The 139,586-nt window shown below is 52.9% G+C and overlaps 4 protein-coding genes and 1 long non-coding RNA gene across 13 annotated transcripts; 2 read left to right on the top strand and 3 right to left on the bottom strand.

Moving 5' to 3' along the window:
* Nucleotides 1-28,772: 28,772 nt before the first annotated feature.
* On the top strand, nucleotides 28,773-29,334 carry LOC131901979 (uncharacterized). Its single transcript, XR_009376958.1, has 2 exons — nucleotides 28,773-28,952; nucleotides 29,209-29,334. It is a non-coding gene; the product is annotated as an uncharacterized LOC131901979 (long non-coding RNA).
* Nucleotides 29,335-43,194: 13,860 nt separating this feature from the next.
* Nucleotides 43,195-62,245, top strand: Pick1 (protein interacting with PRKCA 1). Of its 2 annotated transcripts, none has more exons than XM_059253008.1 (13): nucleotides 43,195-43,453; nucleotides 43,764-43,867; nucleotides 44,863-44,974; nucleotides 51,771-51,899; nucleotides 53,327-53,393; nucleotides 54,508-54,597; nucleotides 57,518-57,571; nucleotides 57,929-57,991; nucleotides 58,666-58,799; nucleotides 59,095-59,187; nucleotides 60,077-60,127; nucleotides 60,948-61,092; nucleotides 61,501-62,245. In XM_059253008.1, exons 2-13 carry the CDS (start codon nucleotides 43,827-43,829, stop codon nucleotides 61,770-61,772), a joined length of 1,251 nt encoding a protein of 416 aa, XP_059108991.1. In that variant the 5' UTR covers nucleotides 43,195-43,453; nucleotides 43,764-43,826; the 3' UTR covers nucleotides 61,773-62,245. The 2 variants fall into 2 exon arrangements, with proteins under 2 accessions (XP_059108991.1, XP_059108990.1); XM_059253007.1 differs by lacking the exon at nucleotides 43,195-43,453 and adding an exon at nucleotides 43,460-43,604.
* A 1,878-nt stretch (nucleotides 62,246-64,123) lies between these two features.
* Nucleotides 64,124-68,303, bottom strand: Slc16a8 (solute carrier family 16 member 8). Its single transcript, XM_059253009.1, has 4 exons — nucleotides 68,087-68,303; nucleotides 67,360-67,503; nucleotides 66,359-67,141; nucleotides 64,124-64,594 (listed from the first exon to the last, which is right to left on the bottom strand). Exons 1-4 carry the CDS (start codon nucleotides 68,301-68,303, stop codon nucleotides 64,275-64,277), a joined length of 1,464 nt encoding a protein of 487 aa, XP_059108992.1. The 3' UTR covers nucleotides 64,124-64,274.
* A 1,785-nt stretch (nucleotides 68,304-70,088) lies between these two features.
* On the bottom strand, nucleotides 70,089-98,852 carry Baiap2l2 (BAR/IMD domain containing adaptor protein 2 like 2). Its single transcript, XM_059253019.1, has 14 exons — nucleotides 98,271-98,852; nucleotides 97,463-97,538; nucleotides 96,948-97,034; nucleotides 96,304-96,365; nucleotides 79,092-79,163; nucleotides 78,726-78,842; nucleotides 78,146-78,292; nucleotides 73,746-73,898; nucleotides 73,333-73,471; nucleotides 73,004-73,217; nucleotides 71,408-71,530; nucleotides 70,976-71,183; nucleotides 70,595-70,638; nucleotides 70,089-70,450 (listed from the first exon to the last, which is right to left on the bottom strand). Exons 1-14 carry the CDS (start codon nucleotides 98,319-98,321, stop codon nucleotides 70,375-70,377), a joined length of 1,569 nt encoding a protein of 522 aa, XP_059109002.1. The 5' UTR covers nucleotides 98,322-98,852; the 3' UTR covers nucleotides 70,089-70,374.
* Nucleotides 98,853-99,190: 338 nt separating this feature from the next.
* Pla2g6 (phospholipase A2 group VI) lies at nucleotides 99,191-139,384 on the bottom strand. 8 transcript variants are annotated; one of them, XM_059253011.1, is made up of 19 exons: nucleotides 139,250-139,384; nucleotides 138,665-138,744; nucleotides 129,751-129,998; nucleotides 126,721-126,936; nucleotides 125,536-125,719; nucleotides 122,746-122,933; nucleotides 119,663-119,759; nucleotides 118,575-118,757; nucleotides 114,094-114,202; nucleotides 112,847-113,011; nucleotides 111,170-111,248; nucleotides 108,890-109,053; nucleotides 107,112-107,262; nucleotides 102,402-102,538; nucleotides 101,898-102,052; nucleotides 101,266-101,337; nucleotides 100,631-100,798; nucleotides 100,145-100,218; nucleotides 99,191-99,899 (listed from the first exon to the last, which is right to left on the bottom strand). In XM_059253011.1, exons 3-19 carry the CDS (start codon nucleotides 129,957-129,959, stop codon nucleotides 99,755-99,757), a joined length of 2,496 nt encoding a protein of 831 aa, XP_059108994.1. In that variant the 5' UTR covers nucleotides 129,960-129,998; nucleotides 138,665-138,744; nucleotides 139,250-139,384; the 3' UTR covers nucleotides 99,191-99,754. The 8 variants fall into 8 exon arrangements, with proteins under 8 accessions (XP_059108994.1, XP_059108995.1, XP_059108996.1 ...); XM_059253012.1 differs by having other exon boundaries at nucleotides 138,665-138,736; XM_059253013.1 differs by lacking the exon at nucleotides 139,250-139,384 and adding an exon at nucleotides 139,134-139,248 and having other exon boundaries at nucleotides 138,665-138,736.
* Nucleotides 139,385-139,586: the final 202 nt, after the last annotated feature.

The raw sequence follows: 139,586 nt of genomic DNA, 5'->3' as shown, positions 1-139,586 counted from the left end.
CGGAGTGCTTCCTTTTCATTGTGCAAGAGCACCCAGCTGTATGGATAGACCATAATTTGTTTACCCATCTGTCTGTTGATGGATGTTTGGGCTGCTTCCAGATTTGGGCTTATTACAAACAAAACCGCTATGAGCTTTCGTGTTCTCGTTGTGTAGACTTATGTTTCTCTTCTTGTAGGTAAACACCTAGGGGTGCAATGTCTGGGTCAGAGGGTATGTCTATTTAACTTTGCGAGAACTTTTTTTTTTTTTTTTTTTTTTTTTTGGTTGTTGTAGTAGTTTACAAAGTGGCTGCAACACTTGATGTCCCTACCAGCAGAGTGTGAGGGTGTCCAGCTTCTCCCCACGCTGGCTGACACCTGCTGTGGCCACTTTACTCAAGGTTTCTTGTTCTGATAAACACAGAGGAGCCTCAGCATGGCTCTGGTTGGTTTTTCCCCTAATGCATCACGTTCTGATGTCTCTTGTGCTTATTTGCCACATGTCCTCTTTGTTGAATTATCTATAGGTCTTTTATCTATTAGAAAAAAAAAAAAGGAAGCCAGGCGGTGGTGGTGCTCATCTTTAGTCCCAGCACTAAGGAGACAGAGGCAGGTGGATCTCTATGAGTTTAAGGCCAGCCTTGTCTATATTGTGAGTTGCAGGACAGCCAGGGCCATACAGTGAAACCTTGTCTTGAAAAATAAAACCTTTTAATTAGCACATATTGATGTCTTTTTGTGAAATGGTATCCTTTGAAGAGCAAGAGTTTTGTTATCTTCTTTTCCTTTTATGCACCATGCATCTTTGCCTAAGGTCTCAGATTTTCCCCCAGAAGCATAACAGTTTCAGATATGCTATGCTGAGATGCAGGTTGTTTCACACGTGGCTAGTCAGTTGCTCATACACTGTTGGAGAGACTGTCCTTTCTCCAGCAACCTGTTATTTACTTGTTATCTCTTCATTCATTCATTCGTTTGTTTGTTTGTTTATTTGTTTGTTTTGTTTTTTCAAGACAGGATTTCTCCGTGCAGCTTTTTTTTTTTTTTTTTTTTTTTTTGGTTTTTCGAGACAGGGTTTCTCTGTGTAGCTTTGCGCCTTTCCTGGAACTCACTTGGTAGCCCAGGGTGGCCTCGAACTCACAGAGATCCGCCTGGCTCTGCCTCCCGAGTGCTGGGATTAAAGGCGTGCGCCACCACCTCCGTGCAGCTTTTGGAGCCTGTCCTGGAACTTGCTCTGTAGACCAGGCTGGCCTTGAACTCACAGAGATCTGCCTGCCTCTGCCTCGTGAGTGCTGGGATTAAAGGCGTGCGCCACCACCAGGCTGACCTGTCATTTTTTAAGAAAACTCCCTGGTTTGCTTTCTGTTTCTAGGACATACTCCATGACCAAATACAACTTGGGGAGTGTAGGTGGATTTTCCTGTCCCGCCAGCCAGCTCCCAAATAACCACACAGAGACTTCTTATTAATTATGGAAGCTCAACTGATAGCTTAGGCTTGTCTCTAACTATAACTTAAATTAACCCATAATTTTATCAATCTATGTTCTACCACGTGGCTTTTACCTCTATCCCACTTTGTGTGTCTGACTCGTTCTGCGTCTGGCTGGCTTCTCGGCCCTTCTTCTCCCCGGCATCCTCTGTGCCTGGAAATCTTACCTAGCTATTGGCTATTCAGCTTTTTATTAAACCAACCACAGTGACATATCTTCACACAGTGAAGGATATTCCGCAGCAGGGGAGGAGAGGGTTTGTTTCGTTTTACAGCTTACAGGGAAGTCAAGGCAGGGACTCCAGGCAGGAACTAAAGTAGAGGCCATGGAGGGGTGCTGCTTACTGGCTTGCTCCCCACGGCTTTCTCAGCCTGCTTTCTTATACACCCAAGGACCCCTTGACAAACATAGCACTGCCCACTGTGGGCTGGCCCCTCCCACATCCATTATTAATCAAGAAAAACGCCCCACAGGCTTGTGTATGGGCCAATCTAATGGAGGCATTTTCTCAATTGAGGCTCCTCTTTCCAATGACCGTGGTTTGTTGCAAGTTGATAAAAAATCAACCAGCGTAGTACTTTATTATTTACTTATTTTGTGTATGTGTGTGTGCAGATGTAGGTGTTTGGGCACATCTGTGCCAAAGCACATGTGTAGAGGTCAGAGGAGTCAGTTCTCTCCTTACACCGTGTAGGTTCTGGGGATTGAACTCAGGTCATCAGGTTTGGTGGCAAGTGCCTCCACCTGCTGGACCACCCTATTGTCCCTGCTTTGTCTTTTGCATGTATGTTGAAAATTAATTGACTATGTGGGTTTATTCTTAGGCACTGTTTGCCCATTGATCTGCATTTTTGTTTTGTTTTTCAAGACAGGGTTTCTCTGTGTAGCCCAGACTGTCCCGAAACTCGTTCTGTACACCAGTACCTCCCGAGTACTGGGATTAAAGGACATTATATATATATATATATATATATATATATATATATATATATATATATATATATATAATGGAGTACTATCTGCAGTTATCATTTTGGTCTTGTCTGTCACGTGATCAGGTGGTATGAGGTCATGTGTGTGGCAGTCAGAGGATGACCTCAAGTTCTAGTGATTGCCGTCCATCTTGTTTGCCACAGCCTATGCTGGGTTAGCTAGCCCTCGAGCTTCCAGGGATTGTCCTGTGTCAGCCACCATCGCTCGGTAGATAGAAGCAGGCTGTCAAGCTTGCTTAGTAAGTGCTCTACCCACTGAGCCATAGCACTGACCCCTTGTCGCGTTTTTATTGGGACTGGAATTGGCGTAAATCTGTCCAGCAGTTTTAGGAAACTGGTACCTCACCAATATGGAGTCTTTTCATCCGTGAACGTAACAGACCTTTGCAGTGGATTTTTGTTTAATGTCGCTCAGCAGTATTGTATAGATTTTCACGTGTAGGTCTTCACATCTTCTGTTAAATTTATTCATAAGCCTTTGCTTTAAGAAATTGTTTGTTAGCCAGGTAGTGGTGGTGCATACCTTTAATCCCAGCACTCAGGAGGCAGAGGCAGGTGATCTCTGTGAGTTGAGGCCAGCCTGGTCTACAGAGCGAGTTCCAGGACAGTTAGGGCTGTTACACATAGAAACCAAAAAAACTTGAAAAACAAACAAACAAACAAAAAACCCTGTGCATGTGTGGACGTCACAAGACAACAGACAGGAGTCAGTTCTTTTTCTCCCATGTGGGTCCCAGGATCAAACCCAAGCACTTTTGCCCACTGAACCGTCTTTCTGGCCCACCTGGTTATAGTGTAAGGCTATTTTAGCTGGTAAGTTGTCTTGCTTTTATGTTTCAGTTTGGTAAAAAGTTTAAGTTACAGAAAGAGTTTATAAGGACACTCCAAAAAAAAAAAATCCCGGAAATATCCTTTACCCAGATTCCTATGATGTTAACAGTCATTCCCCCCCCCCCCCCGACACGCACCCACATACCCAAGACAGAGGGTCTCACTATGTGGCCCTGACCTGATACTCACTTTATAGACCGGGCTGGCCCCAAACTCAGGAGGTGGAGGCAGGAGGACCAGGGGTTCAAGATCTTCTTGACTGCATAGTAAGTTTTAGGCCAGCCTGGGCTACATGAGACCCTGTCTTTAGAAAGGGAGGGAGGAAGAGGGAATTAACATTGGTATAGAGCTATTGAGTGAATTACTGACTTCAGATTCCCTTAGTGTTTCCAATAGTATCCTTCCCTCCCTCCTTCCTTCCCTTCCCTTCTTCCCTCCCCCCTCCCTCCCTCCTCCCCCCTCCCCTCCTTCCCTCCCTCCTTCCCCCTCCCTCCCCCTTCCTTTCCTCCCTCCCTCCTTCCCTCCCCCTCCCTCCCTCCCTCCCTCCTTCCCTCCCTTCCCTCCCTCCCTCCTTCCCTCCCTTCCCTCCTTCCCTCCTCCCTTTCCTCCCTCCCTCCCTCCCTCTCTCCCTTCCTCCTTCCATCAGTGGTTGAGATGGTGCCCACCAGGGTTCTCTCCTGCAAAGACCGGGCTTTCAGAGGTGTGGGAGGTGAGTCACCAGGTGCAGTTCACACTCAAGAAGCCAGAAACAGCTCCTTTCCCAGTAGCGCAGGAAGTGTTGTGGCCTTTCTCCGTTGCCCATTTCTAACTCCCTGCCCTTCGTTATTTATAGCGAGAGTTTAGCCATTTGTTCAATTCTCCAGTTTATTGATTAGTGTGTATTGGTGTGAGCATGTGTGGAGATCAGAGGACAACTTGAGGGAGTTGCTTCTCTCCTTCCACTACATAGGCTCTGGGGATCAAACTCAGATCATCAGTCTTGGTGGCAAGCACCTTTATCCCATGAGCCCTCTTGTTGGCCCTCCCTTTGTTCAGTCTTTTTTTTTTTTTTTTTTTTTTTTTGAGCTGGGGATCAAACCCAGGGCCTTGCTACCACTGAGCTAAATCCCCAACCCCCGTTCAGTCTTAATATATATGTAAGATGGTGTCAAGATTGCTGACTCACACTCCAGTTTAAAATAGACGAATCACCGACCACACAGTGTGCACGGTTCTCTCTGCCTTTAGTCTCCAGTCAACACATCATTGTTGGCTCAGCACCCTCCTTCCAGAATTCTGGGTCATTAATATGCATTTAGAATATAAATTTATCCCAATTTCCCCAAATTTCTTATTTGGTGATGCTGTTTAAGATTCAGATTTACTTATTTATTGGTTTTTCAAGTCAGGGTTTCTCTGTATCGTCCCGACTGTCCTGGAACTCTGTAGACCAGGCTGGCCTTGAACTAAGAGATCCACCTGCTGCCTCCTAAGTGCTGGGACTAAAAGCATGTTCCACCAAGCCCAGCTGATTTATTTTTATTTTTAATTATGTGTATATGTGCAGATCTATCACGTGAGTGCCGAGGCCAGAGAGAGTGTCAGATTCCCGGAAGTGAAGTTCCAGGAGACTGTGAGCTGCCCAACAGGGGTGCTGAGGACCAAACTCAGGTCTTCTGTAAGAGCAGTGCATGCTCTTAACTGTTGCTGCCTCTCCAACTCTAGTAATACCATTTATTAATAGTATTAATACTTAAAAACTTAATTTCTGATTGTGGGTAGTATATAGTAATGAGAGTAACTTTTGTATATTGACCTTGCCAAACTAACTTTATTTTCCTTTTAGACAGATTTTCTGTGTAGCTCTGGCTATCCTGGAACTCATTATATAGACCAGGTTGGCCTCGAACTCACAGAGATCCATCTGCCTCTGCCTCCTGAGTGCTGGGATTAAAGGCGTGCGCCACCACTGCTTAGCGCTAAACTGACTATTAATTATAATTTTGGTTAGTCATTTGTTTAGGATTTTCCATGTAACTGTCTGAAGAGCATCATTTCCCCCCTTCCACTTGGCTGCCTTTTATTTTGTGTTCTTGCCTTATGCACTGGCTTCTCCGTTAGTGCTGAATGGAAGTGAGAGCAGACGCCCACGTGCATGCACCGTGAAAGTAGAGGTCACAGAATCCTTAAAGGACTGGGGTTTAGTGATGGCCGTGACGGGGAGGGTTGCTGCATGGCAGACGGAGGGGTGGTGTCGTCAGGGGCCCCTTCTCAGGGGTGTTCATGGTGTTGTCAGGGGCCCCTTTTCAGGGGTGGTCATGGTGTCGTCAGGGGCCCCTTCTCAGGGGTGTTCATGGTGTCGTCAGGGGTCCCTTCTCAGGGGTGTTCATGGTGTTGTCAGGGGCCTCTTTTCAGGGGTGTTCATGGTGTTGTCAGGGGCCTCTTTTCAGGGGTGCTCATGGTGTCAGGGGGCCCCTTCTCAGGGGTGCTCATGGTGTCATCAGGGGCCCCTTCTCAGAGGTGGTCATGGTGTCGTCAGGGACCCCTTCTCAGGGGTGCTCATGGTGTCATTGGGGGCCCCTTCTCAGCAGAGGTAGAAAGAGACTGGCCTTCCTGAGACTTCCTTCTATGAGCTTAAATACGAAGGGGCTAAACTATGGGTATTTTCAGAAAGTCTCAAGTCTGCTTGGCCCCTGTCTGAAAGCAGCCCCTCAGCATATTCCTCTTCTTTGTTTGAGGACTCCTCCCAAAGCAGTTGAGTGGGAGAGGGTTCCCAACTGACATAAGGTCTGGGTTGCCATCAGGTCACTGTTAGGGGAGTCTCAGCTCAGGTGTCTGTCTGTGGGGATCTTGAGGAAGATAGGGTGGCTGTGAGACTCCACAGCAGTAGCCATGACAGGCTGACCATCATCCCATGCCTTGTTTGTGGGCACTCCTGCAGTGTTCCTAAGAGCCCTGTGAGGTGAGACCCTGTCTCATAACCCCTAAGGAGCGGCAGCGTAGGGAGGCGCTGGGAACTGCTGTGTTCTTACCCCGGCCACCTCTGTTCAGGCATCACCTGCCCTGAAATTCTGCCCTGCCACCCTCCCTGTCCAGTGGCAGAAGTGCCAGGCCCACTTCCTGGGCTTCTTCTACTTACATAATCTGTCTCCTCCCAGATTAGAGACTCTATCTCACTCCTCCTCACATCCCCTTCACCTAGCAAGGGACTCAGTACACACTGGCCATTAGCAACCACTGCCCCAAATGCACAGTGGGACGGCAGTGTCAGGAGCCATCTTGTCAACCCAATGTGGGGTCATTGGAAGCACTCCTCCGATGAGACTGTCACTTGGGAAAGGATGAAGCCTGGCCCAAAGGCATCTAGGAGCCCACGCCTCCCTGTATTATACTCTGCCACCAGCCGGCCCCAGGATGCTCCAGGAAGTGCTGTGCATGACACCCGCCCCCAGGCGCCACCTCTTAGAGAAGGGACCATTGTCTCCGAAGGGTTAACGAGGAATGCAAGGAAGGGGCCCTTTAGCCATGATGCCCTCTGACCTTTCATAAATCAGAGGGGCTGGGGGCGAGGGGCTGCTTGGCAGAACTTGGTGGGGTGGGGACTTAGAAGCAGCTGCGCGCGACGTTGACATTGTTCCCACCATTCTGAGTGCAACAAATCCCTCTATTGTGTTCCTGGTCTATCTGGTTCCTCTTGTTTATGAGCAGGGCTCCTTTGGCAGTGGTTCCAGCCCTGGGCGGGTGGAAAGAGTGCTGGCACGCACTGAGGGGGGAGGGGCGGGAGGGGGCGCTGTCAATGCCCGCATTGTCCCCGCGCTTTTTGTTTCTACTGTAATGACATGTTGAGAGAGAGAGAGAGAGAGAGAGAGAGAGAGAGAGAGAGAGAGAGAGAGGAGCTGAGGAGGGAAGAGAACGGCAAAGAAAGCCGAGCAAGGGCCCGGGTGTGGATTGATATCTGGGCCTGGGCGGATGTGCTGGCAGCTGGGCAGCAGGGCTGCATGGAGCCAGGCAGGGGTGCCTGGGAGGGGGGCGGTGGCATGAGGGGTCAGCCAGTCTCCCCCACCCTAGCCTCTGCTGCCTGGCACCAGGTTCCCCCACCATCCGCCGGTCCTCCTCAGGCAGCTGGAGTGGGGCTAGTGCCAGGGTTGGGGTCTGCATTCCTCCGATGTGGCCCTGTCTGCCTGGACTGCCTGGGCAGCTGGCTTTGCCCTATCACTTCCGTGTCTGAGGTCTGTGAAATGGGCAGTGCTGGGGCTGAAAGGCTACCTGACCTTCTGGAAATAGAAGGGAGTTCTCCCTAGTCCTAGGGCTGTCCTCCTGAGCTCGGGCAGAGGAGGAAACACATGCTGGGACAGAGCCCCAAACTGCCCTCAGAATGGCAATACCAAATGCCAGCTTGGCTCTGAGGGCCTCATCTCCCATCTGGGCCTCTGACAGATGTGAGGGGAGGGGAAAGAGAGGAACCTGAACATGAGAGGTGGAGCCATGGGCCTATCCCACTCAGCCACAGGCTACTAGATGGCTCCTGAGTCTGTTTCTCTCCTCAGGTGTCAGGCTCCAGCCTGGGCTTATCTAGATGTGTGAATTCAAGATATCTGAAGGAGACATGAAGCCCCTGGACCTCTCCGAGCTGGAGGGGGCTCTAAGGCTATGGGCTTCTCCCTGCCACATTGTGTGTGGCCTTCTCTGTAACACCAGTTCGGAAGTCACCTGCCTGTGCCGGTCCATCTCTATGACACAGAGTGAACACTCTGTCTTTGGCCAGACCAGACTCTGGGGAAGTTCTTTTCTGCCTCTGCCTCAGGAACCACACAGAACAAGTCAAGACTCTCTGAGATTCTGACTCTTCACCTGCAAAATGCTGACAGTGGTCCCCGCTGTCCTTACCAGGTCACATGTGGATCTGTGAAAAGCTCAAGATCCTCTGAGATCCTCCTTGGCTAGGAGCTTGCTGTCCTGGGAATAGTTGAGGAGAGCCTTCACAGGAACCCAGCTTTTTTTGTTTTGTTTTGTTTGTTTGTTTGTTTTTGTTTTTTTCGAGACAGGGTTTCTCTGTGTAGCTTTGTGCCTTTCCTGGATCTCGCTTTGGAGACCAGACTGGCCTCGAACTCACAAAGATCCACCTGCCTCTGCCTCCCTAGTGCTGGGATTAAAGGCATGCACCATCACCGCCCAGCCAGTTTTTTATTTTATTTTATTTTGTATTTTTTTACCTGAGGAGGGTTAGGGTAAAGGCCATATATAGGCAGGATGAGGACTCGGAGCTCAGGCTAAGATCAGGGCCCAGTCTAGCATGAGGATTGAGGCTTAGTCAGTCAGAGGTAAGGATCATGGCTTAGATTGTAGCTAGGATCAGGACTTAGTCAGGGGTTAGGATCATGGCCTGGGGTACAGTCAGGGTCAGGGCTCAGTCTGTAGCTGGGGGACAAATTCACTGTAGAAGAAAGTAAGGGTTTACTCAATATCCAGACTCAGGTAAGGGTCCTGTCCAGGCCAAGGACCAGGGTAGTGCAGAGTATGGAAAAAGGCTCAGTAGGTAGACTGTGTCAGAGACAGGGTGGGTATTCATTCTAGAGTTAGCATAATGGTTCAAGCTAGGCTTGAGGCTTAGTCCATGACCAGGGAAAGTGCTCATTTTAGATTCAGGATTAGGGCTCATGTCTGTCTCCAAGATCAAGGCTGGTAAGTGTTCACTTTGGGTTTAAGGTCAGGCTGCAGGCTGGGGTCAGGGCCAGGGTCAGGCTGGGGAAAGGCCTTTGGCAATCACCCAGCTTTGATGCACAATCTATAGCCAGTGTCTGTGGCTCTGTCTGTGGCTGGCCTGGGGCCAGGGCTCAGCTGTGATGTGGGTCAGGACCCTGTCTGGGGCTGTGTCTGTGAAGAGATGCTTGGGGGTTGGGAAACATGGCAAATGCAGAGAGATTGGGGAGGGTGGAGTGGAGGAGGTTGGACCAGGAAAAGAACAGAGGTCCAGGAACCCCTGATTGCATGGAGAGATGCTGGTGGGAGGTTGCTAGTTAGGAAGATGTCCCCATGGGGCTGCTCCTAAGTCTGGGGTAATGGTGGCTGAACTAATGTTGGGGGCATATGTGTGATGTGGGTAGGTCAGCATGGAGGCATGCTGATGCCTTCTCTACCTGAGTAGAGTCATCCTGAGCTGTGGGTACTGTTTCTTCAGCACGCAGGGTCTGCATCCCACAAGGGTCCCAGCCATCCCACATGACTGGAGTCCGAACCTTGCACAACCTGTCAGCTGAGAGCCTGCGGTAACTGGCTGGTGACTGGAGATGTTCCAAGATCAGGAACAGCTCCAAGGTCTAGCAAGGACCAGCTTAGAGGTGACTGGGCAGGATGACTATCAGGTCAGAGGTCAGTCTCAGTCTTAATGTTCCACATACCTTTTCTCCTCTCCTACCTAAGCAAACTCTGGTTACAGGCACATGACCAAGGCAAGCAGAGACAGGTCCAATGTGAGGGCACGGAGAGTGGTGCCCCCCCCCCCAAACTCACATCTTCAGATGCTTTCTAAGAAGCCCATGGGGACTGTGGTAGCATATGCATACAGGAAAACCTGGATTGGATCCCCAATATGAAACCAGGCATGATGATATACACCATAATCCTAGCACTTGGGAAGTAGAGGCAGGAGGATCACAATCAAGGTCATTTTTTTTTTTTTTTTTTTTTTTTTTTTTTTTTTTTTTTTTTTTTTTTTTTTTACCAACTAGGGAGTTTGAGGCCAGCCTGAGCTATATGAGATCCTGTCTTAAAAAAACTAAACAAAGAAAACTCTGTGGGATGAGATGGATGGCTTCCTGCCTCCCCCTCACTCAGACTCACCTGCAGCCACTGTCACGCTTTTCTGGTTCTTTCCTGCTGCCTCTGTTCAGGGGCTAAGCGGGTGAGGATACCCCCTCTGGTCACTGATGTCTTTCTCTTTTTCTCTCCCTGCCCATCTCCCAGACCCTTGGCTTCTGTGATGAGGGTCATCATAGATACAATGTCAGGGCCCAAAGGGACCTGAGGGGCCTCCCATGCCCCTCACGCACAGTCACCTGCTGGCTGTCTACTGTCTGCTCAGTCTCCGCTGAGCATCCGATCCACAGAGGGGAGTCCCACAGGGGCCTTTCTGCTGCTGGAGGAGCCACTAACAGGAAAAGGCCTGGGCTCACAGGTTGCCCAGCTGGGGAAAAGACCAAGGAAGATTTCATAGCATTACTGACTTTGAGGTTTAGGTGTGGAAGGATAGACCAGGCAGGTATTAGCCTGGCTGGGGCTGGTGTCCAGATTTGCTGATGTTTGGTGTGGTGGTTCTGAGGAGCGTTTCCTCAAGGATGAATAAAAGGCCCTGCAGGGAGCAACCAATGGCAAACAGCACAGTTTGAGGTTAGATCCAGTAGGGCTGAGCCCTGGTTCTGGTGCCTTCTAGCCCTGGTACCAGGGAGAAGCTAATGGGCCTCTCTGCACCAGGTTCATCTTTAAGAGGCCTGTGAAGATGAAAGTCTCACGGCCTCTGCCTGTTTAATGGGACCACAGATGTCTGTCCTGCAATGGCCTGAGATACTGTCTTGGATTTGCCCTACTGTACTACCTTCTTGGTAAGAATGTGGAGCGAGGCAGGGCGGTGGTGGTGCATGCTTTTGATCCCAGCACTCGGGAGGCAGAGCCAGGTGGATCTCTGTGAGTTTGAGGCCAGCCTAGTCTACAGAGCAAGATCCAGGACAGGAACCAAAACTACACAGAGAAACCCTGTCTTAAAAAAAAAGAATGTGGAGCACAAAGACTCCAGATTGCAGAGTCCTCACTCACAGAAGCTATTTAGCTTCTGAGCTTGGAGAATGAGAATCAGATGCTACAGGACTGCAGAGATGACATCCCATATGACATCTCACAGCCACCTGTAAATCCACTTCCAGGGGACCCAACATCCTCTTACAGCCTCCGTCGGCACCAGGCATACATGTAGCACATGGATACACATGCAGGTCAAACACCTGCACCCATAAATAATCAATCAATTTAAAAAAATCAGACGCCAGCTTTTTGTTTAGCTATGGTGCCGAGGATTGAACCCACACATGCTAAGAGCAATTCCTACCATTGAGTCATGCTCCAACCCCCAGGAGCCAGTTTGGTGACTGAAGCCATCGCTACAGTTGATGTGTGTCCTGAGGGTTGGACAGAGAGCATCTCACAGAGCCTCTCTTAGGGTCTACTTGCATCCCAAGCCAGAGCCCTTTCTCTATTTAAAGATTTATTTATTTGTTATGTATACAGAAGAGGGTGCCAGATCTCATTGCAGATGGTTGTGAGCCACCATGTGGGTGCTGGGAATTGAACTCAGGACCTCTGGAAGAGCAGTCGGTGCTCTTAACCTCTGAGCCATCTCTCCAGCCCCATTTCTCTATTTAAATGAGAGTTCTGTATTATACGTTTTCAGAGTAGAAACCTTAAGATAGTCACGGAAAATGGAGAGCAGAGCAGAGGCTCTCTGAACTCCACTGGGCCATTTGGTGTCCCCCTTGGGGGAGGGCCCTGGCCTTTTCTGAAGATTCTGGGCTGTCATGGGGGTGGTGAGAGGGAAAGAAACTGTCAGGCAGGGGACCCTGCCATTGGCACATGTCACCATGCCCCCACTCTACCTGCGCCTGTGCTGGGCGTGGGACAATGGGATACTGGGATGTGACATCTGTCAAAGCTGTTCATTCACCTTCAGTCACACACGTTACAAAGCAAGAGTGCTTTCCTAAAATCTATAGAACTGCACCGTATTCTGGCTCCGTGGACAGAGCGCTTGCCTAGAGTGCAGGAGGCCCTGCACTTGGTCCCCTGCACGACACCAAGCGGGTGTGGTGGCATGACCTGTAATCACAGCACTCAGGAGGGGGAGGCTGGACGATCCGAAATTTAAGGTCACCCGCTGCTACATATGACTTCAAAGCCAGCTAAGGACCACATGGGACCCTGTCTCAAACAAAACCAAACCATGAAAATGACTTTCTTATAAAACCGTCTCGGCTTAGTGTCTCTCCATGCAAGCTTGCTACTGTATGTGTTTAGAAAGTATACATACTATACAGTTAACCCTTTCAACCATTTTGGGGTGTGGAGGTCAGTGGCATTAACTGCATTCACACTGTGCAACTGTTACCACCTCCATTTTTTCCTTCCTTCCTTCCTTTCTTTCTTTCTTTCTTTTTTTTTTTTTTTGTTGTTCTTTGAGACAGGGTTTCTTCTGTGTAGCCCTGGCTATCATCAAACTCTCTCTGTAGACCAGACTGGTTTTGAACTCACAGAGATCCACCTGCCTCTGCCTCCAAGCGCTGGGATGAAACTTACATGCTCTCTTATCTTTCTAAATTGAAAAATTTTTTGTGGCTCTTAGGCACTAACTCTCCAAGTTCCCCTCCACTCCCTGGTAACCACCCCTCTCCTTTCTGCCTCTCACCTTGCCCACTCAGGTCCGTTATTTAAGCCTAGTCTTTTTGTCTCTGGCTTCTTTCGCTTAGCACATGTCTTCAAGGGTCATCTGTGTCATACCACGTGCATGATGTGTGTATGTGGACATGACTGCCATGGTGCTCATGTGGAGGTTGGCAGACAAATCTGTGAAATTGGTCCTCTCTTGCCTCCTTTCTCTGGGTCCCAGGGATGGAACTTAGGTCGTCAGGAATGAATAGCAGGAGATCTCACCTGCTGATCCATCACCCTGCCTCTCTGCCTCCCTTTTATGGTGAATAATACAAAGTCCATCATGGCACTGACTACAATCTGTTTACCCATTTGCTGTCTATGGGCCCTGGGTTGATCCATCATTTGGCTGTGTGAGTCAGGCTGCTAGGAATAGGGGCAGCCTGGCATCCATATGAATCTCTGCTTTTGGATTCTGTGCTCTTTTATAGAGGGATCATTGATAAGTTTCCACACCCGAGGACTCTGCCTGTGAGAACAACACTTCAAGAAACCTAGGGAGGAGAGGGAAGGGACCAGTGAAGTTAGGCACTTGGTGGCTAACTGAGGATTCCCAAGCAGGCCAAGTGTGAGAGAGGCGAGCAGTGGTATTTTAGAGTCTGACTGAGGAGTCGAGGCACCTAGCAGGGTGTGCCTGTGAGGGGGTCCATCAATCCGGTGTAATAGCTCTGGCTTCTGCTGGAGGCAAGAATCTAGACTGTAGAAGAGGGGGCCACGCTCCACTCAGGATTCGGCTCAACTGAGGGTGTCCCCCTTAGCCAGGGAACAACATATTGAGTGAGGGTTTCTCCCATAGCAGGTCAGTCTCCCGGAGTTCTTCACGGTCCTTGTAGCCACCCAAGAGGACATTGCCCAGGTAGCTTGCTCCTCCTTACCCTTGACTGGAGGCTCAGCTGGGTTCCCTTGCTCAGAAGCTTTCCCAAGAGGGTCCCTCCATGGTCACCCTTGTGCCTACTCACATCACACTCACCTGTGTGCTTACAGCATGCATAGTCCACATACATTTTCCTGGCCACGCCCATCCAGAAACTCAACACTGTGCATGCATCTAATTGTAGTACTGAGACACAGGAACACATATGCCCATAAGCACACACCACAAATACATACCCCCAATCCACTGACATGTACATGTTCAAATGCAAGTGTGCACACTAGTCACCTGCATGTGTGCATGTACATTCACAGGCATGAACACTCACAGAGGAGCACGCGGCCATATACAGTCATAGAGGAGGCGCAGGTGCATAACCTCACACACGTGCATGTGACCACAGGACACTCAGATACACACCCTGTTCGTTCATACTCATTTGCACACTCACACGTACTCCTTAGCTTTTTTTTTTTTTTTTTAAAGATTTATTTATTATGTATACAGCATGTATGACTGCGGGCCAGAAGAGGGCACCAGATCTCATTAGAGATGGTTGTGAGCCACCATGTGGTTGCTGGGAATTGAACTCAGGACCTCTGGAAGAGCAGTCAGTGCTCTTAACCTCTGAGCCATCTCTCCAGCCCCTCCTTAGCTTTTTAAAATGACACTTACAAGCCTGATGTGGTGGCACACACCTTTAATCTTTGCATTTGGGAGGCAAAGGCAGATCTCTTTGAGTTTGAGGCCAGCCTGGTCTACGTAGTGAGTTCCAGGCCAGCCAAGACTTCAAAGAGAGACCCTGAGGCAAAAATAAAATAAAAATAAATTACACTTATATATATATATATATATTTATTTATTTATTTATTTATTTAGTGTGTGTGTGTGTGTGTGTGTGTGTGTGTGTGTGTGTGTGTAGATCAGGGGACAATTTAGGGGTCCAGTCTCTCCTTCTACCATGTGGGTCTCAGAGACCAAACTCAATTAGTCAGGCTTGGAGGCAGGAGCCCTCATCTGCTGAGCCAACTCACCAGCCTCCCATCTACGTACTCTTCAAATTTTTTTTTTTAGATTTATTTGTCTTATGTGTTTGAGTGTTTTGGCTGCGTGTACGTACAGCACCTGGACCTAGCGACTGCCACATGCCTCGGCAACGGGCTTGGCTCCTCCAGTGTCTGCTGCTCACTTCTTGAGGCATTCCTGATGGATGCCTCACCATCCCAGCGCGCACAAAGAATCCGGTCGTCTCCCAGAGCTGAGCCCTCTCTGGGGGCAGTTGGCACCAGCTGGGCAGTTTCTCCCGTAGAAAACTCACTTCCCCAAGCTGGTGGATGAGACCTCCGGGCTGCGGCCTGTCTTATCTGTCCTCCACAGGAGGGACTCGGACGTGGTCTACGGATCCCACAGGATCAGGGTCTGAGGTGGTTGTCACCAGAGTGGGGCTGTCGGGGTCCACAGTGGTATGCCCCTCCTCCTCCTCCTCTTAGTCTCAAGGCCTGGACCCCTCTTTTGGGGAAGACCTTCGCCATATCGGCTCCCCTGGATTTGGAGCGCTTGGTTTGGGTCTGTCTCTGGGGCCTCTCCCGTTGGGACTCCTTTGTTACCATTTGCTAGTCTGCCTTCCTCATGGGATTGTGAGCTCCCCAGAGACACAACTCTGCCTTTGGGGACCTAGTGATGCTGGCAGGGCTCACAGAGAGCTGGTTCCAGAAGTATGCTGTGTGGAATTCTGGAATTTTTTCCCTTACCTGACTTGTTCATTTTCTGATCAAGGTGACCTTCCTGCTGCCCCTAGGGAGGATTCCCACCATGGGCCTCGTCCTCAATTTCTACCTCCCCTGGGCCTGTCAGCCTTCAGATGTCTGAGGGAAACTCCAGGCTCAGGAGGAGGCATGGTAGGTGTGACCTTGTCTACCTTCTGGCCCTGAGTGGGCAAAGCCTAAGCCAAGTGACGAGGCTCCTTTTTCTTCCGTGCCTGGGGCAGCAGGCTTGGTTAACCATGGGGACCATGAACCCCTTCCCTCAAGTGAGGATAAAACTGAGATAGAATAGTCCTAGAGAACCTTTCTGCCTCAGGTCAGTGTTCCTCCCTGCGGTATGACCTGAAGGTAATCTCGTATCAAGTCTCTCAGCCTCAGTTTCCCTCTCTGTAATACAGGGCTGGGTTGTCTCCCTCACCCCCAAGACCCTCTCCAGCTGTGCCCTTCTGTGACTGGAAGTCTGAGAGCTGAGGCAGGAAGGCAAGACGGGCCCCTCTTTCTCCACCTCCTCTCCCTGTCCCCCAGGGTCACCCCAAAGCTGCCCCTCCCCGGCTCCCTGGGACTTCCCTGCAGCTGCAGGCTGGGGAGACAATCGGACGCTTTAGAGAAATACATTTTTGGGCTAATTTGCCATGCGTAAGTGTTTCTCTTACCCTTTAAAGGCAGAGAACAAAGAGACCTTTCTGTGCCCAGGCAGGCTGCTGGGAAGGGGACCGCAGCTGTACGGGCTGTCGACCCTCCCTCCCTCCATCCCCGTAAGCATCCCAGCACACAGCCCCCGTTCCCCCCCGAGAGGGACAGCCTGGACTTTCCCAGCCTCCCCCAGTCGCCAGTTTGGCCCAGCCCCCTCCCACCAGCTGCCCCAGGCAGGAGGGAAAGTGTGCGTGGGTGGGTGGCGGCTGAGTGGGGAGGGGCACAAGGAGAGAAAGCCACTCTCCACGTGGTTGTGGTGACGGTGACGGTGGCGGCTAGGCTTCGTGATGGTGCTGGCCTGCTGGTGTGTGTTGGTGTGTTCTCTGAGTTGTGCGGTGTGGTCACATGCCGATGGCTTCAGTCATCAGGTGACTCACCAGCACCGAGGCAATGTGGTGGTTGATCATTCATTCATTCATTCATTCAACTAGTCTGAGTTTCCCGTTAGTGTAGGTCTGTCTGTTGGTGGTAATAGAAAAAAAAACTAACTGGGTTCCAGCGCTTCTAAGAGGCAGTGACATCTTTGGGAGGAAGCAATGTAAAACAGAAGCACAGAGCTGGAAGCGAGGCATGACATCCTGAGTGGGGCTGGGAGCTCCCGTGCACAGTGGTGGGGAATGGGGTCAAGGTTAGCTCACTCGTCTCTGTGCTACCTAACTGGGTGGTGACTCTCTTGAGGCTGTGGGCTTCACAGTGACTGTCCCCAACCGTGATGCACAGCACTCACTGGGCATTTGTTCAGGCGGTCCATCTGTCTAGAACCTGCTCCGTTCATGTCCTCTGCTCTTGTACAGGGCCCTGTCACAGCTGTCTAGCCTCCTCCAGCAGGGCTTGGCCCCTCACCTGTCCTCCCTTGCTTCGCTGGTACACCCTGAAGCGTGTGTGCGTGCGTAGTGTGTCCACACAGAGCCACACCCCCCCCCCTCTCCCTTTCTGTCCCAGCTCATCTTCATGAACCTCCCTCCCCTCAGACAAGGACTTTGGATGCCCCCCCCCTCCAGCCTCATAAGACCAGCTGCTAATGTTTATGGAACACTTACTGTAGGGCAGACACCTGTCAGCTCACTGCATCACAGTGGCTGCTCTATGGGGCTGCCGAGCCCTGCCTGCAACTGTGTTACCCAGAGGCCAGCTGGGCTAGAGGGCGGTTTGGAGCTGCCTAGAATCATCAGCTTTTTAGGAAGGAGGTGTCAGAGACCAGATTCTGAACCATTGTATCTGCATAAACCAGGAGCCTCCCAGAGCAGCCCCCATCCCCTGGAGCTCGTCTGCGTGACATCCTGCCACAGGCTCTGTGTATGCTCTGCCCTCCCCGAAGCCTGGTCTCTCTGATCCCCAGGCACAAGAGACAGGAGAAGATGAAGGTAGAGATGTGGAAGTGGACCACATGAGGACATGCAGGTGCTGGAGAGAAGAACCAGAGCAGGGCTCGTTTCCCTCCTGCTGTGGGACACTGCTCTGGGTGAAGGGAGCCTTTGATTTCACGACCCTTGAGTAGGGCTGGGGATATAGTTCAGTGAGTGCTTGCTCCGTGTGCTCACAACCCTGGGTTTGTCTCCAGAGCTATCTAAACCAGGTGTGGTGACACATCCCTCCAACAAAAGTTCAAGGTCATCCTTAACTACATACGGAGTTTGAGGCCAGCCTGGGCCACATGAGCCCCTATCTTTAAAAAAAAAAAAAATTACTATAAGGGGCCAATGACATGGATCAGTGGTAATGACACTTGCTGCTAAGCCTGACAACCTGAGTTCAGTTCCCAGGACACCCCGTGGCGGAACGAGAGAGCTGACTCCAAGTTGTCCTCTGACTTCCATACATGTAGCAAGGCACACATGCATGTACCAAGGCACACATATGCTCTTGCTTTTGTGCTCTCCTTGTCTCTCTCTCTCTTTGTATGTGTGTGTCTCTCTCTCATTTATAAAATCAGCAATTCTTTAAAGGAGAAGAGAAGAAAGAAAGAAAAAGAAAAGACCCTTGAGAGATCCCTGTGGTCCCCAGCAGACAGCAGAAGTGGGCAGCATGCTGACAGCTGTGCAGATTCCAGATGCAGGGCGACTGACTGTACCTGTGCGCAGGTGTGTTAGTGCATATGTGCAGCGCGGGGCTGCCTCTGCCCATGCATGGATCAGAGGATGATGACTGAATTACATGGAGGAGGCACACCTTCCCATACGCACGCACGCACGCACGCACGCACGCACGCACGCACGCCCACCTGTGCACATCAGACCTACTCCTCTGTAGCACGGATGGAACAGCACACATCTACTCTCCCAGGATTCAGGGGAGCACCCATTGTGACGGACAGGCCCATCGGAATGGGGATTCTGCTAATCTGCCACCAGCCTGCAAGCACAGGCCATACTGTCCAGCTCACTGATGAGAACTTAAGGTGTTATGTTTCTACCAGGGAGCTAGGGAGGCTGGACTTGGGGACACAGTCTGTGTCTCTTCAGGAAGCACAATCTGAGAAAAGAAAGTACCCTGAAAAACTGCCGGGAAGTCTGTAGAGTAGAAGTAAAGGCAGCAGAGAGAGAGGAGCATTGCCCACCAAGGGCTGGAGCTTAGGGACTGATTAGGACAAAGAGAGGCCAGATGGTGGTGGCGTGCCTTTAATCTCAGCACTTGGGAGGCAGAGACAGCCAGATCCACAAGTTCAAGGCCAGCTTGGTCTACAGAGTGAGTTCCAGGACAGGCACCAAAACTACACAGAGAAACCCTGTCTCAAAAAACAAACAAACAAACAAACAGGAAGCTGGAGAGCTAGCTCAGTGATTTAGAGCACTTATTGCTCTTGCAGAAGATCTGGATTCGCTTCCCAGCACCCACACCTCAACCCTCTGTAACTCCAGTTCCGGGGGATTTGATGCCCTCTTTCGGCCCCCACAGGCACCAGGTATGCACATGATGCATAGACATAGATGAACTCACATACATTAATACACTAAGTAAATACATACAGTGTTTTAAAAGGAGGAGAAGTGGTGCCAGACATCCTCACCGGCCCTTGGACGGGAGTGGAGTAGGCTACCGTCTAATTTACACAGAAAGGGCAAAGCTAGGCACGGAGGCCCAGGCTTGTAATCCCAGAACTCGGGCCGGCTAAGGCAGGAGATTGCTCAGTTTAAACCAGCCTGGGCTGCAGAGTAAAACCTCGTTTTAAAACAAAATGAAACAAAACAACTGAAATCAAAGGAAGCCCTAGTTTGACCTCTTAAGTTCAGAGAAACCCAAAACGGAGTTAGGAGCTGAGGGAGAGAGGGAGGATGAGAGCGGAGATGAAGAGAGGCAGGTCCACTCAGAAAGTAGCTCCTCAGCCTGCCGCGCACCAGGCTGAGGACTCAGCCTCACAAGCCCTATCTCAGGGCGGCTGCAGCCTAGGAGGGGGACAGTCAGATGAGCACTACTTAGTGCCACGAGGACAAGGGTCGGAGTGGGAACTTGATAGACCATGGGAAAGAACTCTCCAGGAGGTAGCATCGGGTTGGGTTTTGAAGGATGTAGAGGAGTTGAGGAAGACCTACCAGGGAGTGGGGGAACTGGTTTCCATATCACACAGGCAGGATGTGCTGGCTCCTGTGTTTGCGACAATTGAAATCAGAAGCCAATCTGTGCTCCAGAGACTGGGTAGCAGGGGGCCAGTGGTAGACTTCTCTCCCTTCTCTGCTGAGGTGAGAGCTTGGATTCAGGTCCCCAGCTCCCTCCTAGTTCCAGAGCCTCAGTCCAACCCCCTCAGCACCTCAGTGTCACCTCGGCAGCACCCCTCAGGTCTCCTAAACACCCCAGTGTCACCTCTTCCGTGTGACTTGGACCAAGGCATGAAGGGGCTGTTCCACACCAACTCACGACAGTGGCGGCCTGGCTTGGGTTGGGCAGCGGTAAGTTTGGGCTTCTATTAGTAGCCAGGGGGGCACACTGAGGGATTCTGAGCACAGCAACAACGTCATGAGTCCAAGACTCACGTATGAGCTTGACAGAGTTAAGAAGCCTCTGGGGGAGCCGGGCGAAGGGCCCTGGGCAGTGATTTGCTGGTAGGAGCTTAGTAACCAGCTCTGAGGGTGATGGAGAACAGAGAGGTTGATTGGGATTTTTAGTGTTAAAATCTCCCCTCAACCAGTGTCAAGTTACCAAGGGAAAACCACAGCCTAGAAGTGTGGGGTGAGTAGAGCAGTCGGCTCTCAGGAGCTGGTGTGAGCTGACTCCAGCTCGCTGCCTCTCCAGGGTTGTAGGGTGCAGTTTCTAAGTCGGGGGGGTACCCAGCCCTCCTTCTGTCCTGGTTTATCGCTTACTCCAGGGGGACAAGCAGATGGTAGCCAGGGTGGGCAAGCCATCTCTGGTCTGTCTGAGGCCCTGACCTACATCTCAGCTTTAGCTCGGTGAGTGTGTGTTGTGACTCAGGCACACTTCACCCCATGCTCAGGGCTGTGTGAGACCACTGGAGGACCACATACAGAAGGGGGCTAAGGGCAGCATGGGCTGGGCTGCACAGGGATAAAGGCAAGGCCTGTCCCACTCTACCCTTAGCTCATTTGTGGGACAAATCAATCAGCTGTCACAGGGAGTGCAAAATGAGGGAGGGACCTGAACAGTCCCTGGGCAAGGGACTCCAGACCACCCATGCCTCAGCCTACCTGTGATGAGATGTGTCTCTGGGCCTTGGCATATCTGGCATTGCACCACCCCCCCACCACCCCTACCCCCCGTCTCTGGGAAAAGCCCTAGTCTAAAGGGCTTGGATCCAACATGGCCTCCAGTCTGCTCGATCTTTCTCAGGCTCATTTATCAATCAGGGACAATACTTCAATTTTTAAAAAGTATATTGTTGTTTATATTTAGTATAGTTGTTGTCATATAGATTTTGTTTTTGTTTAAATTTTGTAAATATTATTTTTTTATTTATTTACATGTCTGTGGAGAGGGGCATCCACAGAGGGTGTATGACTCCCTGGAGCTGGAGTTATGGGCAGCTGTGAGCTGCCCCATGTGGGTGCTGAAAATTGAACTCAAGGCCTCTGGAAAAGCAGGAAGCACTCTTCCCACTGAGCTGTCTCTCCAGCCCTTGTTTTATTTTTAAGCCATATATCTGATAGAAGAGTCCACTAAATTAGTGAAAAAATTCAAATGTACCACAAGACAAATTCCCCAAAGGTTAACATTTGACCTTGTCTGATCTATCTGTATTGTCCTATCATTTTCTTTTCCATTCTTCTCTGTGCTCCTGTAAGACATGCACACATACACTACACATCATGCACACACACACTACACATCATGCACACACACTACACATCATGCACACACACACTACACATCACGCACACACACACTATACATCATGCACACACACACTACACATCATGCACACACACCCTACACATCATGCACATACACCCTACACATCAAGGACACACACACTACACATCATGCACATACACCCTACACATCATGCACACACACACTACACATCATGCACACACACACACTACATATCATGCACATACACCCTACACATCAAGGACACGTGCTGAAATAAATCTTCATTCCCCATGATTTGGCATGTTTCATTAAAGCAAGGTGCTCTTTTACCTAATTACAATGTAATTATCCAATATCAGGAAATCGGCATTGCTGCTGGATAATCTACAGACCTCAGTTTTATTAGTCATCAGTTATCTCACTAACATCCTTTATAACGATGCTGCTTGGACCTCGTATGATGGTTGCCAGGGTTAAATGGATGTCCTTGACACAGAAGAGCCCATTCAGGACAGTGTTGACATTATGGCTCCTTGCTACCCTCCCTGTCTCCCCCATTCTTTCCCAGGGTCCCCACCATGCCTGTGGGCACTCCTAAGATCCAGACATGACTGTGGCCATGCCCATCTCCCCCTACAGACATCAGACTCCTGAGGGTGGAGAGTGAGTGGCATTCTCCTCTGGGTTCCACCAGCTTAGCACAAACCTGACACCTGTGACTTTGATAAGTCCCCAGCCTTAGCCCTCACGCCAACTCCAGGCCCTGGTCCCAGACCCTTCACAGGTTTCCTGGCTAGGCGGCTGTTCCTCCTCATCTGGCTGCCGCTTCCTCATGTAGGACGTGGGTAGCTTCTAGAATTGCTTCTAGCCCCCAAATATCCATGTCTCAAACCTGTGTCACCACCCTGCCCCTAGACAAGGCCCCCACCACTTCCTGGCACATCAATGGCCTCACTGTTCTTGAATGATCCAGGCATGAAACTTTCGAATTCATCACCCTCATGGCTGGTCATCAGCCTCAGCCGTTTTTCCCTCAAGCCATTGTTCATATCCACCAACCCCTTCCAAGGGCTCTGGTCCCCTCTTTCTTGGACTCTGTTTTGGTCTGAAGTTGGAAGCTTCTGTCCACTTTCTAAATGGCCAACTCCAGCAGAGCACCAGAGGTCATACTGGGACCCACAGTTTCCTGGCAGGAAGTGACTTAACATCCACGAGTGTTCCCACCCTCAGCAACCTCTGAGCAAGGAGCCTTGCTGCACCCTGGAGGCTGGGGCCCAGGAGAGGCTGAGGACACTGGCTACTGGGATTAAACCTGGAAGAGGAGGAAGGAGCCCTAAGGGGTGTGTGCAAAGCACCACACTGAGCTTTGACCATTCAAGAATGCCCTTGCCTCCCAAGCTCATTCTCACCTACCATCAGCTATCACCACTGCTCATGCCCTCTGCTCACCTCCACTGGGCCCTGCCCTTGGTCAGACACGGGGTAAGGACCCAATGATGCCACACACTGACACCATCCACACTGTGCACACACACAAGGGTGCACAAGCAGGTGCCACCCTTCTGGGATCTGGAGCTTGGCAGAGGACAGTGGAGCTGAGCCTTGAAGAATGAGCAGGATTCTCCCCGGAGCCAGACCTGGGCAGGGGAAGTGGTGTGCACGGAGTTAGGGACTTGGAAGCATTTAGGGGTGCTCAAGCTGGGAGAGGGGAGGTGGCCAGACTGGGGGACAGTGAAGCAAGGCTGAGAAGGGCTTGTGGATTAAGGGACTTCTGATCAGAGATGTGTGGCCTCGGGGACCCTTATTGCCATCCACAATTGCTGTCTTCTAAATGGGGTCAGCTTCTCCGATCTGGGATCTGGGAAAGCAAGAGGGTACCGGCTGAGCACTTGGCGTTTTGCACAGAGCCACAGAAGAAAGGACTTTGGCCAGGGTGATCGTCTGTCTTTGGGGAGAAGCCAGGCGGGCCGTTGCCCTGAGTCTAGAGGGTTGGGGCTGAGGAAGGAAGGGGCTCAAGCCTGGTGCCCCAAGTTCCTTTGAGGAGGACCGGTTGGGTGATAGGCCTAGCTGCTGGGAATCCTGGGAGAGAGCCACAGTGCCCACGGGGCCTCGCCAAAGCAAACCAAGCTGTGCTTGTGCTGGCCCTGCCTCCCTGTGCTAGAGGGTGGGGGGTAGGGGGGTGTCTGGCCCCGGGGGGAACGGGAGGAACCGGGTGGCGGATTTTGTGTTTCCACTTGATTTCCTCAGTTGTTTTCCAAGCGTGGTAGCGGTATCCTGAGGGGCGGGGTGGAGGCGGAGAAGCCACCGGAAGGCGCCATAGCCCCACGGCTGCCTGCTCCCCATGTGACTTGGCTGACGACAGTACTGCGTGGAAAGGCCTAGAGGCTTCCGTCCTGGGCTGCTGGACAAGTGGGTGGCGTTGACCGAGGCACTGGGCCCACACGGGCCGCGGCCCCGCGTGATCCGTTGTCTCCAAGCAGGCTGCCCCACTTGGGTCGACCCTTTGATCCCGTGAGTTCAGAGTGATCATGTTGGTGGCTGACCCCCAGGCTGTGTCATCCTGGGGGCCAGGTACCTAAACAGGCCTGGGGCGTACATAGCTGCCTTTGTCTCCCTCGCTTCCTCTTCCTGCCTCCCCGCTGCCGCCGCCGGTTGTGGGTCCACCATTCTGGGCCTTGCTGCCTGCCCCCAGCTGGACTCCCCCATTCCAGTTGGTGCCTCTCTTGCCTTCTTGGGCTCCACGCTCTGGTCACTGCCTCAGCGGTGGCCTTACCCTTTCTACTCACCCCTGCTTGCTCTGACCTCCTCCTCGCCTCCGGATCGGCTCAGACACTGCCCGGTTGAGGGGTAGCCGACCAATCCCAGCCTCTGAGGTTGTCAGCTACTCCACTGAGCAGTGGGATTGTTCCAGAAGAACCAAGGGACCTTCACTCCACCCCAGTGGGTTGGTGGGGTAGGGTGGGGAGAGGTGGCGGGGAAGGGCTGTCTCCTAATCCTAGCTAGCAGTCCCCCATTCTTAGAGCAGCCATGCAGCCTGGGACATTGCTCTGAGACTCAGTTTCTCCTCTGGAACATGAGAATGATAATAGTACTGGCTTCCCGGAGAGGCCGCGTTAGTGAATCAGGATAAAAACCACGGATACTCATATCCCAGGGAAGCAGAGGCCACAGGCCGAACGGAGCGTTAACAAAATCAAAACCACACTGAATTGTCTACTTTTTATTTACTCACTGAGACAGTGTCTTACTATGTGCCCCTGACTGGCCTGAAATCCTTGTGTAGACCAGGCTGGCCTCAAACTCACAGAGCTCTACCTGCCTCCACCTCCAGAGTGCTAGCATCCAAGGTGTGCTCCACCACACCTGGCTGGGTCATTTATTTTTAGTAGGAACTCCCAGCATCAGGCTGTGTAACTAAATTGAAGCTAATAATTAATTAACTGAACTATTATTGTTGTTATTATTTTGTAATGCCTCCTACATGCCAGGCCAGGGATTCACTGAGGGGCCATCCTCATCCCTGGAGTTTATTATTTTACTGGACAATCTATGAGAAAGGCACTAGTATGGTCTTCGTTCTACGGATGAGAAAATAAAAGACCTGGCGAGGTCAGGGCTTGCTTCAAGGCGTGTTTCAGTGAAAGGGTTTACATTAGAATGTAGACAAGAGTCTTCTTACTGCGTGGTGCTCCCTCTGCCGCTGTGAGTCCTCCCCTCCCTCCTCCCCCACTGCCCACCCGTCCCCCAAGTCCTTCGTCTGCCACTCTTCTGCCCTCAATACTCCCTGCACAGCCTGTGGCAGTCGTCCACCTGCTGGATTGTTGTGAATTGTGCGCATGCCTGGACCCCTTCTGTTTCCACCCGCAGCCTTCTCCCGCAACAGGCTCTCCTCTTGACGCTAGCCTAAGGGCTTGAGGTGGCTGCTACAGACAGATAAGGGTGCCAGGACCTGGGGCTGCCCAAGGGCCCATAACACGTCACCTCTCTGCAGCTACTACCTATGGCTTCAGTCCCCCTGACTCATGGCAGGGGCCTTGCAGCTTGCTGCTAATGCCCAGGCCTGGCCTGATCCCCCCACAGCTGTGTCTCAGCAAGCCCAGCCAGTAGACTCGCTGAGTGATGCTGACCTCAGCTGAGTGACCTCTCTCTGCCCTCTGAGGAATGAATTCATATTCTCTCTCTCCCATCCCCTGGCACCCCTCTCTGAGGCAGGGTTCTGGCTGTCCTGGAACTTACTATGTAGACCAGGGTGGCCTCGATCTTCCTGCCTCTGTCCCCCAAGTGCTGGGATCAAAGGCATGTGTCACAATGCCTGGCTGGATTCTCTTTTTTAATGTGCCCACAAACCTGCTGAGTGGCTGAGACTGTATACACAGGAAAGTGAAGCTTCAGGAGGCCAGCGACCAGCCTGAGATTGATTGGAGGCCCAGCACTCAAGCTCTGCTTTTGTGGGCCATTTGTAGCAAGGTGCCATAGCCAGCTGGGACTTGGGAGATGGGTGTCCTTAGAAACAGCCCAAGGGAGGGCCTTCATGCTATGTAGCCAAAGCATTGCAATGAGGTTGGCCCTCTAGAGGTGCTGTTCAGGGGCCTGTCACCCACCCACCACCAGTGAGCTCACCTTACACACCTAATAGGAACAATCCCCACTCTTGACACTTAGTAGGTATTACATAAACATTAACTGCAAGAATTGGACAAAAGCAGGACAGCCACCTAAGGACGGGCCCGTGGGAGTCATCTCCAAAGGTGTAGCCTAGTCCTTTGAGGCCTCCAGCTTCTATGCTTGAGACCCCCTGGGAAGCCTTACCCATGGACAGCCCAGACCACACCATCCCTTCTCCAAGCCTTGGTGGACCCCTGACATCTTCCCTTCCTTCAGCCTTCACAGCTGGGCTCCCCGCCCCTCAGTGTCCGACCTCCGCTCCCTCATCTCCTTGGCTCTGGCTGCTCCTGCCCGGTTGGCTTCCTGCCTGCTCCTAAGCTCAGCAACACATTCCCTCTTGGGGCCCTGGCATGTGTTGATCTCTCTGTCTAGAACATTCCTGTTCTAAATATTCTTCCCTCTCTCAGATTCAGAATCTCAGTTCAATGTCATACTCTTTCAGTGGCGTCTGCTCCCTCTCTTCCTCTCCCCCTTCTTCCTCCTCCTCACCCTCCTCCCTCTCCTCCACCTTTTTCTTGATAGGGTCTGGCACTTCTTCTGTAGCCCAGGCTGGTCTAGAACTTGAGATTCCCCTGCCTCGGCTTTGGAGTCCTGGGATCATAGGTGCATACTATCCACATCCAGAAGTGACTGCTTCTCACGTGACCCCTCCTTCCGGGTTCGCCTTCTACCCTGCTTTATTTTTCACCACAGAGCTTAAGATACGCTGATATTAGCCCATAGGTTTGTTTATTGCCCATCTCCCTCACAGGAACATTAGATTGGCAAGGGCAAGGGCAGTCCATTTGTCCGTGGCTATGGCCGAGGGCTGGAACAGGGCTGAGGACACAGTAGTGTTCCGTCGACGTTTGAAGAAGAAAGGAAGGAGGGAGGGAGGGAAGGAGGAGAGAGCAGGAATGGAGAAGGCGAAGAGAAAACAGAGGAGGGGAGAGGGAGGAAAAGGCCCTTTTAGTGTCCCTGGCCCCTGTTATCAGATGTGGCTTCTAGAAGCCTGGACACCAAGACTAGTCCGTACAAGGTGGGGTAGGAGGAACAAGCTGGGGCTGGGAATAAAGAAATCCAATTAGATCTGAAGAACTTTCTATAAGACAAAAAAAAAAAAAAAAAAGGCGCAAAGATGGTTGTCAAGGAGAGAGAAGTTTCCCCGCGGCAGGAAGCAGCCGGGAAGCCCAGCAGCCCTGGAACTGGGTGGCCCCGCCATGGGACCTGAACCCCAGAAGATGGAAGGCATGGGGGGGGGGGGGTTCCCCGGAGGTTGGGGGCAGGCGAGGCCCGCGGACTGGAAGGCCCTCGAGGCTCATCCGGCCGGGCCTAGGCAGGCAGAAGCCCGTCTGTGGCTCGTCCCCGGCTCGTCCCCCAGGCCGGAGGCGGCTGGGATTGGGCCAGGCGGCCATGTTGGGAGCCGGCCGGGCCCCGCGGGCCCCTCCGGCTCTTCTGCCGCCGCTCTCCCACCTCCCACGGCGGCGGCCTGGGGGCCCCCCCGCGCCCCGCGCCCATGGGGTTAAATGCTCTCCCCGTCCCTCTGGGCTCCGAGTTGTTTTCCGAGCGAGCGAGCGAGCGAGGGAGCGAGGCAGAGAGAGAATGGCTCTCTTGTTACCAACATGGCTTCTGGGCATTGGGTAATGCGCTCCCTCGTCTCCGGGCCGTGTCACAAAGGGACCTTTTGTTCCTCTCCCCGGCCCCTCTCTCGGGCTCTTCTCTGCCCCCCACCCACCCCGGGCTCCCTCCTCCCCACGCCTCCTGCCCTGCTCTGCGGCACCCCTGGGCGGCGAGGACTGACCGTGGCCTGGCCGCCGTGCCCTCCCTCCCTCCCTCGCTCTCCCCGGAGGAGAAGGGCCTCGGCGGCCATGGCGGCCACGGCGGCGGCCATTTTGAAAAGCGGCCCTTCCAGGCTCCCCGCGGCTCCTCGGGGGCGAGCCTAGGGGCGCGAGGGTGATGTCCTGCGCGCCCACTGTCCGGCCTCTCCCAGGCTTCCAGCCTCCCAGGCAGCAGCCCATCCTCACTTCGTCTACACAGCTGGCCCTGGGACGGGGAGACCCGGGTTCAGAGGGTGGGTGGGTGTTGGCGTCCAGGCCTCGGTGTGCAGGGGCTGCGGTTGGGGCCGAGGGGCACAGGCGGCTGGCCCCCAAGACCTCCTCTAGAGAGAGCAGCCCGTACTGCAGGGCTGGCCTCTAGAGAGGGCCCAAACCAGATTTCCCCGGCACTTTGCAAAATACAACAGAATGTGTCTGAGGTGGCGATGTCAGGAAGCCAGGCAGACAATGGAGCGTCTGCTCTTGTGAAAGTTTTTGCCGCTGTCCCCTCCCTCAGCCACCCTGCTTGCTGCCATAGGCAGCAAAGGGCTGATGATATCAATCACTTTTTAAATGAGGGAACTGAGTCACAGGGAAGCGACTCAATCGGGTCTTGGCTCTCGCCCCACTGACTCCAGTTCACTTGTTCTGTCTTCTAGGGCCACACTGCCTGCCCACCCCAAAAAGGCCCAGAACCCCAGAAACGTTTAGGTGGATTATAGCCACCTGGCCATGTCTAGAATCACGGAGGCCATCGCTCTGAGGAGGCTGGGCTCAGCCATCAGAACACCAAGTGACTGCTCCATCTCACCCACCCATGTGGACAGAGGGCTACACGCATTAGCACGTTCACAGGCTGGGAGTATGTGCTCTCATCTGTCTGCTCTGCTGGGCCTGCATCCTGGGGAGGCAGAGGCAGATACGAACTTGAGGACTTATGGATTGGGGTGTGTGTGTGTTGGGGGGGGGAGAGTGGGGAGAGACTCTGAGTTGAACAACTTCCCCTAGGGCCCTCAAAGAGAAGAGAGGAGTTTCAGAAACTGCAGGTCAGGGTGCCTGGACACACTGAGGGTGTTCCTACTTCTCTCTGGAAGCTGAGGGAGAAAGGCTTCCTGGAGGACGTGACAGAGATTATTAGGTCCAAATGAAGGTTGAGGTAAAGAACACGGAGGAGCTGCTGCTGGGGAGAGGCAGGGAAGGAGATGGTGAGTGGAGTGTGGGAGGGAAGAGCCCCATAGCTCACGTGTGCTATAGTGGGGTGTGGCAGGGAAAATAAGGGTGGGCAGAGGCGAGCTGCCGTGTGAGCCCAGAGGACTGAGGGTGGTTGTTGAGAAGACACATGGATCCTGAGGGCAGAGGAAAACTTAATGATCTGGTTTTTATTTCTATTTATTGATTTGTTTATGAGACAGAGTCTGTCTGTGGAGCCCTGGCTGCCCTGGAACTCTATATAGACCAGGCTGGCCTCCAACTCACAGAGACCTGCCTGCCTCTGCCTAAGTACTGGGATTAAAGGCGTGCGCCACCAGCCCCAACTACTCACTGAGTTGATAGAGTCAGATTTATTTTGTGTTCTAGAAAGATCTCTGCCCTGTGCCAGGTCTGTGCCAGCCAGCACCTAGCACAGTGCCCAGCTTATGGGAAAGGTTTTGAATCAGTGGGTGGTGCAGGCAGCAGCCATTGAGGCAATGGTTCTCTCTAGCTGTGGCACTGAGGCCTCAGTCTTGTCATGGGTAAAATGGGGTGACAGGTGCCTGCCTTGTGGGCATGTGGCAGTGGTTGGAGAAACGTGGCAGGGCTGGCCTCCATGTCCTGTGTAAGGCCAGCACTCCGCTGTGGGGTGTTCTTTGGGGGAATGTGGAGGCACTCAGTTATCTAAGCAACAGAGGTCATGACAACAGTCTTCAAGGCATAAGATCTTCACATGGCCCCCAGAACAAGCCATGAAGAAGGGCGGGCTGCTTTCTCGGTCACCTCGTCCAGGAAAATGAGGCTCACGTGGGAACTCTGACTTGCCCAAGGTCCCTCTACCTCTGAGTGGTGAGTGGAAATTCACTGGATGCCGGCTCATACCACGTGAGAAGACACAGTGCAGACCAGCCGACCAGATGGTGGGGGTCAGGCACAAGACAGGGGAGGTGTCGAGAGCAGCCCACCCCTCTGTTTTTGTAGATAGATCCATTTCATAGCAAGGCAGAAAGGTGTGGGTACTGTGAGCATGTATGTGAGGAGATGCTATGAGGTCTGGGGGGGCCTCACAGCTTGGGACTGGGAAAATAGTGGGGCAAGGTGAAGGCCCCCATCCTAGAGCGAGGCCAGGGAGATGTGTGGAAAGGCTGCAGATCCCCTGGGCATGGAGAGAGCAGGGGAGGAGGAGGAGGATGCTGGCTTGCGCTACTCCCACAGGGGATTGTAGAGGCCAGGTGACCAGCAATGTGGTCTGGAAAGACAGGAGAGGGCTTCAGAGAGAAGGGCCTGGGCACTGGACCTTCCCCAGAGCAGAGGTGGGTATATTGGGAAAGAGGACCTGCTGATGGTACCTGGGGCAGCACCAGCTCCCTTGGGCATGGGAGGGGGATATTGAGTCTAGAAGCATTGTTCTCCACAGGGTGAAAAAAAGGAGGGATGAGGAAGGAGAGATACTGATGGTGCAGGGGAAGGGAGGGGAGGCTGACATGGAGTTGCTTGGAAGGGAAGGAGATTCCGCATCTGGAGGGAGGGTCTGGAGGCAGGAACCATTTGTTGGTGGGAGAGGGGAGGCTGAAGACTGTTCAGTGGCATTTCCACTCTGCAGGTGGAGGCTGGGTGCATAGAGCTTGGGGTGCCCTAAGAGCTGGCATCTCCAGGTCTAAGAGGACAGGAGGGTACACGGAGCCTGGGGTACTCTGAGAGCGGGCATCTAGGGTCTAGAGAGGGCAGGAGGGTGCACAGAGCTTGGGTGCCCTGAGAGCGGGCATCTAGGGTCTAGAGAGGGCAGGAGGGTGCACAGAGCTTGGGTGCCCTGAGAGCTGGCATCTCCAGGTGCTGCCCAGCTGCCTTTTTTCTTCTTGGTGCTGGCCACATTCCTGGCCTGGGAGCAATGAGCCTGTCTACACCTGTGCCATTCCGGACGGTCTTGCAGAGGTGCCTCACCTGGTCCTGGGTGGCTGTCATCACCCCACAGTGTGTATCAAGGGGAACAAGGGCTAGGCAGCTCCAGAGGGATTGGGTGGTCTCAGTCCCGTCTCTCTGTGAACCCTCCCGCTCTTCCCCCAAAGGGCTGCAAAACTGTCGCCTGCCACAGCGCGGTACCAAAGCACATAGCGGGACTTCATGTATGTTTGCCCTGTACTTGTCTGCTCTTGGCAGAGTTCAAAGCCCTGACCCCTGCCTGCTCACGAGGCTACCTTACCCAACACTATATTCCTGTGAGGGAGAGAACAGGGCCCCCTGCTGGTCTGCAGGGGAGGGGGGTCGTTTTCCCCTGCTATCCAAACCCGACACTTCATCTCCAGGGAACCCCCATGCGCCTCCCAGACCACTCAGACTGTCATAGACATCAGTCATCCTTGCTGCCCAGGTCCCAGGACTGGAGCAGCAGGACAGGCGACCAGCCAAGGTGCACAGGAGCAAGAGGGCCCAGGACCTGGCGGGTAGTCGTCGAGTTAATCTAAGTTGTCACCATTTTGACAGGTTCCCTTCACGAGGGGCCACAGGGTCACCATATGACAACCAGAACACACCTGCCGTCACTGCAGGGCAGGGCTGCTGCCCAAAGGACCGTGTGCCAGCCCAGTCTCTGTGGTGACTTGGTTCTGGGGAGGCTGCACCTGACAGCACTCCCTTACAGAAATGTGTCCGTACAGATCTCTGCCCGAAGATGCCGTTGCAGTGTGTGTAATAACAAAAGCCGCTGGGACCTTACCATTCAGGAGCACAGGACAGGAACCTGAGGCTGATCGTGTTCACATAACAAAAAACAGTGTGGTGGTAAAAATGGCATTCATGAAGGATTTTTTTTTTTTTTTTCAAGACAGGATTTCTCTGTAACAGTCCTGGCTGTCCTGGAACTCACTCTGTAGACCAGGCTGGCCTTGAACTCACTAAGATCCACCTGCCTCTGCCTCCTAAGTGCTGGGATTAAAGGTGGGTGCCACCACCGCCTGGCTTCATGCAGGATTTTAATGATGTGGGGAAGTGTCTGTGGTGTCAGCTTACGTGAAACCATGGGACATCAGCAGATACATGCATTCAGATAACTTCAACGGGGAGTAACGAGGTAAAAACCAACAGCGTGCCCTGTGTGAATCAACTGCATTTAAACACGCGTAGAAAGAAAATAGGATGGGCGAGGAGAAAACAGGACAGGTGGGGGAGATACTCAGTGGGTAACGTGCTTGCCATGCAAGTCTGAGGACCTTAGTTCGATTCCCAAAACCCACGTGAGAAAGTCAGGCATGCTATCACGTGCTTGCAATTCTCAACACGAGAGGTGAACTCAGGTGGATCCCCAGCCCATGGGCAGCCAGCCTAGAAAACTTGTCAGATTCCAGGCCAGTGAGTCCCTGTCTCAAAAATAAGGTGGATCGCACCCTGGACTGGCACCCCAAAGTTGTCCTCCAGCCTCCATGTGCATGTATGTACGAGTTACCCAGGAAAGGTGCGGAGATTGCGTGCACATGCTTGCACACATGGAAACATTTCTCAGAATATAATAGAGGGCTGGAGGGATGGTTCAGTGGTTAAGAATTTGCTGCTCTTGCAAATTGCACGTATGTTGGGAAGCTCACAGCCACCTGTTACTCCAGTTCTGGGGAATCTGACCCCTCTCTGGTCTCTTTGGACACCCACACGCACATGCATAAACACTCATGCACATAAACAAAACTTTTTTTAAATTAAAAAATCTGGAGGGGTTGGGGATTTAGCTCAGTGGTAGAGCACTTGCCTAGCAAGCGCAAGGCCCTGGGTTCGGTCCTCAGCCCTGAAATTTAAAAAAAAAAAAAAAAAAAAAGAGAAAAAATCTGGAAAGGCAACAGAAGAAAATTGAACCTTAATTATTCTTGGGATTGTGGAACTTAGTTATTTATTTACTGACTTACTATTTTTTTAGACAGGGTCCCACTCTGTAGCTCTGGCCAGACTGGAACTCTGTATAGACTAGACTGGCCCTGACCTTTTGGCAATCCTCCTGCCTCTGCCTCCTGAGTGCTAGGATTACAGTTGTATGCCACTATGCTCAGCTGAGTTAATTATTATTATTTTTTGAGTTAATTATTTTTTTAATTACATTTTATTCCATTTCTGTGTGGGTGCGCATGTATACATGTGTGTCTCGCTCCTAGCCTGTGAGCCCCTTGAGAGTGATGAGCATGGTCTCTTCTCCTTTGCCTCCCTGGCACTGGTCCTAGCCTGGCATATGGAATAGGAAGTCACAGGACCATGGTCATGTTCCTGACAATGGAAGTCATACCTCAGTTTCCCCAAGAGCTGGGCATTACCAGATCAGTTTTGAGGACCCACTTGTCCAGAAGATGGACATGGCTGGTGTGGGACAGCCTGGTGCGCGTGTGTGTGTGTGTGTGTGGTGTGTGTGTGTATACAAGCGTGCTGGTCATTGGACGCTGGTTCCTGCCACATCCTGGTAGCCCATGATGGTGGGGAACTGGTATCTGTGGGGCAGAGGAGATGGAGGGCTGTATCTGGGGCCTCAGCAAAGCAGACCTCACCAGAGAAGATGGCCTGGTGTCCCCACTGTGTACGGTGACCTGATGGCAATTAAGGGCCAGCAGGGACTCCTCCCTCCAAGAAGGATGGATGGAAAAGGGGAGGGGTTCCCCTGGGGCTATGAATGCTTAGATGCTGCCACTGACAAGCTGGGCTATCCACAGCCCTGAGCACAATATGGTCATTAACCCCTGACCCTGGCCCCTACTTAGCCACTTCCTCTGTAGGAGGAGGGAGGGCAGGATTCCATCATGATGCTCTTTTCAGTGAAGTTTGGGGGTCACAGCTCTCTCTCTGTAGGCTCCTCTGGAGCTTGGCCCTCAGGCTCTCCAGCTCCATAGCTACTTCAGGTTTGAGCAGGAGAAAGCATCTCATACTTTGGCACCCTCAGGAGGGTTCAGGGGGCAAAATGCTGCAAGCTAGAGCAGCGTGAGAGGAAGGGTTGGAAAAGCCTGAGACAGAGACAGACAGGGAGACGGCAGATAAAGGCTGCTCTTGGCCCCTCTGCAGTGTGTTCAAAGGCACACAGAGAACAAGCCTGCTATGAAATGAGATGTCGGGTCCTACTCAAACATTAAAACACTATCACTCCAAAATAGGTCTCAGCACCACAGATCCAGCGAGCCAGAAGGACATGCACACATCCTAGAAATTCGAGCCTGGCTTAATACTTGAAATCTGTCAACAATTCAACATTGAATGAATGAATTCAGGAGCCAGTCCCATGGCCGTCTTAACCCTGGAGACACATTTCAGCAACTCCCTGGGATGAACTGTCTTAGACCCATGGGGTGGGGGTGGGGAAGGAGCCTCCGAGCTAAGAAAGATCATTGCTGAAGCCACCCAGCACAGTTTCCAAAGGGGCAAGAGACCCACCCCTTCAAATCGGGCTCTCTGTATTCGCCACTCATCCAAGCGTCTGTTCAGTTTATATCCGAGCTCCTAGCCAAAGCAGTTGGCCTATACAGTGAACTTCCAGAACAAAACAAAGTGTAAGGATTGAAAAGGAGGGTGCAGACTGACATTACAGAGCCACAGTTGCCTACACAAAACCCAAACTAGTCCACAGGCAAATGGCTAGAAAATGAAGTTTACCCAAGAGACACATCCATTAGAGAGAGCACTAGGAAAGACTGACTGCTGGGCCAGTGAGACGGCTCAGCAGGTAAAGGCTCCTACTTCAGAGCCTGAGTTCAAGCCCAGAATCCAAATGGTAGAAGAAGAGAACAAACTCCCATGGCTTACCCTTCGACCTCCATACCTGGGCCTGTGCACGCACAAGGGCGTGTGTGTGTGTGTGTGTGTGTGTGTGTGTGTAATTGTATGAGTGTGTTGCCTATGAATGTGTATTAAGCATGTGCCTGCTGCCCTCAGAGGCCAGAAGAGGATATTGGATCCCTTGGGACTGGAGTTACAGATTGTTATGAGTCACGAGGAGGGTCCTAGGAATTGAACTCTGGTAACCACTGAGCCATCCCTCCAGCCTGCTAATTTTCTTTTTTTAATTGCAAAGCCAAGTTTAGTTCAATCGAGTTGACTGCAATCCCAGCACTCAAGAGGCAGAGGCAGGGGGCTGGAGACATGGCTCGGGGGCTAAGAGCACTGGCTGATCTTACAGAGGACCCAGGTTTGATTCCCAGCACTGGTATAGGGGCTCACAACTGTCTGTAACTTCGGTCCCAGGGATCCAATGCCCTCTTCTGGCCTCCATTGACATTGCACAGACATATAATGATGTGCAAGCAAAACACCCATACACACAAGGTTAAAAATGAAGGAAAAAAAAAAAAGAAGCATGAGGATTGTTGAAAGTTCTAGGATAGCCTGGTCTACATAGTTCTTGGCCAGTCTGGGCTACACAGTGAGAGAATGTCTTGTTGCTTGAGTTTTCCTGCCTGGCCCACAGTCAGGACAAATCTCTATCACCTGCCAGTCCCACAGCCTCAGACCCGACCAAGTAAACACAGAGACTTATATTGGTTACAAACTGTATGGCCATGCAGGCTTCTTGCTAACTGTTCTTACAGCTTAAATTAATCCATTTCCATTAATCTATACCTTGCCACATGGCTCGTGGCTTACCGGCATCTTCACAAGCTGTTTCTCATCGTGGTGACTGGCAGTGTCTCTCTGACTCAGCCTTCCACTTCCCAGCTTTATTCTCCTCCTCGTCCTGCCTACACTTCCTGCCTAGCCAATGGCCAATCAGTGTTTATTGACTAATTAGCAACACATTTGCCGTACAGAACATCCCACAGCAATGTCTTTTTTTTTTTTAAAGCACAAATCAAAACAACAAAACCATGACCTGCAGCATAGGTGAAATTTGAAAATATTATGCTCAATGAAGGAAGCCAGTTACATAAGGACATACATTAAATTATTCCAATTCTTTGAAATTCCACAACAGGTAAGCTATGAGGCCACAAGCAGAGAAAGACTAGGGAGAGCTGTGGAAAGAGGACCAGGAAGTGAATGTAGGTGGGTAAATGGGTTCTTTTGGGGGGGATATGATACAAATATTTTGGAATTAAGCGCTGGTGAAGCTTGTGTAATCTTGCAAAGGCCCCAACAGCACTGGATGGGTGCAGTAGACATTAATGTGAATGTGTGTGGTGTGTGGATCGTATTCAAACTGAAAAATGATTGCATCTAACATCAAAGGTAACAGAATAAAATTTCCCTCCTTCCTTCCCTCCCTCCTCCTCTCTCTGTTTTTTGAGACAGGGTCTCACTATGTAGTTCTGGCTATTCTAGAACTCACAAAGATCCTCCTGTCTCTGCCTCCTGGGTGCTGGGATTAAAGATGCAAGTCACTATGACAGGCTTGTTTTTATTTTGTATTTTGGTTTTTCGAGACAGGATTTCTCTGTGTATCCCTGACTGTCCTAGAACTCACTCTGTAGACCAGGCTGGCCTCAAACTCACAGAGTTCCTCCTGCCTCTGCCTCCCGAGTTCTGGGATTAAAGGTGTGTGCTACCACAGGCTGGCTGACTTTTTTGAAATAGGGTTTCACTATGTAGTCCAGATGGACTTCACTCATGATCTTCCTGCCTCAGCCTCCTGACAGTGGGGATTACAGGTGTGTGTCTGCCTGGCTGGCGGCTCTAAAAAAGATGATTTTTACAAAGCTTCTACTTACAATAACACAATTAAATATAGTAAAAGATTTACAGTGTTGCTGAAAATTTGTTTAGTGGTTTCTTTTTAAAAGTTCAAACCTTGGGGCTGCTGTGAGGGCTTGGTGGATGACAGCACTTGCCACCCGAGCTGGAGAACCTGAATGGGAACCCTGGGTCCCACGGTGGAAGGAGATAGCCTGTTCCTTAAAGCTGTTCCCTGACCTCCATGAGTGAGCCTGAACACATACACACACCACATTCAATTAAACTTTAAAAATAAGTAAGATAGTAAACTATATTTCCTGCAGGGTCCAGTGATAGCATCCAGGCATTTGTCTGAGAGAAATGAACACACGGAACCACAGAGCATTTTGTCCGTGATTGTCAGGAAAGTTAGCTGGGGAGGTTTAAAGGTGAATGCTGGGGGCTGGCACGGTGGCCCCAGGCCTTTGATCTCAGCACTCAGGGAAGCAGTGGCAGATGGCTCTCTGTGAGCTCCAGGCTGACCAGGGCTGTCCAGGCCGAGGAGAGAGTTGGTCAGTAAAGTGCTTGTTGTGCCTAAGTTTGAGTCCCAGAACCCAAGTTTTAAAAAAGGACAATAACACCCAGTGGTCGTAGTGCACACCTTTAATCCCAGCACTCAGGAGGCAGAGGCAGATGGATCTCTGTGAGTTCAAGGACAGCCTGGTCTACAGAGTAAGCTTCAGGACAGCCAGGGCTATACAGAAAAATCCTGTCTTGAAAAAACAACAACAAAACAAAACAAAACAAAAAAGAAATGAGCTGGACAGTGGTGGCGCACCTTTAATCCCAGCACTCAGGAGGCAGAGCTAGGCAGATCTTTGTGAGTTCGAGGCCAGCCTGGTCTACAGAGTGAGTTCCAGGAAAGGCGCAAAGCTACACAGAGAGACCCTGTCTCGAAAAACCAAAAAAAAAAAAAAAAAAAAAGAAAGAAAGAAATGAAAGAGAAAGATACAAATCAGTGCCCTGAGGCAGCTGTTAACTCCCAAGGAAAGTCAAGATTCCCCGTCTTCCCAAACTGCATCTACATTCAGTTCAACACAGTCGATCCTGGGAATCAGCAAGAGCCCCAGACACCCTGCAGAGGAGTGGGGCCTTTCGTGCTGAGCACCAGTTAAGGCCAGTGGGCTCCCTGCCGGACAGCTGGACCCTGAGACCAAGGGGCTAGCACAAGGTTGCACCCCGGGGACACTGCAGGACACTGAGGAGGAGCTCTTCACATCTGTCTCCACCTGTCATCCTTGGAGCCCTTCTCGCATGGCTGCACTCACTCGAGCATCCCAAGCTACATGTCACTCGAGGTCACTGCCCGAGAGAGGACCCAAGTCTTCTGGCTTCATCCTAGGCTCTTTCCAAAGTGGACCCCAAGCCAGATGGCTGATTCAGAATCTCTGGTGCATGGTGGGGTGCCTAGCATCCGCATGGGCAGTAACTTCCCAGTGGAATTTGGAAGAGGAAGAGAGAGGGAGGAGGGAAGGAAGAGGGAGAGAAGATACAGAGGGAGGGGTGGGGAGGGAGGAGCTGTCTGAGACCTAGTCCTCAGTGGCCAGTAGGGATGAGGAACAATTAGACACTGTCTCCCTACTCCCAGCCCTCAGTCTTTCATCACTGACCTAACCCAGAGGGCAGAGTGCTGGCGGGGGCAGGGGGCAGGGGCAAGTCAGAGGTCAGCCTCTGCCTGCTGAGCTGGGCCGGTGGTTGGAGGGACTTCGGGCCCCTCTGAGGTATACATCCCACTGCTGGCCCAGTCAGCTGACTGGAGACAGTGGCTGAAAAGAAAGGTTTGCCAAAGTGGTGGGATCACGACAGTTACGCATTTATCCAAACAGACCTGTGTGGAATGCTGGGTATGGACTTGCCACGGTTGCTAGGAGCTGGGGATGGAGGGTGATTTGATTACGTTAGGGCTCCAGGCTTTGGGAGTTTACAATAGGGTAGAAGGCAGACAGAGAGAGAGAGAGAGAGAGAGAGAGAGAGAGAGAGAGAGAGAGAGAGAGAGAGCGAGCTGGTCAGTAAGCAAATATATACACACAACCACAAACTGTCACATACGAACACACAATGGCCTTGCTGGCCTCCTGAGTATTTCATGTCACACACACACACCCCAAATGTAATTGGTGTGCATTTGCCGCAAGGACTCTCTGCTGGGGTCTCTGCCAGCTGCCTCCTCACTGGCATCTCCAGTGTCTCCCCAGAGACGGCAGGAATAGAGCCAGTCACCTTTTCCACCACGATCATCTTGGAGTTAGCCTGTCTCTTCCCATCTTGCCGGCCATTCCCACTGGCTCCTAAGAACTTGTCAGCAGTACACCCCACTTGTCTGCCTCACTGTATGTCCTTCTGGCTGGAGTTGGCAAGTGCTCAATAAATATTTATAAAATGAACTTAGGAATGAGTGCGTGGGTCAGACCCACCCGACTTCTTGACCTTCACGGTGACCTTCAATGCCTTGGAGAGGTCAAAGAGTGAGGAGTGTAGGCCTTGTGCTGGGTCACAGCAGCAGCTGAGGGGTAGAGGGTCGGGCCCAGCCTGGCATTCAAATGACCAGCCTCACCCAGTGTCCACACACTGCAGACTCCCAGCCTCTGCAGTCAGCCCTGAGTCAGCAGGCTGTGACCCCGGGGAATGGCTATTTTGGCACTCCTAGGCGGCAGTGCTGAAATTAGCCACCAGGTGGCAGCACGTCCTCGGGAAAAGGATGTGTGACGGTAAGTGGCTCTGGGGATTGAATCCGACCCAGGGAACCACAGAGGTACAAGCTCGGAGGACCCAGGCCTAGAAGGGGCTACAACTTGCACAGGGTCACAAGCTTTAAGTGGCAGGGCTGAGATAGAAGAGAGATGGTACCTGCTTGGAGAGAATGGGAAACGGGGCTTGTCCAAGAGGGAATGAACTGGAAAGCAGGGCCTGAGCTTGTCAGGGAACAACCTGAAATGAGTGGTTATCCTCACTCTGTTTTAGACCCCAGGAGCACAGTTGCCCTTGATGAAGAGCCTAGAAGTCTCTATTAGATCTCTGCTGAACACTCTGCCTATGAAGCTCACCCTGTGCTCCCATGAGACATGCATGGCAGCCTAGTCTTTCACCCACGTTCCCAGCTGTCTGTCTCTCCTGCCGCATGGATTCTCTGAGGTCAGACACTGTATCCCCACAGCCTGCCTCTAGAAGCCTTCACCCTCCTCTCTGCCTCTGCACACCTCCTGTAGGACAGAGAGCCCCTTCCTCCAGGAAGCCTGCCCTGGTTAGAGCACTCCTCTGGACCCACACAGCATCCTGCTCTCCAGGGGTGGAGAGGTCCCTGTTCAGGAGTGTTGGTGACCTGAACAGCCCTGTCCCGTATGTAGACACTGCATTCTGGGGCCTCTGACATCTTTGGACAACACTCACAGAATTGTGCCAGCCTAGCCTGGTCTGAGAAGAGCTCAGGGATCCGAGTTCAGGACACTTCCCAGATGAGTCACACACAGACACATAAGTACTGTAAGGCCCTTTGGAGGCCCTGCCCTTTGAAATGGTTAGATGTCATTATTTTTTGTTTTTGTTTTGTTTTTTTTCGAGACAGGGTTTCTCTGTGTAGCCGTGGCTGTACTGGAACTCACTCTGTAGACCAGCCTGGCTTGAACTCACAGAGATCTGCCTGCCTCTGCCTCCCGAGTGCTGGGATTAAAGGCGTGCGCCACCACTGCCCAGTGGACTTCATTGTTGTCCTCTGAAGCAACATGAAACCTCTGCCATCTGTGTGACAGAGATCACTCACAAAACACAGTCACATTTCATCCCCTTTACTGGCTGTCTTGGGAGCATGGTTGCCCTGCAGGCATCCAAGGCCTGTAGAAAAATGGTGATCGCCTAAGGTCCCCGGTGAAATGGTGGGACTCAGACTTCTGCTGTTTATCTGGGAGCTGGAAAGGTGAATTTGATGCAAATTCTGGGCTTGGAGGATGCTCCTTCACTGAGCCCGGTTCAGGACCTAACATTGGCCTGTGGCTCCAGCATGATGGAGGAAACTCAGGGCCACTGCTGCTGTCCTGGTCACTTCTCCCTGAAGATGTCCAGCCCTCTGGACCTCCTGAAGCCACCCCAGTTGTCTCCTCATGGTCCCATAGAGGACCATGTCAATTCTGCAAGCATTTGACTCCCAGCCAGATGTGTGCCGGGGACTTGCTTCAAATTCCCGCTATAAAATGGCAGAGCCTGAGTATGAACTAGGGTTGTGTGGGGGAGAAAAGCTGAGGGAGCCCTGAGTTGGATCCCCAGCTCCATATCAATTGGGCAAGCAGCCCTGAGGAGGAGGAGGAGGCAGGAGGTTAGAACTTCAAGGCTATTCTCAGGTAGTGAACTTGGACAACACAAGATCTTATCTCCAACAAAACAAAAACAAACCCCCCCACTGGCCTGAAAGCAGAGCTTGGTGGAACCACTCCTGCCACCGACCCCATGCAATAGAGGAAGGCGCCTCTCAGAGGCCATTCCCCACTTGCACGGGGTAGCTGCCAGTACCTGTTCTGTCCTCACGGGGAGAAGATGGACTGGGATTCTCCGTCAGTGATCTGAGCTGCAGAGCAGTGGGCAGAGGGGAAGGTGGCTGCCCTGGTGGCATTTAACACACTCGCTGAGACTCAGCTCAGCTCCCTGCAGGCGATGGGAGGCCTCCATAGGCTATGTGGATAGTCATCCCGCACCCCTGCAGGGGTCTCTGTGAACACCAAGGCCAGAGTGTCAATCCAGGAGAGGCAAGATGGCAGTTTGATTCAACATGTCTCAGTAGCTGGTGTTGGTACAAATTTTTTTTCATTTATTTATTTTTTTTCTATTATCAGCTTGATACGGTACAAATTCTTATCCTAATAGTGAAATGTTTCACTAAAGCATGCCCAGTGACTGGGTAAAACCAAAACTTACTATAAACCACAGTCATCCTAGGGCCCCCCCTGCTATATAGCCTCCCTGGTTCTGTGGGTTGCAGTCTGATTGTTCTTTGCTTTATATCTAGTATCCACTTATGAGTGAGTATATACCATGTTTGTCCTTCTGGGTTTGGGTTACCTCACTCAGGATGATATTTTCTAGTTCCATTTACCTGCAAATTTCATGCTGTCATTGTTTTTCTCTGCTGAGTAGTACTCCATTGTGTATATGTACCACATTTTCTTAATCCATTCTTCAGTTGACGGGCATCTAGGTTGTTTCCAGGTTCTGGCTATTACGAACAGTGCTGCAAACTTCTGAGTCTGCCCCTGAGGCATTTATTTTGGGCATATTTAAGCACAGTAAAAATTTTCTTTTCGGTAAAAAGTTTCCTGGTGATCATTAACTCAGTCATGTGCACATCAAAGCTCCAGACATGACTACACTGAAACTCTTTGTAAAGTACAAGTGATATCTTCCATAAAGATGGGATCTATAGGTTAACTGAGAAAGCAAGCTCAAGATGAGGATCTGGGGGAAGTATCCAGTGTGGTCTCAGCCACGCAGATAGTGCAAAGGTCACCAAGCAATTAACCACATCCGTTCCCACTCTTCTGGGCAGAGAACAGGTTATACATCTCTCCCTTTGGAGAGACAACCCTGTGTGGTTAACGTTCCTGGTCCCCCTAGTGCTTATCTGTGAACACAAGGGACTTCGTGCCTCCTAGATGCACTCTCTAACAGCTGGGTAGGGACACTGCTCTCACTCTGCCTGGATGAGGTGGTTGCCAGCACTGTGGTCCTAGCAGGGCCATTCTCCTTTAGCAAACTTATTTGACATATCGTTGGCAGCAGGGGTCGGTGGGCGGATGAGATTGGCCTTCCCAGCTGGGAAGCACTGATGGTGTTTGTTGAGACTTGGGGGCATGGGGACTGTATCTTCAATAGGATTCCAGGTCCCTCAGCACTAAGGAAGGAGGTGGTGTGAAGGATCTTTGCCAAAATACCGCAGAGACATTTACTGAATGCTAATAGTATGTATGTGGGGAAACTGAGGTACGTGCATGAAAGACAAACCAAATCTGTCCTTTAAAATCCCACTGAATAAAGCCAAATCTGTCCTTTAAAAGCCCACTGAATAAAGCCAAATCTGTCCTTTAAAAGCCCACTGAATAAAGCCAAATCTGTCCTTTAAAAGCCCACTGAATAAAGCCAAATCGGTCCTTTAAAAGCCCACTGAATAAAGCCAAATCTGTCCTTTAAAAGCCCACTGAATATACCTCTTGTGGCTCCGAGTTTAGCGCAGATGTTAAAAGGACCCCAGACTGGCGGTAGGGGTTTCAGGACCAAGATCTGGATCTTATATCAACTGTAAGCATCTCTGAACAAAGTTACTCCCTCTCTCAGGTACTTAATTTCTTTCTTTGTGAGACTGAGGTCTTGCGGGAACCTTCCAGCCCAGACGCTCTGTAGTAGAGGAAACACAGGCTTTCCTTAGGGAGCGGCACTGAAAATGTGAAAGCGAAGATCTCGAGGTTTGCAGTTCACTGAACTTCGCCCGGCCCCAGGATGCTTCCGTTGCCCTAGCAACCGCCAGGCTGGAGTGGTCCCCAGAGTGCAGCTAAGGAAGCCGGGAAGAGCCCTGCCCTCCCCAAGATGGCTGCACGGCCTATGGCGGGGCCCGGGGCCGCCAGCCTGTCTAGACCTTTCCTTCCTTTCCCGTCTTCTCACACGAACAGCGAACTTCCACCAGCACTTGTTCTTTTTCCTGGTTCAGAGCGGAGAGACAAGGGTTGCCTTCGGGGATTGGGACAAACACCCAAAGGGGGAGGCGGGACTTCCGCGCCCCACCGGAAGTGACGCGACAGTCGCGGTCGCCGCCAGGTGGAACGGCAGGTGGGTTCAGGTGCCAGCCTGGCCCAGGCCCGGCTGTGGGACCGACTCTCTCGGTGAGCGACCGAAGCGGCTCCCAAGGGTCTGGAGAACCCTGGGGCGGACTCTGGAATCCGAGCCCATCGCCCTGGCCTGGGGTCCTCCCCTGTACCAAGTAAGAGTCACCTGCCCGCTTCCAGCCTTAGGCTCCCTACCCCAGTCCCGAGGGGAGGGAAGGCTGGAGCCCGCTGTCCCGGATGGGGGAGGGTGGGAGCTTGGGGCTGACATCTGGGCACTTCACTTCCCTGGAGCCCCGCGTTCTTTTCTCTCCCAGACCCAGTTCCCCATTCCCCTCCCGAGCTGGGCAGTTAGCCTGTCGGCCCCAACTCTCGGAACCATGTTTGCTGACTTGGACTATGACATCGAGGAGGATAAATTGTGAGTGTCCGTCCCCCCCCCCCCCCCAAGACCTGGGAGCTGAGGACCCAGGTCCCTCGTGTCCTTGGGTGTCTTAGCTCCACGCATTTCTACTTGTCAGTGTGTGGAAGCAGAAATGGATTCGAACATTCTAGTAGTTCATCACTTGTTGGGGGGGCGGGGAGGGGGGGTGGGCTTGTGACAGGCTAACAGGTAATCACGATTCAGGCCATGACATGATCCAGCCACAGCACAGCAGGTGGAGCGGTCCTGCTGGGGTGGTCTGGGAAGGTGTTCCAAAGGCGGCCACAGAGCCAGCTTGCAAGGGCTGCCCAGGGATATCACAGACCTTCCTCCCCAGCATAGATGGTCAGTAAGGTAGACTTTGAAAAATTAGATTTGTCTGACCTTTAGAAAGTACTCCCAGAGTGAGGAGTAGATGTCATGGCCTTGTGTGTCGTTAGTCCTTAGTAAGGGGTGAGCAGCTGTTGGTTGCTAGCAAATCAGTCTTCAGTAACCAGGTTGACACCTGAGCCTGTTCACCACAAGACACACCTAAGCTCATTGATAGTGAACGCTGCCGCCGGGTGGTAACTGAGCTGTATTGTTGGAAGATGGCTGGGGGATAGTTGACTACTTTTATTCTAAAGGGAAGGTGGCCATAATGTCCTGCATGTGCCTGAGAAGGGGGCAAGGATGGAGCCTGGCTGAATCTTTGAGTTGGTTTCCTTGGAGTTGCCTGCTCTGGACTAGGATGGGGTCCATGCACATTTCTTGTAAGGTCTCTGACCAGGGAGCCTCATTTCATTTTGGGGGTGAAGGAAACAGAAGCAGAGGAAGTCCCAGAGCAGATTATGGCAGCTCTGGGCTTCCAGCCTGCAGCTGTGTGACTCTTGAGCATGTTCTGGTACCGATGCTCTTTCTGGCTCAGGAAGGAAGAGGCTACTTCGTGTGGCCTTCTCCTTCCAGTCGTCCTTTCTCCAGATTCACCTTCACCTGCTTCTCTTTCCCCACAGAGGAATCCCCACTGTGCCTGGGAAGGTCACTCTGCAGAAGGATGCTCAGAACTTGATTGGGATCAGCATTGGGGGAGGGGCCCAGTACTGCCCCTGTCTCTACATTGTCCAGGTATGAGGCACGCTTTGGAGGGGGACAGGGGCCTGAGTGGAGTGAGTCCCCTCCCTTCTTGGGTGTGACAGAAGGAGGTTCATCTCTCCACTCTGGAAGAACTAGCTCTGGGCTGGGGGACGGCTCAGTCGGTAGAGTGCTTGCTTGCTGTGCAAGTTTGAGTAGCGGAGTTCAGTCCCAAGCATCTGAGTAAAACACTGATGTGACAGTGTGCTCTTGTCACCATAGTGTGTGGGGGGTGGAGACAAATGGATCCCTGGGCTTCACTGGCCAACTAGTGTAACCTAATAGTGAGTTCCAGGCCACAGAGAGACACTGAGTCCCCCCAAAAAAGTGGTTGATGCCTGAATAATGAAAACAAAGAGTGTCTGACCACCACACACCTGCGTGTGTAAGCACACACACAGAGACAAAGGTCTGTCTCATTTCTTTAAGACTTTACCATTATTGGTATTTGCGTTTTGATGTGTGTGTGTGTGAGTATGGGTGTCCTCAAGTCATGGCAAACATATAGAGGGGCACTACTGTGAGATCCCAAGTTGGAAATCAAGCCATCAGACTTGGGTAGCAAGCACTCTACCTGCTGAGGCATCTCACCAGCCTTCCGTGTTTCTGAGGTCTGTTCTTAGCCAGACTGGCCACCGCTCTAAGTGGGGCTGCCCTGTTCCCTTTTCCACCTGCTCTTCGCTACAGCTTGTCCTGGTCTGGCTGTCTGGTGGGCTCTTGGCCTTACACCATGTGTGTTGGACTAAGTTAGTGCTGGTCTGTGTCTAGCATGTAACAGACATTCAGGAAAGGTCTCTAATGAATCTACTCGCCGACTGAAGTAGGAAGGCTATGAAATAGTAATGTCCTTGCTGGACGAGGCAGCATACACCTGTGATCCCTGCACTTGGGAGGTGGAGGCAGGGAGGACCAGCGATTCTGAGTCATGCTCAGCCGCACGGTGAATGAATTTGAGGCCAGTGTGGGCTACTTGAGACCTTCTCAGCAAACAAACAAAAGGAGGTAGTAGCCCAAGATTCACATGAATGTCCCCAGTTACCAGTGAGTTTCTTATCCACTCTGGGTCTCAGTTTTCTGATCTGGAAAGTGGGGGTTTAAAATATGTAACCCAGGTTTGGTTCCCAGCACCCATATCAGGCAGTTCACAAACCACCTATATCTCAAGTTCCATGGGATATGATGCCGCCTCCAGTCCCTTCATGCATATGGTGCACATACATTCACACACATCACATGACGTTTTTAAAATTAAATAAATGTACTGGGCTCCATGAGACCCTGTTTCAAAAGAAACAAAACCAAGTACATTAATGAAATAAAGAATGCAGGCACACATGTCTTTGAGTTCTTGTGAAAGTGAAGCCGAATGGCAGTGCGCAGGGCCAAGCACTTAGGCAGCTCCACTGAGTCACAGCTGCTCCGGTTCTCTGACAGCTGTGCCTGTCTTCCTGCCCCAGCTGCCATGCTGGTGTTGGAGGGCAGCTTCATGGTTCTGCTGAGGAAGCTGTCCTGGTGATGGGTCCACTGCGATGCACGGTTGGGGCAGCCGGTCATGAGGCCGCCTTCACCAGGTGCCTGAGCAGTCAGTGACATTTCTGTGGCCTTGGAAAGAAGGATCCAGACTGTACCCTGTTGGGACACCCAGCAGAGTAGGCCTCAGAGGCAGACGGCCCTGGGTCTCTGGGAGGATCATCTTCTCTGACCTCTACCTTCAACGGTGATTTGGTCTCTTGTGCCCCAGGAGACTGAAGGAGACCTTTCTGAGGTCCCTCCTGACCATGTGCCTGCTCAGCCTCCAAGCCACTCCCCTTGGCCCCATCTGTTCAGGACCCGAAGGGCATGTGTGTTTGAATGAACTGCATCAGAACATGATGGGGTTTGTTTTGTTCGCATATAGCAAGTGCACAAGGCCTGTGTCCACCCGCAGTTCCTGCCCTCTCTGTCTCCCTCCTCTTCAGCTACTGCTGCAGATATGACTCCTACTTGCCTTGGTTTTACTATTACTTTTAAGTGTGTGTGTGTGTGTGTGTGTGTGTGTGTGTGTGTGTGTGTGTAGATGTCCATGCAGAACAGGCATTAGATCCCTCTGAAGCTAAGTCACAGGCATATGTGAGCAGCTTGCTTGACATGAGGGCTGGGAACTCAGGTCTTCTACAAGAACAAGATGCACTATTTTTATTTTTTTATTGATTGATTGATTGATTTATTGATTTATTGGTTTTTTGAGACAGGGTTTCTCTTTGTAGCTTTGGCGCCTGCCCTGGAACTCCCTTTGTAGACCAGGCTGGCCTCGAACTCACAGAGATCCACCTGCCTCTGCCTCCTGAGTACTGGGATTAAAGGTGTGCACCACCACCACCACCACCACCACCACCACCACCACCACCACCACTGCTACTACTACGGCTACTACTACTGCTACTACTACTGCTACTACTACCACCACCAGCACCACCACCACTGCCACCACTGCCACCACCACCACCGCCACCACCACCACCGCCGCCGCCCCACCTGGCCAGGATGCACTCTGAGTTGCTGAGCCCCCTCTCTAGCCCTCCTGGTTTTGTCATCTGTTTCCCTGATCACTTGTTCTTGGTTCGGGAGAAAGGAGTTCAGCTCTTTGAAAACCACAAATCTCCCTTTTACCCCATCTTCCCATCACAGTCACTGCCTTGACTCAGTGTTAGCACCACAGGCAACATTCAGGAAACAGTTTCCAAATCCTGGCCAGCTCTGGAGGCCAAGGGACGGAGAAGGGACAAAGGCAAGCCCCATTTTTATAGCGCTTGTCTTGAACTTTCTGATGAACTGGTGTCTTTCATTCTTCCTTTCTTCCCTTCCTTCCTTCCTTCCTTTCTTCCCTTCCTTCCTTCCTTCCTTCCTCCCTCCCTCCCTCCCTCCCTCCCTCCCTCCCTCCCTCCTTTCATTTATTTTATGTGTGTGGGGGTGTTCACCTGCATGTGTGTCTGTGCACCACATCTGTGCCTGGTGCCTATGGAGACCAGAAGAGGGCGTCACATCCCCTGGGACTGGAGTTGCAGACAGTTGTGAACCACTGTGTGGGTGCTGGGATTCAAACCCAGGTCCTCTGGAGAGTGGCCTGTGCCCTTAACTGCCGAGCAGTCTCTTTAGTCTTGAATTGGTGACTTTTTTTTTTTTTTTTTTTTGAGGCAGAGTCTCATGTAGCCTAGGCTGACCTCAAATTCCCCATGTAGCTGAAGCTGGCCTTGAACTACTGATTCTCCAGCTTACCTCACGTGCTAGACTTAGAGGCATGTGCCCATGCTCAGTCCTGTTTTCTTCCTAGCAGAGCCTCTCATTACTCTCTTTGGTATTTCCCACTCTTTGCCCTGGCGATCTTGCTTTCTCAGTAGACTTTCCCTCCTTGTCTGTCCTCAGTCTAACCCCTGGGGGCCTCTGCTCTTCATTCCCAGCCCCAGGGCCTCTTTTTTGGCTTCGGTCCTCATCCGGATGGAGCATGTCCTCTGGCTTTCTGAGGAGGGACAGGTGGACAGTATACAGTCTAGAGGCTTCTTGTCACTGGCATTCCCTTATTTCTCAAAGGTACCGTGAGCTCAGGTTCAGGAGTGAAGGTCAGAGGCCGGGGTGGCTCCGTGGTAGGGCACGTGCCGAGAGTGACTGAGGCCCTGGGTCCATCCCCAGCACTTAAAAAATAATACTAGGTTTGGAAATAGATTTCCATCCGAACTTTGGATAGATTTATGTATTTTATTTTATGTGTGTGAATGTTTTGCCTGCACGTATATCTGTGCACCACATGCATGCCTTGTGCCATGGAGGTCAGAAGAGGGCGTCACATCCCCTAGAACTGGAGTTACAGATGGTTGTGAACCACTTGATGGTCGCTGGGAGCAACAAGTGCTCTTGACCACCGAGTCATCTTTCCAGCCCTTATTTATTTATTTATTTATTTATTTATTTATTTATCTATTTATTTATTTATTTGTTTAAAGTTTTTTGAGACAGGGTTTCTCTGTGTAGCCCTGGCTGTCCTGGAACTTGCTTTGTAGACCAAGCTGGTCTCGAACTCACAGAGATCATGTGCCCTGCCTCCTGAGTGTTGGGATTAAACGTGTGCACCATCACCGCCTGGTTTACATCCCCTAATTTTTATTCTGTAAGTAAATAAATAAAAATGTTTAAGGCTGGACTTGGTGGCCCACCAAGTATCCCAGTGCTAGAGAGGCAGAAGCCGGCAGGTTGTGAGTTCAGGGCCACCCTGGTCTACACATACCCAAGGGGAACAGTTAGGGGAGGGATTTCTGTCACAGGTTTCTGTCCCTCAGTGCAGGGAGCTCGTGGCTGAGCAGTCACATCAGAGGATCCAGAGAACAGGAGCCTGTGTGTACTGTGCAGGCTGTCTTTCCCCTTTCCCCTCTCCTCCTCTCCTCTCCTCCAGGCTCCAGGCTATGGGATGGTGCAGCCTGCATTCACACACTCCTTAGGTAATCTCTCTGCAAACATCCTCACAGACCCACATAGAGGTCCTTCGGGTCCTAGGACACCATGTGACAGCAAGGTGCATTTCTCAGTCCAGTCACTGGACTGTCAAGATCTTGTCGGCTTGACACCCACCTTAAACCACAGCATCCACTCTGGGCCCTGAAAGGTTCATATTCGTCTTACATGCCAAATGTATCCAAATGTATTAGCTATCTTTAAAGATCCCCATAGTCGTCTTTTTAAAAACAACATTTATTTATTTATTTATTTATTTATTTATTTATTTATTTATTTATTATGTATACAGTGTTCTTCCTGCATATATCCATGCACACCAGAAGAGAGCACCGGATCTCATTACAGATGGTTGTGAGCCACCATGTGGTTGCTGGGAATTGAACTCAGGACCTCTGAAAGAACAGGCAGTGCTCTTAACCTCTGAGCCACCTCTCCAGCCCCCCATAGTCTTGTTTTTGACATTTATCTGTTTTGCATGTGTGTCTGTGCATGTGTGCATGCATGCCATGGCACATGAGTGGAAGGCAGAGGGCAGATTGTAGGAGTTGGCTCTCTTCTACACTAGCTCTGCCCACTGGGATAAGTTTACCACATCTGGGGCTCCTCTAGCCTGCACCTCCCAACTTTCCTAAATATCCTGTGCACACCAGGTTAGGGACCACATGACTGTGCTGTCACAGCAGCGACCTCACCTCTTTAGTACCCATTTTCTGTGTTGGGCGTAATCATTGCCGTGACGGAATACCTTTCAGAAAACTGAGAGAGAGGAAGCACTCAGTTTGGGTTCGTCGTATTTCGTGGCAGGAGCAGAGCAGCTCCCCTGCTGACGGCCTGAGAGCAGAGAGAGCGCCTGTGCTAGCAGGCCTTTCTCCTTTCTCTGTGGGGCGGTACTGCCCAGGGTTAGGGCAGGCTTCCCCACTCCCCACTCTTCGTTCTCTCGGGAAACATCTTCACCGACATATCCAAGAGGTGCTTCACCAATCTGCATCTGCACACGGTGGCGGTCAAGTCCAGCATCGCTTGGGTCTGATTATGCCTGCTTCTCTCAGCAGTGTTCCATAGTTCCTGTTGTCTCCTGGTCACTTCTTTTTTTTTTTTTTTTTTTTTTTTTTTTTTGGTTTTTGGTTTTTCGAGACAGGGTTTCTCTGTGTAGTTTTGGTGCCTGTCCTGGATCTCGCTCTGTAGACCAGGCTGGCCTCGAACTCACAGAGATCCGCCTGGCTCTGCCTTCCGAGTGCTGGGATTAAAGGCGTGTTCCAGGGCCGCCCTGGCTTCCTGGCTGCTTATTGTGATACTTGTAACATGATCTGAAGGTTGATAAATGTTTACCGTAGTTGCTTCATTTTTCCTTGTAACATTGTAAAACATATTACAAAGTAAGTATCCTTTAGACCTGGCTTTTTCTTTTAGGAAATTTAGAAACTAAAGGTAACACAGGAGCCAGATACGGTGGCTCGTATCCCTGTTGTTATGAGGCTGAGGCAGGAAGTTTGCTAGTTCAAGGCCCATCTGGGCTACAAAGTAAGACCCTACCTATTTCAAAAACAAGCTTAAAGGTACAGAACCACTGCTGGCAAGTTTGGTATCTGTAGTTACTCTCCGGTCCAGTGTGTGCTCCTCCATCTGTGTGTGGACCCCATGTCTGTGTGTGCCCTCTGCGTTTGTGTGTCTGTGTGTGGACCCCATGTCTGTGTGTGTGGACCCCATGTCTGTGTGTGGACCCCATGTCTGTTTGTGGACCCCATGTCTGTGTGTGGAACCCATGTCTGTGTGTGGACCCCATGTCTGTGTGTGGACCCCATGTCTGTGTGTGTGTGGACCCCATGTCTGTGTGTGGACACCATGCCTCTGTGTGTGCACCTTGAATCTGTGTGTGGACCCTATAGACAGCCGTCTCCTTACTGTTACCGGTAAACAGCTCGTCTTTGATGGAACACCACCTGACGCCAGTGAGCACAAGTCCTGTTGAGGGGTCCGCCTGGGAAAGGGCTCACAGGCATAGGGCCCTTGCGCAGCCAGAGTAGCTGTGGAATTGTTAAGAAGTGCTTTGGCTGCCGACAGCATTGTTGGAAAAGCCATGGAAGGTAGTGACTGGAGGAGCAGGTGTGAGGGCCGTGAGGGCCGTGAGGGCCAGTGTGTTTGCTGTATAGAGGACAGTCTGACTGCTGGGACCCACAGTCTGTCTTCTCTCCCCTTCCCAAGAATGGGAGGTTTCCTCTCGTCTTCCCTGGCGCTGCCTGAGTAGAGGGAGGGCCTGCCCAGGTCCCTGGCCCACCTCACTGTCCTCCACTCCTTCACATGACAGGTATTTGACAACACCCCTGCAGCCTTGGACGGCACGGTGGCGGCTGGTGATGAGATCACCGGGGTCAATGGCAGGTCCATCAAAGGGAAAACCAAAGTCGAGGTGGCCAAGATGATCCAGGAGGTGAAGGTGAGACCCTGCCGGAGCAGCTGGGAGCTCGCTGTGCGGTGGGAGGCGGAGCCTGTCAGGTCCCTGCTGAGCTACCCAGGCTGCCAGGGGCCTAGCCGGCTTAGGGGTCACTGTCTGCTTCTTGTATCGCAGTATGAGGGACACATTCGAGTCTCCTGGACCCCTGTAAGCTCCCAGAGGTGCTGAACACTCAGATGAGCTGTGATGTCCCTGGTTAGAGCTCAGAGGCAGCCAGATGCCAACAGTGACCTCCCTGGGTCAGTGAACTCCAGTGACCACAGCTGGGCCATGTTTGTCCTAGAGTTTTGTTGTGGGAACTGCTTCCCAAGTTTCCCAGGGACTTGAGGCTGTGGGGAGCCCTAAGCTCAGGCATTTCCAGTCCAGATGTAGCCCGCATCCCTTCCCTCCTGTTAGTTCCCCACCCCAGATGTTCCACTGAGACCCTTGCTCTGTGCAGTGTTTGTTCTGTCAGAGCAAACGCGGCCTTTCTGCTGGTCCCCAGCAGTTCAGCACTGGAGAGCCTTGGGAAAACTAATGAGCGAGCTCCGTGAGGAGTGCAAAGCCACAGATAGGCGGTCCCAGCGTCAAGGGTGGGGTCCAGCTTGTGTAGACTTGGGCCCTGAGACCCCAAACCCCAGCCAGGCCAGTACCTTCCCCTTCCTATGCCATCCTCCAAGGCTCCAGACCAGCCCTACTATCCCCTACTTTCAAAAATATTTTTTTGGATTTATTTTATTTTATGTACATATTGGCTACAAGTATGTATGTACACCACATTGGTACTTGAAAGTTGGAGGGCGTCAGCCCCCTGGCGTTGGAGTGAGCATGGTTGTGAGCCACCATGTGGGTGCTGAGCACTGAGCCATCTCTTCAGCCCCCACTATCCCCTTCTTGCTTCCACTCAGACACATACCACCCTGGCTTCCTCTGGTCCTGTACCCGAGTCACATTGGTACTTAGTCCTCACGAAGGAGAGGATGACCTCTGTAGTTCCTCCTAGTGCCCCTTCAGGCATCAGGCAGACGAAGGAGGGGCTCAGGGCTCAGGGCCATGTCAGTCCCAAGGGAGCCCTTCACACCCTACCCCTAACTGACCGCATCGGTTCACTTCGTCTGTGCTGTGGGTGTGAGTTTTCAGTCCAAGTTTGATGTGAGCAGATTCAGCCCTAGTCTCAAAGGCCTTAGGACTGCAAAGACTAGAGTGACCATGGTGCCCTCCCGAGGTCAGAAACCCTCCCCTGAGCAGTCACTGAAATATGGGACTAAGTGAAAATGCGAGTCACTCAGCCTCTCCTGCTGGACTGGAGTCCCCGGAAGTCCTGCTCCTCCCCTGCTGGTTGGTGGTCTAGTGCCAGGTTGCAGAAGGTAGTCTCTGGGGGGGCCTGACGTGCAGCCGCCGCCCTGATTGTGTCTGTGCCGCTCTTGCAGGGGGAGGTGACCATCCATTACAACAAGCTGCAGGCCGACCCGAAGCAGGGCATGTCCCTGGACATCGGTAAGCCAGGCCAGAGCAGCCATGTGCCATGGGCTCTGGCTTTTTCTGTCCAAGCTGATCCAGAAGGCTGGGAGGGGCCAGGTTCTCCCCTTGTAGTATTCACAGGCCCGGCCCTGCATTCTCACTACCCTGTGTCTCACACCTCCCACTCCCAGACCTTGGCCTATGGGTCATGCCTGCTTTTAATCCCTCTCCTCCGAGGCCTCTCCTGCAGTGTACTTCCAGGAAGACTAGGGTGCAAACTGGACCTTAGGGTGTGCTGTTTGGCAAGTTGCCTGTGGCTAGAAGGGCAGGACCTTGCTTCTGTAGAAGCCTTGAAACAGCAATAATTAGTGCCACTTCCTCTGGATCAGCCACATGACCCAGTGTGAGGCAGAGAGGCTTGGCAGTCTCCTGGCAGAACACCCAGATAAACCCATGCTCACCTACCGCCCACATCCCTGGGGGACAGAGGCCAAGGGCAAACGTGCTCCCCAGTGGTTTCTCTGTGTAGTCCTGGCTGTCCTGGAGCTTGTTCTGTAGGCCAGGCTGTCCTTGAACTCAGAGATCCCCCCGCCTCTGCCTCCCGAGTGCTGGGATTAAAGGTGTGCACCACGCCTAGTCTGCCATTCCTACTCTCTTGAGCCCTTTGTTCCAGCCCAGGACCCCTTCTGAGACCTTAGCTGGTATATGCAGTGACCGGCCGGCCATTGGCAGTCATGATGCCCACTACTATGATGTAATCAGCTTTAGAACCCCCTCCAGAGCCTGGCCGTGGCACAAGCCCTGTCACGTGTTAGCTGGAAGAAAGGAGGGACAAGGCCCTCTCTGTCTGGCCTGTCAGCCATTGCTTAGCATGGGCAAGCTCTGGGCTCTCAGTGACACCAGCGGCAGATAGCAGTCTCGGTCCTTGTGCCGAGCACTCCGTGTTTACCTGTTTGGCTCCGAATCAGCGCTGAGTAGGACAGGTAGCTCAGGACACACTCTGCTGAGAGCCACGGCTTCCTGACCACTCCACACACCAAACCCTGGGCCATCTCCTCCGCCCGCTGGCACAGCCTGCAGCCGTGACAGGGTTCGGGCCTAGACGGCCTGGTCAGCAGCAGTCTCACGGGCCTTTTCTCTCCTGCCCCAGTGTTGAAGAAAGTCAAGCACCGCCTGGTGGAGAACATGAGTTCAGGCACAGCCGATGCCCTGGGCCTAAGCCGTGCCATCCTGTGCAATGGTAAGTTCTCCTTCCGCCAGCTTGATGGCCAGCTCTCTGTCAAGTTAATGGGTCTGACAGCCCTTCCCTGCCTCAGGGTGGACAGCCAAGTCACACCTCTGTATCCCTGGGGTCCTCCAAGAGCTACTACAACTGCTAGCTGTGGGCTTTAGGTCACTGTGGGGGTGGGGGGTGGGGACAACACAGACTTGGGAGGGCAGGTGCTCCCTTCCAGCGTGGATGCCTGACCAGAGTGAGTCCCTCTCCACCGCCTGCACACCCCCTGCACAGCTACACTGTCCTGCCTGTCCTGTCCACCTCAGTCCTGCCCTTGACCAGGAGGTGGCGCTGCCGCCCTTGTCGCCTCCCTGTGCTCAGAGGAACCATGTGCAGCAGGCACTCTACACACACTCAGACACACGCACTGGATGTCTCCCCAGGAGGCCGATGGAACCCGTGCTCCTGCCACCGCCAGCCTAGGCTTATAAATAGCAGTGCTATGCATGTACTCGGGGAGGATAAAAATACCCATATAAACCGTGGGCTCAGCTGGGCACACGGGCTTTATTGGCTGGGAGAGTGGGGGTGGGGCCTGAGCATGTTCCAAATGGGCTACAAAGTGGCGGCTGCTATTTTCAGCCCCGTGGTGCCTATAAATCCTTGTTACTGTAGTCACCATGCATTGAGATGAAATTAGAACGGGCTGTTGTTTCCCCCAACCTTGCAATTTCCCTCGCTGTAAATAGGATTTCTAAAATTGAAGCTGTCATGATGTCCCATGACCCAGCTAAAAACAACTGTGCCTGCTGGCCATGTGCTCATGCTCCAGGGAGCCAGGACCTGGAGGCCGTGGGCCACCACAGCCTCCCGAAGACCTCTGCGGTGTCCACCCTCCCCCCACTCTCCCACTCAAGGCCTTTCCCACAGCCAGCTTTCCTGTCCAGAGAAAAGCTTCTGTCTGTGCTGCGTCCCTCTCCTCCAGCTCAAAGCCCCTGACTGAGTAAACTCCACACCAAGCCAGGAGAGCCAGGGTCTGCTTAGACAGGCATGACTGCATGACTTGAGGCGGTTTGCCTGCCACTCAGCCCTCAGCTTCCTCTGTAGAAGAGGCTAAGTGGTCCCTGCCCCCAGGGGCAGGCTGGAGCAGGGCCGGGGTTGTCAGGGGCTTTCAGTGTCCTGGCTCCCAGCGGGTGACTCGGTGTGGCTGCAGGTGTTCTCAGGCCTGGTCAGGGCCCAGAAGCCCTCACCCTGTCGTGAGAGGTATGTGTACTTCATCCTCACAGGTGGGGGACATATCCAGAGGTGGGGAGCCCAAGGAGGCCCATGCTTCCTGCACTCCCAAGCCTGTGTCTGTAATGCCTTCCACCTCTGCAGTCAGCCTCCTTCCAGTTCCAGCCCGGCCGGCCCCGGGTGACTGAGGTGACTGTTCCTCACTCCCTCCACCGTCCTGTTCCTCACGGGCTGCTGCCTGAGCACCTCTGCTGGGCTTGGAGCCCAAGGGCAGGACCTGGATCTTAGTTTTACCAGTCACTCCCCAGACCTAGTGTGGTCTTGTGTGACAACACTTGTTTCTTTCTTTGTTCTTACGAAGGCAACCCTTCCGGGGGTGTGCTTACAGTCAGAGGTTCAGTCCAAAGTCGTGTCAGGACCCGGCAGCAGGCAGACAGACACGGCGCTGGGGAGGGAGCTGAGAGGTCTACCTCTTTTTATATTTTCATTTAACTTCTTTATTGATTCTTTGGGAGTGTCACCTGTACCCCAATTCTGCTCACCTCCATTCCCCCCATCTCCTCCCCTCATCCCTGCCATGCCCCCTCCCAAAAGACAATCAACAAAGTAAGCAAGTGAGCCAACAAAGCCCCAAACCCAAACAAAGACATTAGCAACAAAACCTCTTCACTTCTCCTTCCCTGCCTCTCCAGCACCTCTTCATTCGGCCTGGTGGCATTGGGGACCTTGGTGTGTCACACGGTGTACCCTTTGTTCCATCAGTTTTACCGGCAAATGCTGATTGCAATGAGTCACTGGTCTGGTTCAGGGTCTCTGCTTTCGGACACACCATCCTCACTGGATCTCACCAGAACTCCTCTGGGATACCCTGTGGCCGCCTCAAGTCTTGGGGACTCACCCTAGCATGGGTGACAGCTCACGAAGCTGGGAACCTCGAGCTCACTGCACACCCTGCAGGCAGCTCCACAGGTGGAGACTGTCCTTTCCAGGGGCCTCGGTTGGTCCAAACCTCTTCCGGGCAGCTCGGCTGGTTTCTGCTTCTCCCAGGCAGAGCTCTGGTCCCTGTCTTCTGCAGCTTAGCTCAGTCTGAGAGCTTTCATTGTATTCTCTGGCAGTGAGGGGTCGAGTGAATCTGTCAGTTTGAGGGAAAGATAGACACTTAGTCTATCCCTGTTTGGCTGTTAGCTGTGATCAGCAAATTCTAGTGTGAGCCCTTCCTCTAGCCCTTCCGAATCTCTTCTCCCCATACCCTAGCCCGTCCTGTGCAGTTGTCCCAACCAGCCCTGGCCATGATCAAAAGGCCCTCCTCGACTTAACTGCTGTGTGGGGAGCCTTGGCTGCTAGCCCAGGGCTTGCCTTCTGGGCCTCTGGGAAGCTACCCTGGGGTCTGGCCTAGGGAAACCCACCCTCATACACTCCTGCTTTGGGAAGAGGCTGTACTGGAATAACCATCAGCCCCTGGATCGCCCCAGGCAATGGTAGGTGGAGCGAGGCTCCTGACAGGGGTCCTGAGCCAACTCTGCCTGTCTCTTACCTCTCTGGGTTTGCTGGGGAGTTGATGAGTAAACCCTGAGGCCCAAACTCCACCCAAGACCTGTTTTTGGCAGAGGCTAGCCCTCGGGCTACCTTTGCCTCTCACCCTGGCCTCTGCTGGGCTGACGCCTCCCTGGCTTGCTGAGGCCACAGCCTCCTCTGTTCTTGACCTCCACAGATGGGTTGGTAAAGCGTCTGGAGGAGCTGGAACGCACTGCCGAGCTGTACAAAGGTAGGTCGGCCACGAAGTGCCTGCTGCTGCTGGTCTGTCCTGGGAACCCCTGTCCTACAGAGTGTCAGTGGGGCAGGGGAGCTACCTAGAAAGTTTGGGGAACAGTAAATGTAACAGATGCCCCTCCAAATTCCTGCCCTCCCAGAGAGATCCCCTAGGAGACTGTCATACATAATCCCGGCTGCCTGCCACATGGGATCCGCATAGAGGGCCAACTCAGCCTTCATCCCCAGGCCTTGGGGAAAAGCCTGGGGACCTAATGCCCAGCGAGGACCTCAGGTGGACTGTGAGGCTGGGGGGCCAATGTGATCGCTGATTTCGGTCTCTATCTTCTATCACTTGGGTCTCTTCCCACAGGGATGACGGAACACACCAAGAATCTCCTACGGGCCTTTTATGAGCTGTCACAGACGCACAGGGGTAATGGCATCCCCAGATACGTCACGTGACCCTGCAAACCCCTGTCCCTCAGGGCTTAATTGCAACGAACAGTGAGGTGTGGCTAGTTCCTCTCTGGGGCCCTTCTCATCCCTATGCCAAGGCCAGTGCCCAGCTCTGACCTCCAACCTCACACCGGGTGGCAGTGACCATGGAGCATCTGGTCCAGCTGACCTTTGGGGGGACGCCACGTACCTCACTGCTACTCACAGTGCAGGCAGCTTCTCTTCATTCTGGTCTCTTCGGTCCCATGTGGGCAGGAAAGACATAACCTTTTGCTGGCCAGGAAAGGAAGCCCAGACAGGAAGTGGGCCCAGAGCTCATGGTGGCAGAGCTGGCATTCAAACCCACGGGTCCGGAATCTTGGCCTGGTGCTCTGCTCTTGCCTAGCATGACCACCTAGATTTTCACTTGGCCTTTTGTCTGGTTACTTGGGGGGACAAAGGCTAGCTCCCCTGGGAGCCTAGGCCCAGAATGAGGATGTAGCTCCTTGGGAGTATGGTGCAGGCCTCTTGAAGATGTACCTCCTTGGGATGTAGGCCCTTCGAGCAGACCTTGGCTTTCTGCTCGCCAGGCCCCTGCCCTGCTGCCTAGCAAGCCCCTGGCTTCTCCATTAGGGAGTCAAGCAGGGGCTTCAAGGCAAACTTGTCACGCAGCCTTTGGGGACGTGTTCTCTGTGATTGGGGTGCGGGAGCCGCAGCCAGCAGCAAGTGAGGCATTCGTGAAGTTTGCTGATGCACACCGCAGCATCGAGAAGTTTGGCATTCGGCTACTGAAAACCATCAAACCGGTGGGTCCCTCAGAGTGCAGCATGCCCCACTGGTCAGAGCAGGAGGGGCAGCCTAGCACAGGAGGAGTTCTGGGCTGGAGTCAGGTGCCATGCAGATACTAGGTTGGTGTCACCTCTATAGCCGGCCAGCCATCAGTCGCTGTACCTCCCTGGTCCCTGTTGACCCTAAGACACTGCTGGGTCACAATGTGCCCTTGGCCTGACATAGTCTTCTAACCTTGACACAATGCCCTTTGGCTGATGCCCAAGTCCACTGGGAGGGATGATACATCTGCCATTTGTCATCCAACCTTAGATGCTGACAGACCTGAACACGTACCTCAACAAAGCCATCCCTGATACACGCCTCACCATCAAGAAATACCTGGATGTGAAGTTCGAGTACTTGGTGAGTTGAGTGGTCTGCAGTGTCTGGCCAGCTGGGATGAGCCCACCCTGGAGGCCAGCCTAGGCAAGCAGCCGTGCCGTGGCAGGCAGGATGGGGCCAGTCCTCTGTTGAGTCAGGAGTATGGGATTAAAGGCCTGACTAATCAGAAGCAGCCTAGATTGCATTCCCACACCAAGGAGCGCTGAGTTACCAGAGCCTGGTGAGCAGGCGAGTCCTCATTGTCTATCATTTCTGTTCCTTGGGACTTGTCACCTTTAGCAGCAGCTCAGACTAGGTCTAGGATACTTGAAAGGACCTTCGGAGTCCGAAAATGATATTCTGATTGTCAAAGAAGCCAGACGATGATCTGTTAAGTATTCAGGTTTCTTGCCGCGTACCTCTCAGAGCCTTGACTAGGCTTGTGCAGAGCATGTCTTCAAGGAGCCCCGGGATATTTTGCTCCACCAGCAGTACCACCACACGCAGGACCTTTTGGTTTTGGTTTGGGATCTTTGCTGTTCTGGAGATAGAACCCCAGGCCTTATGCATGCTAGGCAAGTGCTGCACCACGGAGCCACACCCTCCAATCCCCAGAGCATCTCCTGAGACTTGAATTTGGTCCCTTTTGGATGTCTCCGGCCTTCAGGCCTTTACACCCTCCCAGAGGAGTGCCTCATCGCTCTGCTGCCCCTTTCCTGGGCCTCTGTCCATGTCAGCTTCCAGCCTTTCCCAGGTGGTCCAGGGCCGCTAGGTGGCCTATGTGGCCACTGCTTTCTTGGTGTGTCCAGGTTCCCAGGTGACCTGAGGGATAGGGAGGCATGACAGGCGGGGCTGGAATCATGAGGATGGGAGTCCAGGAAGTTTGGCTACTGACTTCATGGCCTCACCCATCCCATCCCATCCCATCCAGTCCTACTGTCTAAAGGTGAAGGAGATGGATGACGAGGAATACAGCTGCATTGTGAGTACTGAAGGGGCCCAGGCTGGTAGCGGGAAGGCTTGGGGTGCCCACGCTTCCTCTTTAGAAGACCCTGGGTCTGCTAGAGGTATTGGGTGGTGTCAGGCATCCTGGGCTCTTAATTGCTGGAGTTTGGGGCTGTCAGCCCATTCTACCAGCTCCTCTGGCTTGGAGTACCAGCTAGTGTGCCATGAAGTGACTCCTCTAGGCCAGGTGCCCCAAGGTTGTGAGGCTCCTCTAAGAAAAAACTGACTGATTTCACTTCTGAGCTATGCTTTGATTTAAAAAAAAAAAAAAAAACCAAACAGTTGGTGCTTTTTACTTTATATATATATGAGTGTTTACCTGTGTGTGTGTGTGTGTGTGTGTGTGTGTGTGTGTGTGTGTGTGTGTCCATTCGCATGGCTGGTGCCTGTGGAGGTCAGAAGGGGATGTTGGAACTGAAATTACACAGTTGTGAGTGATCATGTGGGGCTGGGAACTGAACCCAGGTCTCTGCAAGAACAGTGAGTGTTCTTAACCGCTGAGCTGCTCCGCGCCTGGTTGTTGTGTGGTGTTGTTTTGGTTTCTAATTTGTGATTTGTTTGCAGTCAGGGTCCCTCTTTTAACCAGCATTCATTTATTTCATGTGAGCTGTATTCGTGTTTCTGTGGTTGATTTTTCTCCCTCCAAAGTTACTGCTTTGAGCTTCTGTCCGTCACTGGCGTCTGGAAGCCCATTGTGGTACAGCTGTGAGCTGGGCCAGCCCTGCAGCCTTCCAGCCCCATCTGTCCCCGGGAGGCCCAGGTGCACCCAAGAGAGCTGACAAGCTTGCCTGCCCCAGGCTCTAGGCGAACCCCTATACCGCGTGAGCACAGGCAACTACGAGTACCGTCTGATCCTGCGCTGCCGCCAGGAGGCTCGAGCCCGCTTCTCCCAGATGCGCAAGGATGTGCTAGAGAAGATGGAGCTGCTGGACCAGAAACACGGTGAGGGGCTCTAGAGGCCCGTGCCCTCCCTGAGTCGGTCCTTTCCTGGCACTTCGCCCCAGGGTGGGTGCCCTTTTCTCCCTAGATCAGAGGTGAGGCCTAGAGAGGGTAGTCTCCCCGAGGCCTCAGGACCAGGCCCTGGTAGGAGTCCACTCAGAACCTGGCTGGGTTGGGGCCAGGGTTTGGGCCCATGATCACTCACTCAGGCAGCCTTCTCCGTTTCCTGAGCTAGGAGTTTGGAGGACTAGGTGGCCAACTAGGCAGGGCCAGGAAGCCTTTGGCTGTGCCACCCTTCCTAAGGCCTGGGGCCTAGGAAGTGTCCCAGCAGGAAGAACAGGCCAGCTCCAGGTCTTCCCTAAGAGGAGGCAGCTGTAGCCACTGGGCCTGTCTGCTCACCTCCTGCCCCAGTCCAGGACATCGTGTTCCAGCTGCAGCGCTTCGTGTCTACCATGTCCAAGTACTACAATGACTGCTATGCGGTGCTACGGGACGCCGACGTCTTCCCCATTGAGGTGGACCTGGCACACACCACTCTAGCCTACGGCCCTAACCAGAGTGGCTTCACTGATGGAGAAGATGAGGACGAGGATGAGGAGGACGGGGCAGCTAGGGAAGTGTCCAAGAATGCACGTGGGGCCACTGGGCCCATGGACAAGGGTGGAAGCTGGTGTGACTCCTGAGTGCCCCCTCAAGTGGACCTGGGGGGCAGGGCAGTGGGAGGACCGCAGCGGGAGCGGGGCGGGGCCACTGTAGGACAGCGAAGGCATGTGGTGGCGCATAAAGGCCTGCTGGCTCGCGGCGCCCGCCTCCCTGCTCCTCTGTCCTCGCACAGTGAACACAGGCTGCAGCCTGGGACCTGGACTCTGGCCCCCATCCTTCCCTCCCACCTCCCAGCTGGAGGGAGAGCTGGGCCTTGGACAGAAAAGAGGAGGGGCTGGAGCAGGCAGAGCGCAGGACCTGTTCCCGTGAGTACCTCGGTGGTACCAAGCCTGCAGGGAACGGGAGCTGGGTGGACATCCAAGGCTGGGGCCAGCGTACCAGGCTGGCCCTGAGTCCGTGTGCACACCTCAGCAGCCTATATTTATTTGTTCCTGACTTAGCCTCAAGGGCTGGATGCTGGGCCTGTATTGAATAAACAGAAACCCAGACAGAACGGATGGGCTCCTTGCAATGGCTCAGACCCTCCTCTGCAACCAGATCTCAGCTGCTTCCTGGGTCGTGAGGGAGGGTGGGACAAAGGCTTAGGCAGTTCTCTCTGTCCATTACTCATCTCACAGCACCTGCCGGAGCGGTTTTCTCCCATAGCCTGTGGGGGGTGAGAGGCCCAGGGTGGCATCTTGCTCAGGACCACACATGGGAACAGTGGGTGCTGAGCTTGTCACCTGCTCCCACTGCTTCTAGCATCATTGGGCATTCTCCCTTCAACGCTTCAGTGTTCCCGGTTATGAAATAAACCATTGTTTGGGCAAGGGGGCAGAAGAGACACTGGTCGGGGTGATGCACGGCTAGGAAGACTACTCCAGGAACGCTGTTCAGTTCAGGGCCAAGGGGGCGCTAGGGAGACGCTGCCACCCGTGGGCAGTGGTCCTGCCTGCTGCCTTGCTGGGCTGGGTGTGGTACACACCAGCAAAGCCTTTACTCTGAATGCCCTTGAGGACGGGATATGGCCATCTGGAGAGCAGAACAGGCAAGGAGTGTGCAAGGTGGCAAGCAGGGTCCAAAATGGAAAAACACTTTGGCTTGGTAGCTTTGAGCTCTGCTGTCCTGCAGAAACTCAAGTGGGATTCTCAGGCTGTATCTGGAGTTGGAGGGAGATAGCCTGTCACCATCCATCCACATGGGGCCCAACAGAGGTGTCTGGCCATACTGCATCTCTGAAGAGACATCCAGTTTTGATGGTCAAGGGCACAGATCAAAACGTACAGCTTGAAGCCGGGCAGTGGTGGTGCACGTCTTTAATCCCAGTACTTGAGAGGTAGAAGCAGGTGGATCTCTGTGAGTTCAAGGCCAGCCTGTTCTACAGAGTTCCAGGACAGCCAGGGCTACATAGAGAAACCCATCTCAAACAAAACAAAAAACTACAGCTCGGAACCCAATAATGGCGTCTGTAACCCTGGGTTGATTTCTGTCCTCCTCATGCATGTTGCCCCGTGTGAAGTGTGGATAAATTCTACTTCATTGGGTTGTTAGGAGAATCAGTACACCAACATTCATGAAGGGCTTAGACTACTGCTTGGCCAAGTAAGCACTCTTAGGTAAATGCTTAGATAAAATACTGTCCCATCGGGAGTCTGGGAGGCATACATGAATGTAAGTCAACCGAGCATTGCCTGGGTTCCCGAAACCTTGGATGGAAAATGAGGCCCAGCTTGGACCAGTAGGTGAGAAGGGGCCATTTGTGGGAGGAACTCTGCTGAGATCTAGCTAGAGTTGGGAGTGAGACAAGCAGGTCCTCACAGGTCAGAGTGCAAGCGTTGGGTGTAGGACATGGGCAGTCCTGGCACTTGGGTGGCTAAGATAGAATCTTTGGTTGAGAGAGGTCATGGCCCACAAGTCCCTGTGGTAGAGAGCAGGTGCCCAGAGAGCCACACCAGTGTCCTCAGGAACAGTGTTCTGACCCAAAGTGATGGGTCACTAGAATGTACCCTCTAGAGGGGTGGCAACTCAGGGCAGTGGGGACATGCACACCTCAAGGGCCTCTGAGGTTTTGCTGCTGACCACCTGGCTCCCATGCTCTCTGGAACTGACTGAAGCCTACACGTGAAGAAGACCCAGGATAGGTCTCTGCTCCCGACTCTGACCTTGGACCCTGTGCTGCTGTGTAGATAGCGGCCACAAATGTGCTTCAGCACACAGCATCCCCACCGACCCCCAGTGTCTAGCCGGGATTCCCCCCACCATTCCTGCTCAGCTCCAATGGCTCAGGGGACTTCATGGGGACCCTTCTGACTCTCCTTGGCCCTCCCCAGCTCAGGCGGCCCAAGCCCTGGCAGAGGTACAGGAGCAGAATATGTCTTTCAGTAGGCTTTTATCAGCTTGTGCTCATCAGTTCACAACAGCTTCACTGGGAACAGGGCCTGGCCAATGGGGTACCCAAGGGATCACCCCAGGCTGCCTCCCCGTGTACCAGGCCCTCAGAGGGGAAGCCATGTTTTCATGCCTGCTGGCCGCTTGCCTGATGTCTACACAGACTCATGACCCAGCCCAGGCCCTGCCTCCACCTCTGGTTCTGGTCCTGGGGACCCAGCCCGGGGTCTCAGCACCTCCAGAGTCTCAAGGCTGCCAGGCTCCTCGGTGCTGGCAGGCATTGGCTCAGAGTCCCTCTCAGCCTCCACATCCTCGGCGTCACTGGCTCCTCCTGCAGCAGCTGGGCCTGACGGGGCATCCTTACTGCGCAGACAGCAGTAGGTGGCAACTGCCATGAAGACTCCGGCCAAGGCCACCTCAGAGCCAGCAAGGTAGAAGATGATCTCGTAGTTCTTCAGGGCATCCACCAGGCGGCCTGGGGGTGGGGTGGGTGTCACAACCTGTCAGGGTCCCCTCTACACTAATTAGAAGGGGCTTACTGGTGACACACATGTTCTGTCCTTGTTTCTGTTTATAAATGCAAAACTCCACATGGACCCTTGCTTTTGAGGCCCCAGATGTCACTTCCCTTCCCTGAACCTCAATCTAATGCTTCTGAGGACACAGTGTTTTTATAGTGTACAGGGTCCCCCCCTCCACATCAGTGCAAGCCCACTTGTGGGTGTTAGGGTGGCAGTGGGGCTGGACCCAGCTCAGGGGGCTAGGACTGAGGATTCCCCAACTCTTTCTACATAATCTAGTCTATATGGATTTGGCTCAGCATCCTCATCAGGAGCTACAAGCCATCTGAACCGAGCTGGTGAGGTGCCTCAGCACAGGCTGGGGAGTGGGGCTCTGCCTGTGCTCCAGGAAAGAGGGCTCATTTCCTTCCATTGCCCTGGTTCCTTTCCTGGGCACAGTATTTCCATGTGTGGGGAAATCTCTAGTTGTATTGTGGGCGACTGAACCCAGGGCGTCCCACATGCTAAGTATGTGATCTGCCACAGTTACATCCCAGTCCCCACTGCCCTTTCTTCCATGGGCTTCACTCCAGAGTATTCCCGAGTCCATACCAGGCTGTGGCCTTCAGGAAGTTACCTGATGACCATAACTTCACTCTATCTAAGTGTCTCAGTCCTTTCCCGACCAGCCAGTCCTGTCTCTGGCCATACTCAGCTTTGGAGTGCCCTTCACTTTCTCACTGGACCTGCCTTCTTTCCCTATTAGATCCATCCAGCAGCAGGTGGTCCCTGGGCTTCCAGGTGGGCCAGCTTTGAGGCTTTTTGGGTGGCAGGCTTGAGAGAGGGTACCCACACACTGGCTCGGGGGCTTTGCCTTTCTTATTGGGTTAAGCAGGCAGACAGAGCTTGCTCAGAACACCCTGCCATCTGGCTGGCTCAGAAGGAAAGGTGGTAGCTTACTCCATCTCTGCGGCAGCCTGGGCTCCATCAAAGCTTCCTCCTGCTATTCATTCCTGAAGCCTGACTATGGCCTCTCTCACTTAAGATTGGCTGGCTCCCTGATGCCTCAGGATAATCAGACAACTCAGGGACATCTTGGTGTCCCCATCTCTGCCTTTCTGCTCTTCGCTCAGGCCTCACTTGTAAGGTGACACTTTCCCAAGCAACCCCCAGCCCATCGCACTGTGCCGGCACCTGCAGAGCTATGCCAGGATGAGCAGAGGACCTAGCAGTCTGCGGGGCGGGGGGGTGGGGGGTGGGGGTGGGGTCATCAGCACCTCTCCTCTCCAGCTGTCGTCGGGGCACCCCTTCTCTGCTCCTAGCCAGGGCTGGTCCCCTGTTCTGCCTTACCGGCTGGGGACTGAAGCATCCACACACATTCGGTCCAGGTTAGCTCTCCGCAGGGGCAGATCCGGGCCCACAACTCAGGCTAAGATTCTGGATCTAACCCCCTCCCGGGCCCTACCCCTCATGCACAAAGCCTTCATGCTAACTGCTTGAGAAGGCCGACATGCCCAAGACGGCTGGCTAGACGGCTATTAGTTGTGTGTATTTCTTCTTGAGACTGACCTCTAGCTTTTACATCCTCATCCCCCGGGGTGGTCCCTGATTGGGGGAGGAGCTACCTGGCCAACCAGGCTTTTCAGCAAGGGGACCTGCCTTCCCTTCATCCCTGGAAGTGCTATCTAAAGGGTTTCCCTTACACTATCAGGCTTAGCCACCCTTCCTATGGTGCGCACCGGCAGAGGGCGGTCCAATGAGCACAGCCACGGCCTCCACGAGCAGTACCAGGCCCAGCGCACTGGGGAAGCGGGGCGCACCCACGGTTGCCATGAGCACCTCGAACTGCAGCGCGCCCACCATGCCGTAGGAGAGGCCGAAGGCGATGCAGAAAGCCACGAGGGTGCCGTAGGTGCGCGCACGCGCGCTGATCAGGTCCGTGAGCCCGTTGGCCAGCAGGGCCAGGCTGAAGAGGTAGGGGACGTGGGGTCGCAGGCGCGCCAGACCCGCCAGGGCACCGCACGCCGGCCGCGCCACGATGTCCACGAAACCCACGATGGACAACAAGAAGGCGGCCTCGGCGTCAGGCACGCCCGCGTCCTTGGCGTAGTTCACCAGCAGGATGGCGGGCACGAAGAGCCCAAGCGCCATCAGGAACTTGGTGACCACGTACACCACGAAGGCGCGGTCGGTGCACACTGCCACGTCCAGCAGGCGCCGGCGAGCCCGGCCACCGGAGGGCGCACGGTCCTCGGCGGGGTCTGGGCGCGGTGGGGGCGGGGGCCCTGGTGGCGGCCGCATGACGGCCCCGCAGGCACAGCAGTGCAGCAGGAGGCCACCGAACAGCAGGAAGCCGCCGCGCCAGCCGAAACGCTCCCCCAGCAGCTGGCCGAGCGGCGACAGCGTGGACAGGAACACCGGGCTGCCCGCCGCTGCCAGCCCGTTGGCCAGGGGCCGGCGCCGCTCGAAATAGAGTCCCAGCATGATGAGCGACGGCTGGAAGTTGAGGGCCAGGCCCAGGCCTGCGGGCGAGGCGACGCGGCTGGCTGGGGTGTCCCCTCTGGCCCCAGCAGCTGGGCCAGGCTGGGCCGGGACCCGGAGGATAAGCCCGACCCCGGGATGCCGAGCCAGATGACTCGAGGGCCGCCCCTTTGGGGGAAACTGGGAACTGAGAGACTTGCAGTAGGGACTCCCGACCTGCACCCACGTCCCTGCGGGGGAGAGACATGGGTGCCCTCACCTGTGAGCACCCCAGCTGTCAGGTACAGCTCCAGGAGGCGTGAGGCAAAGGAAGCCAGGATCATGCCGGCGGATGCCAGGAGTCCACCAGCCAGCATCACCCGGCGACAGCCAAAGCGCGTCACGAGGATGCTGGACAAGGGGCCTGTGGGCAGAGCAGGGTCACTGTCGAGGTTAGACCAATCTCCCCTCCAGAAAATGCGCCTAGCCTTGTACCTCTGAGGTCTGAAGGACCTTGAAGGGGTATTTACTCCCCACTCCGGCCTCTTCAGAGATTAAAGAGGGCAGTGTCTGGTTGAGGTGTAGTCACACAGCTTGACTGGGCAGACAAGGTGGAGTAGGGGGAGCGTGGCCACCCATCCCTAACCCTCTCGAGAACCCAGAACCAAAGTAGGAAGGATGGCTTCCACTCTTCGTCTCTGCGTCCCACCAGACTGCCATCCTCCTGAAGGTTCCCACCCTCTCAAAACTCCAGCATTAGGGCTGTGGGGAGCTGGAATGCTTCTCCAGGTTAATGAAGCCCAGTGTGGGTTTGTTGACAGGAATGAACCCAATCCCTGCAGGCCAGCAGTAGGAGCAGGTTTCCATTTCGATCTATATGCCCTACCCACTCTTTCCTAGGGCCGGGGGTGGGGGGGTGGGGGGTAGGGGTGGGGCGGGGCTTCTTTAGGCTCTAGATCCCCAGCCCCAGATGCGGGACCCCAGGAGACTCTGGGGGGAGTGCTGACCCGTGCCATAGAGCATGGCCAGCATGATGGAGGACACCCAGGCTGTGTCGCTGTAACCTGCACCGAAGTCCTGCTTGAGCTCTCGGAAGAAGACGCTCACGGCCTTGGGGAAGCCATAGGCGAAGCCAGTGATGACGAAGCAGGCGCCCAGCACCACCCAGCCCCAGCCACCATCTGGGGGACCTGCACCCCGGCGTCGCGGGCCGCCAGCGCCCATCACTTCTACCTTTGCTGGGGAAGAGGGGGGCAAAAGGCAGTGCTGTAGAGGAGTCAATTGAGACCTGCAAGGAGAAACAGCCCCAGGCCGCCCACTGAGCCCTTTCAGGTTTATAAAGCCAGCGAGGTAGGGAGGTCACCCAAGTCTTGCCACCTTCCTGCAAAGGCCTGTGAAGGGTGAATGGAGACTTGACTTCAAGGATTCCTCACTAGGGCTCCTCTCCTCCTGGGACCTAGGGGAAGGGGTGCAGTGAGTGCCAGTGCCCAGCAGCCACTGTGGACCCAGAGGTTTTGTGTGTGTGTGTGTGTGTGTGTGTGTGTGTGTGTGTGTGTGTATGTGTGTGTGTGTGTGTGTGTGTGTGTGCGCGCGCACACACACAGGGGAACCGTCAGTGTCTGCCATGAATACATGCAGGTTTGTGGGCAAATGGGCCAGTCACCCAGTGGGCCCGACGCCAGCTGCAGTGACCCTGCACCTTGTTCCTAACTTTTCTCAGTGACCAGGAATAAACTCATGATGAAAACCACAGGGGATCCTGGCCCTGTCTCAGCAGCCTTTGGTCCAGCTTGCGCCAGTTCTGGAAGGAGTTTGCCCTGTAACTTGGACAAGCCTCCTCTCCAGTTCCCGCCACCAGCAGGATGTACATCAGTACACCAACTGGAAACCTTGGGGAGGAAGGAGAGGTCTGGACCTCATGGGGAGGTGGCGACCTTGGAAGGGGCTCTGGAAGAGAGACCCGAGCCCCAGCAGTTCATAACCTAGGCCCTCCATCCCTAGGCAGGGGTTCCAAAGTCCTACTGCACCCTCCGAAGAAGAGGAGGGTGGGAAGCCCTAAAGGCCCTGGGCTCTCCCTCCAGGACCTCTCCCCGGGGACACCTGGGACTCTCCCTCCCCCCACCCCGGTTCCAGGTTCTGACTTTCCTTGCCTGCTCACCCCCACACCCAGCATGACTATGAACACAGGGACAAGAAGCTGGCCCCTGGCGGCCCTCAGCACACACTCACCTGGACCTGACTCTGGATTTAGGGTCCAGCCTCACATCTCCTGAGGCCTGCAGGGAGGGGCTGCCTCCAGCTAGGTGAGGCTGGCAGATCCCAACAGTCTTAGCTACTGTGGCTGCACTCCTTCGGACTCAACTCCTTCCCCAGGCCTGGGGCTTAGAGTCCCTCATCCCACCCCTGCTAAGAGGCTTTTACCGGTAAGGGAGTTGGGCACAAGGGACCATGAACCAGCGGGGCGGACATAGTGGGACAAGGGGCAAGGAGACCCCCCTTTACCTCCTGGGTCCTTCTGACTGGCACAAAGCCCTGCCTTGAGGGGGTTGTAATCTGGGGCTGGGGGCACAGTGGTGCCCTGGAGAGACTCAGCCTGCCAAGTCACTTCTGTGTACCATTGTTCCCACCCCAGCCCCAGGTCACATTCCAAGAGGGGCTCCTGGCTTCCCTTGGATAAGGTTAATCCAGGCCTGAGCCTGGCTTGAGAGGGTGGAGGGTTGCTGGAACAAAGGGTGCTGTGTCCCAGCTGAGGGGAACAGGCACCATTCCTTGGGATGCCATTTGGAGATGGGGGGATGAAGGTGAGAACCTTAGTACAGCCTTAAAGACTTCAAAAGAAGAGTCCTGAGGGGCTGGGGGGGGGGGCAGATCTGAGACTCCATTCACCCTAGAGGATCCCCACCTCCAGGGCCTTACCCTGTCCCCAAATCAGACACCCTGGCTCTCACTGTGCCCACTTCCTTTATTTTTTAATCAGTTACAAAAGTTAAACAGGGATTTTATGGGGCAGGGACGGAAGAGGAGGCACAGGCGCGAAGATGGGAGGCGAGAGGCTGGGTCCTGGGGAGAGACTTGGGGTCCCTGAAAGCAACAAGTTGCTCTGTGCCCCCCCCCTTCTCCCTGCTCCATGTGGCAGGCCCAGCCCTCAGTGAGCTCCTGGGCTGCAGGCAGAGGGGTAAAGATGGTCCCCTGGGTATCAGCGCCTGGCATCTGGGATCCACTGCTGCTGCTGCTGGCTGGAATAGCCCTGGGCAAGCGTGCTGGGCCACCTCAGGCCCCGGGGGAGGACATGGCCTCAGCGGATGAGGGGTGCTGAGCGGTCGTTGGTGACAGTGGGACGCAGCTTCACGGTGGCAAAGGGATTTGTACCCCTGTGGGGAACAGGCTGGCATGAGGGGGGCAGATACCCCCGTCTATGTGCCTAGAGAGAGTGGGCAGGCAGCTGGCCAAGCGTCTGCTTCCTGCCTCTTTCAAGTCACCTGCTACCATCTGGCTTCCTGCCCGTTGGGACTCACCGTGGAAAGAGCTCTGGGGGGTGGTGCTCCCAGGACATAAGTTTCTGCACGAAGGGAGGGAACGTTCAGGGGTGAAGGGAAGATGGGGGTCCCACCACTTGCCCCAGGAGAGCACAGGACTGGGAGGTTGAGGCCTTGCAGGGCCAGATTCGAGGACACTGTGCAGCCCAAAGTCTAGTTTCAGAGAAAGCTCTAGGCTTTGCACAGTGCCACGGCTTGGGGCTGACTGCCCCTGCAAGGTAAGGCTGGTAACCCTGTGGCCCCAGCCCACTCCTTCCCCCCTGCCACTCCCACCCCCCATCCCCAGCAGAAGTGTGGCCAGGGTCTCCCTTGCTGGGCTACTCCATAGGTCGGGCCAGGCTGAGGACAGGTGGGGCTGACCTTGACATCGGTGGCTGCCCCCATGCTGCCCACACTGCTTCGCCTGCTGCTGGGCAAGGGTGTGGGTGCGGGGCTGGGGGCACGGCTGGGGACGCGGCTCGGGGTCCGGGAGCGCGACTGGTTATCCCAGTAGTCTGATGAGGCTGCGGGGTTGCCTGGCCTGTCCAAGAGGTCATCAAGGCTGTGGCTGCCCCGGAGGGGGTAGGACCTGAGTCAGAGAAAGCAGGCAGACCTGGTGCCCCCTCCCACCTGCTGGGCCTGAGACTGGGGGGCCCTGACAGGAGGCACACCGCACCCTTCATTAGGAGGTAGGAAATCTGGGCACAGCTCTCCAGAGGCTAAAGAGGCCAGACCCATTAGATTATCTCACAGATGCCTCCTGGAGGGAGGGACAGGAACACCCTTGGGGCCCCACCCCACCAACTAAGGTACCTGGAAGGCAGTTCATTCATTGGGCTCATGGGGGCCATGGAGTTCATGGGGGTGACTGGGTTCATGGAGTTCACTGGCATCTCCTCCAAAGGTTTCACATAGGCCTCAGGGAACCAGCCACTTCTGTAGGGCACACATCAATGGCCCTTTAAGCAGGGCGGCAGCCCGGCTGGCTCTGAAGACCCTACAGACGGTGGCCTGGCTCACCCCACCAACATGGCTTTCCTGGTAGTCAAGGCCTAACGGTGCCACTTAACTTCATGTCCCACCAGGGGCTGAGGCACCTAGGAGAGGAGTTAGCAACTAAGTCAGCAAGCAGGCTGTTCGGGGACATGCAGGGATGGATGCCCTCCAGCCACAGGCCCTCTGGTCAGGTCTCCATTTCACCCGTTTGGAGTTGGCCTAGGCCAGTGAGTGGCACAGTTATGAGCGTCCCCAGCCACCAGGCTTGGTACCCCCTTTAATCTTTCAGAAAGCCCACGGGGGATGGGCAGTAGACGCTGGGAGAATATTCTCCAAAGAGTACCCCTCATCCAAAAGTGACTGACATAACAATCCGTGCGCCCCGTGAGGAGACACTTTCCCCAACCTCCGCCCTGCTGGCGGGTGGACAGTTGTATCTAGTTGGCTTCCTGTCAGGACTCTGGAAGCTATCTGTGGTGTGGCGTGGGTCTGCATGGTGGCAGCTGATTGCCTACAGCTCAGGCTGTCAGTCACCTCTGCTCCTGGTTCACAGGGCATGGATCCATCGACTTCCACCTTAATTAGACGCCACATTACCTCCCTCAGGCCCCACCTCTGCTCACCCACCCATAACTCACCTGGGCAGCTACCCATGGCCTCCTCCAGTGTATCCACTGGGGCACTGGTCACCCATCAGTCCATCACCCATCTACTCAGTCCCCCTCAGTACATGAGGTGCTTACACCCCACATCCTCCTCTGTCCCACCACCTGGTTCCCCTACCTGTCTTCTACTCCTAGATGCTTCCACCTGGACCCCCAGACAACCCCATCCACTCCCTGTCCACCGTTGACCACCCCCCAGTCTTCTGTGGGAGTGTTCCTAGCTGTCACTCTTGGCCCTCCAGGGTTCACACATTGGCTTCTATCTGCATCCTCCTGTAAGTCCTGGAAGAGTTGCAGGCCGAGTCACACCCTGTCCTCCCCTTCCTAGACCAGAGCCCTGTACACTCCCTAGAGGGCCACCAGTCCCATTTGTGTGGACACTCAGGGGTGTCTGGTTCTCCCCACTCCACACTGGGGTGCAGACCAGCCCGTGTAAGTTCCTGGGGGCTGTGAGCTGTACAGTGCCTGCAGGGCGAGGGGTGGGGGTGCTTTCCCTCCACCTCCGTCTCAGCTCCAGCACAGGAGGACGCAGTGGGGCACACAGAAGGCATGAAGGCAGTGGGGTTTTGCTGAGTCTCTCCTTTCTGAGTGCCGGCTGCCCATCCCATCTGTCCCCTTCTCCAAGGCCCCTACTCGGCTCTCTCAGCCCCAGGAGCGGCTGAGTAGACGGAGGCGGGGCGGAGATTGGAGAAAGGGAGTCGGAGGCCTGGAAACCTCGGTGGAGCGCAGACCCTGGGGCTCCACTCACGCGGACGAGCCCTCCAGCTTGCCGTAGAGCCAGCCATTCTGAGCTTCGGGCACCAGCACCTCAACGATGTCTCCAGCCGAGAAGCGCAGCAGCGTGTGGTTGGCACCCTCCGAGTGGGAGACCAGGGCGCGGACTCTCCTGGCACCCGCGCCGCCCAGGCGCTCGCCGAAGGAATTGGACCGTGAGCGCTGGGTGCTGCTGGCGTAGAGCGAGGCTGCGGGGACGAGTGAAAGTTCTCCCTGCAGTCTATCCTCCTTCCCTCCTGCTGCAGCCCCGCCCCCAGCCCCTTCCTGGCCCGCCCCGTGCACCTCTGTGCGTGGGGTACCCACAGGCCGACGGTGTCCGGGGCAGTGATCGGCGGTCTAGCTCCAACTGGGACGCGGACCTCGCCTCGGCGGGCTCGGGGCCGTAGGAGCTGGAGCCTTGCCGGCTGCGGGGGGAGCCATACTCTCCCAGGGACCTCGGGGGCTGCGAGGGGAGAGGGCAGGGGGGTGGGGCGGGAGGGGCGGAGCCTCGCTAGCCCCGCCCCCAGCCCCAGTCCCAAGCGTCGGCGTAAGGGTTGGGGACCCGGTGGGGCCACCACGGGGGTGCAGAGGCGAGCCCCCGGCGCCAGGGCGCGAGGGGTGCAGCGTAGAGCGGGGGTGCGAGGGGCGGCGGGCTCCAGGCGCAGGGCGGCGGTGCCCAGGGCCCAGCGAAGGGCGGCGGGGGGCGCGAAGGGCGGCGGGGGCGGCCAGGGCCTCACCATGTCCAGCCGCGTGGGCGTCAGGCGGCCCGAGGGGTAGGGCGGCCCCAGTGTCGGGCCCAGCAGCCCCGGGGAGTGGGCACGCGACGGGCTGCGGCTGGCCTCCGACTGCTCCTTCCACAGCAGCACGCGGTTCTGTAGCATCCCCCGGGCCTGGCCGGAGATACTGGGTCAAGTGTGGCCCGCCGGACTCTGCGGTCCGACAGGTGTCACATCTTGGAGATTGCTTAAGACACCACCCCTTATCTGCGATCCTGACTTTCATGTGCAAAGGCCCGCACACTGGCCCCTTGCAGAGGCAGCCCGGGCAGCCCAGACCTGTTGGGCTTAACCACATCGTCTGAGGCCTGCCCACCCTTCTCCGGCCCATTCCTTCCATTCCTTATGGAGGAAACCATGGGCCTGTCAGGCTCTAGGCTCCATAGGGGACCATGGTCCTTCACCATGCACGCATCTGGTGCACGCAAGGGTCCTACTCTGAGCAAGCTGTATGCTTTGTCATATAAAATAAGACGAACTGGTAAGAGTGAGCAAAGCAAAGTGTCTAGGCTGTGTGGGACCTCCTGGGCAAGCTGGCTAGCTAATGAGTCCAACAACCATCAGGCTCCGGTTCTGCGAGACTACCTGGGTTCATAAAACGGAGATGGAGCAAAGGAGACAGCTGCCTCTGTCTCACAGCTCTCCTGGTGTCCCCTTACTACCTCAGCCTTACAGAAGAGGGGCAGGGAGCTCAGTGATGGTCTCCCAGCCACTGAGCAGCAGAGGCACCTCCCATGGCCACCTTTCAAGGATTTTTCCCTGGAAGCTGGAGCAGCTGTTGACCACCTCAGAGCAGTGACCAGGAAGCAGCTGGTCCAGCAGGCCTGGGTGGACACCATGCTTCCTTGCAGCCGGGAATTAGCATAGGAGCTCAGAGAGATGCTTCAGGGTCAGTGAACGGCTTGGCACATGGGCCCTGCCTGTCTAGTTTAGAGGGACCTTTCCCGAGTTGAGAGCCCCCGGCCAGGCCTAAAACACCAAGGCTGGCCTGGCATCACTTCCCTCAGTCCTGCCCAGTCCTGCCCAGTCCTGCCCAGTCCTGCCAACGAGCACCCAGGGAGAGGCAGAGTGGAGCTGGGGTTCCAAAGCCAGAGGAAACACCATGAGGGAAACTTAAAGTACACAGGTGGGTGGAAAGGGCTTCTCGGATGGTGGGAGGAGACGGCTCAGAGGGCAAAGGAGCCTCACGACCCAAGGAGGAAGCCTGATGCTCAACACTCCCGCAGTGAGCTGGGAGGAGGCGACTGGAGCCTCTCAGGCCAGCTGGCCTAGGGTACGCAGGGCACCAGCAGCAGTGAACCCGTCGGGACAAGGTGGAAGGCAAGAACCCACGGACCACACATGCACCGTGGCACGTGTATGCATATATACAAATATATAATTTAAAAAAAGAAAAAAAGAAAAAGTTGCCAGGTGGTGGCAGCACACGCCTTTAATCCCAGCACTCGGGAGGCAGAGGCAGGCATATCTCTGTGAGTTCGAGGCCAGCCTGGTCTACAGAGTGAGTTCCAGGATAGCCAGGGCTGTTACACAGAGAAACCATGTCTCAAAAAACAAAACAATAACAACAAAAACCCAAACAAATAAAAGAAAAAAAGCCAAATCAGGGCTGGGGGTGTCGTTCAGTTGGTGGAGTATTAGCCTAGCATGCACGAAGCCCTGCATTCCGTCCCCGAACTACATAAACCAAGCATGATGAGGAGTGTTTTAAGCACAGCCCTGGGGAGGTGGAGGCAGGAGGATCAGGAGTTTAAAGTCAGGGGCAGGGATAGTCTACCATGGCGGTCGGTGCTCTCCTATAATCTCAGCACTCAGGAGGCAGAAGCAGGAGGATGGCTGCAAGTTTGAGGCTATCCTGGGCTGCATAGCAAGTTCCAAGCTAGCCTGGGCTATTACATAGTCTTGGGTCAGCACCAGGGTTTTCCCAGAACATGAGAAGTGTCTGCTGGTGGGCTGGGACTCAGCTCCAGGGCAGGCAGGCACCCAGCATGCACCAGACCCTGAGCTCCAACCCTGCGTTGCCAGGAATCAACATGAGGACCCGGGAGCTGGCTCAGGGGATAAAGCGCTGAGGATGGAAGTTTGAACTCCCCAGAACCCCTAAAAACTTGGAGGTCATAGGTCCCCTCTCAAACTGGCTAGCTAGCCTGGCCAAACCAGCTCCAGTGAGTTCTGGGTTCAGCAAGAGACCTGGTCCTCGAGACTGACAGGAAGCTACCACAGATCAGTCAGTCTTAGGACCTACTACACACATGCATGGGCATGAACAACACATGGAAATGAAACAGTCTATAAATTAATAAGCACAATGAAAGAAAAGATTATGATGGATCCTAGTGAAGAAAAGGGACTCTGAAAATGGAAGAAAATGCCAGTCTCACGTATGAAACTCATACTTCTGAGGGACATTCCACAGAGAGGTCGTTTTACTTTCTGATTAGCCAAGATTAAAGAAGCAGCCCCCAGGCTATCATTGAGGGGCCCAGACACGAGTGTCTCATGTACTGTGGGCGGATGTACACGTCAGTCAGCACAGTGAAGCCCATGTCCTCCGGCTCACCCACTCCATCTGCATCTGGAGATGGTTGCTGGCTGTGTCACACACACACAGAGGAGCTGGGTGAGGTCGGAGGAAAGGCCTGACCAGTAGAGAGATGGGAAAGACACTCTCCAGGGTCCAGGCCCTTTTGCTTTTCTTCACATCTTGCTCTACGCTTTCTGCTTCCTTATTGTAATACAATATGGTGGGTAACATATGGCCAATAGCCTTAGGTCATGAGGAATCGAGGTGGGCTATACTGGGCAACAGCCCCAAACCGTAAGGAATTGCTTGGCCCCCAGCCTTCCCACGCTGCTTCACCCTAAGAAACACTACGCACGGGTATTGCAAACAAAACCCTGCTCCCGGTCAAACCGCACAAACTAGCTGTAACTCCCTGGTAGCTATGACTAGATATCTATGTGTGCCCCCAGCCCCTCTAAATGCCCCAACCTTCACCCTGTGGGGAGGGTTTGGGGTCCTCACTGTTCCAATAAAGGCGGGGGCCTCAGTCCGAGCGCTTCTCTGTTTCATTCTTACATCTGGTGCTGAAATCCAGGACCCTTTTAGGGTCTTCCAGGCAGAAAGTCCCCCTTCCCCACTCCCCCAGGGTCATTCCTTTGGGAGCACAGACACCCTCAATGCTCACTATATAGGCATACAGCCACCAGTCCAACCCGAGACCTCTGGTCTTTGCGGCCTCTGTCCCCATGAGTAATGTAAGTCCCGTCGACAGAACCTCGGTTCTGACCTCAATGCTCTGCTTTCCTCTGAATCTTCCCATCCATCTTCATCTGCCTCTTCTCCAACCCACAGCTGCCAGCCATGCACCCAGATTCTTTCTTTGTTGTTGTTGTTGGTTTTTTTTTTTTTGGTTGTTTTTTTTTTGTTTTTTTGGTTTTTTTTTTTAGTTTTTAGTTTTTAGTTTTTGAGACAGGGTTTCTCTCTGTAGTTTTGGTGCCTGTCCTGGATCTTGCTCTGTAGACCAGGCTGGCCTCGAACTCACAGAGATCCACCTGGCTCTGCCTCCCGAGTGCTGGGATTAAAGGCGTGCGCCACCACCGCCCGGCCATGCACCCAAATTCTACAGGACAAGGTAACTCAGAGGCGCTGACTAGATGCCAGGGGTTTCCTATTCCTCCAAATCACAGCTCAGAGGTTCTGGGAATCCCCTACATGTAACTTTGTGATTGCCCCAAGTCTCCATGGGGATGTCCCCTCCTAATACTTGGGTCTTTTAATCCCAGCACTTGGGAGGCGGAAGCAGGTTCAAGGCCAGCCTGGTCTACAGAGTGAGTTCCAGGACAGCCAGGGCTGTTACACCGAGAAACACTGCCTCAAAGAAAGAAAGAGAGAGAGAGAGAGAGAGAGAGAGAAGAAAGAGAGAGAGAGAGAGGAGAGAGAGAGAGAGAGAGAGAGAGAGAGAGAGAGGAAAGAAAGAAAGAAAGAAAGAAAGAAAGAAAGAAAGAAAGAAAGAAAGAAAGAAAGAAAAATGGAGGACAGCAAGACAGCTCTTTGGAAAGGAGACTGTGGCAAAAGCCTGATTGATAATCTATCTGAGTTGAGTCCTGGAAGCAGGTAAAGGTTAAAAGAGAGAACCAATGCCACAGAGTTGTCCTCTGACCCAACTAAATACATGCCGTGCACATGAACGAACAAATCAGGAGTTAGTAATATCCGCAAATGAACACAGAAACAGAGCTGTGAGGTTGATTTCGACTCCGATGAAGAAAGGACAGGAAGAGAGAAGGAAGGCGCGTCCCTGCTTCCTGCACACAGCTGGCTCAGGAGGGCAGGGCTTGCTCTCCCCAGCCCCACTCACCCGGCCCAAGAACTGCAGGAAGGTGTTGGACAGCAGCAGGTGCTTCTCAGCCAGGAAACGGTAGCGACGCTTCTCTTCCAGCTCGGCTGCGCGCTTGCTCTCGGACACGAAGGCCTGCATCTGTGCGTGCAGCCGGTTCACGCTCTCCTGGGGGCGGAGGGAGAAGGTTCTGGCTGGAGGCCTGAGCCCTGTCCTCAGATGCCCCCTCTCCAGGCCTCCCTTGAATGCATGGTCTGCACCTGCAGCCTGTGTCCCTGCATCTCTGGTATCCTGCACAGGGGAGTGCAGAGGTGGCCCAGAGTCTGAGGCAGGGATGGCAGCCTGGAGTGCCCCGGCAGGGACTGGATGCCTCTTTTCAGGCAGGCTGGGGGTGGACCTATTTTTGCTATCCATTCAAGAGCACAGGACCAATGGTCCCATTTTCTCAGTGAGCCTGAGGAAGAGAGAGGTGCTGAGGGTGGCCTTTGGTGACTCTCCTCTGCTGTGCTCCCCACAGCCAGGATCATTTTGGGTGGAGGGGCTCACAAGGGGGTTAGGGTTTCCCCAGAGACCCGAGCCCAGCCCCTCGGCCTTCACACACCTTCATCTCCCGCGCATTCTTGTCCCTCTTGCGTTCCATGCGCCACAGCTCAGACATGCACTTCTCCAAGTTGGCCGCACGGTGGCGATACTCAATCTCATAGTGCTGGCAGCTCTCCTGGGGGAGGACAGACAGACACAGGCAGGATCCCACATCAACGAGGTCAGGGCTCAGAGGAGTAGACAAGGAACCAAGGGGCCCAGATGGGACTGTACAACCTGGGGCAGGTGGATGCTTGGGGCTGGCCTAGCTGGCCCTCTCCTGCAAGGGGTGTGTGTGTGTGTGTGTGTGTGTGTGTGTGTGTGTGTGTGTGTGTGTGTGTGTGTCTCCTGTCTGGGAGGGGCTGGGGCAGAGGGACAGACTTACTTTGATGAACTGCATGTCCAGCTTGGTATTCTTCTCCATGTGCTGAAGCAGGTCTCCATGGAATGTCTGCACCTGAGTGGAGCACAAGTTGGGGGTGACCAGGGTGCCCTCGGACCCCAACAATGCTGCCCACCGTATTCCTAACACACCAGGCCGCGGCCCACATGACAGATAATCAGGGATGGTAAGGTCACGTGGCTGGAGCGAGGCTTGTGTAGTTGACCAGGTGGTTTCCGGCTTGGAATCCTTCAGTGAGTATGTTGGAGGCTCTTGGGTCTCATTTTTCGTCAGTTTGGGCCTCGCGCATTCTGTCCCCTCAGCCTGTGGTTTCTGATCCATCTCCTGCCCCTCGGCTGAGAACCCTTCCTCCCTCCCCAGGCAGAATCCACAGCCTTCCTTTGTTTCTAGAAAGCACACACATTCCTTTGCTCTTCCAGCCACGGGGAAGCGTTTACTGCAGTTCCCTGTCCACCGTCCACTGGAACTGCAGTTGAGTGTGAGGAAGCACAGCTCGGGTTCCCAAGGCATTGCAGAGCCTGCCCTGTAGAAGGGTCCAGAGCTGCAGAGGCCTGGGAAGGGGGAGGCACGTGGGGAGCACCTCCTGGGAGGCAGGAGAAAGCGGCTGAGCTGAGGTTCAAACAAGCTGCCTATCAGCCTCATTCTGCTTCCGATGTGCTTTGTGACTTTGGGTTAAGTGCTGTCCCACTCTGGGCCTCAGTTTCCCCAGGGCTTGGTCTGTCGCTCTCTAAGAACCTGAGGAGTTCTGATGCCATGGGCTGGGTAGGGCCCTGGCACATCCCTGTACCCTCTGTCAGCTTCCCTGAGGCCTCCCGATGCTGGGGAGGCGTCAATGGAGGAGCCATTGGGTGTGAGCTGCCCGGGAACAAGATTACCTCCGCCCCTCTGACAATGCTCACTTCTGCCAGCTCTGAGTGTCTTTCCTGTATCCATTCTTCACCTGTGGAAGGCTTCCTGCTGCCCTGGGCCCTTTCCACGGGGCTAAGGTACCACACAAAAAAGGAATGCTGGGAACTTCCCCATGTGCAGAGAGTTAGTATACTAGAACATTCTTAAGGTTCTCCCACGGTTGTTCCTAAGAACTTGTTAGTGGCTGGCCTGCCAGGAACCTTGAGGCTCCTTTTTGTACAAGTCAAACCACAGCCACTGTCACCAGCCTGTGCCTGGGGATGCTTATAAAAACAGCAAACAGAAACGGGGGTCATTCTAGAACATAAGGTCAGTGTTCCTACTGGATGGGACCACTGGATAGGTGTGGCCCTCACAGCACTGTCTGTTTACATCTGACATCCTTGTCCACCCCGCCCTCTTCATGATGCTCACTCACACCAAAGAGACAGTCCAGAATTTCCATGCAGACACATCCATGTGTTCCCGAAAACCCCATCTTCTACACAACCTACCAATATAAACCGGCGCCTGGGGAAGGTGTGGGGCTGGGCACATCCTCAAAGCCAGGCCACTCTGTGACCAGAGCATTGGTAAAGACAATGAACGGTAGTTATGTAGTGATGGCTTTGAACCCTCACAGAAAGCTATAGAACATTTTAAATGTACCAAACCAACAGACCGGACACACTTGGAATGCTTTGACTGGGAGAGCCTGCCTGTGGAGACCGTGACCTAGGAAGACACAGAACTTCAGGGTGGGCACAGGAAGTAGAACAGCCTGCCCTGACGGCTGTGCAGCTGAATTCCCTTGACATTTCCCTCAAGCAGAGTCGGCAGAGCTCTCCAATGCAGCGGCGAAGCTGAAGCTCTTTTCTTTGCTGCCCACGTGGGCTTTCCCTGTCCTCATGTCTCGGCTTCTGTGGGGGGCAATATGGCTCCCTCTGTCTTCTGTCCTGTGTGAACTGAGGCACACCCATGCCACGGACAAAGACAACAGGACAGGACAGCCGCATCTCAGTCTCTCCCACCGCTGTGGTATGGCTGTGATGGCCAAGGGCGCAGAAGACACAGGCTAACTCCTCAGGTGGGGGTCAAGTGTCACAAGGGAAAGTCTCCCTCAAGCTGAAGTGGTCCTACAAAGACTGAACTGAAGCAAAGGTCTCCATGCAGAGAAACCAGAGGAATGCCTGTGGTCAGCAGGTGGCTTAGGACACAAGGAAGTCGCCAACCCCAGGGAAGGCTAAGGGACTCCCTCCTCCTATTGTTACATGGCACACTCATGGCATAAAAGGATCCTGTGAGGTCCCGGATACAGACACAGGAAACCGAGGCCAGCCGCACAGTGCAGATCGCGAAGCCCTGTGAGGGGCCGGCAGCCCAGAGAACCCTCTTGCCATGTAGGCCAGGAGCCTCCCTGCCTTTCTTTGCAGCGCTGAGTGTCAAACCCAGGGCCTAGCTCTACCACTGAGCTACAGCCTCAGCTGGATAAGGAGCCTCTTAAAAGCTGCCTCGATGGAACAACCCTGCTCTTCCCCCACTCAGCCCCCAGCTCAGCCATCATGCCAATAACAAGGCTTTTCCAGTTCACCAATGACAACGACCCCACACCACCACACCGCTCCATTCCGTGCCAGCCTGGGACTCCTCACCCCACATGACTGGCACTCACTCCTCCTCAGGTACCTTCCCTCAGCTTTGCAGCTGAGCCCGACCTTTACTCTTCTTCCTCCCCCTGACCCCTCAGGGTGGCCTCCTGACCCCGGAAGTGCAAACTCTGCTCCTGCCACACCTTGGTAAGCTCCTCAGTGCTCAGGTTGATAATCCCCAGGTGCCCAGCCCGGGCCCCACTCAACCCGGCTGACTTCCCAGACCTCTGATTCCTTGCCACAAAGCACCTCAGATGACAGCAACCGGGTAGGTCTAGTCTGGTGGTTCTCAAACTGTGGGTTGTGACCCCTTGGCGTCGCAGATCAGATATTTACGATTCATAACAGTAGCAAAATCACAGTTAGGAAGTAGCAATGGAAATAATTTTATGTTGCGGGGGGGGGGGGTCACCATACCTTGAGGAACTGTATTAAAGGGTCGCAGCATTAGGAAGGTTGAGAACCACTGGTCTAGTTGGTAGCCTGGATGGCATCCCACCTTCTCCCTCCATCTCTCAGAAAATCCCCCATCTTCTGCCCTCCGTCTCTCTAACCCACCACACGGCCACCTCTTCCCCAGCCACATCACCCTCCCCAAGAGACTGCAACCACCTCCTGCTGGTCTTCACACTCCTGCCCTTCTTCCCTGTACTAAAGCTTCTTAGTATGGGAGCCACACTCGTCCTATTAGAATATAAGCCAAGCAAGGAACAACTGAGTTGTTTTGTTTTTCTTGAGGGAGGGCCTCACTACACAGCCCTGGCTGGCCTGGTACTTGCTATGTGGACTGGAGTAGACTTTTATTCTTTTATTCACAGAGATCCTCCTGCCTCTGTCTCTCAAGTACTGGGAATAAGGTGGGGCATACATCTACAGCATATTTATTTATTTATTTTATTTTTTAAGATTTATTTGTCTTCTACACAGTGTTCCATCTGCATATGTCCCTGCAGACCAGAAGAGGGCACCAGATCTCATTACAGATGGGTGCGAGCCACCATGTGGTTGCTGGGAATTGAACTCAGGACCTCTGGAAGAGCAGCCAGTGATCCCCACCTCTGAGCCATCTCTCCAGGCCACAAGTGAGGTTTTACTGAGACAGGGTCTTGCTATGTGGCCCAGGCTTTCCTTGAACTCAAAATCCTCCTTCCTCGGAATGTTGTGATTACAGGTATGTGCCACTTCACCCAGCTAAGCAATGAACATCAGAAAAAGAAGTTGGTAATGCCACTTACAAAAGCTATTTACATGACTTCAAAAACATCAAATAGGGCTGTGGGGACGGACGGGTCAGTGGGTAAAGCTCTCATTGTAGAAGTGTGAGGATCTGAGTTCGAATCCCTAGAACCCACGTAGAGCAACACTCAGCAGCCCAGGGAATCCCAGTGAGCCTTTGGCAAGATGAGACAGAAGGTCGAGACAGGAGAATCCCTGGAAACTCGAAGGCCAGCTAGCCTGGAGCAGCCCTCGGCAAACAACAAAGACGCCGTATCTCAAACAGGTGGAAGGCAAAGACTGAGACCCCAGGTTGTCCTCGACCTCTACCACTGTGCCGTGGAGTGGGCATGCCCAGTACTCACACACAAATGAACGCACACCATACAGTGTACACAACACACACACAGACTTTAAAACATCTGACAACCAGGAACTAACCTGTCCTAGGATGTGTAAGACTGCCAGGCTGCAAAGACACAAGACTACTTAGAAAAATGAATGAGGGCTCTAGCACACGGGTGATCTGAAGACACACGGTTAAGGTAGCCCCCAGGCCCCCGAGCAATTTCTGTCAAATTCCAGCAGGCTTTTCTGAAGAAATTGACAGGCTGAGTCCATGATTTATAAATACATGAAAGGGAAAAACAAAAACAAAATAAAAAGCCAGGAGGTGATGGCGCATGCCTTTAATTCCAGCACTCAGGAGGCAGAGGCAGGGGAATCTCTGTGAGTTCCAGGCCAGTCTGGTCTACAAAGCTAGTTCCAGGATAGACAGGGCTACACAGAGAAACCCTGTCTCAAAAACTCAAAATAATAACAATAACAATAATAATAATAAACAGATTGATCGATGATAGATAATAGATGATAGATAGGTAGACAGATAGATAGAAAGACAGAAAGATGGAAAGGGGTCTCAGCAGGCAAATGGTCTCAACGAAGAGAAGAGATATTCTTAGCCCGCCTGGTCTGAGAGCTCACCTTCAACTACATGAAGGATGGCATGGGAGCAGCCTGTGAACAGAAAGTCAGCATGGAACAGAGCAAGAGCCCAGACATGTTCCCCCTCCAGGTGCCACTAGTCAGTTTCCAGCCAAGACTCCGTGTCTGTTGATGATTGAAGGAAACTTTCTTCAGTGGTGTTGGGATATCTGATCATCCACGGGGTGCATGAGTGCGTGCGTGCACGCGTGTGTGTGTGTGTGTGTGTGTGTGTGTGTGTGTGTGAACACTGACTTTACATACAAGGGCGGACTTGAGAAGGATCAGAAACAGATGTAAGGCCCAGAAGACAGAGTTTCTAGGAGAAAATAGAACACCTTTGCCATGGGGCAGCAAACATTTCTCAGACTAGATGTAAGCACAAACAGTTACAAAAATTGAGAATCCCTGCTCATCAAAGACTGGTCGGGCTGGAGAGGTGGCATGGGGGTAAAAGCACTGGCTGATCTTGCTGAAGACCTGAGTTCAGTTCCCAGCACCCACATAGTGGTTCATAATAATCTAGAACTCCAGTTTTAGGGGATGAGACATCTTCTTTTGGCCTCCATAGACATTACATACAAGTACACATATAGGCAAACACTCATCTACATGAAATACAGAATTTTTAAAAAGACTACATATATGTATATAATTTCTTGTTAGAGGATTTTTCTGTGTAGCCCTGACTGGTCTGAAACTCACTCTGTAGACCAGGCTGGCCTTGAACTCAGAGATCCTCCTGCCTCTGCCTCGAGAGTGCTAGGATTACAGGAATGTTCTACTATACCTGGCCTAGTGGACAGAGGGACTGGAGAGATGACTCAGTGGTTAAAAGTACTGGTTGCTCTTCCAGAAGACCTGGGTTCAATCCCCAGCACCCACATGGTGGTTCACAGCCATCTCTAACTCTGGTCCTAGGATATCCGACACCTTCCTCTGGTCTCCATGCTGACAAAACACCCATACAGATAAAATAAAAATAAAAGAAAATGAATAGATACTCAGTTATGGCACCAATAAACCATAACATCAACCAGCATGGCACGCTAGATAACCCAAGGGTTCGGTAGCGGCGTGCATACATTGGTGGTAACCAACAGCTCTTTAAGATCTGCTCAACCAGAGGAAAATCATGCCTGGTCCTGGAAACCTAACCAGCTACTCAGTGCTAGTGACGTCATGGATCTTGGAGGAGAACCTACAACCACTTTACTAAAACCAGCAGAATCCCCAACTACACTCCAAACAGTTGTCCTTATACCCACAGCTAAGTGTGGTCCTCACCCCTCACCAAGGAAACTCCTCTGCAATGGAGACCAGCACAGAAAAACACAACCGACGCAGAGTTGTGGAGCCCAGCACCAATGGATACATCTCTCAAATACTCCCGCACCTCAGACTCAAGGAACACTGTGGAAGAGGACACTGGAAGGTGGCAAGAGCCAGGGGAAATGGGAGTTTGCTGTGAGATTGTGTCTCCCAGTAATGTCAGAAGCTATATCCATGGTCTCACCAACATGATTACCCAAACTTTAGCTGAACAAAGAGGACACCAGAAGACATGTCAATGTGGGCAGGGGAAACCCATGAGGTCTCCACACCACACAAAGAACCACTGGCCACTAAGGAATGCCGAGAGTGGGAGAGACAGTCTTTCCTGAGGAAGAGCGCCAACTGCTTACCCAATACCAAAGGGTCAGCCCTGAAAACATACATTCGAGAAACATTATACAGACCGAGTTGGTCATAATTAGAAATATAGACGTACATACATACATATATGTGTAATTAATGAAAATTATTTATGTGAATAATTAATGAGGCCATGAACTTAAAGAAAGCAAGGAGGAGTATTTGGAAGGATTTGGAGGGAGGGAAGGGAGGAGGGGATGATGTAATATCAAAAATAAAAGAAATAAGGAAAAAGGAAACAGAAAGAAAACAAACAGATGGTTAGACAGCTGGGCACGGGGTGTGTGTCCGGAATCTGCCACATAAGGCTAAATGGGAGCTGATGTCAACTCAAGGTCAGCCTGGGCTACACAGTGAGACATTGTCCAAAAAGTCCATAGAAAGAAAAAGAAAAGACAAACAGACAAGCTGAGACTCGGGGAAAGTAGTCACTGAGTATGTACATCTGACAAAGGGCTCATGTTTTGATTATACAAAGAACTCCTATAAGCTGGGCACGGTGGCATTTTCCTGTAATCTCAGCACTTGGGAGAAAGAGGCAGGCAGAGGTCTGTGAGTTTGAGTCCAGCCAGGGCTACATAGTGAGACCCTGTCTCAAAGAAATGTCATCAATAAGTACAGCCCAATAAAAATGGCAAAACACTAAACGAATGCTAGCATGGGACCACACACAGACATCCAGCGAGCCCACTGAAGTCACATCCATCCAGGGTGTACGAGACAAAGCTACAGTGCGGAGCATTCCATGACCAAAAGAGGGCAAAACAAAACACAGTTGACCGCGCGGGTGCTGCCAAAGAGCTGAGAAGCAGCAGTGTTTGCCCGTCATGGTGGGAACTCAGAGGTCACAAGCTCCAGAAACGTCTTTGGAGTTCCTTCCAAGACCAAACATATGTCAGTTCTCTGACCCGAAGATTCCACTCCCAGCTGTTCAACAGAACTGAAATCACAGACCCACAAAGGACTTCCACACGTTCTCAGAGCTAACAGCTGTCCGGCGGAAAGAACCACCTGGCGACATGGGGCTAGAGAGGCAAGCTGTGGGCACACACAGCCAAGTCACTAGGCACTAAGACAGACGGAGCATCCGTACACACAACACACGAAATGATAAGAGGCATAAAGTAGACACATAATAACAGCAATAATAACACAGAACTGGGTGGCCTGGGCTATGACTGTAACCCCAGCCTACTGAGCTCCAGTTATTAAACCACCCTCACCGGTGGTGGGGCACACCTTTAATCCCAGCACTCAGGAGGCAGAGGCAGGAAGATCTCTGTAAGTTTGAGGCCAGCCTGGGCTACAGAGCGAGTTTTAGGATAGCCAGAACTACACAGAGAATCCCTGTCTTGAAAAACCAAAAAAAACCCAAAACAATAACAACAAAAACAACAAAGAACAAACAACAACAACAACAACAAAAAAACCCAACATAAAATGTCAAAAACCGGGCTGGAGAGATGGCTCAGAGGTTAAGAGCACCGACTGCTCTTCCAGAGGTCCTGAGTTCAATTCCCAGCAACCACATGGTGGCTCACAACCATCTGTAATGAGATCTGGCGCCCTCTTCTGTATACATAACAAATAAATAAATCTTTTTTAAAAAAAGACTTATTTAAAAAAATGTCAAAAACCTAGGAGGAAAGACTAATTTTTTAAGATAGGCTACAAAGATCTAGGTACAGATAACAGGAGCCCCTGAAGAAACAGTGCAAAAATAAAGTAAAATAACTCCAAAAATGTAACTCAAGGCAACTGTTTGAAGTTAAAAAATAAACTTGAAGGTCTGGAGAGATGGCTCAGCGGTTAAGAACACTGGCTGTTCTCCCAGAGGACCCAGGTTCAAATCCCCAGCACCCACATGGCAGCTCACAACTGTCTGTAACTCCGGTTCCAGGGGATCGACATCCTCACACAGACATACAAGCAGGCAAAACACCAATGCACATAAAAAATAAGAACAAATAAATCATTAAAAAAAATAAGGGTTGGGGATTTAGCTCAGTGGTAGAGCACTTGCCTAGCAAGCGCAAGGCCCTGGGTTCAATCCTCAGCTCAAAAAAAAAAAAAAAAAAAAACCCAAAAACCTGAAATGACATATTTAATAAGCGTGAGTCTGAAGAGATGGTTCAGCATTTGCTCTCTAAACATGAGAACTTGAGTTCAAATCCCTGTGTGTCTGTAACCCCAGCATGGCGGATGGACAGAGGCAGGTTCCATGAGCAAACTGTCCAGCCAGCCTGGCCAAAACTTTGAGCTTTTGGCTCAGTGAGAGACCCTGTCTCTAGGTGCTAAGACGGCAACAGATGCAGACAGTGACATTGCACTCTGACCTTTTTGTCCAGGGGCGTGCATTATGTACAGAGCCCAAAACAAGAGACATCAGAGATGAGGATGAGGAGGATGAAGAAGGGGCCTACAGAGGTGGCTCAGCAGATAAGAGCACTTACTGGTCCAGTAGAGGACCTGAGTTTGGTTCCTAGCATCCACACGGAAGCTCCTGTCTTTAACTCCAGGTCCAGAGGACGCCCTCTTCTGGCCTCCACGGGCACTGCACACACATGATGTGCAGACATGCATGCAGGCAAAAACACCCAGATGCATACAATAAAATAAAAATAATTTTTGAAGAATTACATCTCAAGTCTGGGTAGATGGCTCTGTGGTAATGTGCCTGCTGCTTAAATATGAGGGGCTGAGCTTGGATACCCAGCACCCACATAAAACATTGGGTATGATGGTATGCTCCTATAACCCTGGTACTGAAGGAGGGAGGCAGATGGATCCCTGGTATTCACTAGCCTCCCAGTCTAGCTGATTTGGTACACTCCAGGTTCAGTGAGAGACTGTGCTTCAGAAACTAAGGTGAAGAGAGATAGAAGTTACTGATGTTGACCTTTGGTCCACTCACATATGAGCACACACATGCACATGTACACACACACAGAGAGAGAGAGAGAGAGAGAGAGATAGAGAGAGAGAGAGAGAGAGAGAGAGAGAGAGAGAGAGAGAGAGAGAAAGAAGTACATCACATAATTGAAAATAACCCAGATTGGTCAATCTCAAAATGTATTGTAGAAAAAAAACATTAGGTTTAAGAAAATAAAAAAAGGGGGAATCACACATCTAGGAAAAAAAAAAAGAACAAGTGAAAAACTGGATAGTCAGACTTTTCTATAGCAGAGCTCAGAGTTCTGGTCCAAAAGAAGAACACACAAGCTATTCTAAGGACAAGAAGAGAGGAGAGAGGGAGGAAATGGAGGGAGTAGGGGGTGGAGCAAGAAAGGATGGGAGGGAGGGGGGCAAAACGGTCTTTTTACTATAAGAAGAATAAATGCCACCCAGCAGCAAGAACTCAGAAACCATTGTCCCAGGATCCCCTTCCTGTGGGAGCTGTTGAAGGACAGCGGTCACACTGCCTGGTGGGCGCTGCCTGGACACAGCAGGAAGATGAACTCGGAGAAAACGGCAGCAGGTGTGGCACGCTCTGCTGACGGCGCAACTGTTCTCAGGATGCTAGAGACTGGACACAGCAGGGACACAGCCCAGTTCAGCTGCTCTCGGGATGCTAGAGACTGGACACAGCCCATTTCAGCTGCTCTCCAGAATGGCAGTCAGCATTGCTGTTCCAAGGCTGCTGTGTGGGATGTGGGATGCAGCAAGGGGGGAGGGGCTTCAGGACATTCTAATGTCCTTTCTCCACATGCTCAAGAAGAGGGACCCCTGATGGGGGAGGAAGGAGAGAGGAGTGTGATGGAGAAGCTGGTGGAGCACTGTGGCTGACCTGGGAGCTCCAGGCATTTTATCCTGAGGCCGATGTGTGTATGTGTATAGCTATGTGTATCTACATGCATGCAGATATGAATGTGTGACTCTCCATGTGCTTATGTATAGCACAGGCCACTGAGAAAGACCAGAACCTATGATGAGTTTTGGAGCATTCAATGCTCCCAGTGCCCAGATTATGGTCTCAAACTACCACTTGCCACAAAACTAAAAAACACCAGAGCCAAAACAACATCGGGGCTGTGTGGAGAAACAGCTAAGTCCACATCTAAAGCAGCAGCAAAGGAAGGGATGAGGCCAGAGCCAGGAGCCCACAGACTTCTAGGATCCTGTCTAATGGGCACAGAAGCTGGAAATCCAGGCTTCCCTGGCTAAAGATCTTCCACAGAGAAAACCACCGCTCAGGAGCAAACTATGCACGGGAGGCTGAAACCACTACCACCAACAGTAGCAGGAGATAGAGCACTAACGGTGTAGGAGAACACATCAAGTCAGGAATGGGGTGGTTAACGCTTGCTGCTCTTGTAAGAGTCTGGCGAGTGTGGTTCCCAGCACTCACATGGGGTGGCTCACAACCCCCTCTAACTCCAGCCCCAAGGGATCTGACACGGTTTTCTGACCTCCAGAGGCACCTGCATACCTATGGCATACACACATAAATAAAAGTCAAAATGAATCTTTTTTTAAAATCAAATTAAAACTGGAGAGGTGGCTCAACCTTTAAGAGCACATACTGCTCTTGCAGAGGACTGGAGTTCGGTTCCCAGCACCCACACTGAGCGGCTCTCAAGTGCTGGGAACCTCTAACTCCAACATCAGGGACTCTGATGCCCTCCTCTGGCCTCCACGGGCAACTGCACTCACATGAATATACCCCCACTCAGACACACACTCATGTACTTTAATAATTGGGTCATCTTCAGAGGAAGATGGGGGAGGGACTCATTGTCTTGAGACCTGAGGGGAGGGGAGGGCAGTGAGGTGTTCTTCTGCCTTCTGCAATGTGAAGCACATGGTGGGTAGCCAGAGAGATAGGAAGCATATCTCTATAGACATTGTGGTGGTTTGAATAGGAATGGCCCCATAGACTCATGTGTTTGAATGCTTGGCCCATAGGGAGTGACACTATTAGGAGATATGGTCTTGTTGGAGTAGGTGTGGCCTTGTTGGAGGAAGTGTGTCACTGTGGAGGTGGGCTTTGAGGTCTTATATGTTCAAGCCACACCCAGTGTGGGATACACGGTTCACTTCCTGTTGCCTGTGGATCAAGATGTGGAACTCTCAGCTCCTTCTCCAGCACCATGTCTGCCTGCACACCACCATGAAGATAATGGACTAAACCTCTGAAGCTGTAAGCCAGCATCAATTAAATGCTTTCCTTTATAAGAGTTGCTGTGGTCACGGTGTCTCTTCATAGTAATAGTAGCCCTAACTAAGACAGATATTTAGGTAGCCATGCTCCCCCAGAGAACTGGCAGTGCTGGGGAACCCCATTCATTCATAAATGGCTCTACACAGCAGGGGGCTCCCCAACAGAAGGACCCAGATCAAGCCTAGGGTGAAAGACCCAAAGCCAGAAGACTCCACCAGACTGAGCCAGGAGCATGGCAGAGACTCCCAGGAGTTAGGCCAGACCAACAGGCCCAGGTGTTCAACAGCCAAAGAAAATAAAGGATCCAAATGGAGGGGAGTCAGTAGGTTTAAAAAAGGTGTGAAGAAATCTCACCAAAGGCTGGGTGAGGTGTGGTCTGTATGTCAAGTGTGTTGCTGATTGGTCAGTAAATAAATCACTGATTGGCCATTGGCTAGGCAGGAAGTATAGGCGGGACAAGGAGAAGAATTCTGGGAAGTGGAAGGCTGGGAGGGAGACATTGCCAGCCGCCATCATGACAAGCCGCATGGGAAGATCCCGGTAAGCCACGAGCCATGTGGCAAAGTAAAGATTAATAGAAATGGGCTAAATATAAGAATAAGAGCTAGACAATGACAGGCCTGAGCTAATGGCCAAGCAGTTTAAATAATGTAAGAGTTTGTATGTTTATTTTATAAGTGGGCTCTGGGACTGGCGGGACTTGGTGGCGGGAGCTGGAGAAAAGTTCTCCAACTACAAATGGCGCCCAACGTGTTGGCAAGAGTTTCCACCTAAAACCTGAGTAAAAACATTCTAAAACGGAGCTAAAAACAGCTCCTAGTTGTCTCTTTCAACCTAGCGGCAGCCTGCGGGTTTGAGCTACTGGCGGGTTCCTGGCGTGCGCTCTCGACCTGCACTATGATGGGAATGAGGCCTCTGCAAGTGGCACATTAAGCTGTATGGTGGATTTAGCCTTTGCTAGTACAAAACAAAAAAAGAGGTTTCTGGGCTACACGCTGCTTTGATAGAAGCATAGACCCACTATTTCTGAGAGTTGATGGCTCCCAGAGCTGGCAGAAAAGGTACTACCGCCATGTTGGGAAACTGAACTGGGCGGAACCAACAGCCACAGCGCCAGCGCGTTTCAGGCTTAGAAGGCTGCAATTTAAAGCAATAGGCTCAAGCTAATATAAAAAAATAAGCCACATAAAGATGGCTACCACACAGAGAATCTGGATTATGTTCTCTTTGATATTCGTAACTAAAGAAAAACATTTGATTACAAAAGCTGTTGAGTTATGCCAAAATGTATATTTTAAAGGTACCTTGACTTCAAAATTTGGATGTAAAGATATGTTGCTTTGGAAAGGAGGCTCTGATTTTGTTTCCACAGAAAGCCAGAGGCTATGGATTTGTTCAAGATTAAGATACATCAGGTTTGACCAGCCAAGACCCCCTGAAAGGTCTCCGATGACACCATGGCCCTGATGATCCAACATCCAGAATGGTTTCAAGGCAACTGGCTCAGACGACATACACTCATGGACTATTCCATAATTCTAAAATTTTCTTTGTATCCCCATAAGATACAGCGCCCCCCTCCAGCAGGAAGTAGTAAGAGAAACTACGCCCAAATTCCCAAATATACCAAGCTGACTTTGGAGATATGTAAAGGTTAAAACCTTCCTTTTTAAGAAAAGAAAAGGGGAAGTGCTGTGGAATGGTCTGTATGTCAAGTGTGTTGCTGATTGGTCAGTAAATAAATCACTGATTGGCCATTGGCTAGGCAGGAAGTATAGGCGGGACAAGGAGAAGAATTCTGGGAAGTGAAAGGCTGGGAGGGAGACATTGCCAGCCGCCATCATGACAAGCCGCATGGGAAGATCCCGGTAAGCCACGAGCCATGTGGCAAAGTAAAGATTAATAGAAATGGGCTAAATATAAGAATAAGAGCTAGACAATGACAGGCCTGAGCTAATGGCCAAGCAGTTTAAATAATGTAAGAGTTTGTATGTTTATTTTATAAGTGGGCTCTGGGACTGGCGGGACTTGGTGGCGGGAGCTGGAGAAAAGTTCTCCAACTACACTGTAGACATTGTGGTGGTTTGAATAGGAATGGCCCCATAGACTCATGTGTTTGAATGCTTGGCCCATAGGGAGTGACACTATTAGGAGATATGGTCTTGTTGGAGTAGGTGTGGCCTTGTTGGAGGAAGTGTGTCACTGTGGAGGTGGGCTTTGAGGTCTTATATGTTCAAGCCACACCCAGTGTGGGATACACGGTTCACTTCCTGTTGCCTGTGGATCAAGATGTGGAACTCTCAGCTCCTTCTCCAGCACCATGTCTGCCTGCACACCACCATGAAGATAATGGACTAAACCTCTGAAGCTGTAAGCCAGCATCAATTAAATGCTTTCCTTTATAAGAGTTGCTGTGGTCACGGTGTCTCTTCATAGTAATAGTAGCCCTAACTAAGACAGATATTTAGGTAGCCATGCTCCCCCAGAGAACTGGCAGTGCTGGGGAACCCCATTCATTCATAAATGGCTCTACACAGCAGGGGGCTCCCCAACAGAAGGACCCAGATCAAGCCTAGGGTGAAAGACCCAAAGCCAGAAGACTCCACCAGACTGAGCCAGGAGCACGGCAGAGACTCCCAGGAGTTAGGAGGCCAGACCAACGGGCCCAGGTGTTCAACAGCCAAAGAAAATAAAGGATCCAAATGGAGGGGAGTCAGTAGGTTTAAAAAAGGTGTGAAGAAATCTCACCGAAGGCTGGGTGAGGTGGCGAATGCCTTTAATCCTGGCACCCAGGAGGCAGAGGCAGAAAGATCTTTTTGAGTTCAAGGATAGCCAGGACTATATAGAGACCCTGTCTTTAAAAAGAAAAACCTCACATTCTAGGTCTTGGGATCGAATGTGGGGGACAAACTATGAGGAAGTGCCAGCGTAGACATCCACTACTGTGAGGGTTAAGGAGGGGGAGGCTGTGAATTTGATGGTACACAAGAGGGGCTTCCCAGGGCTGGGGTTTAGGGACAGACCGAGTTCTAGACCTGGGAGCTAATACCGACGCTGGGCTGGGTCATCTTATCACGAGACTTTCAGTTCTAACATGTCTGGTGTGATATGCTGTATTTAGTTTTACTTTTGTTATTTTAAAACATTTTTAAAGAAATTTAAGCCAGAGCCTGTCTCTTTTCCACCCAAACAGCCACTGATAGTGTGCCCCTTTCAGAGAGGACCGGCCACCATGGCCCTGCTACTGACTGATCTCCTGCTGGCTCTTGTTGCCTGCTGGAGCCTGGGTCCCTGCCCCTGGGGGACTTCCACAGCTCTCCCAGGCTCTCCTCAACCCCCCTCCTCAGCATGGCTTCCTTTGCAATCCCTCAAACACTCCCTGCCCTGTACTCTTTTCCTCCATTATAAAGTGTGAATTTACTGTGGGTCCCTGGCCAAGCTGTTTGGTCTTGTCCCTCTATGGGAGGGCGAGATTTCTGTCTGTATCCCAGCCACCTCAACGGTGCCCAGGATCCGTACGGACTGGAGTGCCAGAGGGTCAGCCTGTGGTGATGTTCTACTTGGTATGGTTCTGGCTGGGGGCCCTGCCCAGTTATCACAGCCAAGATGTTGGTGCCTGGAGAGGCAGCTCTCCTTACAGAGTGGGCCTGGGTGATACTTGTCCCTGCCCAGCCCAGGTGAAACACGGAGACACACAGAGCCAAGTTCCATAACCGACGACAAGTCCAAGCATGTGCTGGGGGCTTAGTGCTGTGCTACCAAGTGTCCATGAAGTCCTGGTGCCAGAAGTACTGTTCGGCCATGCATAGTACCATAGGTATTTTCCTCCGGGAAAACTGATCTCTGTGTCAAACAGAGCCCCAAAGAACACCCTAACATCCAGTCCCCCACAAGACAGAAAGCAGGGACTGTCAGTCTAGACCCCTTCCGGGTCTTCCGAGGCCTCGTCACCATCAGGGCACACCCATCTCTCCACTCTGCCTGGCTTCCAGACTGCTTCTACCTGCCGCTGTGCCCTCTGGGAAGCTCTCTATCTCTCCTCCATCTAGCAAGCTCCACTCCCTTCCCAAGGCTCCCTCTCCTTCCACACTGGGGGAAGCCCTGCCTAGAGCCCACAGGACCTGGAGCTACAGAGCAAATCAGATCCCTGCCTCTGCTGGTCCTGAAGCGGAGAGGAGTGGACATAGGCAAATTAAGATCTCACTAGCCCACAGCGTGGCTCAGGAACCCAGGGCTCTCTCACCCTGCCAGAAAAATGGTTTCTTAAGACAGGGTCTCCCACTATGCAGCTGGGTATGACCTTGAATTTCTGATTCTTCTGCCTCTATTTCATAGGTGCTGGGATTCCAGGTCTACACCACCATGCCCATTTTATGTAGTGCTGGGATTGAATCCGGGGTTTCATTTATGCTAGGCAAGTACTCTACCACCGGAGCTACATCCTCAGCCCTAGAAAACAGCTTCACCTTATTGATTCACTTTATCTCCCCCTCTTCCAGAGAACTCTACCAGGAAATGTGATTATCTCCATTTTTTTTTTAAGGTAGGTAAATTGAGGTCCAGAGTCCAGGGGCACCCAAGCCAGCAAGTGCTGGAGTCGGGCTCTGAGCCTTAATCAGTTTCCTGCCTTCACTTTCATGTGCTAGGAGCTAACAGAGGCATCTGCTGGCACCAGGAAGGGAGGGTGGACGGCACCTGCTGGGGGAAGGACACCTGTGCCAGGCTGCAGGAGGAAGGGCTGACAGTCCCAGGCCATGAGACCAGCAGGATAGCACCATGACCGCATGTGCAGAGGGCCAGCTGTTCAGGCTAACAGGGCCGGGACTCAGGAGTGGACAGGACTGCTGGATGCCTATATTTGCTCTTGATGGCGATGGAGGTGTGGTGGCTCCTATACTTGAGATGGCATAGTCAGAACCCCATGGCTGCAACTAGGGAGGTGGAGGGAGGAGCTGGGGTGGGGAGGGACTAGGCCCTGGGCCTGGTGCAGTAGACCTTTCTTTTCTTAGCTCCACTGCTCATTCGAGAGTTGTGGGCAATGACACCTAGACCCTGAGACTCAGCTCCTTGATACAACAGGACAGGAAAGGTGGTGGCAGCTGGGCTTGCTGAGGCTTGACCAGGCCAACTTGTCTCCATGTTGTCAAAGGCCAGTGGAGCCTAAGAGGTCGTCCCTAGATGTCTTGCCCCCCCCCCTTCTCTCTCCCTGGTGTATGCATGCGCAGGTTTGTATGTGTCTATATGTGGGGGGCATGTGCATGTGTGTGTGCATGCATGCAAAGCTACAGAGTGACAGCCGGTGTCTTCCTTCGTGGCTTGCCACCCTACAGGGTCTCTCACTAACTTACAGCTCACTGACTCACAAGACTATCTGGCCAGCAAGCCCCAGAATTTTCCGGTCTTATCTCCCTGGTGCTGAGATTACAGACGTGTGCCACCATGCTTGGACTTTTACATCGGTGTTGGGGATCTGACCCGAGGCCCTCCGGCTTGCACAGCCAGCTCTTGACCACCAGAGCCTATCTCCTGAGCCTCTGGGCCCTCATTCTTGAACCGCAGCCCATCTGCTTGAGTGATTCTGGCCTCGGGGCCTGATACTCACCACCACCTCCAGGTCTGAGTTCAAGTGCCGCTGAGTGTCTGACATCTGAACCAAGATCTCACCTGGAGGCAAGAAGGGCTGCCTTTAGTGTGGAGAGTCTGCTCCATCTGCCTTCCTCCTGCCAGAAGCCAGTCAGGACATTCCTGGCTGGATTGGGAACCAAAGTCCAAGGATTTCACGCATGGCTCTTACTCAGGACTTGGTAACTCTGGTCTGTAGGGAGGGGTGGGGAAGAACTGGGGTGCAAGCATGAGAGATGGGGCTCCTGGCACTGGCCACAGGCCTGTGTGAAGGTGGGGGCTTCTAGGAAGGCCCATATGCAGAAGGAAGCCCCAGAGTGTGGGCCACACTGGCCTAGACCCGAGGAGACAATAAAAACCCAGGTAAACCATGTGTGGTGATGCACGCCTTTAATCCCAGCACTCAGGAGGCAGAGGCAGGCAGATCTTTAAGTTTGAGGCCAGCCTGGTCTACAGAGAGAGTTTCAGAATACCCATGACTACACAGAGAAATCTTATCTCAAAAAACAAAAACAAACAAACAAACAAACAAAATCACAGATAAAGGACCCTGGGCTGGAACAGTAGGCAGAGGCTGGGGGTGGGGTTGGGGGTGGGGGTGGGGTCAAGAGGGCAGAAACTCACCCAGAATCTGTGATGTGGAGCTCTGCAGGGCCTGCTCCCCAATCTTCTGGATGGCGCTGAAATACACCTCAGCTGCCTCGGACAGAGCTGCAGGAGAGGTGAAAGTTCAGGCCCAGTGCTCAATCTGTGCTACCCTGATTGTGCAGAGGGGACGCTGAGGCGTGGTGGAATGGGGAGAGGTGCCCTTGGGTGACGTGTGAAGCTTGATACTGCCAGAGAACAAAGAGGCGCCTGCCTTGTCTGCTGCTGAGGAAGACCTTCCCGTGCATCCCATGGGAGGGAGGGAGGCTGCAGGCACCTGTGTGCTCAGGGAGGAGTGGGTAGGTGTACTGTCAAGCTAAGGGCAGAGCACCTAGTGAGGAGCAGGCTGTGTGCAAAGGCTTCAGGAGTGTGTGGAACGTGGGTGGGTTGTAGCACTCAGGGCTGAGGGCGAGCCTGGCAGCCAAGAAGGAGTGCTAAGCTGTGGGATGCAGCCTCAGTGATGGCAGGCACTGAGTCCCAGGGTGGACACTCACCGTGGAAGGCTCGGAGGTAGTTGTTACCCAGGTACACGAGATTCTCCAGTGCAGGGTTAAACTGCTCCATGATGCTCTGGCCCCGAGGGCAAGGGGTGCAGGCCATAGTGGTGGAAAGGAGACATGGACATAAGTACCTAGCCCTGTGAAGCCCACCTTGACCTCTGAGGCCACCAGAAGCCTGGCCCCCTCCTACAGATGCCTCAGCCCGGTGCCGGGAGTCCCTTGCAGACAGCTTCTGTCACACACCTGCCCCAGGGAGGCTTGCTCCCGCCTGACATGACCAACCTCAGAGTTCTCTTGGTCTCACTGGCTGAAGGAAGCCTGTCTATCTGCTGCTACCCCACTGGGCACAGCTCAGCCCGTCCTGTGCCCTGGCCTCACCAGAACAGATTTCTGGGGCTGCTGACATCACCCTGCATACTGCTTTTTTTCAAAAAGACCCCTGGGGTCGACGATGGGGTTGGGTCCCCACCCAGGCTGTGGCCAGCTGGAAAACACCCTGGGCAGTGGAGGCAAGCCTGACGCTTTGAACTGGGCTTTGACTCCAATCCCAGCGGCGCTTCTGCTTCCCTCGCTGACCTCGAACGAGCTCTTTAACCTCTGTGGGCCCGGTTTCTCATCTACCCAGCAGGCTGGCTGTTTCCTACCTCACAGGTGAGGGTGTGCAAGGTGTGCATGGGAAGGGTCCTGTAGACAAATCCCAAGGATCCACACTCCCACACCTATAGCTTAGCCCAGCCTAGGCTCTCCCTCTGCCCTGGAGCCAGCCTGGCCTCTCCATGCTGGCCACGGCCCATGAGCTCACCTTGTAGATGGCCATGGTAGACCTGTAGAACTGGTCCATTTCGGGAGCCATGGAAGGTGGTGCTGGCACTGAGGAGGCAGGTCACCCTAGCAGGGCTGGAGTTAGTCTCTACGGGTGCCCAGTGCTGTGCCTCCCAGGCAGCGGGCAGCAACAAAGCTGTAGAGTGGGGCCTGCAGATGGAGTCCTATCTGGAAGAAGGTGGCTGCTTAATTATTCACCAGCCGGGGGGGATGTCAATGCGATCTGGGGCGTAACCAGACCCTGTGGGGAAGGCATCCTGTGACGCAGGCAGGCTCCTGTGACCTGCCCTTCAATTATTTACCATCTGGGCGTGGACTGGTGGGCATGTGTGGATGAGCCACTTTCCCAGGTCACCTCTGGGAGTCCCCAGTCCTTCATCTGTCCTTATATAGCCCTGCCCACCCTATAGGTCTGGACCACACACCCTCCTGCCAGAGCAAGCTGAGGCACCCTGGAGGTAAACCCATGTGGAGGACTTGTCTGTTCTGACAGGCTTCTTCTTTGCTTGGGACCCGACTCCTTGAGGGGACCCTGGCCCCGGTGCCGGGGACAGAACCACAGCCTCATATATACTGGGCAAGTACTTCACCACTGAGTTCCCCCCCCAGCCCTAATTCCCCACCTCCTAATGTCAGAGGAGGGACGACATGAACCCAAGTCCCACAGACCTGCGGCAGAAGTGTGACCCTCTTCTCTCACTACCCAACCCCTTGTCCAGACCTTCTGCCCTTGCCGAGTCTCAAATGAGGCTCCCGCAGGCTTACCTGGGCAGGTGGGCCTGGCACTGTGCCTACTCTATTGGCCTGTTATCAGGGCCAGAGGAGAGGTTGTACTGGTCATGTCTGAGGGAGCAGGGTTGGGGACACACGCACACTATGGCACACACTGCACAGGTGGACTTGAGTCTAACCCTGTTTATTTCACAGTTGAGGTGGCCCCGAGTCCCTCCCCACTCTCCTTGCAGAGAAGAGTGCATGCACAGGATCGACCTTTGGGAGCTGGGAGGGCTGAACTAAGGTGGGGTGGCTGGCAGGTGCAGAGGGGCAAAGTCGAACAGGGCTGGACTTCAATAGCCTGGACTTCACCAGATGATGAGGTGGAATCCCGTTTCTCTAGTCCCTGACTTCAGGAAGTGGGAAGAAGGAGTGGGCTGCAGTGGCCAGGGAACTTGGGAGAACTCTGGGCACACTGGGCACCTTAGTGTTGGTCTCACTTGTATCTTATATGTGGGGCAGTTGACGGAGCTGGTTTGTCCTTCACAGTCAGCTAAAGGGGCTGAGGGGGGACTCTGGGCTTTCAGCCTAGAGTGGCAAAGTGCAGATGGGTCAGGAGAGGTGCCTTGTGGGAACCTGTCTGTGCTCTGAGCCCCAGTCCTCAGGTGGACACGGAGCTAGCTGCCCGGCCCAGCTTGGCCCTCGGTGTGCTGGGTGGCCTGGTGCATCCCTGCCAGCAGGGCCTGGGGCTCAGGGCGACAGTAGCAGCTGAACAAGCTTCTGGAACTCCTCCCGGTGCTCATAGATGTAGACCTCCGTCTCCCAGAGGGCGTTGACCAGCACTGCATCACTGACCTCGTCCAGCATGATGTCTGATCCTAGTTGGGGGTTCAGTCTGTGGGGAGAAAGGAGGAGAGGGTCACCCAGGATGCTCAGCCTGGGTGGGGACAAGAGCTTGGGCTGGGGAGGGCCTGGGGAACAGAGTACTGCCCTGATGCTGGGAAAGACCACATCAAGGGCTGGCGGGTATGTGTGTCAATGAGTCTCACTAGGTCGTGCTGGGCCAAGGACCTCTGTTGGTGAGATGGGGTGGGTGGGGCTCACCAGGCCTGGGTGGAGTCAGGCCATAGGGAACCTTACCTGAAGTACTGAATGCCGACCATCTCACACCAGGCCCGGGCCCGGTCCACGGCCCGGCCATCTGGATCTGTGCACTGGGGGAAGCAGTCCCCATAAGGCCAGGCCACAGTGCCCTGCTACCCACCCTCCGAGATCCCTGGGTTCTAGCCGTTCATTAGCCGAGTGACTCTGAACAGGTCTGGGCCTCAGTGACTGGCCTCGCTGGGCAGAATCCGTTCAGGATCTCTGAATGGCAATGAGTACAGTGACCAAGGCCTCCCCTCCCTCCCAGTTATAGATGTCGTCCATATGCACTCTGGCCTTCCACATGGCTGTGTGGAGACAGAGATGATAGTCAAAGAACATTTGAAACCCCGGTGGGACCTGGTCAGCCTGGAGACTGAGTCTGGGCTTCTCCAGAGCTGTCGGGCAGGGATGACACAGCCTTGTGTGGAGGCATCGGCCAGAGGTAGAGACAAAAGGGCCCAGGGGAGGATAGTGACTCACACAGTCCACCACCATCTTGCCCAGTTCCTTGGCTCCAAAAACAGTCTTGGCCAGTTCCCAGGGGTTGCTGGGGCGGAAGACATCTACACAGGTTACAGGCACTTGAGGGGATCTTCCTGTCCCCAGAGAGACGACTATGGAGAGTTTCTTCACCTTGTTGCCCTGGCCCTGTGATGAGCAGGACAAAAGTAGTCAGAGGGAACTTCCACAGGCAGGAATCGGCGGGGGCAGAGAGAGTTGGCCAAGGCCAGGTGCAAGGCTGTGAGAGGCAGAGACTAGGCCTTGAGCAAGAGCACACCAGATTTGAATCCTGGACAGCCCTTGCAGCTGCCCCCTGGGCGACATGACAAGCACCCCTTCAGGACAGAAGAGGTGGGGGGAGGTGCTGAGGCTGAGCTGATGGAGGCCGCCTTGGACTTGCTCAACCAGCTCTGCGCCAATTTGCTGGGTGACCTTGACGGAATTCCTTCCCACTCAGGGACCCCAACTCCTCATCCTTCATAGGCCCTAATTTCTACTGGACGTGTCTGAGACTGCCTGATTTCCTTCAGGAACCCACTCTATCTGCCGAGGGTGCATCTCAGTACTCCGGGGCTGTGCTGGGACTTCTGTGACTGGAAGGCAGCAGTGAACACCTGGCTAGGTGCTCTTCGCGCATCGCACAGGCAACGGCATCCTGAGTCCCCAAGGCATTCCAACAGGCACTGCTACTAGTTGAAGGTTGGGAAACTGAGGCAGCATCAGCACACCCATGGTACTGCTCTACCTCCCTTGGCACACAGGCCTTGTCACCCTGCTCTAACAACTTGGGTAAGGGCCACTGCCTGCCCTTGGATCACTGCCTCTGCACGGCCCCTGCCTCAGGACAGGTGCCAAGTTCAGGAGCCCTTCCCCAGACCTCAGTCCTCCCACACCGGTCCTCCTCCTCCTCCTCCTCCTGCCTCTGCAGGGTGCTCTCCCAGAACTGACACATACAGGAGAGTCTCCAACAGGATGTAAGCTCTGCAAGGCGAGAGTGTGTCCTGGCTGGGGGGTGGCAGACGTGCGGCCTGTACACTGCCCTTCCCGCTAACAGCAGGTGCTGGCCACTGACCACAGCCTTCTCTGTGTTCAGAGTGGACGGGACCTCAGAAGTCTCCTAGCACAGACTGCCCATCAGCTAGGCCCTGGTGAGATATGATTGCTGCCGAGTGTTGTACAAATGGGCGAGGACACGTACCACAGCAGTGTAGGTCATGTCCAAACTGTGATCTGAGAGTGCTCTCACCTTGCGGATCAAGTCTTGATTGTACTCGTGGATTTCAGTCATGGCATCTAGCGTGGGATTGTTGGCCAGCAGCCCACCGTCCAGGAAGCGCCCATTGGGCCGGAAGTAGGTTGGGGCTGCCCCACTGCTCCGGGCCGCCCGCCACACCAGTTGGTCTAGGGTGGGAAAAGAGGGCGGCTCAGTGACATCAGACCTGTCCCTCCAGATCTCAGGTGCAGAGGGGAGTACAGGAAGAGCGGGAACTAGGAAGTCTCTAGAAACAGGACCCAGAAGGCCTTGCTGCTGGGTCTTGCCATCCTGATGAAAGGTTGTCTGTCACTGTGGATTCCAGGGGGCTCTTGAACTCTCCGAGGCCTAACAGCCTCCAGCAACACTTGTCCTTAGCCAGCCAAGACCAGGGCAGTGATGCAGGTGGGGAGGGCGTCCAGTGTCTTGTCTGTGACTCCCCAGCCCACCAGCCCCGGCTAGCTCTTCTCACAGACACATCAAACGCACGGCTCTGACCTGCAGGCTGAGTTGGGGGCTTCAGGTTAATGTTTTGGTTGAAGCGAGGTTCCCGAACGGCCTCTGGAGCATCGTAATTCCGGAAGAGGTGGAGCTCCGCTGGCTGCCGGTCAGACAGTGTTCCCGTCAGCATCACCCTGCAGGGAGCGAAAGAGGAGAGCTGGCCCTGCCACCCATCCTCTCCTCGCCAGGTCATGCCCTGGACCCCTGCTCTAAGTGGGCTTCTCCTTGTCCTCACACAGACATCTCCCGTGGACCTGGTGGCGGCGTCACGGAGGGACTTTGGCGTTTCCCTCTTTGCCCTATATACTCACGGTGTTTCCCTCTCGCCAACAACCCATTCTGGAAATCCACCCCAGAAGGTCACCAGGGCAGGAGACAGGCCACACAGAGCTACCAACGGCAGCACCCGTTATTAGGTGACTGGGAACACCGTCACTGTCCATCGGCAAGCCATCCGCCATAAAGCGTCACTTACTCCGAGGGTGGCCTGACACTGAAGAACAGCTGAGGTGGCACTTACTGGGGGACAGGAGTGCCGAGACACAGGGCACACAAGGGCAGTAAGGCTCGGGCAGGGCCTCCAGCATCCTGTCAGCTGTTAAAAACAACAGGTGTGACTGCTCCCCTCTGAAGGGCCCCTGAGAGCAGTGAGCAGACTGCAGCTCCAGGACACTGTGTGGGGGTGGGGTGGGGTGTCCCCACTGTGACCTTTGACACCTTCCTTTTATTTCTTCTTTCTGTCATTCCAACAGCCCATTATAAAGGCCTCCCCTCACCCCGGATGTGTGTGTATTGGGGGGGGGGCTGCTGCTGGAGAAACAGTTCAGCAGTTAAAAGCACCTGCTGCTCTTTCAGAGGACCTGAGTTCGATTCCCAGAACCCACAGGATGGCTCACAACCATCTAGAAGTTTTGGCCCAGGGGATCTGATGCTGGCCTTTGCAGGCACCAGGCATGTACGTAGTGCACAGACACACATGCAGGAAAACATTCGCACACACAAAATAACAACAAAGAAGGCCCCTCCTAATCCTGGGACACAAAGGGGCACAGACCCTTACAAACTAGCGTGTGTTCAGATCTTTGCACAGCCCTGGTCCTGAGAGCTCCAGCCGGACAGGAAGTTCATCCTGAGGAGCTCTGAGCGGCGGCGGCGGCAGCAGCTAGTCGCCCTGTGCAGCTTGTGACAGAGGCGATCTAACTGCAAGAGCAGCACACTGTGTCAGTGAACGAGGAGAATCGAACCTAGGTCCTCTGGAAGAACGCTGACTCATCCCTCCAGCCCCTGGTTTTGATCGTAAAAGCCTAAGAGGAGCTGAGAAGATGGCTGAGTAGTTAAGAGTGCTTCCTGCTTTTACAGAAGACCCAAGTTTGGTTCTCAGGAACCATGTCAGGAGGCTCATAACCACCTGTAACTCCAGCACCAGGGAGCCCATGACTTCTGGCCTCTGAGGGCACCCACACACATGGGCACACACCCCACACAGTGACAAAATAAACACTGTTTAAAAGGATAGGACAGCTGACAATAAAGGAGGGCAAAAGCCCACCAAAGATGAGGTCTAACGGAGACAATTTCTATATTGGGTTGGGATTCCAAAAGGTTATATTCCCAGGATAAAAACAGGCCAGACACAAACATGTCCCTTTGTTTAAAAAACTTATTATTTTTAGCCAGGTGGCACATACCTTTAATCCCAGCACTCAGGAGGCAGAGGCAGGTGGATCTCTGTGAGTTCGAGGCCAGCCTGGTCTACAGAGCGAGATCCAGGACAGGCACCAAAACTACACAGAGAAATCCTGTCTCAAAAAACCAAAAACAAACAAAGAAACAAACAAACAAACAACCTAATTATTTTTAATTCTTCTGTGTGTGGTGTTTCTCCTGCACACATGTCTGTGCACATGTGTGTCACCACCTGCAGAGAACCCGAGAGGACATCGGAGCCTCTAGGACCGCAGTTACAAATGGCTGGGAGCAGCCAAGTGGGTTCTGGGAATCACACCCAGGTCCTCCACAAGAGCAGCCCATGCTCTTAACTCCTGAGCCATCTCTCCAGGCCCAGCATGCACCTTCCTCGCCCCTGGAGGTCACAGGGAAAAGAAATCCTGGAATGGACCAAGGACAGAGAATGTGCAGCTGGCCTGCCTGTGAACTTCCAGTTGGTGCTCACATTATCTGGGCAAAGTCGCAACACTTTCATGACAACAATCCCGTACAGGTGGCAGAGGCGGTGACACACCTGGGGGACAGCACAAAGCCCTCTGCAGGAAGGGCCATTCCTACAGAGTTTCAAAGAATCTCATTTTCAACACCAAGAACAGTGCAGACAGTAAACAGAGAAATAGGGCGGGGCACACAGTTGAGACACGAGAGCTGGAACAGAGCTCAGTGACAGAAGACTAGAGACCGCAAAACCCACGCCCAGGCTGCCGCAGACCCAGCGTGGCTATGTGCAGGACAGCTAACAACAAACGCAGGCTGGGAACAGCCTTGCTGCTCTGCCATGCTGGAGGCACACTGCGCAAGCACTCTACCGCTGAGCAGGGACTGCAGAGCAAGCCTTGGGATATTTCCAGGGGACAGAAGTTATAGGTAATGACCCTAAAGACCAAAGAGTGCTTTGGGGGCGGGGGGATATATACACCCATCTGTACATGTACGTGAACATTTTTTTTTTAAATCAACAGATAGGTTAAATAACAAAGCAACAGAGAGAATTAGTGGACTGAAAAACAGGTAAGAAATTATCCAGACTGCAACACAAGGAGATCAAACAGTAGAAAGCAGGTGTAGCAGTGCACTTGGGAGGCAGAGGCAGGTGGATCTCTGTGAGTTCGAGGCCAGTCTGCCAGGAAAGCCAGGGTTATATAAAGAACTCTGTCTCAAAGAAAAAAGAAAACGGGAAAAATTTGAGAGAGGGCTGGTTGGTTAGCTGCTCAGCAGGTAAAGGCATTGGCTGCAAGTCCTGATGACCTAAGACCGATCCTCGGAACCAACGTGGTGGAAGGAGAGAGAGTCCTGAAAGTTGTTCTCTGATCTCTATGTTCTCTCTCTTTGTCTCTGTCTGTCTGTCTGTCTCTGTCTGTCTGTCTCGGTCTGTCTCTGTCTGTCTGTCTGTCTCTGTCTGTCTGTCTCTGTCTGTCTCTAAAGAAATGTTAACAATTTTAAAGAGAAACTGCAGAAGTTAAAAGATCTAGAGGAGAGAAGTATGCATTTAATATGGGCTTAACTTATTTACAGAGGAAAAAGCACACACAAAGAGAGAGAGAGAGAGAGAGAGAGAGAGAGAGAGAGAGAGAGAGAGAGAGAAGCGATGGGGAACGAACTAGAAGAGACAAAAGTCAGAAAGATGACTCCGGATTCTAAAACCAAAGAAAGATGCCAGGACAAACCCTGGCAGACAACACCCAGGCCAATCAGAAGAACCAGGTGGTACATGTCAGCATCTAACGCTGAGCAGCAACATCCAGCAGGCAGGTACCCGGCAGAACTACACGGAAGAGACCCAACACCTCCAGGCGAGCAACAGACAGCCACTGTGTGCCAATATTAAGCCCCCAATTTCATAAAACAGACACTAAAAGACATAAAAGACCACATAGGTCCTGAAATAGTAATGGTGGGGGCACTGCAGTGTTCCACTCTCATCCTTAGAGAGGGCTTCCAAACTCAAACAAATGAACTTCAGAATTAAATATACTATGTGTCTTAGTTAAGGTTTCTATTGCTGTGATAAACACCATGACCAAAAGCAACTTGGGGAGGAAAGAGTTTATTTCAGCTTACAGCTCTCAGGGAAGTCAGGGAGGAACCTGGAGCAGGAACTGAAGCAGAGACCATGGAGGAACGCAGCTTACTGACTTGTTCAGTCTGCTTTCCCATACAACTCAACACCACCTTCTCGGAGGTGCTGTGCCCCTCTGCCTCAGCCATTAACCAAGACAATACCCCACAGCCAGAGCTATGCAACAAGTACCTGTTCAAAAAACTCAAAAGAAAGAAGGAAGAAGCCCCCTGCTGGAAAAGCTGCTGGGCCTTGCCTACACTCCACTTCCTCCAGGCAGTCCCCCTTTCTCTTGCTGCTAGTCACTCAGGAGGGTGACAGACACTGTTCAGTGGCCTGTCTGCGTCAGAGGCCAGGGCTGCAGAGAACAAGGCTGCCACGGTCCTGTCTTTTTAAGCTCATAGCCTGGCCAAAAATATGGGCATGCTGTAGGCACGTCTTCAGAGTTGCAGCATGCTGCAGGCACGTCTTCACAGCTGCAGCATGCTGCAAGCATGTCTTCAGAGCCGCAGCATGCTGCAGGCTCTTCCGCGGCCTCTTCAGCAGCTTCCCTGCCCGCTGCGGTCTAGCTTATTTCTCCCCAGCCTTCTTTCTGAAGAGGTGGTCCTCCTGCCCCTCCGTGGGCACTGCGGAGCTGGTCCAGCAGAGATGCCAGGTGACAGAACAGGGAACAAGCATGGACGGTGTGACAATACCCACGGAAGGTTAAGGAGTCATTAGGCCTGCCAAAGCTGTCCAGCTGGCCTGGAGAAAGCAGGCCTGCTCTCTCCAGGAAGCTCCAGGCCACCAGCTCTGCCCTCCCACTCTCCTCTCCACGCATGCACACCGTCTCCCCATGTTCTCAGGAGAAGCCTCTCATCTAGACGGGACGAGGGGCTGTCCTGCTCCCCAGATTTGGGCAGGCAGGGAGCATGGCTTACTTGGGTTTTTTGACATCTGTCATCTTGGTGTGCTCCCCAAACTCCCGCTTCAGGAACTCCTCCAGGGGCCCGGACTCATAGGGCCGTGAGCCCCGAAACACCTCATCCTTCATACGGAAGTACACGCCACGCATGTAGGCCATGGACTTACCTAAGAAGAAAAGATGAGGAGCTGGGGAGACCCCATGTGGTGTGCAGGCCCCTGTGGGACGACAGCATGCTAAGCAGCTGCAAGCCTCAGGAAGCATGGGCAGGCTTGGTGGTGCAGGAGGTGGTGAAGGGGTACATCTGCCAAAGGGCTAATGGAACACAAACTTCCAGGCTCTTCTATAAAACCTACCCATATAGGCAGAAAGCCCCTTTTCAGGGTTCTCTACCTAAATCTGTACTACTAAAAAGAGCTTTGAAGTTATAAAATTATACAAAAACTAGTCCCATTTCCTTGTCACAGTAAAAGAGGAACAGCACTATCCTCTGAGCCTGCAGGCCAGACAGGCTATGGGGAGGAGGTGCCCAGCCACCTCACAAGCTCCTCAAGGTGTGCAAGCAGAGGGGCCTGCTGAAGCAGGACTTGTGCCTGTCTGAGGCTAAACTGGGCAGCTTCTCACTCCCTGCCACAGCTCCTCCAGTCTGAAGATGGGCTGGCACCTCTGTTCTGCAGGAGGAAGATCCCCCATGCACTGTGGGTAGGGCAGGTCCTGAGGCAGTTCTCCTTTCACAGGCCAGGAGGGACTCAGGGGAGAGCTGGGCTGACTCCTTGGAACCAGCCCCGGCTCTGGTCTGATGTGCAGCATGACTTCCCGGTCATCAGATCCCCTGTGCGTGACCCCACGGAACTATGGTGAGCATCATTACATCAATGAAGCACGTGCCGATAGATCATCGCTGATGACCAAATACCAGCAGCTCCCAACAGTAGAAGACTCTTCCCAGAGCCCCACAGGAAATGGCTGCTGACAACTAACTCCCTGGGATGGCTGTGCCCACATTCCTGAAAGTCCCTAGATTGACCCCATGGCCTCACCCCAGTGCCCAGCAGATGCCCAGGTGCCTGTATCCCTATCTCACCAGGAGCGTTCTGAAGCCAGGGCTCAGCTCCACATCCTCAGAGCCCATGAGCTCTCATGGTGCCTACTCTTAGGGTGGAGGCAGTTGTCCTCTTCTGGTGCCTCCAGGGCTTTGGGTCACCAGGATCCTGATTTTGTCAGGTACTTTGGCAAAAACAGAATCTGACCAACAGCCAGGCAACGGGTACCACTTGGGGAGGTGGAGACCAGGGACAAGGCCTATAGGGATGCAGCTGAGCCCTGCTCTAGGAATGTCCAATCAGCCAGCAATACACAGCTCAGTCACTCCCAGGCCACTCGAATGGTAACGCTAACCCTATGTGGCAGCCTCCAGGTAGCCAAATGCCTGTAATTCTGCAAGGCTAGACCAAAGGAGGCAGGCCGATGGCCTGTGAGGTGATGGACTGAGAGTCTAGGGGAATACTTTGGCCTGGGTACTCCCACAGTTGCGCTATGGCTCACCCTCCCAGCCAGGGTCTTGACTGTCCAAGTAGCCCAGGGCTCTGGCCTCCTGTGACTCACTCATTATCCTAGAAACGCCCATTCCACCCACCAAAGGCATTTCTACTGGCAGCAGCTGGCAGGGTCTACGCTGTTGCTTTGTGGGAGTGTGGAGGTTGATGAGGACCACTAATACATAACACCCTCCTAAACTAGCTCTGAACTCTGCCTGCCCTGCCTACCCCACCATGCCCCAGAGGCGATGCTCACTGTGCAGAATGGCCAAGGCCAGGATGCCCCCGGTGCTGGTTCCTGCCACCCAGTCGAAGAGGTCCTTGGTGGCCACACCCGAGGCCTTCTCGATGGCGATGAGGAGCTGGATGATGACCAGGCCTTTCACACCCCCTCCGTCCAGGCAGAGCAGGTGGTCATGGCTGCAATGAGGATAGCAGTGGGCCAAAGGGTCTCATGATGGCACTCTTGGCCCATCCCCTGAGCTTCTACACAGCAGGGGACACAGGAACAAAGCAAAAGGGCCTGCCTTAGAGCCTACTTGCTACTGGGTATGGAGCCAGGGAAGGGCAGGAAAGAAGCGAAGGCTGGGGAACAAGGTAGAGGTCGGGATCAGGGTGAGGAACAGGATGGCGAGTGGGATGAGGAGTGGGGTGGGGAGCATGGTGGGGAGCAGGGTCAGGGCTCTGTGACCACAGCAGTGATTCAGGTCAGCAGGTCAGCTCCAGGCCTGACCCAATGTCTGTTGGAAGTAAACATGGAAGGGGAGGAAGGGTTGGTTCCTCCAGCTGGGTCAGGTGTGTGTGGTAAGGGGCCAGGGACAGCTCCTCAAGGGAGGATCAGCGGAGGAGGTGGGAGGGGGAAAGGAAAGTGTGCTGGGACTGGGGAAGGGTTGGCAGCATTAGCTCACCTCACTGGCCCAAGCCCCTCTGAGGAGGCTCCTCTCTACTGTCTTTATTATCGTTATCTTGGAAAGGGGTTCAGAAGTGAAGAGGATGGCATGAAGTCCCATGATTGGCTTCTGAGTCAAACACTCTAGCAGGCTTGTCCAACCTGCAGCCTGTGAGTTGTATGTGGCTTATGACAGCTATGAGTGCAATCATAAACTGACTTAAAGCATAAGGTGTGTGTGTGTGTGTGTGTGTGTGTGTGTGCGCGCGCGTGCATGTGTGCGCACGAGTGTATAATTTTGCGGTTATAATACAATTACAATACAATCTTGTGTGTGAACTCTGTAGATGACAATGCCATGTCTCAGTGTTATAAGGTTGTACACTCCTGCCCAGCCCAGCCTAGGCTCAAAGATGGCAGAAAACGCAAGCTGCCAGCCCTCCATGGCCATGCCCTGGGGATGCTTGCAGTCTATGCTCAACCCTCCCTTCTAGGCTCATTTTTCCCTCGGTTTTATGATTTTGTTATGTTTTTTGGTGTTGTGAGACAAGAGTCTCACACTAGCTCAGGCTGGCTTGAATTCACAATCCTCCTTCCACAGTCTCTTGAGTTGGGATTTACAAACAGGTGCCACCAGGCCTGGCTTCTTCTCAGCTTTAATCACTGCCTGTAAGAACTTCATTGTGATTACTGGCTTTAACTGTCAGCTTGACACAACTGAGAATCACCTGAGAAGAGTCTTGATGAGAGACTGCCTACACTGGGTTGTTCAAGTCTGTAGGGGAGGAAGAACCCAGCCCACTGTGGGCAGCGCCATTCCCTAGGCAGTGAGTCCCGACCGCTGTACAAGTGGAGGCTCAAGCTGAGCACAAACAAGCAAGTGAGCATGCGCACACCGATTTCTCTCTGCTCTTGAATGCAGATGTGGTGTGACTAGTTGTTTGAAATTCCTACTTTGACTTCCCACAGTGATGGGCTGTAACCTGGGATTATAAAATGAAACAAACTCCTTTTTCCCTCAAGCTGTTTTCTGCCTGCTGCTCTATTACAGTAGCAGAAATTAAACTAGGAGAGGCACCCAGTGGCAGCAGGATTAGCTGGAACAGCTGCCCCAGCCCCTAACGGCCCTGCCACCCCAAAGCGGCCATTCTTTGCTCACACTCCACCTCTGGACAACAAGCGCCGATCTCTGTCTCTGCTCCATCTCCCAGGCCTACCTCCTACAATGGACCAGGGCACACACCTGAGAAACAGTGAGTCTGAGGAGGGGGGAAGGCAGGTTGGGAAGCCAGCAGCGAAGGGAAGCACATTACAGGCATCTCTCCAGAAGGGGTTCAAGCAACCTTCTCCCCACAAATCATGAAGTCAAGGAAAAAGACAATGAGACTCCACTGCATGAGCCCAAGCTCCAGCCTGCTGCATGGCTGCACGGCTGCATGGCTGCACGGCTGCACGGCTGCACGGCCCTGAACTGGTCTCTGGACGGGGCATCATCTGTCACGAATGAGTGGCCACAGGCTCCAAAGATTTGGTCTGCCATGACTGTGCGCAGCTAGGAGAGGGCCCCCAGCACACAGTGGGCATGAGGAACAAGTCCACTGAGGCACAGGAAGTCCCACATCCGGGCCTGGCCCTCACTCTACTCACGTTCGCTTCTCATCCCTCATGGAGCTCAGGATGAACGCTGGTTTCCGCGCTCGGGAGATGGGCATGAGGTCCTGAAGCTCTGTGGGGACAGGGCAGGACACTCTGGGGTCAGCAGGTCTCTCCCAGGCCCCACGGGTCTCTAGAGCAAACAGAACTGCACCCCATCCTGCTATATATCTCACGCTCCACTCCTCCCATCGTCTGCCTCCTGCCCCAGGAGGGCCTCTCTGCTCCCGGATAAAGCTGAGCTAGACACCAAGGGCCTGCTAGGCAAAGGTGAGCTGGGATGAGGAGGGAGCCCGCTGCTTTGGGAAGGGCTTCCCATCGTCCAGCTAGCTCCCAGAAGCTCCTTCATCCCCTCCTACACCCCTGAAGCTTGACCTCCGGGTGTGTGCTGTGATGTGTCAGAGCCAATGCTACTGACAGCACCCACGCCTTGACCACAGTCCTTCAGCTAAAAGAGCTTTATCACGGAGGACACTGATCAGGGCCAAACTCCACAAATGAATGCAAACATCCCACCATCCCTCAGACCACCCTTGTCCTTGTCCCAGGTCTGGAAACTTCCTCCATGCCTCTGGACTCAGATCTGCCCCTCTGCTCCATCTAGTCTAGTCTTCCTCTGTGCACTAGCACCCACCCCAACCCCCCAGTCACCCTGCATGACTGGGTTGACAGCCACTATGCAGCAAGGCTAAAGGCAGCAAGGTGGGTGGGTACCAGCATGCCTCCCTCAGCAGGCACATGCCACAGAGCAGGCAAGGTACACATGCAGGAGACGGGCCGGCAAGGCAGCAGATGGTGCCAGGGACAGGGTGGATGGTGCCAGCGACAGGGTGTAGGACGGTGCCTATGCCTGGGTGTGCAGCTTGAGGAGGGGGTGGGGTTTAGAGCTCTAGCTACAGTGGTGGGGGGGGGCAGGCTCAGCGCTTCTTTAGGCTCAGGCATTACCCATTCACTGCTGCACCCCAGGCCCACCATCCAGCCTGGTTTGAGTGACTGCCTGCCTGCAGATGGAGAGAGAAAGATGGGGTGCTGGGGGATTTCGGCTTTTCTGCCTTCCAGAGCTCCAGGACTGGCTAGTTGGCAGGAGGGGCTGGGCTTGGGGTTTCTACATCCACAGTTAGAGAGGTGTGGCTGGCTAAGACTCAGTTCTGTTCAGGGACTCTCACTCCCAAACAACACAGAAGGTCCTGACAGGGTCCCCATCTACTCTGGAACTGTCTCTAAGGGCATCAGTTAGAACAGCTGCAAATGTTGGCTTCTTGGCCACCTCGAAAGCCTGTAAGTAATCCAAGGAGCCAGCAGGGGGCATAGCAAGTCTCCTGCTAGACAGAGGCAAACAATGACAACGTTGAAGTCAGGTGGCCCAGCAGCACTCCTTACCATCCACCCTTCCCTCCCAGGGAGCCAGAGCTGTGACAGTGCCCACCTGAGAGGTACCACAGGAAATGGCCACCCTGAGCCCATGTCCAGGGCATTCTCTCAGGGACGGTGGACCACGGGACCAGTAGGCTTCAGGGATCTGTGGGTCATTTGGTGGCCTACACTGGCTGATAAAGCTTGGCTCTCTCCACTTCAACTACTTCTGCCCTGAAGCCTTGTTCCTTTTAGTGGGGACTGCTGGGATTTGAGGGCCCAGAGAGAGCTGGGGAGAGGGGGGACGCAGTGGCCTACCTAGGCTGTTTAAGCTGATCTCTGGGGGCTGAGTTTTGTCCAGAGAGAAGAGGGGGTGAGGTGTTGTTGCAGAGCTCTGGTCCGTAGGGACCCCCTGGATGAGCGGGAAGCGGTAGTCGGCCCCGACAGTTCTCAGCAGACTCAAGAGTGCCTTCCTGGTGATCACTTGTCGGTTAGGGAAGGAGAGATGGCAAAGGGTAGACATGGTGTCAACTAGCAAGTGAGAACCCCCTCTTTGCACATGGTCCCCATCTAGCAGGTGACCTGGCTGTGTGGGGCAACTACCCTAACTGGCATGTTGACTGGTCTGCTACATCAAAGCAGTCTCCTGGTACCAGGGAAGGGGCCAAGGAGGACTGTGGGATATGGCAAGAGGAAGCCAGACTCATCCTAGTTACTGTGGGCATCCCATCTCTCCTTGCACACCAGCTGTGATGCAAAGCAACTAACTCCATGGTTAGCAGTTCTCAAAAACGACAAAGGCTGTCTGTCCCTGCAGAGTCTCGGGGGGGGGGGGGGATGAGCCAGCCAATGGCACCAATCCCGGTGAACAGAGGACACAGGGATAGGACACCATGACTAGCACTTTTGCCTGCTTCCATCTTGGGCTCCATGTCTTTTTCTGCAGGGTTGGCTCTAAACCCAGGGCTGGACAAAGCTGGAGGGAGGAGAAGAGGGAGAGAGGGGAGGGAGAGGGGGGAGGAAAGGGGCCCACCTAGGTTGTTTAAGCAGATGGTGGGGCTGAGCTCTCTGCTGGGAGAAGAGGTCAAACTATCAGGGCCACACCCATGCTAACCCACACTCCTGCAAGCCCTCCAGAGGGGATGTAGGCTTCTGTGAAGGGAAGCTGCCTCCTGTACCTCTGGAGCTAAGCACAGTGGACAGGGGCGGCAATGCACATGCGCGTCTATGCATGCATCCAGCACGTTGAAGAAGCATGGGCGTATGTGGACAAGCACGGCACATGCAATGACCCTATGCTGGCTCTGCTGCTGTGGACCTGGTCCCACCCCTACTGGGACCTGAACACCCTCACCCTGAGGTGAGGACCATGCTCAGCAAAGCCCCTGGTGGTCCTGCATCTACTGTTCCCTGTCTTTGGGGAAGGAGGCTCCCTTTGAGTGGCATTTGCTCCTGGCCACTCAGCAGGGAGCAGCTGGGCCAGTCTGATACCTTACAGCTGGGACTTCCCTCTTTAGTCCCTAAGTCCTCCCCCCAACTCTGGTCCCAGATTGCAGAGCACATACGTTTGCTGATCTTGGAGGCTATGAATGCAGGAGTCTCCCCAAAATCATTTGGGGTGTCCACTTCTGCCCCAAATACAATGAGGGCTTTGATCATCTCCAAGTTATCTTTCTGTTGGGAACAGAAGGTGAGAAAATAAGCAATGGTCCAAGACCCCACCCACCAACATGCTCACAGGGCCTCTCAGCAATGTGAGGAGACACCGGGGTCCCCTGACATGACAAAGAATGCTGCTCGAAGACCAGTGCCTCCGCCAGTGACTTCAGAGCATGCCTCAGTGAGGGCTTAAGAAGTGTTTGAAGGACACTGGAGCAGATGAAGTCCTGAGTGGATGTGTGTTACTGACATGGGCATAGCACCAAGGACCCAACGCCTCAGGCCCATGGGGATGTCAAAGCCGTTCCAAGTTAGGCTCAGAACTGGCAGTCTTCCTCTGGTTTGCAGATGTTGACAGTGTGTCCAAGAAGGAGCAAACACAGCTTCCTCTTCCCATCTGACGGCAAGCTGAGACCACGCCCCTGACCACGCCCCCAGACCACGCCCCCCGAGAGCCGCCCATGGGAACTAGCTGACCTCCTTGTGCTGCACTTACTAAGTAAGCAGGGCTTCTGAGTTGTACGGCAGTGCTGCCGGCCCCAGCAGAGCCAGCCCAGCTTTTCTGTGTGTGTATCTGCTGTTTCTTCATTCCCGCATCGCCCCAGTCAAGTTCAAGGACCAGCTGTCCAGGACTTGGCACAGAAAGATTAATCCTAGCTCTTCCTCACAGGAAGCAATGTACTTGGGCTGAACCCAGAAGCCATGGTGTGGTGGTTGAATAAGAATGGCCCCCATAGGCTCATATATTTGAATGCTTAGTCACCAGGGAGTGGAACTCTTTATAGGATTAGAAGGATTAGGAGGAGGCGTGGCTTTGTTGAAGGAGTGTGTCACTGGGAGTAGGTTCTGAGGTTTCAAAAGTCCATGCTAGACTCAGCTCTCTCTCTGTCTCTCTCTGTCTCTGTCTCTCTCTCTCTCTCTCTGTCTCTGTCTCTCTCTGCTTGCTCTCAGTTACTTCTCCAGCTTGCTGCCATGCTCTCTGCCATGATGAGGATAGACCAAGCCCCTGAAACTGTAAGCAAGCTCCCAATTAAATGTTTTATTTTATAAGAGTTGCCTTAGTCATGGTGTCTTTTCAAAGCAACAGTGAGGCACCTGGGGACATGGAAGGGTCAAATGCTGACAACACTCAGGAGCAATATGGGATGCATGAGGACTGAGGATGCCATCTTACCTGTCCACTCCAGGCAACCTTGCACAGACCCTCCCAGTGGCAGCCTTTAAGGGAGTAGTTTCCTGCCCTAGAATGCCATGCAGCTAAACCTTGGGTAGGCAAGCACAAACCAAAGTACTAGCTGCCTAAAAACCTAGGCTGTGGTCTAAGAGCCTAATTTCCCTGCCAAGAGAATGCAGTGGTGCATCTAGAATGTTCTTTTTCAAGCAGTTCATGTTCCACTTGAATTTACATGGACACAGGCAAATGTGTGTGTTCTGGTCACCCAAGGCTTTCTTTTTGGGGTTTTCAACATATGCACTTTTAGCATATGCACTTCCAAATAAATTTAAGGGTGTTTGAAAAGAAACCAGCTGAGTGTGGCAGTGCACACCTAATCCTGGCACTTGGGGGTTGAGGTAGGGGGGCTACCACAATTTCAAGTCTAGTCTGGGTGGTAAAGCAAGACCTTGTTTTGGGGGAAAAAGAATAAACTCACTTGAAGAAGTGATTAAATATATAACTGTCAGAATGGCCAGCGATTTACCAAAAACTGGGAAAATGGCATGAATGTGACAGTCCAGGGAACAAAAACATACCAACAGTTCTCAGAGTGGGACCTGGGGGGCCCATGCGTCTAGGAGAACACTCCAGACAGTCTAGGAGGTCACCGCTGTTTTCACAAGAATGCCAACCATGTTGACACAAGATGGTTCAGAAACAATGATGAGTGAAACTGCCAGTGCCTCAGAACTTACCACAACACTAGCATCAAGTTCACAGCCAGCAGACGTTTGTTCTTCACAACTACATACACTCTCTCAAAAAATGAAATAAAAGGAAAGAAGGAAGGAAGGGAGGGAGGGAGGAAGAAAGAGGCCAGTGCTATGGGATGTTCTGTACGTCAAATGTGTTGCTGATTGGTCAATAAATAAAACACTGATTGGCTAGTAGCCAGACAGGAAGTATAGGCAGGACTAACAGAGAGGAGAATTGAGAGAACAGGAAGGCGGAGGGAGACACTGCCAGCCGCCACCAGGACAAACAGCATGTGAAGATGCCTGTAAGCCACGAGCCACGTGGCAAGGTATAGATTTATAGAAATGGGTTAATTTAAGATATAAGAACAGTTAGCAAGAAGCCTGCCACAGCCATACAGTTTGTAAGCAATATATATATAAGTCTCTGTGTTTACTTGGTTGGGTCTGAGTGGCTGTGGGACTGGTGGGTGACAGAGATTTGTCCTGAGTGTGGGCCAGGCAGGAAAACTCTAGCTACAGGCCAGCTACACTGAAGAATGCATCAGTAAGAATTAGACAGCTGTGTGAGTTACCAGCTCAACTAACTGCTTTGGTTGATGGAAGGTAACAAAGACCACCAAATAAACTAGCAGTGTTTAGCCTTAGCCACCAAGTATACATAATGGAGACAATGCCAGCATGGTGGTGCACACCTTTAATCCCAGCACTTGAGAGGCAGAGGCAGGAAGATCTCTGAGACTGAGGCCAGCCTGGTCTACATATCAAGTTCCAGATCAATCAGAAATACATAGTGAGCTCTTGTTTCAAAGCAAAACAAAGCAAACAAACAAACAAACAAACAAAAGAATGAATGCAGTGAGCCTGTTGCTGTGAATATGTGTTGATCTGATTGGTTGATAAATAAAACGCTGATTGGCCAGTAGCCAGGCAAGAAGTATAGGCATGGCAAGCAGACGAGGAGAATTCTGGGAAGAGGAAGGGCTGAGTCAGGAGTCCCCAGCCAGACACAGAGGAAGCAAGATAACAAGGCAGAACTAAGAAAAGGTACCAAGCCACGTGGCTAAACATAGATAAGAAATATGAGTTAATTTAAGTGTAAGAGCTAGTCAGTAAGCCTCAGCTAATGGCCATACAGTTCATAATTAATATAAGCCTCTGTGTGTTTATTTGGGTCTGAGTGGCTGCAGACTGGGCAGACACAGAAAAACTTCAAACTACAGGGTAGTAGTGGTGCATGTCTTTAATCCCAGCACTTGGGAGGTAGGCAGATCTCTGAGTTTGAGGCTAGCCCAGTCTACAGAGCAAGTTCCAGGACAGCCAGGGCTACACAGAGAAGCCCTGTCTTGGGCAGAGATTCAAACTTTAAAAAAAAAAAAACCCACAATTTTCCCATATTTGCCTATGCTGTGATAGGCTTAACCACTTCCTTACATTGAAAGGCTTTCCTGCTACACATTCACTGCACCAGTATTTTCCAATGTCAACATGAAGTCATGCATGTATCAGGGGATCCCTGCAAAGTACAAGAGGAGCCAGGGGCAGCGGGGTGACAGCCTTCAGGGAAATGGCTTCCGAGTGGCCCACGCAGTTAGCATGTCAGAGTTCTGGCATGACCAATTCTGGCACAGCATCAAAGCAATTCAGCAAGCAGCTAAAAAGGTGTGCACTTCCCATCCATGGGGGGAGGGCGGGAAGGGGGCTCTAGAGCTTCCTAAGTGCTTTAACATGCCCCAGGAGACATGAGGATTCATGTGTTTCCTGCACAAAAAGACACATAAAAGTTTCACAATGTGTAAAACAATGTCATGTGTTTTACTCATTAATTTTATTTTGGTTTGGAAAATAAAGTTTTCCATAGAAATGTTACTGATAGCCAGGTGTGGTGACATACACCTTTGATCCCAGCACTTGGGAGGCACAGGCAGGACCTCTGAGTTTGAGGCCAGCCTGGTCTACAGAGTCAGGGCTTCGCAGAGAAACCCCGTCTTGAAAAAAACAAAACAACAAACAACAACCAAAAGGGAAGGAAGGAAGAAAAAGAAGAACAAGACATGCCCCTGATGCGGGCGGCTGTGCTACCAACCTCCCTGGTCTTACTAGTTTTTAGCCTCTTGGGCAATGTACCCACTACAGCCTGGAACAAAACAGGCTGTCCTTGACTGCGGCTGACTGCTTCCCTCAGAGTCTCATCCGAGACTAGATGGATAGCAGATGGTACTCTTCCTGCCACAAGCGAAGCAAGCTCACACTCTTGTCTCAGCACACTGGAGACACTTTAAGGCCGAAGTCTATTTCCTAACAAACCAATGGCTGCCCCCAGGCCCTTTGGGCTAAGGGAGGAGGCATGTCTGATGATGTAGCAACCGAGAAAAGGAGGGGAGTGAGCTGAGGCACAGGTGCCTCTCTTGTTCCTCCCACACCCCCACCACGGCTGGCAGGGCCAGCACAGGGAGGCCATGGGCCCCAGGCTCACCGACATGGCTAGGTGCAGCGGCGTGTTCCCATTCTCTCCTCGGAAACCTGCGTTGGCCCCGTAGGTCAGCAGCACCATGACACAGTCAAAGCGGTTGCGCATCACCGCCACATGCAGGGCCGTGTTCCCCGCAGTACTTGTGCTGTCCACGTCACAGCCCCGCTTCAGCAGCATTCGGGCCATCTGGGGACACAGACCAGGTGGGCACTCGGGGGGCAGCCTCCCTGGGCACTCCTCCAATATAAGCAAAGGCAGGCCCCACTTCTGCAAGTGACCCTCGACCTTCACCCACACACACCAGTTCCCCAGGAACTAGGTGACAAATAGGTAAAGACACACAGACTGATTCCAGAAGCTTCTGGTGCTTTCCTGGAGCTACAAAGAGTTCTCTGGGCCAGGTCCCAGAGCACCGACTCCATGAGGTCCTCCATGGGGTATGTCCCAGGGGTCTTTGCATGGTATCCGGGCTCACTTTGAACTGTGGGGAGGACAGTGCTGAACCTAAAGCCCCATCACCCTTCCTGCAGCCCTGAGCCTGGATCTGTCACTGCCCCTCCAGCTCCTCAGTCCTGACATGGGACACATGCCTCACAGATATGGCAAGGAAGAAACATGTCTGAACAAGGCAGTGGCCCACAAAGGCAGCAGCCTAGCCCACCTGCCCGTCATATGCAAGTACAGGTCAGGGTGTTGGTGGCCCACAGATGTTGCCAAGCTAGGCTACCTGGGCACCCTCTCAGGAGGGCTTCAGGAGAGACCTCAGCCTGGGTGGCCACCAGGCTTCTCTGTGGGGGCCGCTGTGCCCAATGGCCATATCACCATGGCCCCCTTCTACATATGGGGCACAATTTTTCATGCACTGCCTTGCTAACTTCTCAGTACCTCCAAAGTCAGAGAGCAGGACCCCCAGTCATGGTCGAAGAAATCAAGGCCACCAGCCAGTGAGCAGCAGGGCAGTGGCAGGACCTCAACTGTTCGTGGGCATGTCTGCCCCATGCACCCTTGTGAGACTTGTTCCAGGTGCCACTGTCATCCTCTCAGAGTCTCCTCTGGATCTACCCTGCCCCTCACCCGCCAACTCTGCCCACCTCGGCATTCTTGGCCCAGTGCAGCGGGCTGGCTCCATAGCGAGGATCCTTGCTGTGGATCTGGTTGCTGTCTATGCTGATGATCATTTCCGCACACCTGGGAGAGAGAGAGAGCCACAGGACAATGAGGGGCACCACAGCAGCCATGACTTCAGCTTCCGCTACTGGTGAGGGAGGCAGCAATACAGCCAACTAGCTGGCCTGCCTCTAGACGGCCTCCTCTAGCGCACCGAGGTGGCAATGTCAATCAACAGAACTCTGTTAAACTCCAGAACCGACACACAGCAAATGAAATGAGAACAAGGTGAAAAGACAACCTATATGCCAGGTGAAAAGTGAAAACTAAGGGGAAGTGAGGTTGGGATGACATTTGCAACCCCAACACTCAGGATGCTGAGGCAGGAGGATTCCAAATTCCAGGCCAGGCTGGACTACATAGCATAGGGTGTGTGGGGGTGGGGCACACAATGGTTCAGCGGGAAAAAATGCTTGCTGCTATGCCTGAGGACCTGAGTTCAATTCCTGGGATACACGTGAACAAATAAATAAATGTAAGACAACAGCAACAATAACTTTTTTCCCCCAGAGACAGGGTTTCTCTGTATAGCTTTGGAGCCTGTCCTGGAACTCACTTTGTAGACCAGGCTGGCCTCAGACTCACAGAGATCTGCCTGCCTCTGCCTCCCGAGTGCTGGGATTTAAGGTGTATGCCGCCTGACTCAACAATAACTTTTAAAAAGCAAGCCATGGGGCTGGAAAGCTGGCTCAGAGCTTAGCTTAAGAACACTGGCTGCTATGCTATTCTTCCAGAGGACCTGGGTTGGATTCCCAGCACCCATGTAGTGGCTCACAACAGTAATTCTCATTTCAGGGTATCTGAGGCCCTCTTCTGGCCTCTGTGGGCACTGCATGCACAGTGGTGCAGAGAGATATATAAGAAAGCAAAACACTCACATGCATAAAATAAAATTAAAAATAAATATAAACATTTTTAAGCAAATCATTTATCAGGTATGGCCTGGAATGTTACAGGCAGCTTGCAGCCAGGTTGGGAAGTCTCTGCCATGGTTTATCTGCTAATATGACATTCTTAGTTTGGGGGTTGGTTGGAAGCTAGCCGTCTGCTAAGAATATTTTACCTGATAGACACAGAGAAGGGCATGAAGCTGTTAAGGGGACTAAAGAACCTCCAAAATGTCATCAAGTGTGGTGACACATGACTATAATCTCAGCACAGGGAAGGCAGAGACAGGAGGGTCAGGAATTCAAGGCCAGCCTGGTTTGGTTTTGTTGTTGTTGTTTTGTTTTGTTTTTTAAATTTATTTATTTACTATGTATACAGTGTTTCGCCTGCAGGCCAGAAAAGGGCACCAGATCTCATTATAGATGGCTGTGAGTCACCATGTGGTTGCTGGGAATTGAACTCAGGACTCTGGAAGAATAGACAGTGCTCTTAACCTCTGAGCCATCTCTCCAGCCCTTGTTTTGTTTGTTTAAGATTGCCCAAGAGAACTCGGCTTTGGATCTCAGAATTCTGCCTGCACAATCAAGACACTCTACTCCATTATGCAGCCTTGTAGAATCCCCAACATAGGCAAGGCTTTCCCTGCTCTGGGAACTTCACTTTATAGACCCAAATAGACATTTCCCCAAAGAAGATATAAAAATGGCCAGTGGGTCTATGGCAAGTTGTTCAACCTCAGTGGTCAACAAGGAAATGCAAATCAAAACCACTAAGATCCCATCTCTTAGCTGTGAGGAAGTTATTACCAAAACATAATCAGATGCAGTGCTGGCGAGGGTGTGAGAAAGAGGGAGCACTCCCACACTGAGCAGAGGATCTCCATCATGGAAACTCACAGAAATTAAACAGTTCACTTTGGGATGAATAGTAGATCAATGAAAAAAATCAAGAAAAAAAATTCCTGGAACTAAATGAAAACAAAAAACACAACACAAAACCTCTGGGACACTTAAAGGCAGTCTTAGGAGGAAAATTTAGAGTTCTAAGTGCTTACATAGAAAAATCAGAAAGAGCACTAATAAATCACTCAATGATACAACTCAAGAACTTGAAAAAACAAGCAAGCTAAACCTAAATCGAGTGGGTGGCAAGAAACAGTAAAAATGGGAGCAGAAAAACAAGCTAGAGACAGAGAAGACAACACAGAGTCCCCGCGCTCCACTCTCTGCACAGAGGTCTCCATCAGACTGTGACTCCAGACACACCGAGGATGACCCGGGGGGCAGAGAGGGCACCAAGGAGGGATCACACAGGCAGTGACCAGTTATTGCACAGTGCCTGAGGCAGGTGGGCAGCCTGTGTCCCCCAGTGTCACTCACAACCTGTCACTATCCACCTGTCTGCTCCCCACCTCTGCACTACAGAACACTAGTCCAGCACCGTGAGGGGGGGGCGGGGGCTGGAGTCAGTCCTGCTCCATGGCCGGGCCTCCTCTCATTCATTTCTCAAGTCAGTGCTTACTCAGCACAGGAGCCAGGACAAAGGCCAGCCGACCCCACTCATTCACTCACTCCAGATCTTGTTCTGGCTGGGCAGCATTTTCCAGTAAGATACCTCTTTGGTTCTCCTCCAACACAAGTGGAGAACTTCTTGGGACCTGAGAACTTCTAGGGTTTATGGGAAAGCGAGAGAGTGGTCTTGGACCCCTAAGCCAAGAGCCTGGTGCCTGCCTCCTGCAGCGCTGTGAGCTGGGAAGAGGCAACGCACTAGACACACAGGGCCTTGGACAGCCAGGGCCAGCATCCTTGGCCTTTGGCACACAGGAGCTGAGTGCTGCAGCCCTCCAAGCCTCAGGGTTGCAGCAGACTTGAGAACTGGCACATAAGCATAGGGGAGGAAAGGCTTGTGGTCAAAAACTGGGTGCATTAGCGCGAAGCTCTACGGGTCTACTCCTTGTGCGGTCGTTTGTGGACTCGGGTGTCCAGCCCCACATAAGAGCATCAAGTGCTTTCGTGAGGCCGGCAGGCACCCTTGGCTGGTCACCTGATGAGGCTTGAAGAACCGGGGCCTCCACCCTGGGCCCTGCAGGGGAGTGGGGTCATGTGATGGTGAGGCTTACCCCTTCTGGGAGAACTTCATGGCTGTGTGGATGGGGAAGCCTCCGGGTCCCATGATGTTGCAGCGGGCATTGCAAAGCAGCAGGACGCGCACCATCTCCTGCTTGCCCATCTGGCAGGCCAGGTGCAGTGGGGTCAGTCCTTGATTGTTGACCTGGTTCAGGCCGGCCGAGGCGTTCTTTCCTAGGAGCTGACAGGACAAGACAGGGAAGCCACCTGGCACTGCCCTCTCTAGCATTCCAGGGGCCATCTTCCTCTGGACACCAAAAGGGAAGGGACACTTGACTCCACGAGGCTGAAGAGGAGCCACAGTAATGAATGGTGCTCCGGAGTCGGTGTGTGGGGTGGGGTGTGGATCTGGCCTGACTGGGGCTCATCTCAACACTTGTGAAGAATCTTAACAAGGTGTGGTAGCACATGCCTGCAATGCCAGCACTAGAGAGACTGAGGCAGGTCAAGTTCAAAGCCAGTCTAGACTACACAGTGAGTTCTAGGCCAGCCTGAGCTACAGGAGACTGTATAAAAAGAACAACAAAAGGAACCTTCAGTTTTCTAGGTGGAATGATTCTTGCTTCCCAGCAGATGTCCTCTGTCCTGACTAGTCCTGTCTAGAGTCCTGTGAGAGGAGAGGCCTCAGCTGAGGAGTAGTCTGGGTCTTATTAGCCTGTGGACATGCCTGTGAGGGACTGTCTTGATTATTAATTGATGTAGGAGGGCCCAGCCTACTGTGGGTGGTACCATCTTCAAGCGGGTGATCTTACACCTAGCTAGGCCAAGCATGAGGAGCCAGTAAGCAAGCCAGAGAGCAGCAGTCCTTCATGGTTCCTGCTTGAGTTCTGGCTTGAGTTCCTGCCCTGACTTTCCTAATGACAGATTGTGGTCGGAATGTTCTATTACAGCAAGAGAAAGGTAATCAGGACACAGTCAGTCCTGCTGAGTACCTTTCTGCATGCAGGTTTTCAATTCTGCATTATGTTTTCAATAAAGAATTCAACGTGGCCTACTGGTAGAATGCTTACCTGGCATGCATAAGGTTCTGAGTCCCATCCTTGCTACCACCTCTTCCTGCCCACCCAAAAAATCTTAAAGTACTTGAATCTTTTGTATGGACTGGTCATTTTGCAAAGAACCTGCACATACTCTCCCATGTACTTTGTTCTACGGGATCCACTCTGTTGCCCAGGCTGGCCTGGGACTGCCTTGGCATCCTAGTCAGCTGGGATTACATTCTGTATACCCCCATAGTACTTGTGATCATCCCTAGATGACTCCTATAACCTAATACAATGTAAATACTAAATGAACAGTTGTTGGTTTTTTGGTTTGGTTTGGTTTTTTCGAGATAAGGTTTCTCTATGTAACACCCTTAGCTGTCCTGGAACTCACTCTGTAGACCAGGCTGGCCTCAAACTCACAGAGATCTGCTGCCTCTGATTAAAGGTGTGCCCCATCACTGCCTGGCTAGACAAGCAGTTGTTTATGCCGTGGTTTTTAGGAAATAACAATGAGGAAAAACTGTCTGCACACATACATAATTTTCCTCCAGATATGAAGCCCACCCACAGACACCAAGAGTGACTGTGCTATCAGGAAGCTGGAAGGATTCTGTCCTCCTGTTTGGGGCTCAATGTCATCTCCCTGGTGTTAGTTATGACCACTGGGTACAGCTGAGACACAAGGAAGGCTGGGGACCCAGGAGGGCAAGGAGCTGGCAACCTGGAGGAAGCCTAGGCCAGCCTGCCCCATCCCCAGGTTGGTGGCCCTCAGTAGCCACATTTCTCGCTTCTGCTGAGCCTTTGTTTCTTGTATGAGGAAAAGGCCACAGCACTCCAACCCAGGAGGGCATTTCAAGAATTGACTAGAACACATGATGCAGGCACAAGCCAGCGACAGTCAGGGAAGAGGCGCGATGCACGCCCACTGGCCAGGCACTCCGTCGCTCCTCCTCCAGGCAGTACTAGGCATGCCTTCCCTTGGACTGCTATGCATGAGACACAGATCTGTGTTTTCTAGAACAATCCAGGTGCCAAGCAAAGAGGACAGAACCTGCAGATTGGCCTGCTCATTCTAGACAATAAAACACAAGCTCAGATCTGTCTTTCCTTTCAACTTAACAGTGGCTTCTCACCACACCAGCCCATCTACTTAACCACAACTATGGCTCAGTGGGCGAGCATACTGGATACTCTTCCAGAGGGCACAGGTTTGAATCCTACACCCACAGAGCAGCTCACAGCATCTGTGACTTCAGCCCCAGGAGATTCATGACCCTCTTCTGGCCTCTGAGGGCACTGCACACATGGTGTGCACAGGCATACATATAGGCAAAGCATCTATACACACAAAAATACATTGAAAAACACTTAAAACATCATCTGTCCTAGTACTTACAGAATTGACAGGATGCCTCTGGCACAAATGCCTATAGGTGCTGGGCAGTCTGGCTTGGTTTGAGTACCCATAAACTAGGTCAAGTCCCAGTGTACCTCGAACCCTCCAGTCAGGGGCTGACCTGATGCACCCAGCCCAGCAGCTGGCTCTGGGCAGTAGCTCCATGCCTGACTGGAGTTTCCATAGAGTTCAGCTCACTGAGTTGGAGAACTCCCAAGGCTAAAGACATGTCTCCCTCTAAATGTTAGGGGGGGTGGGGGGGGGGCGGGTGAAGAAAGTTAGGCCTCAAGCATCAAGGAGGGATGAATGAGAAGCCTCAGAGGGACCCATGAACCTAAGGCCCCAAAGCAAGTTTCAGGCACAAGGAGGTGCTTGGCTGCTGCCCACCACCCAGCACTCACCTGCAGCACCTGGGAGTTTTCCCCTTGTACAGCGTAATGGAAGGCGGTCTCTCCTTTGTTGTCAGTGACGTCCATCTGGGCGTGGCAGTACTGCACCAACTCCACCAGGATCTCACTGTCACCCTTGCGGCAGGCCAGATGTAACGGGGTGCAGCCCTCCTCATTCTCCGTGCTGTTGGCGCAGCTGTTGGGGTTGGGGGGCAGTGACAGGTAAGTGATGAGATGGGGACCCCGAAGGCAGGGTGCTGAGAAGCCCAACTGCAGAAGTAGGACCCAGGCTAAATTTGGGAGTCCTGGGGTGACTCAAGCCCAGCTCAGCCTGAGCCACTGCATCATGTCTGCTGAGCTGTGCCAGGCTGCGGTGAACTCCGCTCACCCGTGGGGAGAGGTACCCCTGGGTTCCGCCAGCACGAGGTGGGTAAGAGGACGACACAGAAAAGGGTCACATGATAAAGAAACTCGTTGAACCTCTGAACTTCAGGAGCTCTGAGAGGGGACACCATGGTGTCCAAGCTCATCCCTGGGAGCTGGGGAGCTCAGAGAGGGTTTTGGTTTTGGTTTTGAAATAAGGTCTTACTCTGTAGACCAGGCTGGCCTCAAACTCACAGAGATCTGCTTGCCCCTGCCTCCCAAGTGCTGGAACTAAAGGCGTGCATCACCAAGCCGCCCTGGTGAGGTTTCAGCTAGAACCCAGGCATTGAACCGAGAAGTACGGGGCGGCCAGCCAGTAACTTGCAAGGGCATCCAAGGTGACCTCTTCAGGGAATTTGCTGACACAGCACTGACTAAATGGCTATAAAACAGGCTATCCAAGCTTCCAGGAAAACAGCAGGGCTTGGGAAGGAGACTATGATCTGAGCCCCTATTAAGCCCTCTCCTGCTGAAAAGCTGTGCCCTGGTCCCAGAGCCTCTCTTTAAGATGCCAGAGTAGCTGAAGAGCTTGGTGTCTGCCTTTCCTTCTGATTTGAATCGGGGTTCTCAGTTATCAGCCAGGGCGGTGATGTTCCTCTCTTACTCAAGCTATGGAAAGAAGAGAGCACTCAAGCATGCTGCATGTGTGCTCCACAGGGCTGAGCACCGTCCAACGCCACACTCCAATGGCCCCAGACCCCATGAAACAGCACGCATGCTCAGGGCCCAACTGCCCACCTGATGATGCCTGCCCACCTGATGATGCCTGCCCACCTGATGATGCGGCTGTGATGGAAGCACTCCCGAATGCCCAGCTCCACCGCCAGGTGCGTCACCGTCCAGCTGGGGTGGTTGCGGATGAGGTCGGACAGGTGCTGCAGCACCTCCGTGTGCAGGACCTGCACGGAGCTCTCGTAGAAGGGGGGCAGCTGGGAAGAGTACTGCTGGAAGTGCAGCAGGGCGTCAGCCTCCGACTCCAGTTGGAAGAGTCTGCCGCCAAGGAAGAGAGGCCACGGGGTGAGTCATGGGCACAGCGGCTAGGCCAGCTGAGGGGCAGTGCCCAGCATAAACAGACCGTAGTAAATGCCGCAAACAAGCCACGCTGTGCCCCAGGCTGCATGCAGTGCGCTCTCCTTGCTCCAACCACTCTCAAAGGTGGAGTTTACAGCCGGGCGGTGGTGGCGCACGCCTTTAATCCCAGCACTCGGGAGGCAGAGCCAGGAGGATCTCTGTGAGTTCGAGGCCAGCCTGGGCTACCAAGTGAGTTCCAGGAAAGGTGCAAAGCTACGCAGAGAAACCCTGTCTCGAAAAACCAAAAAAAAAAAAAAAAAAAAAAAAGGTGGAGTTTACTTAGGACTTCATTGTGCTTGAAGTCGCTCATCTGGTGATTTTATGCCTTATTTAATGGAAGCTATATCATATTCTCCTCTAATTTGATTGTCACAACCAGGAGCCTGTCTCAAACTCTGGCTCTTGGTATGTGGTCAGAATTAAGTAAGTGGTACCTAGATGGCCAGCCACAGAATACCATGTGAGGTATGGCTCATTATCTGTGCAATGGATAATATACAGCCATTAAAATGATCTAATGTCACAGGGAGGGGCTGGAAAATAACCCAGTGGGTAAAGGCATCCATTACCAAGCCTAACAACCTGGGTTTAATCCCAAGGACCCACATGGAAGAAGGAAGCAGACTTCCAAAAGTTGCCCTCTGACCTCCACTGTACACTATGACATCACCTCCACTCTATACTATGACATCACCTGCACTCTACACTATGGCATCACCTCCACTCTACACTATGACATCACCTCCACTGCACACTATGACATCACCTCCACTGCACACTATGACATCACCTGCACTCTACACTATGGCATCACCTCCACTGCACACTATGACATCACCTGCACTCTACACTATGGCAACACCTCCACTGCACACTATGACATCACCTCCACTGCACACTATGACATCATCTCCACTGCATGCTATGACATCACCTGCACTCTACACTATGACATCACCTCCACTGCACACTATGACATCACCTGCACTGCACACTGTGACATCACCTCCACTGCACACTATGGCATCACCTCCACTGCACACTATGACATCACCTGCACTGCATACTATGGCATCACCTCCACTCCACACTATGACATCACCTCCACTGCACACTATGACACTGAGCTCTGCTCAGATCCCAGACTTTTGGGATAAATGAATCAGTACTGTTTGGGGCCACTGCTTTCGGGGTGCTTTGTTACATAGCAATAATTGGCCTCGAGACACTGTTCAACACAAGACAGCGGAAACTGACATGGACACAGCTGCAAGGAGGTGAGTAGATGGCAGAGGGTAACCACAGGGTGACAGCTGGCTTGTCGACAAGGAAGCCAAGGACAACACAATGACAGCTCCACAGAGCCGAAGGAAAATAAATCCTGGGGAAGAGTCGGCACAGCAAACCCCCAAACAAACAAAGAACAACCCGAGGAGGCTGGAGAGATGGCTCAGCCTTAAAGAGTCCTTGGTGGTGCACGCCTTTATTCCCAGCACTCGGGAGGCAGAGGCAGGGGGATATCTGAGTTCCAGGCCAGCCTGGTCTACAGAATGAGTTCCAGGACAGCCAGAGCTACACAGTGAGACCCTGTCTTGAAAAAACAAATAAACAAAGGTCTAACAAGACAAAACAAGAAAGATCTTTTTAAGGGAAGGAGAATTCATTTGCATAGTACTGGAAAATGCCTCCCGGGGTGAGGCTTAGGAACAGAGCGCTGCAGCCTGAGGGACTGCATCAAACACCCATTTACCTCCCCTGGGGAACCCCTGGGGAGCCCCTGGGGGCCCCCCTACTGGCCCTGGAGGAGGGTCAGGGGAGGTGGCTCATGGGAGGGTGAACCTAGGAGGTCCAGAGACACACACAAAGGCTGTGCACACAACACAGGCTCCCCTGCAGCTGCCACAGCAGCGGAAGATGGAGAAGTGTGGTCAGCTGGTACCTAGTCTGTCAGTCACTTTGGCCAAGATCAGAGAGCAGGCAATACAGGAGGGGGTGAGAAGTGGGCAGAGGGAAGGGACCAGAAGGACCTGCCACCCACAGCTTCAGCCCTCTGAAGGTCTAGAACAGCCTTCTCCCCTTCTCTGGAACAAAGCCATCCCAAAGGACTGCTTCCTGTGTCCCTATGGTTACCCGGGCTCTACCTCTGTCAAAACACTGCTCCTTAAGGTGTTAGCAGGCCTGTGTACTTGTGGCTTCCTTTACCAGCCTGCATGTTCCTTAAAATCACAGACCATGTGTGTCATCTCACAGGCCTGACTGGCCCCAGGCCCAGGGCTCCTGTGAACAGGTGGATGATGGGATAGCCAGGCAGAAGAATAAGCAGAGAGAGCATTGGTAACAATACCCCCCCAACATCAGGCAGCCCAGCTCCATCAGACCCTGAAATGGAGCCTTAGCTCTGCAGACTCTCCCTTTTCCCACTCTGTCTTGCCCTGGAGTCCTGCCCTAGCCTTCTAGGCCCAAGAAGTCCCAACATGCCTAGTGCCAGCCCTTACATACCAGCTGTCCAAACTCTGACCCTACACAATCACAGTACTGTTGATCCAGTTGAAGGCCACCCCAGTGGGTCTTCTCAGCTTCCCGACCCTTCCTTCTTCCCACCATCTACAGGAGTGAAGACCCCGGGAAGGACCCACTGTTTTCTCCTCCTGGCCCCTCCCTCCAGTAGTACACCTTTTAGGCAGAGCTCCGAAGGGAAAGAAAGGAGAGTTGATGTCCCTGACCATCGCCTACCGGTAGCCGCTCTGTGGGCTCCTAGGGCTGACCAGGATGCAGTCCCAGGTGCGATTGGAAACATTATGGAAGAGGATCAGCTGCCCTTCCTCTCGAACACGGTCACTGGAGGCGTAGTCAGCCACGGACACCTCCTTGACCCGGAACGGGTTGGAGAAGAGGTTGGTGACACTGCTGAGGGTGTTAACAAGGCGCCCGAAGAACTGCATCCTCCGTGGGCAGGGGGGGCCCCGGCCTGCCCCCTGGCTCTGAAAGAAGAGAAGGTCTCTCGTCAGCTGGACGCAGTCTCCCATGCCCACCTCACCAGTGTCCTGCACGGGTACTCCATCATCCCTACCAGCTCTGTGCCCCGATTCTGGACCAGTAGGAACCCGAAAAGGAGAGAAATGGCCCTGAGTGGAACAGCAGGTCTGATGGAAAGCTCCAGAACCCTCAGGCCAGGCCAAGGACCACTCTGACAGAGGCCTGGTGCCGACAGTAAGAATAGTGGGCGTGAACGTGCTGTCTGTGGCAAGGAAGGTCTGGCTAAGTGGACAGCCTATCACCTCCCAAGTCAAAGATGGCACTCTAGAGATGCCTGGCAAAGCCTGGCATGGGCATGCCAATTCTACAAGCAAAGCCCAGGGCCCCTCACCACAACATGTCAGACTGTACCACACCACTAGGAAGGGAGCGGGCAGTGACTGTTCCTCTGCACCCTGACCCTGGTTTCACACAGCTCTGAAAGCAACCACAGAGATGGGTCTTCTCCTTCAACACAGGGACAGCCACATGTGTCCGTCCACACCTGGAATCCCAGCACTCGGGAGGCAAATGTAGGTGGCCAGCCTGGGCACCACAGCACACTCCAGACCACTTTCGACTATATAGTAAGACCCTGTCTTGACAAATCAAAGTAGTAGGGGCTGGAGAGATGGCTCAGAGGTTAGGAGCACTGGCTGCTCTTCCAGAGGATCTGGATGTGGGTCCCAGAACCCACATGGCAGCTCACAACCATCTGAAACTCCAGTTCCAGGGGATCTGGCACCCTCTTCTGCCTCCACAGATACCAGGTATTCACATGGTACACAGACATACATGCAGGCAAAATAAACAAATATACATAAAATAAAAATAAATAAATCTTAAAAACACAAGACTTGATAAAATAAGATACTAAGAAAAATTTACATGATCTCACTTATATGTGGGACTAAATTCAAATAAAAAATAGAATGATGGTTCCTGGGTCAGGAAATAGAACAATATAGATCAAAGGTCACTGCTGGGCAGTGTGGACTATTCCTTTACACTGTGTGAATATATGTCACTGTGATTGGTTTAATAAAGAAGCTGACCGACCAATAGCTGAACAGGGTAAGATGATGGGAGAATTCCCACAAAGTTACAGCCAGTTTGACTCTGGAGTGTTGCACCCAGCTTTGATCTACGCTTTGTGATTGCTAACTTTTGTCTCCATACCTCCTGTTGGAAGTCTTATCTGAGAGTTTTCCTAGGGGATCAAAGCCTATGCAAACTTAGGTTAGAGACAACCCAGAACACTGTGGTATTCCCTTACTGAGAATTTGCATTTGACATTGTCCCTTTGGGGAGCTTAGATAAAGGTTTTGGTATAGGAATTGACTTGCTAAAGGTGTGAATTGTATAACAATAAAAGGGCCCTTTGCTAAACTAGAGTGGTTCAGTCTGGAGAGATAAATCCACCTTGCAGCTGGGAAAGGTGCCTCCTTGTCTTGATTCCATGGACCTGCATGAACCTACATCCACACCCAATATATAACAATAAGGTCAGGCAGGAGAGCCAAACTGAGAACACTGGGAGGAAGAAGGGCAGAGTCAGGGTCCTCAGCAGATGCAGAGGGAAGCAAGATGAGCATGCTGTACTGAGAAAAGGTACAGAGCCACATGGCAAAGCTTAAATAAGAAATATAGGTTAATTTAAATGTAAGAGTTAGCTATTAACAAGCCTGAGCTACTGGCCCAGCATTTACAGTTAATATTAAGTTTCTGAGTGATTATTTGGGAGTGGCTGCCAGCACAGGAAAACACTGCCTACAGGGTGTGGTGGCACAGGCCTTTAATCTCAGCACTTGGGAGGCAGAGGCAGGTGGATCTCAGTGAGTTTAAGGCCAGCCTGGTCTACACAGTGAGTTCCAGAATAGCCAGGGCTACAAAGAGAGACTCCTTCCATCATGTGGGTCCCAAGAATCAAACTCAGGTTGTCAGGCTTGGCAGCAAATGCCTTTACCCACTGAGGTATTTTGCTGGCTCCCCAACACTTTTCAAGAAAAAAAACCTTACAAGGCATGACGACTCACACTTAGGATCCCAGACCATGGGAAGCTAAAGCAGTTGGACCACCGTGGGTTCGAGGCCAGTCTGATCTCACAGTGAGCTCTGGACAGAATGAACTACAAAATGACACTCTGTCTCAAGTAACAACAAAAATCTCTCCTGTTACACCCCTGTGTGTAGTTCTCTGTGTGTGGTATTGGGGTATGTGCATGTTCAGTTCCATACGCGCGTGTGTGTGTGTGTGTGTGTGTGTGTGTGTGTGTGTGTGTGGATGTGCATGGGTGCCAGAGGTTACCCTCCTGTGCCATCCCCCAGGAGCCATCGCCTTCTTTTGGAGACAAGGTCTCTCATTGGCTCCTGGGGTTAACCAGTTAGAATGGTTGGCATGCAACCATTCCAGGACCTCTCCAGCTCCAGAACTGCAAGCACGCACCACCACCGAGGACTGAACCCAGATCCCCATGCTTGTGAGGTGGGCACTTTACCGACTGAACCATCTCCCCAGCAAATTCTAAGTGACTGTCATCTGGGCATGCCCGAGGCCTCCCTGGGCCCCATCCTGGAAATCTACACATGCTCATCACTTCTGCACAGCCACCCTCCAACACAGTTGTCCGCACTTTACACAGGAGGACACCAAGTATCAGCAAGGTGGAGTGACATGCCCGACACCACACAGCTGACAGGGAGAGGCATGAGTGCTGCGTCCCTCTGTGAGCGGCTCCAAGGTCTCTCACCCCTGCAGAGAAGGTCTCTCACCCCTGCAGAGAAGGTCTCTCCCCTGCAGAGAAGGTCTCTCACCCCTGCAGAGAAGAAGGTCTCTCACCCCTCCAAAGAAGGTCTCTCACCCCTCCAAAGAAGGTCTCTCACCCCTCCAAAGAAGATCTCTCACCCTTCCAAAGAAGGTCTCTCACCCCTACAAAGGTCTCTCACTCCTACACAAAGTATAGCTTGATTCAAGTTTTTCTTTTTCTTTTCTTTTTTTTTAAGACAGGGTTTCTCTATGTAGTCCTGGCTGTCCTGGAACTTGCTCTGTAGACCAGGCTGGCCTTGAACTCAGAGATCCACTTGCCTCTGCCTCCCAAGTGCTGAGATTAAAGGCATATACCACTACCACCCAGCTCAAGTTTCTTATGACAAAATTTAACTGAGTATATATTTGCACAATTTTTTAAAGGACTGGCAGGATGGCTCAGTGGGTAAAGGCAGTTACGGTTCAAGCCTGGAAACTTAGTTCAGTTCTGAGAACCCAGATTAAGGTGGAAGGAGCAAAGCAACTCCACAAAGTTGACCTCTGACCTCCACACGTCCACCATTGTGCTCACTCTACCCCCACACACATAAAAAAGTAAATTAAAGACAATAGATAGCCGGGCGGTGGTGGCACACGCCTTTAATCCCAGCACTCGGGAGGCAGAGGCAGGCGGATCTCTGTGAGTTCGAGGCCAGCCTGGTCTACAGAGTAAGTTCCAGGAAAGGCGCAAAGCTACACAGAGAAACCCTGTCTCAAAAAACCAAAAAAAAAAAAAAAAAAAAGACAATAGATAAAATAAATGTACCCGGATATCTGGAGGCGAAGGTCCTGGCTTCGTGGGGCAATATTGTTGCTTTTCTTGATTTTCCAACTGGCACACGAAATTACTATGGCTTTACAGAAAGCAGGGGTGTAGGCTGAGCCTGGCTGTGTCAGGCCTCGCTCAGAAGAGCTAGAGCTTCGTGCAGATTTGCCAGAGGCCAGGCCAGACGCCGGGTGCTCCAGGGATGGAGGAGAGCTTCAAGAACACCCAAGAGCCCCGCTGGTTTAACCCACTTTCCAGTGGGACCAGCAGCCTCACTTAGAGGAAGGTCCCCACCCCAGCACTCTCTAGTAGAGACACCTCCCATGTGTTGAAAGGCCTGGCTTCCATCCAGCTGGGGTCAGTGTGACACAATGATGTAACTAAGGAAAAGGCCAGGATGCCAGCCCACGGTGACACTCTAACAGCAGCCATTGTTCTCATCGGAAGGAAGAGAGGAAATGAACTCTATGGACCTGTGGGTCACATCCTGGAACAAGCATGGCATGGGCAGCCAGGGATGCACAAGGCCAAGAGAAGGCATGTGTGCCTACCTCTTGCCACCCTGTCCCTTCCACCTCAGGGCCCAGCTGGGTCCTTCCAGTCTAGCTACAGGGCAGAATTCAGGCTCCGAACAAGCTGCTACCACAGCCTGTAAGCGATCTTCCACTTGGGGCCTCGCTCCCCACCTCGTGGGTCTCCTCTTACAGCCTCTGTGTTCCTCTAACATCTTTTCTACTACTGACCCCTCTGCTCCATGCCAGAGCCGCTCCTTGATGGGGTCACGTGACGCAACCGCCTGTTTCCAGGCGTAAGTACCACAAGTGAAAAGGGACGAGCCAAACCATCCATGGTGACGGTACCAGTGGTGACTGCTCACTCCAGCCTAAGGTCAGGCTCTGTGGCCTCTCCCCTTGTCTCTATCACCCACTTCTGGTCAGGGGCCCAGTGGACCTGCTGGGTTTCTTTCTGGAAGACAATGTCTGTGGGGTCTAAGGCTCTCCTGGAGGGACTGAAGACTCAACAGAGATAGGGAGGTTACATCCGGGGAGGGTTCAAAAGACAAGAGAATACATCTGGCCACCAAAACGAAAACCAAACAAAAACCCTGAAGGTTTTACTGGAAGAGTCTACTGGGCCCATGAGGGCCAGCCAGGCCCAGGCTCTGCTCAGAGTGCATGGCCCCTGGGTTAGGACATTGGCCGACAGGGCTCAAGCTCTAAGGAAAAAACAGAAGGCACCCAAGGGGGATGGGGAGACGCCCCCCCCCCCAGCATGTACAGTAGAGGGAACCAGAGGGAAGACAGAGGCCTCAATGGCCACCATGGACCAGCAAGTCATCTGGCCTGGCTGAGGGAGGTCTGCATCTGCCTCAGCCATGAAGATCCTTGGGCAGGTCTCAGGGGAGACTCTTCTTCCAAAGCTGCCTGGCTGTTTGTCTTCCTGCTGTGGGATGTCTTTCTGTACACTGTGAATAGATGTTGCTCCCATTGGTTAATAAATAAAGCTGCTTTGGCCTATGGAAAGGTGGGATAAAAGCCAGGCAGGAAATCCAAGCAGAGATATAGGGAGAAGGACAGAGTCAGGGAGACACCATCCAGTCGCCCAAGGAGCAAGATGTCCACAGACCGGTAACGCCACGGCCATGTGGCAAAATATAGATGAATAGAAATGGGTTATTTTAAGACGTAAGAGCTAGCTAACAATAAGCCTGAGCCACAGACCAGTTTCCTAAACCATAGATCAAACAGTTTGTAATTAATATTAAGCAGCTGTGGGACCGCGGGACTGGGCAGGGCAGAGAAAGGCTTCGGGTTACATCGCCCCTCCTCACTCTTGGATGGTTTCAGGGAGAAGCTGCTAGATGGGAGCCATGAGCCATCCAGTTAATTCTATCGGACCCAGAATGTCCTCCCTGCTTATTTATGGCAGGGCCCCTCTTCACCATTCTGGGTCCTCTGTCACTCCAAAGGCAAAGCAAGCACTGGACTGGCCCCTTCCTACCAGCTGGCATTCAAGACAGTTCTAAATGGAGGTGTGGGAAGCCCAGGTCCTGGTCCAATCTTACTCACACGGCTCCTCTGTGCCTATCTAGTATGTAGACTACAAACTGAATGACTGCACCTCCCCGCTGACCCTGCATGTCCCGTGGATCTTCAACACTTTAGAGAAAGCCCAAACTCCAGAGGACATGTCAGCGTCCCCAGAAGAGGGCCAGCCTGCACTCCAGCCCACTCACCCGACTCTAGTTAGCCAGCACTATCTCCCAGACATGTCACCTTTGTGCCCGTGTGCCTAGGCGCTCCGACACCTTCATTACCCACTGCCCCACTTAACCTCTCTCTCCTGACAGATAAGAAGCATGAGCGGTGGTGGCGCACGCCTTTAATCCCAGCACTCGGGAGGCAGAGGCAGGCGGATCTCTGTGAGTTCGAAGCCAACCTGATCTACAGAGCAAGTTCCAGGACAAGCTCCAAAACTACACATAGAAACCCTGTCTCAAACAAACAAACAAACAAACAAACAAACCACAGGTAAGAAGCATGTACTCAAATAAACCTTTCCTTTCTTGTCTCTCAAGACCCAGTTTGGGGGCCACCTCTTCCAGAAGCCCTCTTTTCCCTCAGCCTTTCTCCTCTGCAACCCCCAACCATGGGGGTCCCTCACAAAGGGACCATGATACTGCTTTTATTCCTCCATCAAGGGCATGGTACCCATTTCCAGCAGCTGTTTGATAAACATCAAGTTTATCATTAACTTAACAAATCAGTGGACGGATGGGAACAAACGAATGTCTGTGAGCCACCAGCTGGGGTCCCTGAGGCAAGAGACAAGGAGATATATATTCCTCTATATAGCAGGCTCTTCTCTCCACAAGAAAGGCAGGTGAATCTAGTCTCCTGCTACCCTCCAAGGACCACCTTCCCCTACTCCTCCCCCCACCAGGAGACCCTTCCTCCAGCACTCCTGGGTCTTAGGAGTGCCAGTGGGTGCTGGACTAGTTCCTCCTGGAAAAATCACCTCCTGGCAGGGTACCAACAACCAAGCTCATTTTTAGCCTGTCATGAAAGCTGTCTAGTGATGGGGGGCTGCCTCCACCTGACCCTCCACAGAGGGAGGAGAAACAGGTCAAAACATCTGAGCAGATCTCAGAGGACAGCTGCAGGGGCTTCTGGGAGCACACCCAAACACACAGAACTAACTGCCTGTTGAATCCCACAGGATATCTCATGATGGGAACACTGGGGTGCCACCCTCCTGAGCAGCTGACACCACTCCTGTCCACCCCATCCCACCCCCACGGCTGCAGGCTGAGGACCTGAGGACCGATCCAGGCATGATGTTGATTTTCTTCCTGCAGCTTTCATATGTGTACACAATGCCCGGGAGTGTATGCCCTCCACACAGGCCACACTTACTTGTGTACACACCCAGGGCAGTTAAGTGCAGAAGAACACACACATAGGCACACAGTGTTTAGGCAACTCCTTTCACTGTATCTTGGTGATAATAACACTTTGCTGGGCAAATAGGAAATCCCCTCTTTTTTTTTTTTTTTAATGATTTTTCCAGACAGAGTTTCTCTGTGTAGCTTTGCGCCTGTCCTGGAACTCATTCTGTAGACCAGGCTGGCCTCGAACTCACAGAGATCCACCTGTCTCTGCCTCCCGAGTGCTGGGATTATAGTTGTGCATCACCACTGCCCGGCTGGAAATCCCCTCTTAAGCATGCTACCATAATCACATTTAACAAGAAAAGTACCCACAGAAGGGTGGGGAAATGCCCTAAGCACTGAGCCAACAGTAGGAACCCTTATACAACATGACAGGCACATGGCTGGTGTCACACTGTGGGGCACAGATCCTCTGACCTCCAACAGGGCACAGGAGGAAAAGTAGGGAAGCCATCTGCCCTATGAGCAATGTGATTCAGCAACACAGTACACTGAGCAGACAGTGTCTGCCATTTTCCTTGGGTACCACAGCTGCCTGGGCCTGGGTCACTGCAACTGCCCAAGTCCCATGACACTAGATCAGGAACAAAATTCAAAGTACAGTTTCTACTAAATGCAGACCTCTTCATAACATGGTCAACTCCAGAAATCAAGTCCATCTATTAGAAACTGGGACCCTCAGAGCTGGAGAGGTGGCTCAGAAGAGCACCTGCTGCTCTTGAAGAGGAGCAGGGTTCAATTTCCAGCACCCATATGGCAGTTCACAGCCTTCCTAACTCCAGTTCCACGTGACCCAGCACCCTATTCTGCCACGAACACACATACACACCAGGCACACATGGAGTGCACTTAAACAGATTCAGGCAAAACACTCACGTGCATAAAGTAAGAATAAATAATTCTTTTTTAAAAACAATAAACTAGGGACCCTCTACACTGAAAATCCAGCTCCACGCTCATCAGCATGGCCCTGGCAAGGGAGGTCACTGGCCTCCCTTTCTCATGCTAAGTAGGAATAGCGCTGGCTACATCAATATTTGCTCAGTGGAAAATGAATGAATAGTAAGGGTAACATGATAAAAGAGCCTGTTTGACAGGGGTGATTAATAAACACTGAAAACACGGACAAAAGGAAACGTACTTCCGCTTCTCTCTATCCCTATCTCTGGTCCCTTTCCCTTTCCATCCTGCCTGTGACACAACAGCAAAGCCATGTACTTGTACAGGGCCACACTGGTCACTAAGCATGGTCTTCTACCTCTTCTCATTCAAACACTGAGCCTCACAGAAGCCATAGTGGGCAGGAAATACAGTCCCCTCTGGCACAGTGAGAAAGCTGAAACCTGGAAAGAACATAGCCTCCAAGCTCCAGAAACATAAAGGCTGAGACAAGAACAAAACACTGAACTCGCCCAAGGGTGGAGCTTCAAACGATGCCAATCCAAACCTGCCCAATCCTGTTGGGCTGGCGAAAGGGCAGGTGAGGGAAGCTTAGCGGAAGGGTTAGTATTTGTTTGGGATCATGTGAGTAGCCCCATTAAAAATATAGGCGCAGATCCATAAGCCCTCCCTGTCTCACACCCAACCCCTGGACCAGTCACACAGTCACCTGGGTCACAGGCTCCCTGTCACCAGCTTCCAGGTCATCTGTGGGAGCTGGAGGTGAACCCAGAATCGGAGGCTAGAAAACTGGGAAGAACACATGTGGGAGCAGATGAAAATCGGAGGCACAAGATAAGCAGGGAGTTAGAAATGGGGGTGTGGGGGGGGGGTACAACGGGAGGGACACAGGAAGCAGGTGGCGTGGGGGAAATAGGGCGCTGATTTACTGAGGCGGAAAACCAGGAGCACTTACAAGCGCACAGGGAGGAGCTGGGGACGGTGGGCAGTCTGGGGTGAAAGCTGGGGCAGTGAGTTGGGAGAAGGGTTAATTTAGGAAGTTAGGGAAACTACAGGAGGCAACCGAGAAGAACGCAGGTCACCGGATGGGAGTTGGGGGCGCCAGGGGATCAAAGGACAGCAGCCGGGAGCACTCGGGGGGCGGGGTCGGACAAGAGTTAACGGAGGACCAGCCTCACAGTCGGAGACACGAGGACAGTCCTAAGCGGGGTCCAGGTGGCGACATCCGAGACAGGGGAACCGAGAAGTTTAGGGAAGGGCCGTCAGGCTCCGCCCCCGCCGCACCGTCACTCACCTCGGCTTACTCAGCACCTCTCGGCCCTCCTACTTCCGCAAACAAACGCGCCCCGACCACGTGACGCCCCCTACGGCTCTCCACCAATCCACGGAGCCCGTGCGCCCGGCAGGCTGTGGCCCCGCCCCCAAGCACGGCCTCACACGCGGTCAGGCGCCGCCATCTTCTCTAACTGCCCAATGGAAACCGCTTCTGTTGCCAGGGGGCGGTCGGAATTCCCATTGGAGCCAATCCTGCGTGGCTGATGGCGGCCATGTCTGCATCGGGCGGAAGGTCCTCCTGACGCCAGTTTGGCAGACATATTGGTGAGGGGCAGGCAGCTGTCCCTGGCTCGCTC

The sequence above is a fragment of the Peromyscus eremicus genome, unplaced genomic scaffold, assembly GCF_949786415.1.
Source record: "Peromyscus eremicus unplaced genomic scaffold, PerEre_H2_v1 PerEre#2#unplaced_949, whole genome shotgun sequence".
Lineage (NCBI taxonomy): Eukaryota > Metazoa > Chordata > Mammalia > Rodentia > Cricetidae > Peromyscus > Peromyscus eremicus.
The sequence above is the reverse complement of the archived record's forward strand: the minus strand, read 5'-3'. Positions and strand labels throughout refer to the sequence as shown.

What these genes read in the sequence shown, in the direction of transcription:
- Pick1 (XM_059253008.1), top strand. Translation starts at nt 43,827, where the DNA reads ATGTTTGCTGACTTGGACTATGACATCGAGGAGGATAAATT. An exon ending in AGATGATCCAGGAGGTGAAG is followed by an intron (nt 51,900 to 53,326) that starts GTGAGACCCTGC and finishes CCGCTCTTGCAG; the next exon opens with GGGGAGGTGACCATCCATTA. An exon ending in CACTGCCGAGCTGTACAAAG is followed by an intron (nt 57,572 to 57,928) that starts GTAGGTCGGCCA and finishes CTCTTCCCACAG; the next exon opens with GGATGACGGAACACACCAAG.
- Slc16a8 (XM_059253009.1), bottom strand. Translation starts at nt 68,303, where the DNA reads ATGGGCGCTGGCGGCCCGCGACGCCGGGGTGCAGGTCCCCCAGATGGT. An exon ending in GGCCATGCTCTATGGCACGG is followed by an intron (nt 67,504 to 68,086) that starts GTCAGCACTCCC and finishes CTCTGCCCACAG; the next exon opens with GCCCCTTGTCCAGCATCCTC. An exon ending in GACAGCTGGGGTGCTCACAG is followed by an intron (nt 67,142 to 67,359) that starts GTGAGGGCACCC and finishes CCTCGCCCGCAG; the next exon opens with GCCTGGGCCTGGCCCTCAAC.
- Baiap2l2 (XM_059253019.1), bottom strand. Translation starts at nt 98,321, where the DNA reads ATGGCTCCCGAAATGGACCAGTTCTACAGGTCTACCATGGCCATCTAC. An exon ending in CGCCCACGCGGCTGGACATG is followed by an intron (nt 73,472 to 73,745) that starts GTGAGGCCCTGG and finishes CTCCCCTCGCAG; the next exon opens with CCCCCGAGGTCCCTGGGAGA. An exon ending in GCCCCGGACACCGTCGGCCT is followed by an intron (nt 73,218 to 73,332) that starts GTGGGTACCCCA and finishes TCGTCCCCGCAG; the next exon opens with CCTCGCTCTACGCCAGCAGC.
- Pla2g6 (XM_059253011.1), bottom strand. Translation starts at nt 129,959, where the DNA reads ATGCAGTTCTTCGGGCGCCTTGTTAACACCCTCAGCAGTGTCACCAAC. An exon ending in GATCAGCTTAAACAGCCTAG is followed by an intron (nt 111,249 to 112,846) that starts GTAGGCCACTGC and finishes CTGTCCCCACAG; the next exon opens with AGCTTCAGGACCTCATGCCC. An exon ending in ATGAGGGATGAGAAGCGAAC is followed by an intron (nt 109,054 to 111,169) that starts GTGAGTAGAGTG and finishes TCCTCATTGCAG; the next exon opens with CCATGACCACCTGCTCTGCC.